This window comes from Cryptomeria japonica, chromosome 4 (genome assembly GCF_030272615.1).
Source record: "Cryptomeria japonica chromosome 4, Sugi_1.0, whole genome shotgun sequence".
In the NCBI taxonomy this organism is placed as follows: Eukaryota; Viridiplantae; Streptophyta; class Pinopsida; order Cupressales; family Cupressaceae; genus Cryptomeria; species Cryptomeria japonica.
The window spans coordinates 460,776,989-460,921,167 of NC_081408.1; the positions used below are offsets into that span (position 1 = coordinate 460,776,989).

Below are 144,179 nucleotides of genomic sequence, written 5' to 3' on the forward strand. Positions count from 1 at the left end.
CATGGCCTTAGCCTTCACAGATGTGACAAGGGAGTATCGACCAATTTTCAATGGGTTTGTGCTAGAGATCCCCATTCCAACCTTGTGTCTAGTAGACTGAAAAGTATGAACAGCCATGATCTGTCTTCCCAACTCCATAAGAATTATCTTATCGGTTGGGTATCTTGGAAGCATGTATGGCTGACCATCATAGCATCCAATCCTTATATAGGTGAAGGTAGGAAATTGCAGGAACAAACACCCATACTCAGACACCTTGACCCATGCCTCATCTGATACTCTTTTGTTTCTGAGATCCACGTCAAACTGACACATGAAATATCCAAAGAATGCATCTTGGACTCTTCTGAAATGCAGTCTGCTGGGTTTCAATGGCAACCGGTCATAATATTCCCAAACTGGTATAAGCGAGCGATCACCCTTGGTAGAAAGACCTGGAAAGTGTCTAAGTGACGCTGCTAAATATACCAAATAAGAATTCATGAAGAAGGTCATAGTGGTAGGAACTGCTGCAAGTTGTTCGCACAAAGCATCGCTGATGATTTCACCCCATGAAATGTGATGCGACTGCCGTATGAACATAATGAATTGATACATCCATGGCTCAAAGACATTAGAGTGCTCAAGGCCCATCATCCTGCTGAGAAGAGTGATGGTGTCTCCTATCTCCCACTTGAAATCACAACGGTACAACTTTGCCCATCTTGAGAAGGAAGGACGTGGCTCTTGGATCCACCTATTGATGTGTCGCTTGCAATCTTTTTCCCTTTTCACATAATACTCTGCTGCACTTTCTTTGGTGATTTCCATATAAACAGGTGCAGGAAGTATTTTGAAGACCTCGATTGTATCCGCATCAAGACGAATTATAGCTTCTCCATCATCATTTTTGATGACTCTTGACTCTTTGTCAAAATGATGGGCGCATGCAAGAACGAACTCAGGTTCTAGGGCAGCCACTGGGAAAGAAGATGCATGATGGATATGGCTGTCCAATAGCCGCTGCAAGTTGTTATCCTGTGGATCTTCTACCCTGTTGATGAATTCTGCCATATCAATGTGCCCTATTTCCGTGTCCCTGATGCGATCCAAAGGAGAAGAAACTTGGGAAGGTGTAACCTCATTTTGGTATTTGTCATATTTGTATTTCATTTTCTTTGGAGTTGGAGATGCCGGCAAATCTGACATTGATTGTGAACCTGGAATGCTGTGATGAAGATTTAAAAGAGTTAAGGCAACATCATAGTCAACTGCAAATATCATTCTTCCTTCTTCAAATGGGTAAAACTTTGATTTCTGAATTTCACGGTTTTGTGAGAGGAAGAGGGGAGATATGTAGAAATGGGAAAATCTTGACTTTGACCAATTTCGGTTCTTGGGAGAATTTTCGCAAGTATACAAGTTGGAAAGGACATACATGCAATCGGGGTTTTAAAACCCGAATACAAGTACACTTGTAAATTTGAAAATGGAGAAATGGACGAAAAATGAGATTTTGACTTGCGGGAAATGATGGAAATGGAAAGTACGGATATGGGGAACATGAATGGATAGAAATGGGAATATCCGGGAAAGTCATTTTCATGAAAATGGGAAGAACTTTTCAACATGTAATCCGGTTTTTAAAACCCGAATTTGCAAGGGAGGGGTATTTCACATTTTTCAAGCTTGGAATTTTAACCAAAAATGATTAAATTCCTTAACCGTAGGGGAAGAACAAGAATTTCTAGCGAACTTGTAATCGAGATTAAAAATCCCAAATACAAGTTAAGAGGGAATTTTGAGAAGAACAATGCAATTCAACAATTGCATTTCAAGGGGAAGATTTCTTTCACAAAAGCCAAATTTTTTGGGGAAGAACATCACATACCAAAAATGCAACTAATAACGAAAAATAAAGAAAACAAGAAAATAATAAAATGAAGGGAAGAAAGGAAAGAGAACATACCTTTCTTAAAAATGCAAAATGCTTCTCCAATAATGCAACAATTCTTGAAATGAAGAAGCAAAACCGGTGAAAAGGAGCAATCCGGAATGTCAAACCCTTATCACGTTTTTTGTAAAAATGCCCCAAATATAGCAGCAATCTTAAACTTGGAGGACCAAAATGCCAATGAGAGTGTGCATCCAAGTTTATTAGAGCAAAACGCCTAAGGTAGAAGAAGAAGCAATGATGCCAAATGATTGAAAACGCTGCCAAAGGTTGAAAACGTGGCCAAAGGGAATCACGTGGCCAAAGGGAATGAAATGGCCACCATTATAAACTCCAACGACATCATCAAATGGTGCGAAAATCCTCTCACCCTCCACGCCTAAGTAGGAAAGGGCAAAACGATTAAGGAGACTGCAGATTTATGAAGTAAAAAACGCCCAAAATGTGGGTTTAAAGAACCACGTTTTTGCTGATTTAGCTCCAAAAACCAGTCAATATAACCTCCATTTGGCATGAAAGATGTTGATGATTGCATGAAAATAGGGTAGAAGCAAAAACGCCTTTCCTCCCTAAAAATTCTCCACAAAAAATTGCTTTGAAATTTTCAACAAATCGATTTTTCATGCAAATCGGGTTTTGGGAGACACATGACAAGTTCGAATTGCCCAAAATGAAGCAAATCCGGTTTTAGAGAGAAAATAACAAGTTTTATTTTCACTTTTTTCATTTACATGCCAAAATCGGGTTTTTTAAGACAAATAGCAAGTTTAATTTTTCACTTTTTCACTTACATGCCAAAATCGGGTTTTTTAAGACAAACAGCAAGTTTAATTTTTCACTTTTTCACTTATCAAGCCAAAATCGGGTTTTTTTAGACAAATGACAAGTTTAAAATTGTCAAAAATGCATTTGCAAGGCAAAATCGGGTTTTTTGGAGCAAACTGCAAGTTTAAAAATACTTGTAAAAGGGAAATAAAATCCCTACAACAAGTTAAAAACACTTGCACATATGTAATGGGGATTTAAAATCCCTATTACATGCAAAAACCATTAAAGTAGGGGTTTTTCGACCAAACTGCAAGTTTACTTGCAGTTGAGCCAAAAAATCCCTATTTTAACTAAAAATGACCAAAAAACAATAAAAAAGATAAAAACATGAAAGGGGAAACTTAAAATAAATTACAAGTGACATATTTAAAATAAAAGTGCACATGTAATTGATCAAAAATTCCCCTACAAAGACCATAACAATGAATATCATTAAAACTTGCAGTTTGAAGAAAATTCTCCACCTGCAGTCTAGGTTTTAAAACCCGAAATTGAAGGAAAGGCATAGCAAACGAACCCAAAATTGGACGAAATTCGAAACGTAGTTCGAGAATGGACTGAGGATTAAGCCAGTCCAAGGATTAGTCAAAATTCTGCCTCGGGAAGCTGTTGACGGGAATAATCATTATGTTATGTTGTTATATTATGTTTATGTTGTCGTCGGTAATAATGAGTTACGACGGTCAGTTAGTTAGCCGACGGGTACGTAGTTGGAGTCGCGACGGTTGTGTCGCACCCCTTCGGGTATTATATATTGTGTACCTTTTCTTCAAAGTAGGATCATGATAGTCGTGTCAGATGTAATGTTATAAGCACTTATTGTACATGGACTGTGGAATTAATACAGAGGCTGGTTATTTAATATATTTCCATTATGTTTTGTGCATTTACTTTCTGCATTTAACCGTTTACCCGAGAGGGCAAACATTTGGCGCCGTTGCCTAGACAAACTCGGGAACGGAAGACACGGATGGCGCACAGACACAATGGGCCTACCCGTTGGTGAAGTAAACCCGGAGGCCGACGATGCGCGGACAGAACTGTACACAGGAGAAGACACGGCAACGCGAGAATTTTCAATTTTGCTCCAGGTAGCCATTCAGACATACGTTCGACGAGAAGCGGCGGAGGCAGAAATCCCACCAAGTGCCGTGTGGACAGCGTTGGAGGTTAGCCCGACAGTAAACCGGTTGATGAACCACCTCCCCCGGTTGCTTGCACAGGCATCGCTGGCACAACAGGCCCGCCTGGAGGAGATTGCCCAGGAAGAGCGACGACAACAATCCTGCAATGCTACGAAGAGAACAGCCGACGGGAAACAGAACGAGATGGCGCCAGGCCAGGAGGAAATTGAACCTTGTAATAATCCCGACACATTGCTGATATAAATTGTGGCCGAAAGGCAAAATAAAAATAAAAATAATAAAAGTTTTTTTGTGTACATGGCGTGTGTTTGCTGTGTATGGAAGTGACTTATGCCCAATAGACTAAATAAGGACAAAAATAAAAAGATACAGAATGACGAATGGGAAGTGGCACAAACCGCGTTGAATCTCAGACAACAGATAGAACGAAGGCATAGGCTAAAGCAGCTTGCCGAGGGACGACCGGCCGAGGGGTTGCCCGAAGGGAACCCAGGAGGTGTCACGGAGGTTGCGGAGGCAGAGATAGACGGAGAGAACTACACTGTCTACACTGTTGTAGGGCTGCCAGAAGGAGTCACAGAGGGTGTCGAAGGAGAACTCTACAGTTCGCGAGAATACCACCGTAGGGTAAGAAGCCGCGAAGAGTTGGTGGAACAAACAAGGCGAAGTCTAAACCTGATCGACGCTACCATAGACTTGCTAAAGAATGTCCATTTCAGAGGACAACCAGAGGGAGACAACCAACCGGAGGGAGACACCGGAAGGTGACGGTACGACCGAAGGTGCCGAGGGAGCACAAGGGTACCGTACGGGAGGCAATTTGGTTGGTTCGGTGTCAGCAACTTTTTCCGGAGGACCCACAAGTGGAGGTTCAGTTGCAGGAGGCGGAGGATCGCCAGGTACAAGCACACAAGGAATTAGAGGAGCGAGACCCAGTGGTGGGATGGCGAGTAAACAAAAATTGCCAAAGTTCATAGGGGAGGGCAAGGAAGACCCCTTACGGCACTGCCGTACATGTGAAACCATTTGGTCCGCCAACGGAGTAACAGACCAGGATGACTGGGTACAGCAGTTCCCAGCCACGTTACGAGGAGTTGCCATAGATTGGTACTCCGATGTGGACAAGCAAAAAGTGGCCACGTGGGCCAATCTACAGAAGGAATTCACGGGGGAGTTTCGGTTGCTCCGTGATGACAATGAAATTGTAACGGAGATATACAGTACCAAACAAGGTACCAGGGAGACAGTACGGGCATACAGTCGGAGGCTGAAAGAACTCTTGGGTAAAATGGAAAGCCAACCCGCAAATGGATTGAAGAAACGATGGTTCGTTCAAGGGTTGAAATCCTCCCTACGGAGGAAGATGAAAATTGTACCCCCGACGTCATATGACGACGCTTATAATAGGGTGATGGACTTGGAGAGCGAACACAAAACATCAAAGAAGAAGAAAAGTAATAAATTCTCATCCGAGGACAATGACTCTTCACAGGAAAGCAGCAGCGACGACGAGGCTGGCAAACGGGTGCAAGCGCTCCAGAAAGACATGGAGCGAATGAGAAAGGAATTCAAAATAATGAGAAGCATTGGTCGGAACGACGGGGACATATGGTGCACTGAGTGCAAAGAGGAAGGGCACACAAAGGGTACTTGCCAAAAGAAGGCATTCTGCGAGATTTGCCAAGTGATGGGACACTCCACCAAGGAGTGCCCATACAACATGAAAACCTGAGGTACGCAAATGAACCAGGTGCTGTTCACGGAGCAGGCCACAACATTCGCACCAGCGGGTACCGGCCAACATACTAACACAACGGCATCATCTGGAGGATACCGGGACAACAGACGCGGCGGCGGAAGGAATAACAACAATAACAATAACGGAAGCCGTATCCAGTATGACGCCAAGGGCCGGCCAATTATCCAATGTAGGGCCTGTAATCAGTGGGGACACTTCGCCCGTGATTGCACGAAGGAAGCCACCCCTCAGCACCTTTGCCGTTGGTGTGGGCCAGGCGACCATGAGGACGCAAATTGCCTGCAGGCAGGGGTTAATCTCCTCAACATTGAGAGGGCTCGGGAGGAGCTGACCACCAGGTTGGAGGCAATAGTCGCGTGAGACTTAGTTCAGCGTACCCAGGAGTTGGATGCTGGGAGAGCAGCACAGGTGGCTATCGAGGACAAATTGGCTAGGGAGACAGTATCATTTGAGTAGCAGTTGGTGGAAGCTGAGACTGAAAAACGTGTTTTGCAGACAAGTTTGGGTTAGGCCCAGGGGGATTGTGATGGCAAAGGAAGCAATATTGGTGAAATCTGCACTTGAGCATCAGATGGTAGCAAAAAAGGGTTTTCAAGCGAGGACGCAGCAAGTGTATAAGATCCGGGCCCGCCTGGCGTCAGTAGTTCCTGCCGTTCATCTCTATTTTGTATTAAGTCGTCGGAGTCGACTTCTTTTCTTGGGGGGGATGATGTTGACGGGAATAATCATTATGTTATGTTGTTATATTATGTTTATGTTGTCGTCGGTAATAATGAGTTACGACGGTCAGTTAGTTAGCCGACGGGTAGGTAGTTGGAGTCGCGACGGTTGTGTCGCACCCCTTCGGGTATTATATATTGTGTACCTTTTCTTCGAAGTAGGATCATGATAGTCGTGTCAGATGTAATGTTATAAGCACTTATTGTACATGGACTGTGGAATTAATACAGAGGCTGGTTATTTAATATATTTCCATTATGTTTTGTGCATTTACTTTCTGCATTTAACCGTTTACCCGAGAGGGCAAACAGAAGCGTGCCATAGAGTAAAAATTTTCATTTTTTTCATAAAAATTTCACCGTAGTGGTCCTTCATTTTTGGAAACAAAAATGAGGACAACAATTCTTTATATAGAGCTCTCGCTCCATTGTTTAATAACATCGAATGTTTTAACAACCACAAGAAGCCCAAAAAGAGTTTTCTTAGTTTTCCAGTCCCATTGCAATGTCCTGATAATGAATTGATAAAGGTTTAATTGCCGAAGTATATTATTATTGAAGACATTCATTATTGGGACATTGCAATGGGTTTGGAAAACTAAGAAAACTAGAGTTGAGATTGGTTGAGGACAAGCAATTTTGGGAAGGGTGGACTGTAATGTTCCCTTCCTAACTAGTTGAGTTGGAGGACTTTTAGCCTATCCAGTTTGTTTCCATAGGGTAATGAGTTAAGGTAAGGGAAACTTGGAAAATATCTAGTGGTTTAATAGTATTTGATAGATTAGTTGAGCTGCAACCGTTATTATGAGCATAATGCCCTTTTCTAGAATGATTTTGTGTTAGTCTCCCAATACTTACTATTTTTAGTAAGTCAATTTCGAGCATAGATTGGGCCAGCTAGCAGGGTTACTATTTTTAGTATTTCTGGTGGATTTAGTTTTGATGACTTTTTTAGCATTTTATATAGTCTCGTGGTTTTAAATAAAATAACGATTAGTAAATAATTAATAAATTTAAATTAAAGATTTAACTTTATCGTTATTTTAATTTATTTAATTAAAGACTACAAGGGGGCTAGTTATAAAGTTAAATGTGACTTATTTTAAATACATGGCTCTCTCTATATAATGAGACATTGGAGATTTAAAAGAGATGAATTTTATTAAATAAAGTGTGCTTGAAGAAAAAGTTCAAACTTCTTGGGGAGTCTATAAACACAATTTGAGAGTTCATTTTCATTTATGCTGAGTTTGATATTTTATATTTTCACTTACTCTGGGAGAGATTGCTCTTCTCTAGTTTGTGATGGAAACCCTTGCATTCAACATTCTCCACGTTATTGAGAAACATAACTTGGAGAATAATTTGGTGATTTCATTTAGAGGTCACAACTATGCACATTGGAGGAGATCTTCATTTCAGTTTTGCAGAGTTTATTAGATATTTGATTTGTAGAGGATGATTTGGGAGGTGATTGGAAGGGTTTTTTCATTGTTTATTGCTGGCGGTACCTCCTTAATGCTGGCCATACCACCTTATGCCGGCCATACCATTCCTAGAGCTGGGACGTGAGGGTTCAAAGTTAGGAGAGTGGGTTTTGAGGATGTAAATCTACATTCTTGGTATTCATTATTTGCTGATAATTAGTTCAATTCACAACCATACCATTTAGTAGTCATTTGGTGAAGTACCTAGGGTTTTCTAGGCATTGTATTTGCTGGTTATTGCTGTTGTAGACTTTTATTTTACCAATCAGAAAATAGGTATGTTGGATTTCGACATGTCATATCATTTTATGATCTGGGTTGCTATTACATTTTACAAATTTTGTAAAATCAGACTAGTTTTTAATTTTGGAATTTTCGGGCTCTTATATTCTTGAGTTGTTCATTTACCACAAAGTACTTTATTACCTACATTTTATTTGGCATCTCAAAACCATTGCAAAGGACTAAAAACAAACCAAAATAAAACAAAGGCAAAAGAGGGTTGCATTTTATAGATGTTGTCTCTGAGGGAGATTATTGGACTTATCTTATCAGTTAAGTATTAGACATGCTGCTTACTTTTGTGGCATTTGGAAGATTGAAGAAAATGTATTACTGTCTTGTCATGTCAGCATTTTGAGTTACGATAGTACCATTGATTGATGTGATTGTGGAATCAGTTGGGATATGTCTATAATATCATGTTGCATCTACTCATATTGGTGGAAGTGTTCTGGAAGTCTAATCCAAAGTGATTAAGATATGTTACCCACATGGTGAGCTTGGTCTAGTAGCTTGTTGTGATATGCATTTGCTCGTGCTTAGCAGTTATGTCCTATAGTTTGAGTGGAGAGTATGTCTACACATATTTTATCATTATGTAGAGTTTTCAAAGTTGTGGCATGTTCCTTTTGCTTTGTGTAGCTTGTGGGCTAATTTGACCTGGGCTATTGTATGTTTGGTGAAGAAGACTTTGCGTGGCCGACCTGAAAATAGTTAATTATGTATTGGGTCAACTTTTGGATGTAACTGTAATTGTAACACATATATACGTGTCATAGATTCATTTCTAGAGTGTGCATTACATGTGTATGTACTGTTGATGGGGAAGTTTGCACTTTTGTCAATGCAGAATAAAATATACTGAATATATCCTATCCTCTCTTGAATAAGGAAATCTCATATGTTGTAGGTCTTGATCAAATAGATGACCTCAAGGTTTTGAATGTTAGGTCTTGACAACACTTGGATAAATTCAATGATGATGTGATTTGTTGGTAATCAAAAAGGGACTTACGCATCTGACAAATAGTTTGCGTCTAATATGACAATCGGATTGATGCTTCACTTCTCAAACTGATTAAAATAAAGAGCAAAAAGATAGGGTTTAGAGAATCTAACCTAAATATATGGACAACGACAGTAATGGCTAATGCTGCAAATAGACAGATTTTTCACATATAACTGATTCCTTCTTAACAAAGAGAACTCACAATGGCACAATAATAGTGCAATCTTTAAAGGAAAATAAAAGTTTTTCAGATCTTGAACATACATCTAAGTACCCAATTCCGGCGCAATTCAATCAAACATCCACAATTGAACAAACAACAATAATAGACTCAGACTAACCATGCATAGGAACTTACAATCAACAAATCCCCAATATCAAATATTCAAATATGATCACACCTCACCATTCAAATCACTGAACATTAACTATTTTGATGAAATAAACTATGCAAATAGGAGAAGGCAACTTGTAAAACACCATATTTCAATGCTTTATTCATTTGCTTCAACTGTTGGTACAACAATTCCTGTTCAACAACTCCTACACTACTCTATTCTACTTCTAATTCTACTAACTTTATAATGAGAGAGGCATTGGCCTTTTATATATATTGCATTTTCTATCAAGGACCAGGATTAAATCCTATGAATGGCCCAGTGTAATGTCCCCTATTGGAACACTGCCTATTTCCAATAGTTACATACATCATTTAACATCATTATGTCTTAAATTAGGTTATTGAGATTAGAAGTATATATAATGCAATAAATAACTAATTATATTTAGGGTTTGCCCTCACTTCTTCTCCAACCCTACGGAGGATGGTTGAATTACTGTGCTAGGGCACTTGGAAACAGTCTATGAGTGGGATCCCTCAAGGTTTCTTAGGAACATATGTTTATGCCCATCTCATGACTCTCCCTCAAGGGTTCAGAAATATACGTCCTTACCCATCTTGGGACTTACCCGTCTTGTGACTGAATTACTTCGCCTCTCCCTACACAAACTCCCTATCCCTACGTAGGCATTAGCAGAAGACTAAGGACTAGAGCATTAATATTTTAATTTCTTTATGGTATATGAATATATATGAAATTAAGTATGACTGTCATACATATTGCAGTCAAGATTAATATTACTACTCAATTCTGCATAAGAACATTATCGGGCTTCATATATTAAGCATACATATTAAGCACATTGCCATGCATACCACCAAGAACAAAGATGTTACTACCTGTAACTTAATAACAGTTCTGATTTGATCTGATTGATGGTGCTGTGTAATGTCCCCTAATTAGTTACGCTTTAATTTAACCTAAATTTGGCCAAATATATAAATAAGTAATTGGGTTTTATAGGTGTGCAACAATTAGAGAACATATATGAAATAATACTTAAAACTGAAATACGAATTATATTAAATGATATCAAATCTGCTATATTAATGACTGTTAGAATTATAATTGTTGAATATAATTAGATTATTATATTTCCTAGATGAGATCAGATTATTATATGAAGTCAGTTTGTCAGTCAGTTACTTATCAATTCCTTTAGTCCATTAGTTGGATAGGGTGTCCAAGAAACCATCCCTCCTAGGTCCAAGGCAGAATACCATATCCCCCTTGGCTCCATATGGCAGGTGTTAGGCATCCATCATGGAGTGGCGTACCCAGCGAGGTGTTCTATCGCCGTTCCCCCTCATTACAACAACCTTCTCTCTTAAGCCCAAGAGCAGATGCTTCACCCCTCTTGGCATCCACTATGGAGTGGTGTACTTAAGAGAGCCCCTCATTCACAATGAATCATTTATTATATTTATTCAGTTCATCACATTATAACATATAATCCATTATATCTGATATAATTATCACATTATATTACATTAGTACCTTGTATTGTGTTATCATCAACATTTCCAGTTAGTATCCTTGTATCACTATTGACCATTCATCTCCACTATTCCATTATAATTAGTTTGTTTAAAGTAGTACCATAATTTGTGCAACCTGAACTGATAGTATTATGTATTCCTGAAATTATGTGCAGATATATATATTTATATGTTATGTCTGACAGTATTGTTACTTTAATGTTGTTTGAATAAATAGGTAAAATTTACCCTCTTAACTTAATATGATATTGACTGTCATTGATTTGATTAAGAACATCTTCCTTTAATTTATATTCATTGATGCACAGATCAGAATTTAAATATGTATATCATACTGGCTTATATATATACTTTAATGCTAATTCAGAAAATGCATGCTTATACGTACCTGTTACTGCTCCGACTGTTCTTTCTTATCCCATTAACAGGCTGGGAAATTCCTTTTCGTGCTCTCTTCTTTTCCTTACCAGCAGGCTTAGGCGAATCCTCTCCTATTTTTTCCTTCCTGTCTTGCTGGCAGTCTGAATGATCTTCTTCCATCTTTTCTATCCTTGCTGGCAGTCTCTATATTTTCCTCGCCAAGAATAAAGATGCTACTGCCTGTAACTTAATAACAGTTCTGATCTGATCCAATCCATGGTCATGTTGTTGGATGCTTTGATTCCTTTCCTTTATATCTGTCAATGTGAGGGAGAGGTCACACAAGAGACACACCCTTTCACCATTAGCACCTTTTGAAAGAGTGCAACTCTTCATTATTTCTGCCCTTTGAAAGGGACATAACCTTTCATGATCAGGTCTGCACTTCTTATTTAAATCAGATGTGCACTTCTCATTTTCAAATCATCCCCCTCTCAAATGAGGTTCTCTTCTCCCTTTTATATCTTATTGTTGAGGAAGTCACAACTTTTCCTTCCATGTCTTTTGACCATTCATTAACTTAATTAAATTTTAATTAATTATACTTTTATATTTTAATTTAATTTTTAGCATTTAAATTTTATTATTATTATTTATTATTAAATTCCATTTTAAAATGGGGACATTACATGCTGTCACTGGACGCTTTTGATTCCTTTCCTTTATATCTCTCAATGTGAAGGAGAGGGCACACCTCTTCAGCATGCATGCCCTCTAGCAAGAGACACACCCTTTGAAAGAGTGCAACTCTTCATTATTTCTTCTCTTTGAAAGGGACACAACCTTTCACAATAAGATCTGCACTTCTTATTAAAATGAGATCTGCACTTCTGATTCCCAAATTATCCCCCCTTCAAATGAGTTCTCTTCTCCCTTCTACACCTCATATTTGAGGGAGTAACAACTTATCATTTCATGCCTTTTGACCGTTCATTAACTTTAATCAAATTGAAGTATATTTTTTAAAATTTTAATTTAATGTTTATTTTTATTCTTTTGTATTTTAATTTTATTATTATTTATTATTAAATTATATTTCAAAGTGGGGACATTACACCTAGATCTGCCTTCTAGAAGGCAGATTTTGAAAAACCTTGGCACTTGGAACATTATTAGGATTCTAACTTCTTGATGCAGTTGTCTTAGGAAAGTCTTTGGATTTAGGATTTTGGCACTTAACTCATCACTTGGTGCTGCAAACTCGGGTCTATTACAGAATTTAGGAGACTGTGCTTTAGATTTTTTGCTTTGAACTCAGATGTCTAACAGCTGTTAGGACATGAGGCACGTAAAATGCTCTTTGGAAACCTAGGATTTGTTCTTTTGTCCTTAGGGCAGCATTTTGGCAACTTTCTCCCAATCTCGGACTTTAGACAGCTATCAGAAAACTCAATACATGGATGCTGATTAGGAAATCTGATTTAGGAAAGTGATTTTGAACTTCAGACCAAACTATGACCTATGACACAGACTTGGAATTGGATTTGTATTAAACTTGGCTCATGGACTGTGTAATGTCCCTTAGCGAAAATGACTAAAAAATGTTCTAATTATAGATCTTAGTAGGGGTTGAGAGTAAATACCTTAGCATCTACTGGTCCAAACCTGCAAAACAAAGTTAGAGGATACTACAAATTATATTAAAGATTGATCATATAAGTAAATGTATTCAGAACTAACTATTAAAGAAAGATTCATGCAACAATATCAAAGATAAAGACATAGATCGGGATAGTGGAAAATATATTCATGTAGGGTGTCTTATCAACAGTTTCCCATACTCAGTGTTATCATGTAGGGTGCCCTATTGCAGTTCTCCCTACCCCACATTGTCATGTAGGGTGCCCTACAGCAGTTCTCCCTACCCAATATTGTGGTGTAGGGTGCCTTATAACAGTTCTCCCCACTTAACGTTGTCTTGTAGGGTGCCCTATAGCAGTTCTCCCTACCCATGTTATCAGGTAGGGTGCCCTTTAGCAGTTCTCCCCACTTTATATGGGTTGGTTTGATTTATTCCAATTGATATGAGTATTTCCAATTGTTATCGGCATTCAAATTCTTTACCAGTATTTTAAACTACTGCATATATTCAAATTATTATCAATTATAAATTACCATGCATCAGTCATTTAATTTATTACCAGTATTTGAATGTTTATTAGATTCCAGTTTATCCGTCGGCACTAACAATTCCAGAGAACTAGTAATTTCTAGACTATTTCCAATTTTATCTTTCAGTGTCATTGGTTACTGAATATGAGTGATCGTTCTAATATATATGTGTATATAGATGAGGGACTTCACAGCATGAATGAGGAATCAAAGATTGAGTTTGAGAGAAGATGAAGATACAACTTGGAGGACGACATTTGCTAGGATATCAAGATCAACATGTTTGAGGATGACATCAATGCATAAAGGAGGAATTCCAAAGGATGATTGCTTGACAACAATGTTAAGGAAATCAAGGATTTTCAGGACCAATGTGAAGATGAGGATTATCTTAAACATGAAGTCAAGAACTACATCAAAGCAAGACAAGTTCAAGGATAAGGAAATCAAAAACAAGTTGAATGCGTCACAAAGAGGAAGATTCTCGAATGTCACGATTAAAAGTGAAATATTCTCGAATGTCACGATTAAAAGTGAAATATTCTCGAATGTCACGATTAAAAGTGAAATATGATCAAGACAAGATAGTTTTAGAAGAGTTAAGCAAGGTTAGCAACTCGATCATCAATATGATGCAATTTGGGAATATGAACCATAACAGTCAGTCAAAGCTTGGAAATGTTGAGTATCAAGAGATATGCATGCTGATGTGGTGCCTAATCGTGCTCAACCAATCAGATAATTCCAAATCAAGGCTTCCAAGTTCAATGAACCTGACTTATCAACAACTACACATTTGACAAGTGGCACTACGTCGAATGTTGTTCCATGTACCTAACCTCATTTTTCATTGCCCAAATTCAAGGAGGGACATGTGTCCTAAACATTGTAATTTATCATTGGTTGAATGAAGTTAGTTGTAGCTAACCCTAATTAGGGTTTCATCATGAAATCTGAGCCTTTCAATTGTAAAGAGACCTCTATAGAAGGCTTAGTTCTCTCGTTTGCAAAGGTTAATAGTTTAGTAATAGTGAATAGTTAATAGATAGTTAGTAGCAATAGAGTAGGAGGAAATGGGATTGTTGCCAAGGCTTGTTGTAATAAACATACTATTTTCATTGAAGATATGGTGAGTTTTGTCTGCTATTTCAACATGTTGCATGGTCTCTACTTCTCATAGTTTAGATGTGTTAGATGAATGCAAGACATTATTGCTGATGAATAGTGAAGCCTAATGTTCATAACACTTGGAATTTGTTTATTGCAAATTGCAGTGCGTAGTTAGACTGAACTTATCTAAAAGCTTAACTTCAATTACTTCATGCTCATTGTTCATAATGTTGGTGTGCATGGGTGATATGAAAATCATTCACTTATCCCTAGGAGATTGCACCATCTTTTTGTAGTTGCTTCCTCATGGCAAAGCAAAGCTTGGTTTGGTTGCACCAAGTCAATAGTCATATCTTACATTCTTAGGATTAGATTAGATTTCTAAATCCTTATTTCCTTTTGTCTTTATTTTTCAAGCAAGTAAGATTCCGTGTTCCAGTAGTTCAAAATGTAAGTCCCTTTGTGATTACCAACATTATCACATCATACAACATTGAGTCTATCCCAAAATTAAAGTCGATTGTTCACATTGTAAACCTTGGAGTTTCCTTATTTGATCACATCATTCAGCATATAAGGTTTCTTTTTTCAAGAGAGGATAGAATACTTAGTATTTTTATTCTGTGTTTGAGGTGTCCTAAAAAACACATCAATAGGTTTCGGGCAACATGCAAGGAAATTCATGTGAAGGTTGTGAAGAGGATTTTTTGATACTTGAAAGCTACAATGGATTTTAGATTATGGTACCCTTAGAGTGAATATTTCAGTTTGATTGCATACATCGATATAGATTGGTGCGAATGTATTGATGACCGAAAGAGTATGAGTTGAAGAGCATTCTTTCTTCGTGAGAGTCTAGTATCATGGTTGAGTAAGAAGTAGGATTCAATGTCCTTGTCTATTGCACAAGAATACATTGCACCAGTTTCTTGTTGCACTTAGGCATTATGGATGAAGCAAAATTTGAAGGAGATGAAGGTAAAATTTGATCAACTTATTTCTATTCTTTGTGATAATATAAGTGCTATGAATATCTCAAAGCATCCGATGATGCATTTAAGGACAAAGCACATTAAAATTAAGTATCATTTTCTCCAAGTCAAATTCTTGGTGGATTCACATAGGAATCACAATGGTGCTTAAATGGAGCAACAAGGGTTTTGTTGACAATTGCTACCTTCATATTCTCAGGTACAAGTTTATTATGAATTGCAAGAAAATAATAAATTTTTTATTTTGGTGTGTGTGAATGGTGAAAAAGCAAAAGTTATAAGCGTGTGTGTAGGACATATATTGTCATTGATGTCAAAAGGATGTCTCTAAGGAAGATTGTTGGACTTGTGTTATTAGTTAAGTATTAGACATGCTTCTTACTTCTGTGGCATACGAAAGACTGAAGAAAATGTATCATTGTCTTGTCATGTCAGAGCATTTTGAGTTTCGGTAGTACCATTGGTTGATATGATTGTGGAATTAGTCGAGATACTATTATAATATTACGTTACATCTACTCATGTTGGTAGAAGTGTTTTTGAAGTTTAATTTGAAGTGATGGAGGTATGTTACCCAGACAGTGAGCTTGGTATTGTAACTTGTTGTGATCCGCATTTGCCTGTTCTTAGGAGTTATGTTCTATGGTTTGAGTGGAGGATATGCCTACACATTTTATCATTATCTAGAGTTTCAAGAGTTTTGGTGCAGTAAAACATAAAGTTTATTTAGGGGGTTTGGTTGTTGTGTTGCTAGCTGACTTGGTTCTCATTTTGGAATGATGCTACAATGGTTTGATGCTTGTGCTACTGGAGATCAAAGTTGGATGTTCCTTGAGATTGGATAGATCCTCAGTATGATCCACAAGATGTGTTCCCTTGTGTGGAGCCGTTTATGAGATTTTTGGGCCAAACCTATCACACGTTTGATGAGGCCAACTTGTAGATGAGTTGTAGCATGTGTTCACCAAAGATTGCTTGTGGATAACCTTTGGGACTTGTTGTCTCAATTTTGAATTTTCAAAAATAGACAACCCCTACCAATTTTTACTCAAAATTCGTAGTTTTCTTCTCTAAGGAACATTTTACGAGGTTTAAAATTTGTATTTGTTAATGCCAAATCATCAGTAGGTGTATTTGTCGTCATTGTCCAAGTTTTGGTTGGCTTTTGCTTTCATTTTCTTTGCTTTTTGTTCAATTTCGGGTTTTGAGTTCCTCATTGCAAGTAGGAACTTTTTGCAGTGATTGCAAGTAGGAACTTTTTGCAATCATTGCAAATAGGAACTTTTTGCTGTCATTGCAAGTATGAGCCTTACTTGTAATCAGGCTCTAGAAATCTGATTACAAGTCAACACATTGTTTTAAAGTTTGTTCTACTTGTAATTGGGTTTCTAGGACCCGATTACAAGTATGTTTTATAAAAGCTAATGAAACACATATTGCACTTGCAATCGGGGTTCTAAGACCCGATTGCAAGTCACCATTGTGTGAGCATTTCGATATGCTTACTTGCAATCGGGATTTTAAGACCCGATTGCAAGTTTGTGCCATCCTTGCAAAGTTTCTTTTACTTGCATTTGGGTTTTCAAGACTCGATTGCAAGTATATTTTTCGCACTTTCTTTATTGCAAGATTGTTCACTTGCAATCGGGTCTTCAAGACTCAATTGCAAGCTTATCCTTATCACTCTTTTGCACTTGCAATCAAGGATGACGATGGTGAACTTTATTAAACCCAAACGCCTTTGCATTTGCTTTTGCTTGCAATTGGAGACCCGACTGTAAGCTTGCATCTATCATTCAAAACACACTTACTTGCATTCGGGTCTCCAATACTCGATTGCAAGTGTAAGTATCAGAGTTTTTCCCTTTATGACCCACCATTTTCTTATTGCAAGCTTATCCCTGCCACTCATTTGTAACCGATTGCAAGCTTATACCTATTATGCAAGCCCGCTTACTTGCATTCGGGTCTCCAAGACCCGATTCCAAGTGTAAGTGTCAACTTTTTTCCCCAAATTGTGTTCCATATGTCCGCATTCCAAGTTCGCTATGATCCCTTGCACTTGCATTCCGCCTCCCAAGATCCAAAATGCACCTTTTGTCTCCACATATTCTCATTCTCATGTCTTTCCTTTGCAAGATCAATACTTGCAGTTGTGTCCTAGAGACCCAATTGCAAGGGGTTTCAATGCATGTAAGGACAATAAGCAAAAGCTAGTGTTGTCATATGTTGGTGACATTAAGTGAAAAAAGTACGGTGTCATATGCACAGAGATAACTTCTCCTGAAGAATCAGTATTACCCCAAGGAAGAAGACGAGGTTGGTGTTCATTGGCAAAGGACATAAGAACTATCAAGGATGCAAGTTGATGTTCTTGGACAAATACCTTCACCAATCCTGAATACTTCAAGTGCCAACATCTTGTAGCAGCATGAAGACCTCTTAGACAAAGGATCCTGTAAGTAGAGTCGTGTCTCAGACACTTAGATTAGTTTAAATTATGCATTTGTAATTTCCCTTTGACAAATTACATGTAATGCCAAAAGATGAAATTGCAAGTAGTCACATTACTTGCATTCTTGTAATATGTAATTACATGTAAACAAATTACAAGTTGAAAAACAGTAGGATTGTAATTTGGAATAAGTCATAGTTAGTTGTGGAAAAAGTCTTAGTTAGTTAGACTTCTCCCACTTTTTGCTCTCAGCCCCTCTCCTATATATATCGGAGGGTGCTCTTTGCAATTTGAATCTTTTTAGCAAGCAAGAAAACTTTGCTGAAATTTACAGTCATAAAGACTTTGTGTTTTATGCTTGTAAATTGGTTTCTCAAGCAATATCAAGAAGGCATTTTGAGTTTTAGATTTTTTGTTGAAACCTTGTTCCTATATCCTATGTGTTCTTATGTCATAGTGGTATATTTTTCTGCATATACTTGAGATTTTGGTGAGATTGTTAAAAGGATCTTTGATGTAACTTTTTGTAGACTTTGTGCTACAAATATTGAGAATTAAAATAGCTAAGTGCTCGTAATAGAGAGAGATTATAAGACTTCGTGCTTGTAGTTGCTCCTATTTGTAGTAGATTAGAAGTGCATCATATTAGCAGACTTTGAGCTGTTAGATGTTGTATGTTGTTCTTATTTTAACCATTTTGAAAAGGTAGATAGGATAGTAGAGAGTAAAGACTTTGAGCTTTATTTCTATTTTCTTGTCTCAAGGAAGTGATGGAAGACTTTGAGCTTTCACGGAAACTTCATTTCCTTTTTTTCATAAATATTCTTTGTAATCATTAAAGTTTCTTAGGTTGCTGTATCTGTTTCTTAATTGCAGTTTCTTTTCTGGAAAGAGAAAAGAAAATCATCTTTTCTGAAGAAAGAGAAAAGGATGTTGTCCCACCCAAGTTAGATTAGTGTTTGTATATCATAGTTAATTTGTAATAGTAGAAAAGGGGGAGCCTTCCTTTAGAATTAGGAGAGTTTTAACTCACACGCTGTGGTTAAAACCATAATTTTACAGGCCTTCCCAGGTGTACAAAATTTTCAACCAATAGGACTAGACTAAGCTACCTTGTGGAGCGTGTGGCATGTTCCTTTTTCTTTGTATAGCGTGCGGGCTAATTGGACTTGGCCTATTACACGTTTGGTGTAGAAGATTCTGTGTGGCTGACTTGAAAATAGTTATGTATTGGGCCAACTTATGGATGTAATTGTGTGTATATATATATATATATATATATATATATATATATATGCCATAGATTCATTTTTAGAATGTGTATTACAATGTGTATGCACTTTTGAGGTTCTTGTTGTGCTCATTACACACACTCCCCGTCGTCGATAGGGTCCCCCCTTTTCGTCTTTGCCTTGTTGAGGCCTTGAGTAGGAGTTTTTGTGAGTAGTCAGAGTGGATAACAACAGTGAAAAATCTAAGCTTGGAGAAGATGATTCGACCTGAAATTGAGCTATCTTGCGTCCTAAGTCCTAAAGATTTCGCACCTCAAAAATAGGGATTTGACGAGCAGCTTGGATGCATTGAAATGTTGCTTGCAATTCCTTTTGCAAGGGACAATTGAACAAAGAAGAACCTAAGGCAAAAATACAAATGTTGACACAAAGAAAACAAGTCAAAATCTTGCAAAAATGCCAAAATGGTTGAAGTTTGTAAAAATCTTGCAAAAATGCCAAAATGGCTGAAGTTTGCAAAAATCTCAGAAAAAAGCCAAAATGGTCGAAGTTTGTCAAAATCTCGCTCGAAAAATGCCAAAATGGCCGAAGTTTGTCAAAATCTCCCAAAAATGCCAAAATGCCCGATTTTTGCAAAGGCATTATAACTTAGAAAGAAAATCACTCATTTAGTCTAAATTGGCCTAATTTTATAATTAATTCCAGAAAATCAGTTTAAAAACTGAAATGCTTTATTGTAGAAGGACTACTTGTGGGCCCCGCCTAATATATTTAAAGCAAAGGGGATGCACAGGCCAGTTATTTCCAACTACCAGATTGACCAAATTGATGTCAAATAATGGTCGGTAGTTGGAAAAGTGGTTGGGATGACAACTAAAGGGTTAATAGGCATGGGTTAAAGCTGCCAAGTTTCTAGAAGGCAGATTGCAGTTGTTGGATGCAGTCAATCCTGACCTTTGATTCAAATTGTAAACTCTATAAAAGGCAGGAGCCTTTCTCTTGTAAACGGTTAGATTGGGTTAGAGTTTTTGTAGAAGGTTAGATTTTAGTAGTTAGATTATTAGGAGTAGAATAGAATTGTTGCAGAAATTGTTGTAATATCAGCTAAAATCAATATATGAACATTGATTTGGTGTTTGTCATTTTGGTTTTATTCTGTTTGCATGGTTTTCTTCCAGCTTGTTAGAAGTAGAGTTCAATGGTTTTAATGGCGAATTGTGGCGGGTATTTGATGCATTTTAGGTTCATACCATTGGGGACCTGCTGATTGTAGGTCACCGTGCATGGTTAGTCTGAACCTTACCTGTGCTTAGTTCAATTGTAGGTGTTTGTTTTAGGTTGCACCAGAATTGGGTGCCTAGATGAATCCCCATAGTCTGAAAATCCATTTATCCTTCGGAGCTTCCACCGTTCTTGTCGAGTTGTGGGGTGTCTCTGGCGAAATACGAATTGTTTTTGTGGAAATCTGTCTACCCACAACACTAGTCATTCCTATCATTGCACTTAGGATCCTTAAACCCTTCCCTTTTGATTTTATTTCCCAGTCTGAGAATCGCAACATCGTTGGATGCAGACCAGCTTCTTGCAAACGTAAGACCCCTTGTGTTCCCAACAAAACACATCAAATCACCGAGTTATCCCATAGTCATGACTTGACATTTGGAACCTTGAGGTTGTCCCCTTTGATCAATTAAAACAGCATTAGGGATTTCCTTACACAAGAGAGGATAGGATATTCAGTGAGAACATTCTATTTTGCGTTGGCCGGATAGAGTTGTAGCAATACGATTTTAGCCACGTCAACAGAATTGGCGCTAGGAGGGCTAGAATTTGGTTCCTTGCAGCGAGTTGGGTCTATTATACCTTTAAATGCTATATTTGGGATATGTTAGATCCTTGTTAAACCAGAAAAATCAGAAAATCTGAAAAATACAAAAAAATTCGAAGTCAAAATATCGGGTCGGCCACTTCATGAAGATTGTCCACACATCGACCAATTCCAGCAAAGGCTAGGTGTGCAGTTATACCCCAAGCAACTGTCCGAATTCGCATCTGCAGGTCTCTGTAGAATCCACAACACAACAAAGCATAAAGAGTTGAATTGCTTGATATTTTTGTCAAGAGTCAAGCTAGCATTGCCGGGACAGATATTATTCTGGGATATCCCCAAATCTGAGGAGTTCATACAGCCAGATATCCCTAGTCCTCCATCCGACATTGATGAGTTTACACGATTTAAGGATTGGATTGAGAACCAGTTTGGTCTCGATGAAGAATTATGCTCGGAGAGCGTGTTGTCACCTTGGTGGTGCAAAATTCATCACACCCCACACTCAAAATTCACCTGCTCATTATGCATGGAGGCAGTTAGTCAAGTCAAAGCCCAATACAGACTACCGGAATCACCAGAAGAGTGCATCACCGGCAAAGTGTGGAGTGCCTACCTTGCTACAGACGAATACCGAAGAACGCAAGGTCGTTGTAGCACCACACTCTCCAATGATGAAAAGATGGAGTCGTCAAGTGCTGACCAAATGAACTTGTCAATCACACTATGCCACCGAATGATTGTGTTGTCCTTGCACTTGAGGAAGATGTTTTTGAGGATGCAAATCAATTGAACCCCGTAGATCAACCACAAGCGGAGGAGCAGTTTACAATAGCCCCACCAATGGAGGATATAGTCCAAGAGCTCATTGAAGACATTTTTGAGGGCCAACTAATCGAAGAGTCCCTACTGTTTGAAGATATGATGACAGAGGTGCATAAAGTTGCATGGTTCATGCAACTCGAAGATGCATGGATGGATGATGCATTCCACTTTCCCGAGTTTGAATTCAACACTGCTTTTTAGCCTGTGCAACTCGATGTAGAATCTGATGCTGATTTGCACAAACCAGATGCGAGCGGGATGCTGCACCACCAATTGCAACCTCCTGAGGCTGTTGAAGCTTTTCCGCTGCACGACACCCGCATGACTCAGAAACACGCTAGGTTGTTTCTTTCCTTTCTGTTAATTCTGAAAATTTTTCAGTTTAATTTTGAATATTTCGGGAAAGCAACCTGTAAATTGATTAACCATGGACCTAATGAACTTCCCCAACTGATAATACTACCTGATGTCCTGGTTAAACCCGAGAACGACCAACTGAAAATTTTCTTTTCAGAATACAAAGACAAGTCAGCCAAACTTAGGACTGTTCCGATTGCCCTGTTACTGCTGCACATATTGAGAAATCATCCTGGATCGAAAATGCATGCACATAGTCCGCATTTTGTATAGTCAGTCTTGTTGACATGTTTTTATGACTATGTCGAACACAAAATAAAGTTGCCTAACGGTCACTTCACTCTCTCTTGATCAAAGTGCGATTGCATGCTAAGATTGCAAGAAGTTCAAACAATCGACTCCAAGGTTCCTTTATGCTACGGACGTGACTCAATTGGTTGATGTGATTGCTGGTAGTCCAAGGGGCCTTACGTTTGCGTCATTCTTTCACTTCTTTGTTGTGGCTGAAACTCCATCACCGAATATGGCAATTCTGCGATGCTGCTGCTTCGAACAGACTAAAATGAACTGAAAGTAAAGGGGAAAGGGTTTAGAAGGATCTAAATCTACTCTTAAGGGCAGTGATATCAACAGTTAATGCTTTGGTGGACAAACTCCAAATAAACCAAGCTCCGCTTTGCCAAGTTTAACTACAACTCCGCAAGAACCAGTGCAATGTTCTGAGGATGTTGAAGGATTTTCAAATCAAGAAAGTGCATTTGAATACCCAAAACGACGCAATCCAAACGACTATCCACAATCGAACTTAGCACAAGTTTAATGGCTCAGGCTAACTTTACACTGCAACTTACAATCAGCAAGATGCAAAAAGTATGAACCATGGAAATTCATCAGACACCATTACATTCTCCATGGAAACCAAAGCACTTTATCTAACTATTGAGAAAATAAAATTCTACTCTGAGGAAGGTGAAACCATGCAAGTTTTGAAAAAATAACTTAAGTGGACACCATCAGAGAACAATGTTTCACTATTATTATTTCAAAATCTTATCGCAACAATTTCATACAAGTCTCCCTTCTTTTCAAATGAGGGGTTCACCCCTTTATAGAGGCCTCAGGCCATGATTACATGCAAACCCTAATTAGGGTTTACCCTAAAAGGTTCCCCACACATGATGCAACAAGGTGGGAATCAACAATAAATACCCCATAAAGCCCATATACAATTAATTACAATCCTGCCAAAAATGGCACCCATAAAGCATTAATTAACCATTACATTCAAAAAGTGTCCACTATGCAATGAATGTACCCTCATGCAATGAATCACCCATGATGCCATAAATGCTCCATCATTTCCAAATGTGGCTGCCGCATGCAAAAGGAATTTGCCATAAATTCAACATGCAATGACCGGGTCGCCATTTGGTCAAATATTTGGGTAATGAATGCGCTACTCTACTGCCATGTGTTCAATAGATCCTCGCCAGGCAAGTGAACCTCGCCGTCGTATATCCGCTCCTGCACATCTGGAATTGTTGGAGAGGGAAAATTCGATTCAGGAAGAATTTTCTTGAATTCTCCTCAACTTTCCTTGCTTGAAGAAGGTTTTCCATCAATTTTCACCATCTCCTATTTTTTAGGAATTTTCCACAAATTAGGGTTTCAAGTCTAGGAGGGAGAGAATTTTCCTACGAATCCAAATCTATGAAATTTTGAAATTTGGATGTTGTGATTTGATGCTCAAGAATGGATTTTTCAAAAAATTTCTTGAGGGGAAATTTCTTATTCAGTTCATCCCTAATTCCTTCCTTGTCTTAGAAATTGTTTTTTTTTACCGTCAATTCATCTCGACGTGGAATTCATGTTGTGAAGGAATTCTCCTTTGGAAAGAAATTTGTTCCTTACCCTGAGGAAGGAAACTCTTCATGCCTTAGCCAATTTTCATGATTTCCAAGAACTATGTCCTGAAGGAAGAAATTTCAAACACTTAGTCAATTTTTCACCTTTCCTGGAATTCTGTCCTGAAGGAAGGAATTTCTGACACTTAGCCAAATTTTCACCTTTCCTGGAATTTCTTCTTCTTGGGCGCAATTCTTCCCTAAGGAAGGATTTTTTGTGCTCTTTGAATTCATCATGTTTGCAGGGAGCTTTTCGACCAATTTTCACATCTCCTATTTTTTTGGAAATTTCTTAAAATTTAGGACTCGGGCCCAGGAGAGAGAGAATTCTCCCACGAGAGAGAGAATTCTCCCACGAGTCCAAATCTGCAAACATTTTCGGATTCTGATAAGATTTGGTGTCTAAAAATGGACTTTTCAATCTTCCTTGACCCTTGGATTTTCATGCCTTAGACAAATTTTCAATTTTTAAGCTTAAGCATGGAATTCACCATGTCTTGGAATTTGATCATTTTCCATGCCTCCAAGCACCCCTCAATTTGGCGCTTCCCAATTAGTCGAGGGCGCTATTTCCGTGTGCAGAGGAATTCATCAACTTTTGATTTCTCCATGACCCCTCTCTTTTGGCGCCTTGATCATGGTTTGGGCGGAATTTCACTGTGGAGGAGGAATTTCATCAAATGCTGAATCCTCCATGACCCCTCCATTTTGGTGCCTAGTTGAGTGTTTAGGCGGAATTTCACTATGGAGGAGGAATTTTGTCAAATGTTGAATCCTCCATGACTTCTTGATTTTGGCACCCAACTGGAGAGTGGTGCGGAATTTTGCATTGGTGGAGGATTCAGTGAGTTTGTGAATCCTCCATGCCTCCTTGATTTTGGCGCCCGGCTGGAGAGTAGGGCGGAATTTTGACTTGGTGGAGGATTCAATGAAATTTGTGAATCCTCCATGCCTCCTTGATTTTGGTGCCTAGTTGGAGAGTAGGGCGGAATTTTGACTTGGTGGAGGATTCAGTGAATTTGTGAATCCTCCATGCCTCCTTGATTTTGGCGCCTGTCCTTCATCTTGGGCGGAATTTTGACTTGGTGGAGGATTCAATGAAATTTGTGAATCCTCCATGCCTCCTTCATTTTGGCGCTCAACTAGAGTAGGGCGGAATTTTGACTTGGTGGAGGATTCAATGAAATTTGTGAATCCTCCATGCCTCTTTCATTTTGGCACCCAGCTGGAGAGTAGGGCGGAATTTTGACTTGGTGGAGGATTCAATGAAATCTGTGAATCCTCCATGCCTCCTTCATTTTGGCACCTAGTTGAGAATTTGGGATGATTTCTCAAGACTTAGAGAATTTTCCCGAGCTTTCCATTTCAGGAGTGGGCTTCCAACACTCAACCATCTTCTGGCTTTCTCTATCTGCTTTCTGACTTTCTGGAATTAGAAATAGTTGCAAATGCCTAATCTTTGTCGCCTTGCCCGAATGAACCTGACAGAACAAACTTTCCAAAAATAGAAACCTTCAAAGTGTTAGCGTTAGACTCCTAGATAGGATACAAGAATGACTTACTATAAATAGAAACTTACTAAAAATAGTAAGTTTGATTTGTGGCAAAATGACGACATTACGGGACTTAGTAAAATCCCTAAAAAATAGGAACTTTCTAAAAATAGAAAGTTACTCCGTTTTGGCTCAAATTTTACTGGGAGGTTCCTTGAAGGGTCCTAATTCTAGTCGTATGTTCAGTTTTTTCCAAAACCCTAACAGAAACCCCTAAAACCTAGGACAAAAGGCAAAAACCCTAAAAAAAGACAAAACAGGCCCTAGACTTCACCAAACTCGCCTAAATGAAAAGCAGATTTGACCAATTTGACCCCCGAACACTCGCAAACTAAAGAGACTGCTAGGAAAAAGCCCCAAAAAACAAAGCCAAAAGATCGGAAGGGCCTAAAAAGTAGGGGGTCTCCATTTGCAATGGGGCAATGTGTGAAAATGTCACAACATCTAGTCCCCACCCGAATAAATGTTCCCGAACATTTCAAAGACAAAATCCATTCCACGGGTGAAGTGTTGAAAAACACTTTAGGGCAAAATGCAGATTAAAGCACGTTCCTCTAATTATGTGTGTGCATATGCATTAATTCCATCTCACAAGACCATCCAAACTCCTAGAGTTAGTCATGGCAAGCTAAAGGTATCTATACTTCAAAAGCATCCGGGACATTGCCTCGCTACCAGTCAAGTGTCCATAGCTCCGATGAGGTTGTCTCTAAAATTCCTGCGAATATTGCTCCACTGCCAGCCAGGCGTCCGTAGCCCCGATGGAGTTATCCGCATGCTCCCAAAGCCCAATAATTTGATAATTTGATAATTTTTTCATCTTTTTTTTTTTGATATTTCATTTCATCTCCGTCAATTCCTCTAGCTCGTAAGCAATGAAGCTTACTAAGGGTTTGGAAATTTCAGTGGCGCTGAAGCAAGATTTAGGATTTTCACCAGCCATAACTTCTCCCAAGAGATCTAAATGACTTAGAGCAATTGATAACATAAGTGGAATACAACATCATCACCCCACCCACAAACAGGAACTCCAAACAATTTAGGCCACTCCAAATCATGGATTAACCATGGACCTAATGAACTTCCCCAACTGATAATACTACTTGATGTCCTGGTTAAACCCGAGAACGACCAACTGAAAAATTCTTTTCAGAATACAAAGACAAGTCGGCCAAACTTAGGGCTGTTCCGTTTGCCCTGTTACTACTGCACATATTGAGAAATCATCCTGGGTTGAAAATGCATGCACATAGTCCGCATTTTGTATTTTGTACAGTCAGTCTCTCTTGTACATAGTTAGTTTAGGGGTTTATTTACTGTTCTTAGAGTAGTTTGTTTTCTATTTTAGCTTAGATTTCTTGTTTTCTAGTTTTGTTAGTTTCCTTTCCGTAGTGTAGGTTTCCTTTCGGAAGGGGCTATCTCCCTGTCATTTTTGTAGGGGTACGTTTGTTTTGCATAGCTTTGGTGTATGAATTCACAATGTTTTTCCGATTTGTTACTTGGATGCTGACTTTGGTAGAGCACCTAATTAACGGTTGCCCTTGTAGTCAGTTCATTTGGTTTAAGGCTTAGTCATTCTAAAAATTTAGTTGCTTACCGCGTCTTGTCACCAACATTGCGATCATTGCACATTTAATGCTTAATTTTGCTTAGCTTGTTGTTTTGTCAAAGGGAAGTCATTGCAAGTGAAAATTTTGAAGCTCTGCTTCAGCGACCACTGTAATGCTCAATCCCACGTCAGCTTTATTGCCCACAACCAAAGTGAAAAGGTGAAAGAGAAAAAGAAAAATCAAAAGAAAAGAAATTGAAAAGCAAAGAAATATCAAAATGCTTGGCTTCGGGAATGCAGACACCTCTGTCGGTATTGAAAAGGAAAAATCTACTGGAAATAGAGCAATCTCTGTGAGCTTACAGGCGATACTTGTCGGGGCTATGGACACTCGCTGGTAGCGAGGCAATATCCAGGTTGCTTTTGGAGTTAGAGTCGCCCTACTTAGCTTGCATTGATTGAACAATGATATTTCAACTTTCTCTAAGATGGAATGGACTTCACTACTCACACTGGATTCTCACGATCGGTGACTTAATTTAGTTTGCGACCTTATTTTTATTTTAAATTTGTCTTTTGCCATTTGGGTTGGTCTGCGGGGTTTAAACCAGAGATTCTGGGTTCGATCCAGATAGTCATCCTTGAAATGTTCAGGAACATTTCCTAGCCAAGTCGCCATTTGTTGTTCTCATTGCACACACTCCCCGTCGTCGATAGGGTCTCCCCCCTTTTCGTCTTTGCTTCGTTGAGGCCCTGAGTAGGAGTTTTTGTGAGTAGGCAGAGTGGATAACAACAGTGAGAAATCTGAGCTTGGAGAAGATGATTCGACTTGAAATTGAGCTATCCTGTCCTAAGTCCTAAAGATTTTGCACCTCGAAAATAGGGATTTGACGAGCAGCTTGGATGCATTGAAATGTTGCTTGCAATTCCTTTTGCAAGGGAAAATTGAACAAAGAAGAACCTAAGGCAAAATTACAAATGTTGACACAAAAAGAAAACAAGTTAAAATCTTGCAAAAATGCCAAAATGGCCGAAGTTAGTCAAAATCTTGCAAAAATGCTAAAATGGCCGAAGTTTGTCAAAATCTCGCAAAAATGCCAAAATGCTCGATTTTTGCAAAGGCATTATAACTTAGAAAGAAAATCACTCATTTAGTCGAAATTGGCCGAATTTCACTAAGGGAGTAAGGCATTTAAGTGTAAAGCCAAAAATCACCTAAAAGGGTTAAATAGGCCGAAATTCACATTATGCAAGAGAGCAAAATCCCAAAGGCAATCAAAATCGCACTTCTTGATTGATTTGGCCGAATTTAGCAAATTGTGAAAAGGGGACTTTCTTGCATTTTGGTGAAAAAGCCCGAAAATGAAGAAAAGGGAACTTTAAGTGAAAAAGTGAAAAGGGACTTTCTTGCATTTTGGTGAAAAAGCCCGAAAACGAACAAAAGGGAACTTCAAGTGAAAAAGTGAAAAGGGACTTTTTTACATTTTGCTACAAAAGCCTAACTTTTCCCTTTAAGTGGCACAATTTTAAATCAAAAAGTGAAATGAAGTAAAGGGGATTCAAATTGTTTTAAAAAGTAAATATCTTTCATTTTCCCCTCTTATTCGCTAAAATGGAGCCCAACGTTGCCTTGATGACATTTAATATTTGTTGAATTTATTAAATCTTGCGAGGTGATTAATTCAAGTCGAAATCGATTGTTTGTAGATCAATGACGTCGAGAAGATAGGACCGCGATCAAAGCCAGGAAATGAAGATGCAGGAGTGCAAGGTGAAAGCGATGAAGCATAGGGAAGCGTGCCACCACCTGAAATATAGAGTTAAGATCCACCCTCAAGACCGAAGACAAAGAACACTTTGAATGCTACAAGTGTATGCACCTTGTAATATTCCCACTTATTTTTTTCGGTTTTCAAGCACAACAATATTACAATTCACCTGTTAAAGTTAGGAAATATAATTCCAACGCTACTGAAAAGTAACTTGTTTGCCACATACGGTTAAACGATTAAATGCCGAAAGTAAATGCACAGAACATAATGGGAATATATTAAAGAACCAGTTTTTGTATTAATTCAACAGTCCATTTACATCAAGTGCTTACAACATTACACCCAGATACGACTATGATGATGCTACTTCGAAGGAAAGGTATGCAATATATAATACCTGAAGGGGTGCGACCAACCATCTGCCCTTCGGGATGACTAACTAATTGACTGCCGTAACTCATTATTACCGACGACAACATAAACATAATATGACAACATAACATAATGATTATTCCCGGCAACATCATCCCCCCCAAGAAAAGAAGTCGTCTCCGAACGACTTAATACAAAATAGAGATGACATTAAACAGGAACAAGGTAGAGAACTGCAGGAACTGCTGACGCTAGTCGAGCCCGGAACTCATACACCTGCTGCGTCCTCGCCTGAAAACCCTTTTTTGCTACCATCCGATGGTCAAGTGCGGATTTCACCATTATTGCTTCCGCAAGGAGTTCTTTTTTCCTTGACATCACAGTCCTTAGGAGTTCTTTTTTCCTTGACATCACAATCCTCCTGTGCCTAAACCAAACTTGTCTGCAAAACACGCTTTTTAGTCTCAGCCTCCACCAACTGCTACTCAAATGATACTATCTCCCTAGCTAATTTGTCCTCGATAGCCACCTGTGTTACCCTCTCGGCATCCAACTCCTGGGTATGCTGAGCTAAGTCTCACGCTACTACTGCCTCCAACTTGGTGGTTAGCTCCTCCCGAGCCCTTTGTGCATCCACCAAGGCAACCTTACGTCCAGCCAAGACATACTCCGAGTTCCTCAAAGCATACCATTCATGCCTGGAAGTGGCCACAACCCTTTGGCACAAAGGCTAGGAGACGCCTCAAATCCTCCATCACACTCCCCAAGGTTGATAACTTAACTGAATAACTCTCGGGTATCGTATGACTTCGCGTTCTTGCAATGCCTTCCTTCAAACTCTGTTTGTTCGCAACCTCCAAATCCGCCTCCCTCTACGGCTTATGGCTTCCCCGCCAATGCTTAGCTTCAGGCTTCTTTCTCACAGTACGAAACAACCCCAACACTTACCGTGACTTCTTTGATGCCTTCACCCAACTCAAAAGTGTATTGTAGCTCAAAAATAAACTGGGGGTTTGGGGGCAGTGCCCCCAGCGGGGTCTGGGGCAGCGTCGCAGTACAAGGCGGGGTCGAGGGGCAGCGCCCCCGCCACCAACACCAATTTAACACCTTCAGAACCACATGGAAGTCCATGGCGCACATCATTTTTGTGATATTTTAAGATGCCAAAAACCTGCTTCTCCACTCTAATTTTTCAGTGTCCTGGGTCCAGACTCCATTGAATGATTTTAAATCTGGTTGTCGTTTTTTTTTCTTCACGTGCCATCACCACCGTTTATCTTATCCCTACCGTGCCGTGGTATTTTCTCTTTCCCCCTCTTTTAAATCGCCGCCATCGTGCTCCTTCAGGCCTATGGATTGTAATGTCTCGAGCCCGTATAGAGGTTATCTGCCGGACGATGGAGTGAACCCGTGCGGTGGCTGAGTCGTACGGCGATTGGGGTCACCCAAAGCTTGGTATCGTACGGTGATTGGTCTCCCGTACGATGGCTGGGAAGGTTGTATGGTGGATGAATACCCGCGAGTTCCGCCCTAGACCAATGACCTCCGTCGACAGTGGTGCACGGTACGGCACCCCACTGCATGGTGGTGCATCGTAGGGTGTCCCACCGCATGGGGCCTCACCGCACGGTGGTGCACCGTACGGTGTCCCACCACATGGTGGTCGACCATGGTGGTTCCACCGCATGGTGGTCTCCCGTGGTGCTTCCACTGTACGGTGGCCCCTGATGGTGGTTCCACCGGTTTTTTCCTTTTTATTTATTTATTTATTTTTTTTATTTTTTTATTTTTATTTATTTATTTATTTTTCAATTTCCTAATTTATTTGTCCAGAGAGTCTTCGGCTCGAGTCCCGTGTCTCTAGGATCGCCCTTCATCCTTCTCGGTTTTCCTCGCCTGAGAGTCTCCCGCTTTGGTCCTGTGCCTCTTGAGTCGCCTGCTCGGCCTCTCGAGTCCCTTTCCATCCTCTCGGGTCCCCCTTCGGACTCTCGGGTGTCCTTCCGGCTGCTCGGGTCCCCTGCGCGCTTCTCGTGGTAGGGTTTCCATTTGGACCCGTTGATGGCAAGTCTATTTTCAATGGCCATCCGAAGACCTGGAACCATAAATTCTACAGGAACCACAGTCTCCTTCCCGTACATAAGACGAAGAAGAAGAATAAAGATTTTGAATGCTGCGGCCTTCCACACAGGGTTCCAATCATTGTTGACACGAATGATCTTGGGATTTTCTACGTCACCGAGGTTTGGGGCGTCTCCCTTCCAATAATCTTTGTATTCCGGTAGGTACACCTCCTCTGTTACTTGCTTTGGTTCCTCTACTTCGAGCCTGTAGCTCTGGAACATTTCGTAATCCTCCATCTGTCAGTGGAAGAGTGCATTCAATGACCCCGTCTCATCCTCGGAGCACTCTCCTAGTTTGAGAATCCCTTCGTCGTTGGGCTTCCTGCAGCCCCGTTCTTCGTTCCTCAGGTTGCCTTCTCCTTCACCCTCCAATTCCGAAGATGATGCCAGTTCCTCACTAACCAACTATGTCCCGAGGTCTATGATAAACTTCCTTCCTCCATTCTCCATAGACAGAGTGTTCTTCTTCCAAGTGTGGGTGGCCTTGGCTGCCACCAGCCACCCTTTCCCTAAGATCGCATCATACCTTTTTTTCTTTAGTGGGATTACCACGAAGTCTAGTATGAAGGGTTGCGTCCCGATGGTAACTTGCTGGCCCATCAGTGTCCTGATGGGTTTGATTCCATGCTGATCTGCTCCCAGCAGATTGAATGAAGATGGCCACACTGTCGGCTTCCCCAGCTTCTGCCAGGTTTCTTCTGGAAGAACATTCACTCCTGATCCACCATCGACGATGGTATCGGTTAGAATGGTGCCAAGGATACCCATCTCCACAATGGACAAGTTCCTTCTAGTGTTAACTGCCAGCAACATGGGGTCTATTGCAGACCCCCTAGGAACATCTGTGCGGTGGTTGGGAGAAATTATTTAGCAACGCCATTCATAATTGAGGCATCGTCTGGAGGAGGTCGTGTACCTTCACAGGCACCTCCAGTTTTAAAATTTGATTTAGTATAGCCTCCTCCGCCTCCGGTCGGCAGGAAGTACTTGCCGTACCCTTCGCCTTCGCCCTTTCTCGTATCTCTTTCTCAATTTCTTCCCGTGCTTCTCGTACCCTTCGCTTCTCCGTTTTTGGGTCCGGGAACGTTGCTTGTCTGGCTTGGGCGTGGGTTACGGCCAACACTTCCTCTTCTTTGGTTTCCTCGATATTGAGCAAGTTGACGCCCGACTTCAGGCAGGTGGCATCTTCGTGGTCTCCTGGTCCGCACCATTTGCACAAATATTGTGTGGCCTCTCCCTTCGGGCAGTCTCGGGCGAAGTGCCCCCACTGGCTGCACGCTCTGCATTGTATCATCTGCTGGCCTTTGGAGTTGTATTGGATCCGGCTCCTTGTATTGTTATTGTTGTTTCGTCCTCCCCACCGGTTATCTCGGTAGCCTCTCGATGTTGCATTGTTGTTCGCCTGGGAGCTGCCGGTATTGCCCGATGTAGTTGGTTGTTCCTGCGTAAGCAATACTTGTTGGTTTCGTGTTTTCATGTTGTAGGGGCATTCCCTGGTGGGATGCCCCATCAACTGGCATATATCACAATAGGCTTTCTTTGGGCAGAAGCCTTTTGTGTGGCCGTCCGTCTTACATTCCGTGCACCAAAGCTCCCCTTCGTCGGTCTTGCTTGGACCTCCCTTCATAACCTTCAGCTCTTTCATCATCCTCAGCATGTCCTTCTGCAGGGCTTGCACCTTTTTGCCGGACTTGCCATCGCTGTTGCTTCCCTCAGAAGAGTCATCATCCTCGGATGAGCTATCCTTCTTCTTTTTCTTCTTGGATGTCTTGGTCTCGCTCTCGAGATCCATCGCTCTATTATATGCATCGTCGTACGAGGTTGGTGGAACAATTTTCATCTTCTTCCGGAGGGAGCGTTTCAGTCCCTCCACGAACCATCTCTTTTTCAAACCATCCGATGGTTGACTCTCCATTTTCCCCAACAGTTCTTTGAGCCGCCGACCATAGGCTCGGACCGTCTCCATCTTGTTCTGCTTTGTGCCATAGATTTTGGCTACTATTTCATTGTCGTCTCGAAGCAGGCGGAACTCCTTCTCGAAGGCTTTCCCCAACGTGTCCCATGTGGCCACTGCAGTTTTATCGATATCCGAGTACCAGTCGATGGCAACTCCTTGTAAGGTTGCTGGAAATTGTGTTACCCATTCGTCCTGGTCGGTAACACCGTTCGCTGACCATATGGTTTCGCAAGTGTGGCAATGGCGGACAGGATCTTCCTTCCCGTCACCGTTGAACTTCGGCAGCTTTTGCTTACTCGCCATCCCACCTCTGGGTCTCGCTCCTCTGGTGCCTCGTGTGCTTGTACGTGGTGATCCTCCGCATCCGCCTCCTGCACTTGACCCTCCACTCGTGGGTCCTTCGGAGAAGGTTGTTGACCCCGAACCGAACAAATTGCCTCTCGTACGGTACCCTTGTGCTCCCTCGGCACCGTTGGCCGTACCGTCACCTTCGGTTGTCCTCCGAAATGGACAAGTTATTTAGTAGGTATCTAGTAGCGTCAATCAGGTTTAGACATCGCCTTGTTTGTTCCACCAACTATTTGCGACTTCTTACCCTATGGTGATATTCTGGCGAACTGTAGAGCTCTCCTTCAGCACCCTCCGTGACTCCTAGGTTCCCTTCGGGCAACCCTACGATAGTGTAATTCTCTCTGTCTATCTCTGCCTCCGCAACCTCCGTGACACCTCCTGGATTCCCTTCGAGCAACCCCTCGGCCGGTCGTCCCTTGGCAAGCTGCCTTAGCCTACGCCTTCGTTCTATTTGCTGTCTGAGATTCAATGCTCTTTGTGCCACTTCCCATTCGTCACTTCGTATCTTTTTACTTTTGTCCTTATTTAGTATATTGGGCATAAATCACTTCCGTACATAGCAAGCACACGCCATGTACACACAAAAAAAAGACTTTTATTATTTTCCCTTTCGGCCACAATTTATGTCAACCTTGTGTCGGGATTATTACAGGGTTCAATTTCCCCTTCGCCTCTTGCCATCACGCTTTGCGTCCCAACGACGATTGTTTTCTTCGTACTGTCGGAGGACTTGTTGGCGTCGCTCCTCATGGGCAATCTCCTCCAGGCAGGTCCGTTGTGCCAGTGATGCCTGTGCAAGCAACCAGGGGAGGTGGTTCATCAACCGATTCATTGCGGGGCTAACTTCCAGTAAGGTCCACATGGCACTTGTTGGGACTTTAGCCTCCGTGGCCTCTCTTCAGACGTAGGTCTCGGTGGCCGCTTGAAGCAGGATTGAGAATTCCCTCGTTGCAGTGTCCTCTCCGTCGTAGAGTTCCGTTTGTGCGTCGTCGGCCTCTCGGTTAATCTCACTGACGGTTAGGCCCATCGTGTCCGTGCACCATCCGCTCCTTCCTTTCCCGAGTATGTCTAGGCAACGATGCCAAATGTTTGCCACATACGGGTAAACGATTAAATGCCGAAAGTAAATGCGTAGAACATAATGGGAATATATTAAAGAACTAGTTTCTGTATTAATTCAATAGTCCATGTACATCAAGTGCTTACAACATTACACCCAGATATGACTATGATGATGCTACTTCGAAGGAAAGGTATGCAATATATAATATCCGAAGGGGTGCGACCAACCGTCGCGTCCAATTGCCCTTCGGGACGACTAACTAATTGACTGCCGTAACTCATTATTACCGACGACAACATAAACATAATATGACAACATAACATAATGATTATTCCCGACAACATAACCCTTCCACCTTCTAATCACCAAGAGCCCAATGTGGGAAGGTGAGAGCATACGGTGTCAAGGGGTTCGTTAGCTCACTAATCCACTGGAAATTACAATGCAAATACAAAACTGGGCGGCAAGCCAGCCCCTTCCACTTTTCAGCGGGATGAAGAACACTAACTTGCTGGTAAACCAGCCAAGGCAACAAAAGCATAACAAAACCAAATCACTCTACCGCTTATGCAGCAGGAGGACTTTTAAATAAAACTATCACTCAACCGCATATCTTAGCAGGAGGACAATATCACTCAACCACTTGCTCAGTGGCGGGACAAACCGAATTACAAACATATAGGTGGCTAAGCCATCCTCTTCCACTTTTTTAGCAGGAAATGCAACATAGAATGAATTGGTCAATACTACTGAGGCAATTCTTACAATGATAGAAATGTGAAAGAAGATAGAGTGAAGTACATATCTTAAGAACTCACTAACACATTCTAACCAAGAATACTACTTGCTGTTCTGAAATCAGATACAAGGAAAATGCAGAACCAGCCATCCCGAAACCCACTAAATTGCTTGTAACTCTCTCAAAACCCAATAGAATCATGCCAAACTAGAAGAAAATGAAGCATATGACATAAGCAAACAAAACAATACCTTAAAACTGCAACTGGAGAGCATCAACAGCAATGCAGGCAACCCAAGGCCATTCTGGAAATGACTTTTTGCTGAATAGTTCGATTTGCAACCAAAAAATGGAGAGTTCTCCAAATGCCACGCCAATATAGGGGAACTATCGTCTCTCCGGTACGCTTCCAACAAGCTCTCACCCAAGACGATGCACTCAACACCCCGCCAGCTACGAGCAAAATGCATTCCCAACCAACACACCAGCAACACCCAAAAAACCAGCAACACACAACTTCTTCACCAACACACCCAAAAATCACCAAAAAGCTCACAACTACACACCACAGCTAGGAGTGATGTCTCACACTCGAAACCGGAAGGAAGGATCTAGGAGGTATTCACCCTCGAAGAATGTCTGGAGTCCTTCCGACAGCATAACGATATATTTTCTCTGGATAACCAAATGAGGAGCCCAACACCTGCTTATATAGCTTTTCCATTCTGAAATTTAAAAGAAACTGCCTCCCAAATTCGCCTCATTCAAATTGCATTTCATTTCAAGAGGTGGACCCAAAGTGGCACCCACTTTCCTAAGTCAAAATCACGCCAAGGAGAGGGGGCCACGATTTTGGCATTATAAAACTTTTTTAAAATATAAAGAATAAAGTCTCCTTTTAATCTCCAAATAAATCGCCTAGGCATGACTTAGGAAAATTATCATATTTTGCACAATTTCCCATAGCATCAATCATTAATAAAAAATAATTAAATAATAACCTTAGGATAAGGAATAATATTTAATTAAATCGCTTATAGTTCTAGTACTGATTATCAACGGAATCCGGATGAGGTTGAGCAATGAGGATCACTGAATTGTGCTGGATCAGGACCAAATCTAGGATTGCCAAAAATATGATGCCCCAAATTGCCACTTACTAAAAATAGTAAGTCATGAAATAATGCTCCAAAAATCGTTATCTTCGCAACCACAGAAAGAGCTTGGCGACCTTAGCAACTCTGTACCATCCCGATGGCTAAACCCTAACTTACTAAAAATAGTAAGTTCACATTCCACCTCTGACAAGTCTGGTCGAAACTCCAAGGAACATGGGAACCCTTAATTCACCTTTCCACATAGCCTACGGGTCTCCGAAATAGGCCAATGGACCACTGAATGCAACATCACAAGGAAGGGGATATTACAATCCGCCCTTACCAAAATTGCTTGTCCTCAACCAATCGCAAGCCAGGATGCTGTAAAACCTCCTCATTCTCCCATGTAGCATCCTCCACCAGTAAGTTCTTCCACTTAACCAAATATTCTCAGATGGTCCTCCTCCTCAACAATCTTTCCCTGACATCAAGGATGGCCTCAGGAAGTAGCACCAACTCTCCCTCTTCATCCAAGGGAGGCAAATCAGAAGAGACTATCACATTGTACTCAAGTGCCTTTTTGAGGCGTGACACGTGGAAGACATTATGTACTCGGTTACTCGCTGGTAGCTCCAACTCGTAAGCCACAACTCCCACTCTCCCGATGACCTTGAAAGGTCCATAAAAACGTGGCTTGAGTTTTTCCGCTCCACTCTTCTTGAGAGTAGACTGTTTGAAGGGCTGAAGTCTTAGGTAGACCATATCATCCACCTCAAATGAGCACTCAATACGCTGCTGATCAACATACAACTTCTGCCGATTCTAAGCAATCTGGAGGTTGTCCTTCAATGCCTTCAGAATATCCTGACACTGCTGAACCATATCCCTAGCTTGAGGTGCTCTACTATCTCCAAACACCAAATCAACAAAGCTAGGTGCCTCATAATCGTAAAGTGCCATGAAAGGAGACATCCTAATGGGCATGTGATGAGTGGAATTGTAGCAGTATTCACCAAGATGTAGCCATCTTACCTAGGCATTCTGCTGTTCTGAAACGTAATTCCTCAAGTAACCCTCCAACCACTTATTTACTATTTCTATTTGTCCATCTGTCTGGGGATGGTAACTCGTGCTTGGGGTTAGCACAGTACCACATAATCTGAAAATCTCTTGCCAGAAGGAGCTTAGGAACTTGCTGTCCCTATCACTCACAATATTTTTAGGCAGCCCATGTGGCCTAAACACCTCACGGAAGAACAAATCAGCAACCTGGAGCTGCTGTAAATGAGCTAGTGATGGCAAAAAAATGAGCAAATTTCGTCAATCTATCCACCACCACATAGATACAATCCTTCCCACTAGCCTTTGGCAACCCAGTGATGAAATCCATAGAGACACTTTCCCATTTTTGACTGGGAATTGGCAATGGTTGCAATAAACCAGTGGGTGCTGTGTGTTCATCCTTGTTCTTCTGACAAGCATGGCATTCCGTAACGTACTTCAAGACATCTCTCTTCAACCCTTTCCAAGAGAATCTCTCTCGGATATGCTTGTAAGTCTTGAAAAAACCTTGGTGGCCAGCAAGGGGAATGTTGTGAAAAGTCTGCAATACCTTCTCCGTCAACTTCGATTTAGGTAGAAGAAGGATTCTTCCCTTATACAAAATCAATCCATCAACCAAATTGTACTTTTCATCATGAGAAGTGCCCTCAACAATGCTGGTTGCAAACTGATTTTTGGCATAATCAGCAAGCAATAGGTCCCTCCAATCAGCAGTAAGCTCACATATAGAGCTTAGATGGGGTCTCCGTGAAAGGGCATCGACCACTATGTTGTTGTTCCCCTTCACATACTCAATGTCGAAGTCATAAGCCTCGAGCTTACTAACCCACTTCTGGTGCCTTTCATTCAAATCTTTCTGGTGCATGAAATGCTTAAGACTGTTATGATCAGTCTTAACAACGAACCTACTTCCCCCAGGTATTGCTTGAATTTCGCAAGGGCATGCATTATGGCAAGCATCTCCTTGTCATAAATTGAATATAGCCTTTCAGGCCCTCTCAACTTTCTACTTTCAAAGACAATAGGGTGCTTGTCTTGCATATGAACTGCACCAACACCTTCCCCTGACGCATCACATTGCAGTTCAAAAGGCTTGGTGAAATCTGGTAAGGCAAAAACCGGGCATGAGCTCATGATTTCCTTAAATTGATCAAACACTGTTTGTGCCTTTGCAGACCACTCAAAGGCTCCTTTCTTAGTGAGATCTGTGAGGGGGGCAACCAACTGAGAATAACCCTTCACAAACCTTCTATAAAAACTGCATAGACCCAAGAATCCTTTCAAATGAGTTATGTTCGCAAGTGCGGCAATGGCGGACGGGATCTTCCTTCCTGTCGCCGTTGAACTTCGGCAACTTCTGCTTACTTGCCATCCCACCGCTGGGTCTCGCTCCTTTGGTGTCTTGTGTGCTTGTACCTGGTGATCCTCCGCCTCCGCCTCTTGCACCTGACCCTCCACTCGTGGGTCGTCCGGAGAAGGTTATTAACCCCGAACCGAACAAATTGCCTCCCGTACGGTACCCTTGTGCTCCCTCGGCACTGTCGGTTGTACCGTCACCTTCGGTCGTCTCCCTCCGGTTGTCCTCCGAAATGGACAAGTTCTTTAGTAGGTCTCTGGTAGCGTCGATCAGGTTTAGACTTCGCCTTGTTTGTTCCACCAACTCTTTGCGACTTCTTACCCTACGGTGGTATTCTGGCGAACTGTAGAGTTCTCCTTCGGTACCCTCCGTGACTCCTAGGTTCCCTTCGGGCAACCCTACGGGCTACGACAGTGTAGAGTGTGCAATTGTCTCCGTCTATCTCTGCCTCCACAACCTCCATGACACCTCCTGGGTTCTTTTCGAGCAACCCCTCAGCTGGTCGTCCCTTGGCAAGCTGCCTTAGCCTACGCCTTCGTTCTATTTGCTGTCTGAGATTCAATGCTCTTTGTGCCACTTCCCATTCGTCACTTCGTATCTTTTTACTTTTGTCCTTATTTAGTATATTGGGCATAAATCACTTCCGTACATAGCAAGTACATGCCATGTACACAAAAAAACAAACTTTTATTATTTTCCCTTTTGGCCACAATTTATGTCAACATTGTGTCGGGATTATTACAGGGTTCAATTTCCCCTTCGCCTCTTGCCATCACGCTTTGCGTCCCAACAACGATTGTTTTGTTCGTACTGTCGGAGGACCTGTTGGTGTCGCTCCTCACGGGCAATCTCTCCAGGCGGGTTTGTTGTGCCAGTGATGCTTGTGCAAGCAACCGGGGGAGGTGGCTCATCAACCGATTCACTGCGGGGCTAACTTCGAGTGCGGTCCACACGACACTTGTTGGGACTTCAGCCTCCGTGGCATCTCTTCGGACGTAGGTCTCGATGGCCGCCTGAAGCAGGATTGAGAATTCCCTCGTTGCAGTGTCCTCTCCGTCGTAGAGTTTCGTTTGTGCGTCGTCGGCCTCTCGGTTAATCTCACCGACGGTTAGGCCCATCGTGTCTGTGTGCCATCCGCTCCTTCCTTTCCCGAGTATGTCTAGGCAATGGTGCCAAATGTTTGCCACATACGGGTAAACGATTAAATGCCGAAAGTAAATGCACAAAACATAATGGGAATATATTAAAGAACCAATTTCTGTATTAATTCAACAGTCCATGTACATCAAGTGCTTACAACATTACACCCAGATACGACTATGATGATGCTACTTCGAAGGAAAGGTATGCAATATATAATACCCGAAGGAGTGTGACCAACCATCGCGTCCAACTATCCTTTGGGACGACTAACTAACTGACTGCCGTAACTCATTATTACCGACGACAACATAAACATAATATGACAACATAACATAATGATTATTCCCGGCAACATAACCCTTCCACCTTCTGATCACCAAGAGCCCAATGTGGGAAGGTGAGAGCATACGGTGTCAAGGGGTTCGTTAGCTCACTAATCTGCTGGAAATTACAATGCAAATACAAAACTGGGCGGTGTTGTGCGTTGCACACGCTCCCTGTCGCCGACAGGGTCCCCCTTCCTGTTTTTGAGCCTTTCGTCCTCGCCCTGTTGAGTTTCGCGTAGAGTGTCTCGCGGCCTTCCCCGACTGGTCCGTAAAGTGATGATGTCAAAGAAAAGAGCCGATGAATCCATCAGGCTAGTCTAGCCCTTGGGCATGAATGCCAAGAGTTTGTTCGAAATTTTGAAAATCGCTTCGTATAGGCATAAGGTGATAGAAATTGGCGAAGCCCGCCAAGCAAGAGCAGTGCGTCTAGAGGTCGCATGAGGACCCAAAGTTGCCGTTTTTCGCACGAGAGTGACGAGGTAGATTGCATAAGGTTTGTCTCCGTGATGTTTAGGATGATTTTCGCCTATTGGTGAAGGAGCGAATTTCCTGGCCAAAATGTCGAAGTTGCGAAACTTGCCCAAATGCCTTAGAATTCTGAAGCCTCCAAAATCCAAAATTTGTAGAATCTAGCGAAACTGGCTTAAAGTCTGAAATTTTACTTAAGTTCCCAAAATTGCCTTATGGGCCCAATTTCGGCCCCAGAGGCCAAAATGTTAAAACTTCACAAGGTTGAAAGATTGCTAAAATCGCCCAGGGGGCCAAATTTCGGACCCTGGGGCGAAAATTTCAAAATTCAAAGTTTCCCAAATGGTTCGAAAATGCTTTTAAAATTTTGCAGAAGACCCTTTGTCCCTGTTGAGAATAATCCAGAAAGTGTTAAGTATAAATTCGCGATCAAAATCTTCATGAATACTTTGGTTTAAAATCAATCAAGCTTTTAGCTAGAAATGTCGCTCCATGCCCAATCTCAATTTTGAATTAATCCTTGAATGCTGGAGTATTCTCTATCTAACCCGCCTTACTTCTTTGTGTATCGCCTCGTAATCCGCGTCTGGCTGTGCAGGATAAATGCCTAAATCGGCGGTAGAATCATCAAAGACACCTGCTGCAGCCGAGACATCGCGAGCATCCAAATCAGATATCCCACGAAAAGTTGAAAGGATGAAGTACCAGTATCAAAGAGGAGGATTGAGGGAGTCAAAAGTGCAGAGCGTCTCGGACAATGTTAGTGATACTGACCTTGGTCATATTGACATCCAGGATTTCAGGAATCGGGTCTTCTCCCCTAACGCCTATGACAAGCCTAGACAGATGGTGGAAAGTGGCATCGCCCAAGCAGCGGGATTTCCTCCAGCAGTACAGAACTATGAGTTAGTGGTAGAGGCCGCCCGACACTATCAGCCAAATTCCAGATTCGTGCTCCTTGAGAACATGACCATCGCCAACTTCACTCTTGAGGCCATCGGCGACGCATTCGACATTCCTTTCCCAAACAATCCCACAACCACAACCATAGATGAAGCACAAGGGGCATATGATATGAATCCGGCCCGATGCAAAGCACTGATCAACGAAGAGTGGTACAAGGAGAGAAGGCTTCCAAGCGCTAGAATTGTGAAAAAGACCCCAAGAAGTGATTTTCATAATGAACATGGGGATATGGTCACATTACTCAGCAGAGTTATGGGACTTCCTAAATCCAACTACTTTGAAGAGTGGATGTTCTATTTCATAGAGCAAGTCTTCGCTGGGAAGTCTAAATTTGACTGGACCCAGATCATAAGCGACAACATCCACACCCAGCTGATAGAGCTTGAAACGAAGAAATACTTCACCATGACCTCTTATTTGGTCTACATGTTCGCCAAGAACCAGCCGTTGCCAGGTTTGATAATGAAAGGTGAAATCGGGAATGGGCCTGGTCAGGTAAAGGTCTATGATTGTTACCTGCACCTGCACTACCAAGATATTGCCCAAAGGGAAAAGAGCAGCCCAGCTTATGCAATTGGCCAATATGAGCGTGTCAATGACGCCTTCACAATGCGCCTGGTCAGGCTAATGCATGGAGGATTACACATAAGGCTCTCATAGCAAGCTACTATTCTGGTACAGAGGTATGGAGTCTGGTTCATTCAGTTCACAAGGTTCTCCTATATCCGAATAACGAGCTTTGATGGTGCCCCTCTCCGATTTCCACTGTACCCAACCGATAAAATAATTCTTACGGAGGTCGCAAGGTAGTCATGTCCGGCCGGAATCTTACTCAGAGAAAGCAAGCAGGCTGGATTCTACATGTTCGCCAAGAACCAGTCGTTGCCAGGTTTGATAATGAAAGGTGAAATTGGGAATGGGCCTAGTCAGGTAAAGGTCTATGATTGTTACCCGCAACTGCACTACCAAGATATAGCTCAGAGGGAAAAGAGCAGCCCAGCTTATGCAGTTGGCCAATATGAGCGCGTCAATGACGCCTTCACAATGCGCCTGGTCAGGCTAATGCAGGGAGGATTACACATAAGGCTCTCAGAGCAAGCTACTATTCTCGTACAGAGGTATGGAGCCTGGTTTATTCAGTTCCCAAGGTTCTCCTATATCCGAATAGCAGGCTTTGATGGTGCCCCTCTCCGACTTCCATGATACCCAACCGACAAAATAATTCTTATGGAGGTCGCAAGGCAGTCAAGTCCGGTCGGCATCTTACTCAGAGAAAGCAAGCAGGCTGGATTCGCATTCCCCATGGTCATAGGCAATCAGGATGTCCACCTGAAGACTCCCACCCTAGCAGAGGAATCCCTCGCAGAGCTGGCCTCTTATGGTCTACAGGACCATTTTCCGAGAAAATATTTCGATCACTATAATCTGGCAAAGAGAGCCTATGGCAGGCGGTACAGAGCAAAGGAATCAGTTGAAGCCTATTGGAAGAATTGCTCTGATGACTGCGAGGTCCGGAGGCGGGAATATTCTAGACTGAGTGTGCAGCAAATGCGACTCTTTGAATACCGTCGGGTCCCAGATCAACTCACAGATTTAGGGAATTGCCTCCCGGTCCGAGAATTTGAGGCGGTAAGGCACCTTTTGCCAGTCGTTGATTGGTCCCAAGACCCAATCACTGATTTCGAGGAAGTCATGGCAGCCCCAACAAGGTACATAGATCAATGGTTACATCAGCAGATTGAGAGGCTAATTCACGAAGGAGTCCAATTCACCTACCACCTAATGGGTAGCCTTGATTCTCAGTCCTCTGAAGATGAGGGAACGTCTAGTGCACCCTAGGAAGAAATTGAGAAACCAGAGAAAAGAAAGAAAGCTAAAGCTTGCAAAGGGACTTGGACATCCAAGACAACAAGAAGGGAGAAGATTCCTTTAAGGAGACCAGAGGTCACGTCATCGTCAAAGGACCCCAGTTTGTCCGACGATGTAGTAGAATTGGATTATATACCTGCTCTGCCTTCCCAGAGTGACGTTGACGTGTTTGAAGCTAATGATCCTCCCGCGCCCGACACGCTAGAATCTGAGCTAGGAGCCCTTGAATCAACGGAACCGGGCAACCAAATAGAGGAAGGAAAGATTCCATCCATCCAGGGGGTCAAAGTGCATGAACCGACTCAGCAGAGCTGCCACGAGTTGCTGCTCCACAATACAGCCAAAGATGACTCTACCGTCGAAGGAGAGCAAAGGATAGATGGGACTCATGAGCTCGAAAGGACTGAAGAACAACCATCACATGAAGCTACCAGACAGTTGTTCAGTGAAGTAGGAGAAAATTCAGCTACAAGCAAAGAACTTCGCACCTCTTCCACCCCTCCGGTAGCAGAGCAGCTGCGAATCTGTGATGAGTCGGTTGAAAACGTCAAAGAACAAAATGCAGACTTAACCTTATCATCAGCCTAGACAGTGCCTCAAGAGTGGTTGATTGCCAGAGCCGAGCGCAACGCCGCCACCAAACCGCCTATTGATCTAGAGGATATCTTCTCGCGCATAGACCAAGCAAAAGCTAAGGGGAAGAAAAAGCCCAGGGCATATTCTAGAATGACTAAGGATGATCAAAGGAACCGCACTCTTCACATTGCCACCTCGCCTATAGAGAAGCCAACAGATCAGATTACACTGGCAGATTATAGCATCACAACTGTCCCCATTGGACGAGCCACTAAGGAGCAAGAAAAAGAGGAATTCAAGGATTCGGTGCAGAATATACTTAGGCAGCTCGAAGAGATAACAGCTGAAAAGGACATGTATCGGGCTCGTTCTGAGCAAGCCGAGGGATACATCGATCAGCTCCTGAGGCCATTACACAATGCCTCCGATTCCCATATTCCCCCGAAGGCATTGGCGCAAAGGACCACAACAGAATTTGAGGGAGTATGGGACACCGCAAGGGCCGGCGGGGAATGGATACAAGACATCAAGAAAAGGGGAGAGTGAATCCTTGAGGAAGTAAAAGAGATGGCCCACCATCGAGAACTCACTGTGGTTAAGTTATTAGAGGTAAAGAGGGAATCCCTCCACATGCATGAAGTGGCTGCCACAACTCTCCCCCTTATGAGGGCTCTCTTCTGGACCTATGCGCAGATTCCTACATTGTCCGCCATCCTAGATCCTCATAGCACCAGTACTCTTAAGGAATGGTATTGGACTATCACCATGAAAAACGACACCAGAGAAATTATTGACAAAGAAAATGACGCATGTGAGGTGATTCTGGGAAACATGCAAGAACTAGGTAAGACAATCCTTCGATCGATGGTTTCGGGATGGGTAAACGACTTGTCTGATGATGCAATCCAGCCGGACTGGGAAGAAAGATTGGGAACAGATAGAATTACCTATTTCGCTAAAGACTTGAGTTTTGCTGGTCAGTTCCATTCAGACATGTTATGCTTTGAGCGTAATTGCTCCAACTGGAAGGATGGTCTGAAGCACGTAGACCAGTACCTCGAAGGCATGCAATATAAAATTTGCTATCCTCCTATGCCTCCATTCAGTCTGCTTTTCAAATTATGCATCAAGTTCCAGGAATATGTTCGTGAGGAACATGCAGCAGGTCGTGATCTGCGGCAAGAATATTTGCATGGCGAAGATCAATTTCTAGAAGAGGAGTGTGAGGCTGAAATAGAGAAAGTGATTTCTCACAAGTGCTTTTTTTTCTCTAAGTCTTAAAAGTGCACTTTTGCACCAAAAGGTGACATTTGACTTTTAGTCAACAAAATGTAAAACTTTATGTGGGCACCTTTTTGGATTATTTCTGAAATAGTTTTAATTATCCTTTTTGGGTAGTTATTGCTCCTTTTAGGGTGGTTGTTGATATTTGCCTCCCATTTATGGGTATGGGCAGCCATGTTTTATGGATGAATTTGGGCCACTTGTTTAGATTAGATTTGGGCCATTCATCCTTTTTTGAAGCCTATTTAAAGGGGACTGGTTTCCCTTATTTTGTAAGAAGTTCTTGGATTGTTGCAAAAGCTCTGGCAAAATTTACAGGAATTAATGCAAAGATTAAGACTATTTTCAAGTTTCCTTGTGAGTGCATGGTCTCCTTCACTTAATTTAGAAATCTTTCAGTTATGTTTATTTCTTTTACATAGCATTTTCAAGCAAACATTTGATAGAATCCTTGCAGTCCACACCATTGGGGAACGACTGATTGCCTTTCTCTCTGCATGGTTAATCTAGACCTTTCATGCTTAGTTCGGTTATTGAATACTCACTATGAATGTAAAAGTTCTGATGTTGTACGTGATAACATGAAAAATCTTATTTTCCTTTGAAGATTGCACTAGATTTATGCAAACACTGTGCTTGAGTAGCTGGTAATGCTTAGTCTTGTTATTTGGAGGTTTCTGTTTGTTTGATGAAACTGCTATCTTAGTTAAAATTTATATTTCATGTATCTCTCTCTCCCTATCCTTCCCTCCTTTTTCCCCCTTTTTATCCAGAAAATCTGTAATCCCATTAAAACAGTATCAACTTAACCAAAATCATTTGATAAAAAGATCATAAAAGTTCCAGGGAACTTATCTATAAATTGCCTATCTCAACGTAAGTCCCCCTTGTGTTTCCAGCATAAACACATCAAACCACTGAGAAATCCTGCAGTCAAGACCTGACAAAAGAAACCTTGAGGTTTTCCCCTTTGATGAAATATAAAAAATAGCATTAGGGACTTCCTTATCTCAAGAGAGGATAGGATACTCAGCTGGTTATTCTATTCTGTGTTGGTCGTATGGAGTTTGCAGCAATGCGATTTCAAACACGTCAACAGGCGGCAAGCCAGCCCTTTCCACTTTTCAGCGGGATGAAGAACAGTAACTTGGCGGTAAACTAGCCAAGGCAACAAAAGCATAACAAAACCAAATCACTCTATCGCTTATGCAACGGGAGGAATTTTAAATAAAACTATCACCAAACCGCATACCTCAGCGGGAGGACAATGTCACTCAACCACTTGCTCAGTGGGAGGACAAACTGAATTACAAACATACAGGCGGCTACACCATCCTTTTCCACTTGTTCAGCGGGAAATGCAACATAGAATGAATTGCTCAGTACTACTGAGGTAATTCTTACAATGATAGAAATGTGAAAGAAGATAGAGTGAAGTACATATCTTAAGAATTCACTAACACATTCTAACCAAGAATACTACTTGCTGTTCTGAAATCAGATACAAGGAAAGCGCAGAACCAGCCATCCCGAAACCCACTAAATTGCTTGTAACTCTCTCAAAACCCAAAAGAATCATGCCAAACTAGAAGCAAATGAAGTGTATGACATAAACAAACAAAACAATACCTTAAAACTGCAACTGGAGAGCATCAACAACAATGCACGCAACCCAAAGCCATTCTGGAAATGGCGTTTTGCTGAATAGTTCGATTTGCAACCAATAAATGGAGAGTTCTCTAAATGCCACGCCAATATAGGGGAACTATCGTCTCTTCGGTATGCTTCCAACAAGCCCTCACCCATAACGATGCACTCAACACCCCGGCAGCTACGAGCAAAATGCACTTCCAGCCAACACACCAGCACCACCCAAAAAACCAGCAACACAACTTCTTCACCAACACACCCAAAAATCACCAAGAAGCTCACAACTACACACCACAGCTAGGAGTGATGTCTCACACTCGAAACCGGAAGGAAGGATCTAGGAGGTATTCACCCTCGAAGAATGTCTGGAGTCGTTCCGACAACATAACGATATATTTTCTCTGGATAACCAAATGAGGAGCCCAACACCTGCTTATATAGCTTTTCCATTTTGAAATTTAAATGAAACTGCCTCCCAAATTCGCCTCATTCAAATTGCATTTCATTTCAAGAGGTGGACCCAAAGTGGCGCCCACTTTCTAAGTCAAAATCACGCCGAGGAGAGGGGGCCACGATTTTGGCATTATAAAACTTTTTTAAAATATAAAGAATAAAGTCTCCTTTTAATCTCCAAATAAATCGCCTAGGCATGACTTAGGAAAATTATCATATTTTGGACAATTTCCCATAGCATCAATCAATAATAAAAATAATTAAATAATAACCTGAGGATAAGGAATAATATTTAACTAAATCGCTTATAGTTCCAGTACTGATTATCAACGAAATATGGATGAGTTTGAGCAATGAGGATCACTGAATTGTGCTGGATCAGGACCAAATTTAGGATCGCCAAAAATAGGATGCCCCAAACTACTACTTACTAAAAATAGTAAGTCATGAAATAATTTTCCAAAAATTGTTATCTTCGCAACCAGAGAAAGAGCTTGGCAAGCTTAGCAACTCTGTACCATCCCGACGGCCAAACCCTAACTTACTAAAAATAGTAAGTTCACATTCCACCTCTGACAAGTCTGGTCAGTTCTCCAAGGAACATGGGAACCCTTAATTCACCTTTCCACATAGCCTACGGGTCTCCGGAATAGGCCAATGGACCACTGAATGCAACATCACAAGGGAGGGGATATTACAAGCACTCTTAGAAATACATACTTGGAATTAGTTCTAGAAAATCAGTTTAAAAACTGAAATGCTTTATTGTAAAATGACTACCTGTGGGCCCCGCCAAATGTATTTAAAGCAAAGAGGGTGCATAGGTCAGTTATTTCCAACTACCAGATTGACCAAATTGATGTCAAATAGTGGTTGGTAGCTGGAAAAGTGGTTGGGAGGACAACTAAAGAGTTAATAGGCACGTGTTAAAGCTGCCAAGTTTCTAGAAGGCAGATTGTAGCTGTTGGATGCAGTCAATCCTAGCCTTTGATTCAAATTGTAAACTCTATAAAAGGCAGGAGCATTTGTCTTATAAACGGTTAAATTAGGTTAGAGTTTTTGTAGAAGGTTAGATTTTAATAGTTAGATTATTAGGAGTAGCATAGAACAATTGCAAAAATTGTTGTAATAGCAACTAAAATCAATATATGAACATTGATTCGGTGTTTGTGATTTTGGTTTTATTTTGTTTGCATGGTTTTCTTCCAGCTTGTTAGAAGTAGAGTTCAATGGTTTTAATGGCAAATTGTGGGGGGTATTTGATGCATTTCAGGTTCATACCGTTGGGGACCTGCTGATTGTAGGTCACCGTGCATGGTTGCTCTGAACCTTACCTGTGCTTAGTTCAATTGTAGGTGTTTGTTTTAGGCTGCGCCAGAATTGGGTGCCTAGATGAATCCCCATAGTCTGAAAATCCATTTATCCTTCGGAGCTTGCACCGTTCTTGTCGAGTTGTGAGGGTGTTTTTGGCAAAACAAGAATCGGTCTTGTGGAAATCTGTCTACCTGCAACACTAGTCATTCGTATCATTGCACTTAGGATCCCTAATCCCTTCCCTTTTGATTTTATTTTCCAGTTTGAGAATCGCAGCATCGTTGGATGCTGACCAACTTGTTGCAAACGTAAGACCCCTTGTGTTCCCAACAAAACACATCAAATCATTGAGTTATCCCGTAGTCATGACCTGACATTTTGAACCTTGAGGTTGTCCCCTTTGATCAATTAAAACAGCATCAGGGATTTCCTTACACAAGAGACGATAGGATATTCAGTGAGAACATTCTATTCTTCGTTGGCCGGATAGAGTTGTAGCAATACAATTTTAGCGATGTCAACAGTTACAAGTTCATATCATGAAGTATCCACCCCAAAATTGCCACCAATTCCTTTACTTTGTCGAACACTATAACATTGTAATATCTCCAATAGGATATTATCTAAAATTCTTTTTTTAAACTTCTGATTCTTGCCCTAATTTGTGATTTTCCTTTTCTTTTTTATAGTTTTCAGACTGATATGACACTTATAACAGCCAATAAATAATGTCAAATACATCAAATTATTATACCAAATGGTTCGCCCAATATTATAGATGAAATATAACATGAGATACACAATATATGAACAGTAAATGCACACCACAAGTCTGAAATTCTGATGATAACTCTGCTATCATAAGTCAGAACATAGAATTCTGAAAGTACATCCAAACATGGGGAGAAACATGACAACCATACCCAAAAGCGCTGCAGTCCCAAATCAGATTATTATCCTAGGATTTATGCACACGGAATCATGGCAAAATGAACAACAAATGTTGAAGTTGTCCTCCTAGGAGTGGCTCCAAGTTTAGGGCATGAAACTCTAATTGAAAGTGAACACAAACCACTAAGAATGCTGCTCCAAATGTGGTGCTCAGATCTGCTCCAAGGGCTGTTACAATTTATGATTAAAGAAAACTCTAGACAATGAAAAAATTGTCTTCAAAAATGCCAAATTGCTCCTCTCAATTGGGCACTCCAATTAGGGCAATGCCTAATGCAAGATAAACATCAAAATGCCTTTAATGGAATTAAACTAAGTTACCGGTATGTCCATTTTTTCTGCCGATTCCAGGTACGTTACGTTTTTGAAACTGAATCGTGTTGGAATCCCTATCGGACAGGGTTCCTTCATTTGCCCCCTGAAACGCATCCACTTTTTCAACCAAGAATCCCAATGAATTTAAGATGACATGGCGATTTTGTCATTTTTTTTTGGACGAATCGACGTTAGATGCAGATTTCGAGGGTTTTTTTTCACTTTTTCTTTGAAAACGGGTCTAATACGGGTGTAAACCCTAATGCGAAAAGAAAAATGTTTTCTCGTGTGCGGCGGAGGAAGAGCTCAACATGACAGACGGTGTAGGAAGAACTCAACACGACGAAGCAGGCAGCTCACGACAACTCGACGCAGGTGGGAGGAGCCAGCTCACGACAACTCGACGCAGGTGGGAGGAGCTCGACGGGTCACAACAGAGCTCGAGGTAAGTTTTTGTTCTTAAATTTTGTTATAAAGTTATAAACCATAGTTTTAGACTTTGTCTTTAGGATTTTCATTTATATTTATTTTTTTATTTGTTTGTTTATTTAATTTATTTATTATAATAAGTTTAGGATTTTTTTTTAGGTTTATTGTTTATTTGTTTGTTAAATGTTTAGGAAGTTAAGAATTTAATTTTAATTTTTGAAATATAATTTTATTATTTATTAATTATTATTTAATGATTTATATTTGTATAATAATAGATGTTATAACTCAAATATTTAAATTTAATATAAAGTGAAAATGTAATTATTCATTATATTTACTTAATGATTATGAATAATTACATTTTAACTTTATATTAAATTTAAATATATATATTTTTTTAAAATAATGCCTGGTAAACTTTTTAACGTGACCGGCGACGCTGGCATGACACGCCATCCGGCTCCACGTGAAACGCTTTTGACCCAGAGCTATGAACCGGTGAGGTCACAACCGGGGGACCTCATCCCCACACTTCACTTGTTCAAACCCACGAGCACAACGGCCCAACGAAGACACAAGGCCTGCGAGCACAATGGCCTAGCAGGGGTTTGAACTTTGGTGGCCGTTTCACCAATGAAGTGTTTTAACCGCGACACTACATGTTCGAAGACATTAAATTTAAATATTTAACATTTATTATTGTACAAATATAAATCATTAAATAATAATTAATAAATAATAAAATTATATATATTTACTCAAAGATTATGAATAATTACATTTTCACTTTAAAATAAATTTAAATATTTAACATCTATAGTTTATTGTTTACTATTAAATTTTAATAATTATTTTTTAATTTGTTGTAGATAGCATAATGGCAACGTCTGCTAGCTCTATTACTTATTAGATTGCATATATGTATATATTTATGATTTTTACTTTTTTTTGTACGGACCTACCTAGCCCCCCACCAAAAAATTGCCGTGCTAGCGTACCGTACCCACGTACACGTACCCGTACCCGTACCAACAACTTAGGAATTAAATATAGAGTTTTCACACCTACACAGGAAGTCATAAATCTGATTAGCCACCATAATCTTTCTTTTCCTTCACAAAATGATGCCAAAATAATGGTAAACAAACCCTAGTCGACTTGCCATGATGTATTTTCAAATTTTCTCCAAATTAAATGAAATTTAGACACAAATCTCCTTCATCTAATATCCAAACCTCAGCCGTCCATGGTATAATGAAAATATGGTAGTTAAACCTCCAAATTTGAAGCAATATGTCTTCCACTTGCAAATAAACTTCAAACTCTAGCTGATATGATTTTTCTTCTTTCAAACCCTAGCTGGTTTAAGCTCCAAAATGATGTAAAACCTACAAATATGCTCTATGATGAACCCTAAGTGGATTCACCTCTCAATGTGGAGTTGGGTTTTTGTCCATTCCATTGATTTCCAAGCGCTTCCATCATCAAATTTCTTGTAAATGAAAGCTAAAGGTCTCAAGATTCTCAAAGAGAAAATAAATAAGCCAAGTATATATCGAAATGAGCTCCTAAGTGCCCTTTTATAATGCCCAACAGACTAATTAGGGTTTGCACATTTTAAATTAAAAATTAATTCACCTTATGACTCGTGTGGCACCCAAAAGATAATCACTTCATTAATATTTTAAATCAATACCTTATAACTCCCACAACGCCAATATTAAAACTTTATATTATATTAATAACGTTAGTTAAATATTTAATCTAACTTTAGTATTTAACATTATTTAAAATAATAACTCTAAACATCATTAGTCAACAATATATTTTCAAAATTTGAAGAAATGAAGAGCGGGAGCAGGAGGGGTTTCATGTGAAAGAGTTGCAGAAGATGGGGAAGATGGTGCTGTGGATGAGGATGATTTCCTCCCTCTCCTCCTTTCACCTTCCATGCCGCGAACTCTATCTGATGGGGCTCTTCGAGGCTCTTCTTTGCTGGATTGGTGGGTGGAGGAGTTTGGTGCAGAGGAAGGAGTGGAGGCTGCGGCAGTGATGGAGGCGTTTTGGCATGGGTTTTTTGTGGTCTCTGTTTTTGGTCTTCAGGGGTGTGCGGTGGTGTCTTTGGCCTTTTTTCTGCTCTTTCTCTGGTGGGTGGCGTTCTCCTGCCTATGTCTGGGTTGGTGTTTGGGAAGATCTGGGACCATGGCGGATCTCTCGTGGAGAGGCTCTTTTGCTGTTTTGTGTTCTCTCCTTTCATCTGTGCTAAGGATTTTCTGTAGTTCTGGTTTTTCGAAGGAGCTTCTTTTTTTTGGTTCTTCCTTGTTGGGCTACTCTCCTATTGAGGTGGAGAGTTGTCTTTGGTGTGAACCTTTGAGAGGGGTTTCTTGGCTCTTGTTCTTTTCCCCTCCTTGTCTGTTAGAGGTGACCATATTTTCTATGGAGGTGGACATTTGGTGGAGGGGAAAGGATTGGTTTTTGCTTGCTGCTGGAGAGTGCTGGTTGTTGTCTTTTTGCTTCATTCTTCGTCATGTAGAGGTGGAGTTCTTTCTTATTGAGGTGGAGAGATGGAATATTGGGGATTTTCGACTTTTGGTGCTCCTCTTGCTGCTGGCTATGGATGCTTGTTTCTTCTCTCAAAGGTGTCTCCTTGGGTGGGTCTGGAAGTTCTTTTTCCCAGATTCCCAGCTTGTCTCCTGGACTAGTTCCTTATTGTTGTTTCTTGGTTTGGCCTCCTTCCTTCTGGTTTTTGGGGTCTGCTATCTTTGGTTTGGGGAAAATATTGTGTTTGGTGTTCTGAGCTCATCATTTAAGGTTGAGGGTGCCTGGCAAAACCCTTGGTTGCTGGTTTTGGGTTCCATTTTAAAACCCAGTTTGAAGGTTGAGGGAGCCTTTCAAAACCCATACTGGCCAGATTTTAATTGTATGAATATCTGCTGTAATCTGGTATTGTTATTGAAGGTTAGGGATACCTTTCAAAACCCTGAAAGTTGGCTGAGGGTGCTTGTTATACCCTCGATTATTACTCTTCCGTGTTATAGCTTGGACCTGTAGCTTTGCTTGGTGTGTCGTGACTATGCTGGATGTTGCTGGTATTAGTCATCTTTGTTGGATTTTGGCTGCAGTTTTTCATTGTTTATTTCTTTTAGCAACCTGCTTTGTTGGGTTTTAGATCTCGGTAAAATCTATTGGGTTTTGGGTCCCTCCAAAACCTGTTGTATGGGGTTTTGGGTCCCCTCAAAACCTGATTTTCCCCTAATCAAAAACAATATATTTTCAATTTAAACAATCATCAATTATACAAATCTCGAACCTGAAGATACTGAATGTTGAAATTGAGGGGAGATCGAACTATGACCGGATGCCAAAAATAACGGTTACTATAAATAGTAACTGCTAAAAAATGTAAGTCAGCGTAGACTCTCAATTGATCAAATAGTGTTGAAATTGACAAGTCTAGGATGAGTTGTCCAAAAACACTCTAGCAAGTGTCGTTCAACTCCAATACATCTTCTAAGCTCATTGGCAACATCATAAGCCCCCTTTGAACCGACTGACACGGACCCTAAAAGAAAGTACCAGCCACTTTGCTAGAGTACTTGAAAGTAGGGACATTAAAGTTTGCCCTTCCCAAAGATTGCTTGCCCTCAAGCAATCTGCATCACATACCAAAGCAATTGCTACCCGCACTTGTATGCTCGTATGAATACCAGGATCCCATACCAATCTTAGAGATACTGCTACGCCATTCCACTATGACACTCTGATATCACTGTCATCAACCACACTGTCATGCTGCAACACCCTAGGAGGCATTTCGTCCATCATGTAAATTGTTGGATCCCATGTCTGAGAATCATCATATATCCTTAGAGTGATTGGATACGTATACTTGAATAGATCAACCAAAGGGAGTATCTTCATGCTGTTGAAGTTTCCTTGTATCATACCTCTCACAGGTGCACTTCACCTGGATCCCACAGATAATTGGCCGTCTACCTTCCCTGATATTTAATGTTCCACGGAGTTTTGGGATGTGCGGATGGGTTTTGGGGACGGGGGGACAAAGGGCCTAAGTTTGGGGATGGCAGGGGTATGGTAGTAATGTGGTGGCACAAATTCATATAGTACTTGAAAAATTAGTTATAAAAACATGTGTAAGGAACAAGTATAACAACTGTAAATGAAACATGCAGATATTTGCAACCAAGGGATATGTAATATTTAGATTTTTAAGGTCATGATTCATCATTGGCCTATTACTTGCTTAGTTTTATAATTTCATTGGCGTTTGGGGGCAATGCCAAAACGAGGTCGAGGGTAGCACCCGTTGCGAGAGTCCGGGGCTAAGAGAGAGATGTAGAGAGATAGGTCTAGATTTGGGTGGGAGAGAGAAGAAAGAGACATAGAGAGGTAGATAGAGGGGATAGAAGGGATAGAGGAAGAGTGATAGGGAGAGAGATAGGTCTAGAGTTCATGGGAGATGAAGAGAGTGAGACAAAAAGCAAGAGAATGCTGATAGAAGCTTGCTAATTATTGAAATTTGATTGTCTGAAAATTTATAAATCTTCTAAAACCCAAAATGTGCATTATAACTCCCAGAGATTTGAAACCACTCTCAAACATCCTGCCAATATATACATGAAATATAACTTAAAGTATATTCTTATACTTAAATGTTATATGTCATGTATATATTCTGATGAAGAGAATGAGATTGACTTGAAGACAAGGATTCCATTTTTACCATTTTTCAAAAAAAATGTTTATTCTCATGTCCTAGGATGGGAGACTTCTAGCTGTCCCCGAGATGCTCGAGGGACACCTAAATGCTTGGGCATCCCCAAGACATCCGAGATACGTTCGGCCATCTCGGTGGTAGTGGAGGGACGGTGGGAGGACGCCCCATCCCTATGTCCCAGAGATTTCCCCATCTCGAAAAGACGAGGGTTGGGGGGGGGGGCACTCTTGTTGCTCTACTTTGGCTACAAGTGGAATACCAGATTGCCTCCCTATCCTATATCCCAATATAAAGACATTCCTAGGGAAACAAACTATAAGGTCTAGAGGATTTAGCTCCTTCTTTCATAGAAGGAAGCATCTCATATCAATCATCCATCCCACTCGTGTGTCATTTGAAACATGGTGGAGTTGTCTGCAAATGGGCTGAAAGAAAAAAAATATGCATACCTCACAATGTAATCACAATGGAATGCATTAATAGGCTCCAATAGAAGTCTTAAACCAACACTAGGATTCCACACCTCATGGTTCACACTGCATGAATCAAGAGTCTCACAATGTAGATCATGGAGAGTTAAATTTGCATCACCATGCAAAATCTTCTTATCAAGCCCAGTTGGGTTGCACTCATCATGCTCTACCCAAGTGTTATCTTCATGTTCAATCTTTATGATAGTAGAGCTACTGTTATCTCTGGGTAATTCTTCAACATCGCAAGTCTCATTAATTCCATCAATGATTTGTTTAATCTTTATAGTCCTTGTAGTAGCTCCTTGTTCCTCTTTCTCTGCCAATGCTCTATAAAACTTCCTTGCAAATGTGATAGCATTGTCTCTATCTGAAAGCAAATGCAAGTAATCTGATTTTATTTGTTCAAATGCATGTTTGATAGCTTGCAAAATTGATGCTGAGACTCCAACCCTAGGACTCTGTGTCACTCTTCAAAGCGAACTGTAATGTCCCCACTTTGAAATATAATTTAATAATAAATAATAAATAATAATAATAAATAATAATGATAAAATTAAAATACAAAAGAATAAAAAATAAAAATATTAAAAAATATATAATTAAATATAGTTAAAATGATTAAGTTAATGAATGGTCAAAAGGCATGAAACGATAAGTTGTGACTCCCCCAGATATGAAGTATAAAAGGGAGAACAAAACTCATTTGGAGGGGGTATAATTTGGGAATCAGAAGTGCAGATCTAGTTTAAATAAAAGTGCAAATCTGATTGTGAAAGGTTGTGTCCCTTTCAAAGGGGCAGAAATAATTAAGAGTTGCACTCTTTCAAAGGGTGCTGATGGTGAAAGGGTGTGCCTCTTGCCAAAGGGTATACATGATGAAGGGGTGTGACCCCTCCCTGACATTGAGAGATATAAAGGAAGGAATCCAAGCATCCAGGGAGATCACCATTGATCAGATCAGATCAGAACTGTTATTAACTAACAGGCAATAACATCTTTGTTCTTGGTCGGGGATGTGCTTAATATATGAAGCCTGATAATGTTCTTATGCAGAAATCAGTATTAATATTAATATAGACTGCAATATGTATGACAGTCATACTTAATTTCATATATATCCATAACACGTGAATCAGTTGGAGAGAAATAGACTGCACTCAGAATTACATCAACGTCACAGGCGGATCAGACTTAAAGACATAGACCTTCAGAAAGCCACACCAAAACTGACTGATTGTTTATAACAGCATCTGGGTATGATTACCAGTGAATTCCTTATGCAGATAGAAAACGCATACAAATAGATTAATATGCAGATATATACAGAAGTTTGATCTACACTCTGATTTGAATGAAAAAAGAATCAAAAGGGAGAATACTTTAGCAGAACGGAAAACAATAAAGGGACTGGCAAACCATTTCCCCTTAAGAAGATAAAGGCACCCTCTCTCTAACCCTCCCTTATCAATTGAGAATAGTAATCTAGGGCAAGATTTAGGGCAATCCCAAAAGGGGACATTATGCGAACTATCTAGATGTGGTATTCAATGTGTTTATTTGTGCTATCAAAATGAGATAAGGTTAGTACAACCTTTTCACTTGGTGAATACTCATCCTTATGTGCTGATCCAAGAGGTGTAAAATGCTGAAATATATATGCATTACCTGTCAAAACCGCAACCTCATGGCTGCAATCAGCACTTACATGTGAAATTTTCTCCCCCAATTTCAAGAGTTCATACTCTTGAAGGACCTCCCCATTAGTATCACCATGTTGAATCATCTGAGCATGGGGATTGCTAGAATCTGTTGATGTGTTTTTTAGGACACCTTGAACACAAAATAAAATACTTAGTATTCTATCCTCTCTCGAACAAAGAAACCTCAGATGCTAAACAATGTGATCAAATAAGGCACCTCCTAGGTTTACAATGCGAATAATCGACTTTAATGTTGTTGGATAGACTTAGTGATTTGATGTGATAATACTTGTATTCACAAAGGGACTTACGTTTTGCTGGAACGTTTAAACTAACTGATTCAAACTCGAACAAAAGACAAAAGGGAAAGGGTTTAGAAAAACTAATTTAACACCTAAGGATAATGATGATAATGGATGATGCTAGAATAGACAAACTCCTTTAATCAAGTTTTGCTTCGCCATGATAACAAGCACACAAATCTGATGCGATCTCCAAAGATAATAAATGATTTTTATATTGCAAACATCCATTCAAATACCCTATGCTGGCACAATGCAAATGAACATCCACAATCAAACTATTGCTCAATGAGGTTTAGACTAACTATGCATTGCAACTTGCAATCAACAAATTACAAATGGTATGAACACCAAGGAATTCATCACATATCATCGCATTTCTCCATTAAGACCAATGAACTGTATCTAAAACTTGAATTGAAACATGAGAAGTAGAAACCATACAACTTGTTGAAATAACACAAAATCCACCATATCTTCAATGAAAGTAGTCTGTTTATTCCATCAATTCTTGGCAACAATTTATTCTCCTCCTACTCTACTGCTAACTATCTATTGATCAACTGTTAACTCTTAACTATTAACCTTTACAAATGAGAAGGCAATGCCTTATATAAGCATCCCAATTACAATTCAAGGGCCAAGATTGATTTGAAATCAATGGCCACGATAGTTCAAGGAAAAACATAATTAGGTTTAGTTACAACTAACACCTCACATTTAATATCGACCATGAGATCATCACATTGCTTTGGACACATGCCCTTCTTTGAATTCAAACCAATGGGAAATGAGGTTAGGTGCATTTAGTGCCCTCAACATGTGTAGTTGTCCTCCTTGTACGATGAGTTAGGTACATTAAACTTAGACGCATTGACTTTGAATTATTTGATTGGTTGAATGTGATTAGGTGCCAACTCAGCTTGCGCTTTGTAGACTTTCATGCCTCATCACAAAGAAGTATTTCATCTTGAGCAATATCTCTTAATACTCAACATTATTCAATCCTTTGATGAATGTAATGGGTCATATTCCCAAATTGCATCATCTAGGTGATCAAGTTCTAACTTTGCGTAACTCTTTTGAAACTATCATGTCTTGATCACATTTCACTTTCCATATGTATGTTTTGGAATTCACCTTCTTGTGATGTTTGTAATAGCATCCTTCTTCAATCTTTCCACGTTTCACCATCATCTTCTTTGAAATCCTTGTATTTGTCCTTTGCACTTGTATCCCCATCTTGGAAGTCCTTCACGTTGTCCTTGACCTTGATCTTGAATTTCCAAGGGAAATCCAAGGTCATTGTAGAATCTTTCTTCTTGATAGAGTATTGTTCTTTTGTCTTGATGTTGTCTTTTCTTTGTATTCCTTCATTGTGCAAAGCCTTGAATGTCATTACATTTCTTGTACTTCATCATGGACTTCGTCCTTTGCATGTTTCACCATCTCCCATCTTATAATCGTTGATCTTTTCCTTGCAAAAGATGAGAGAAATTCTTAAAATCATCATTAAGAATAAAATACAAGATACAAATGATATAGAAAATAATTTAAGACTTGCATTTTAACCTCTCCTTAAGAACTGAAATATTTTCATAGTAATTTGTCTTGAAGAAGAAATTGTAAAAATCCTTATATGCTTAGCGACTCTCGTTTCTCTTCAAAATTTCCAGAAATTAGACTTTGTTAACTTATGATTTTACCTTTATGGGTCTAGAATTTACACCTGGAAATCAGAATTCTGGAAATAAGTCTGAAAATTTTGAAAATGAATGATCAGTACTGAAAATCAAGGAGAAATCCGGATTAGATCTGTATTGTTTTGCCTAGAAATATCCTCTTTTGAAACTTCAAATACTGCCTTAACCTTCAATCCTTTAACTTAAATTCTGATCTTAAGCCCTTGAATTCACACCTACAGCTCTGAAATTGACTTATCTTCCGTGAAATCTGCTTCCTCTCTGTCTAAAATCTGATGTTCTGCTCCTTGACTTTAAATTGAATTTGAATTGGAATGTTGAAAATAAAGGCTTCATGTCTTATTTTTAAATGAATCTAAATTTATTGTTGCAAGGAGGGTCAGCCTGCGTCAAACTCCTTTATTTCCCTCTACGAATTTTCACCATTTTCAATTTATTTTCTCTTTTTTAAATCCTTGGGTCTGGTTGGCTCAACATGAAGTATATAAGTGCAACCATGGACGGCTTTTCACCACATTCAGGCATTCAAATCAATTGAAAATTATTTCTTCTCTGTAGATTAGGTCTGATCTGCGATCTCCTAAGTGCAAATTGACTTGTGATTAATAAAATCTTATTTCCTTCTTATAACACCCTCACACTTGAATTCAACCCAATGAGCTAGCCGACCTGCCATTGTGTTTTAATTTTTTTTTTGAAATTTGATTGCCTTTGTTATAGGCCAACTTTCATTCTTGTGTTGAGCGCTAGGAGAGAGGACCTAAGGACATGTGGGCACAAATCCTAGTCTTAGCTGGACTCATGGGCGCAATTTCTTAATTGAGCTGGACTGTTGAGGGCTAAAACATAATTGAACTGGAATGCGGAGCGCTAGTCCTCACTTGAGCTAGATTGTCATGTCCCCTCCTGGATCGTTATATAGATACGGAGAGAAAGAGAGAGACCCTAAATGAAGAAATTATTATTATTAATTAATATAATAATTACCAATGAATGATTATTTAAAATTCATTAATTAAATATTATTTATGAATATCATTTAAATATTATATATTATCAACATAATTTATATATTCAATAATAAATAATAATACAATTAAAATACAAAAGAGGAAAAAAATAATAATAAAAATAAATATATATATATATATATAATAATAAAATATAATATAAATGAGTTCGAGATTATTAGTTAAATACAACTCTCGGCTATATCATTATGTGGGCATGAGGAATAAAAAAGAATGTCTCTGAAGAATCATGAGTAGAGGTGATGGCGTAACTATAGACCATGAAAGGGGATCTCGGGATAATAATAGAATAGTATAATTATAATATATATATGAATGATATAATCAAATCTTATATAATAATATAATAAATAAGATACATATTAGTGATGATCAATAATAAATCCTATTAATGACTAATAAGATTTATATTTCATATTTATATTATTAATGTATTTCATATCTTAAATATTAATATTTATATTATTTATTAATATTTCATTTTTCATTTATTATTAAAGTCAATAACTATAAAAGGCAGCGCTTGGTATAAAAGACAGTGATTAGTGTTAAGACTTAATGATCGATGCATATAGAATGAATAGAATACTGACCAAACATTAAACAATATTTGATTAACAAACCGAAAATATAAATCAATATTTTAACAGCTGCGATTTGCTATATAAACACATTATTACCACAAATATGGATATTGAAGTTAATTCTGGAAGGGAACGATACACTCAGAGGAGGTATATTAGGCGGTAAAGAGATTAGGCTCGATAAGCAAAATATACACCTACCAACAATAGCGATCTGTATATACCGAATTCTTCATGATTATCGAACATGAAGTAGCAAGTATTCATTATCGCCACCAAGGAAGCATATCAAACAAATGTTAACTAATCAGCAATTAAATATGGCCGACTCATATAAAGTCACCCTCCTAAAAATCGATTAATATCTTTAACAGACATAGCTATGAAGTATTTAATGGAAGGCAACGATAAAGATTAGTAAACGAAAGGGGAGCAATGAAGATTATCGAAGGAGACGTGCGATTGCCATAGAAGAATTCTAGTCATACAAGGAACAAATACGACCATTCGTCTTTTAGGGGAGGGGGGTGGAGACAATTTTTAATGAAGGAATATAAAATAAAAGAGAATAGGGAGGAAAAAGGGAGTTAGAAAAGAGAGTTGCGTGGGCAGAAGGAAGAGTATAGGAAGAAAAGAGCAGAGGCGCCACAGGTACGTATATGTATGTGAATGTCTGTGCCACACACACACATATAATTATATTGGTAGTTTTAATGTTTGTCATTATTAATATATAATGTGTAGTTACAAAATTCTGTCATGAATGTTATAATATGTAGGTTGTAGAATTATATCATGAATATTATAATATGTATGTTGCAGAATTATTTCATCGTTATTACAATGTTGTATGTTACATAATCTTAGCGAAATGTTATATGTTAAATTATAATTCAAATGATGTCAATAATATGAATTGTTATGAAATATGGTATATCAATGAATGGTGATAATGTGATTATCTGATGGAGACTATTGGGGCGAAATCCCGTAGTCTAATTCAGGGATTATGATAATCTCTGGTAGGCAGTATATACTAAATATCGATATGCATATATGTTATGGCTTGGTTGACAAAGTTCATCCAAGAAGAGACGGATCTGGCCGGTCCTCTCTGGTAGACTTGGATGATGAGATGCATCATCCAAGGCAAGGAATTGACCATATGGTCTTCCTTGGATGGCTTGGGTGTAAGAAAGACAGGAATCGAATTAACCTTCGATTTCCTGGATGGCTTGGGTGTAAGAAATTACATCCAAGACAAGAATCGAATTAACCTTCGATTTCCTGGATGACTTGGGTGTAAGAAGTTACATCCAAGACAGGAATCGAACTAACCTTCGATTTCCTGGTATGGCTTGGAACCAAGATGGGTTCCAAGAAGGCGAGCTTCACAACCGCCTAAGGACATGTCCCAGTACTGCACTCGTATCCTTTTTATTAAATAAGAATTGAGATTAGTGTTAATTAAGTAATTTCAGTTTAATTGCCAATTAGATTAGTTATATATATATATATATATATTTGTTGTATTCTAACAATTTGTTTTGCAGGACAGTGATCTCTAACTAGTAGGGACATTACATAGATTTTTTATGTCTAGAACATATTTGAGCTGGATTGTTGGGCGCCAAACCTTGGTAGAGCTGGATTCTCCCAAAGGATGCAAAGTTTGATGAGGGCTAGGCAAGGAATTTCCAAGAATTTCCTGATGAAAGTATTGAACTTTGGATGTGATTCCACGTTTTTCCTTGCCTTTACACTTGAACTTAGAAAGTTCCATACCAACAAGGAATTGGATGAATTTTATGAATTTCCACACTTAACCATGGAATTTGGATTTCAATGTTTTTGGAATTCCCCATTCAAACAAGGATTTAAAATCTTAATTTAGGAATTCCATATTTCAACATGGATTGAACATTTGTCTAAGGAACTTCACAAATTTTCTTTATTTTCCTCTACTGTCAAGGATTGTTGGGCGCCAAACCTTGGTAGAGCTGGATTCTAGGTTGCAATTCCATGATTGAGCTGAATTCTCCCAAAGGATGCTAGGCAAGGAATTTCCAAGAATTTCTTGAGGAAAGAATTGAACTTTGAATGTGAATCCACATTTTTCCTTGCCTTATGTAATATCCCTTGGCTAATCTGACCCTGTTTCGCTTATTTGAACCCCAAGGAATATTGTCAAACACTTGGCATACAATGTTTGAAGCCGCTGTAGTGAATTCTTTATTTGTCTTCTTTGGGTTTGTAGGCTGCAAATGAAGTTATGGAAAGCTTCTAACAATGCAAAGTTGTTATAGAAATGATATACTAGCTGTTTTGGACCTTTACACACACATGTAATGACTGAAATTAACTAGTACAGCTAGTTGACATTAAGACAAACATTTGTCATGCATCCCAATGTATACCTACAGCCATTAGGCATTTAAGCAAACAATTGGCATGAAAGCTAAGTGGCTGATCAATATTGAATGTTACCATGAATGTGGAATATGCAACTTATATCTCCATTAAACATATGCAACCTCCAAGTATTTCATGATATAATCATAATAGAAAATGATGCAATGAAGTAATGATTTTCTAATACAATGACCATAGATAGAAAACCTGGAATTTCAATGGCTGCCTTGATATATTGGTTTGATTCTCCTCATATGCAAATCCCTTGTCAAATATATATAGCTGTTCAACCTTTCTAAATCCCCTTCCATAGAACTCGAACTACTGTAGCGCACTGTTCATGCGCACCGTTCACGGCACTATAGCGCACTGTTCATGCGCACTGTTCACGACATTGTAGCGCACTGTAGTCTCTTTCAATTTGCAAACAAACTCTGAAATAAACCCTCCAATCAGCTCAATATTGACTTCTGAATGAAGCCAACTCTCACAAGCATAATCAGATGATATTGCACACCCTCTATATGCTGTTACAATGAAGAAGCCTGTCATAATCCCACATTTTTTGTAATAAAACATTTCCACTCTCCAATTATTATTGTAACCTAATTGGCGATGACTCCTTGTTTTTAATATATATTGATCATATTTTTAATTAATTAATGTTAACTGTTAAATGAGCTTTATCATAATATATTAACACATAATATAATATAATAATATATTTATCATACAATGCAATATTGATATACAAAATAAATTATCATATTGATACATAATATAACATTATATTTATCATATAATATATTATTAAACAAACATAAAAATATGATGTTAAATATAAATCATCCAAGAAAATACTTTATAAATATTATGGAATAATTCCGTAAAACACCATACGATATAATTGGAATTCTATCGCATATAATATAAAGCATTTACATTAACAAAGTTTATGATTAAACTTATACCCAAAAAGGGCATCTTACCTTAAAGCAAACGCATCATATGAAACGGCGGTGTCTTTTAACCGAGGCGCCAAGAGGGTTGCGGCTGGAACGGGGAGCGGTGACTCCAAACAGTCACCTCAGCGGCCACGTCCCTTGGAGGTATCCGCTCCAAGCACTTTCCCCGCGGGTATTAAGGTGCAAGCCGAAAGGAAGGAAGGGACACGGGAGAATAGGAAGGGAAGCACATAGAAGATAAGATAGGAGAAGGAGAACGTCAAGAGCAGAAGGGACCAGGTAAGTCACTCCACCGCCAATGTCAATTCTGCAATAAGTTTATTTATTAATCAATAGGGTTACATACCCCAGGGTAGATGTTCATTAGAATCATCAATATACAAATATATGTAGTTTAATTAATTCAGTACATAGTATAAACATAGATGTGGTTGGAATACAAGTGTATAGAGACTAATATAATGAAAATAAATTATATATATATATATATATATATATATATATATATATATATATATATATATATATATATATAGGGGTATACAATGTGAATAAATTCTCATGGGCTAAATTAACTAATAAATAGACTACAACTACTATTTGAGGAATAAATAGCATTATGCAATTAAGGACTAGTAGGAATGATATAAGATACTACCAAGATAATGAATAAAACAATTCCATATCCAAACCCAGTGGGATAGATGAGGAATTAGGCAACAGGGATAGCAGGAACTAGGCCTCTGTCAGGTAGGCCACCCACTGTAGTTGACTAAAGGTCTACTGGCAGTTGGGCCAAGGGGGAGTGTACCGCCCTTGGGCCTGATAAGCGCTACGGGCATCCTATGGTAGCTAGTCCTCTCGATCCCACTAGGAACTAAATATGGGAATTGACTTATTGATAAACAAATGATCTTAAGTGAATCTGGCTAATTACTCATACCCAAAAATCAATTGTTGAAATTCATTGTTTTTTATGTTTTCTTTAGATTGCGGAGTTGGGGACATTACAAAGCCATGCTCTCCAATGCCGACAAGCCTTGAATCTTGCAAAAACCCTTGGTATTCTACACTTCAATGCTCCAGAGAAACTTCAATCAAAAACTCCAATCACATAATGAAGTTCGATTCCTTTTGCACACTTATATTTCCTCAAGAAGTTCGAACTTCTTCAAAAAGCTCTTAATTAACATTAAAATGTTATAATATTTCATTGGCATCAATAATGTAATTAAACCTTGGGTTATGTGCTCATAAATTATTAATAAACTTGGCCCCCTTATCATGATAAATAGACCCTCATTTAAGTGCTTTATAATATAAAGTCATTTTATAACTTAATAATATAATCTCCAAATAATTAATGTTTAATTGAGCCAATTAAACATTAATATCTCCATGAATACTTTGTATTTTCAAACGTCGTCTGAACTGGGAGCTAACATGAGGAGACTGCATATGACCATACCCCCTTTACTAAAAATAGCAGGGGTCCATCTCTAACATCCCAAGACTTACTAAAAATAGGAAGTAGAGCAAATGGTGTCCGAATGATGCCAAACGAAGACCAAACTAAAGCACTCTGAACACTGGAGATGATACCAATCTTCAAAAGACCCTCTATTCAACACATTAGCCTACAAGGATCAGGATAATAGGCTAATCTCACAAAATCCAAGTCTGCTAAAATGGGGACATTACAGTCTGCCCATCCTGAAATTGCTTGTCCCCAAGCAATATCGACTGCAAAGAAACTCCTCCACCTGGATCCCAAATGAAGACCTGTGTAATGTCCCTGGTATTACCAACCAACTCTTGTAATGCCCACACCAAGGGCACAACTAACAAGACCTGCCAAACTAAATCAACCTCAACAACAGGTGTCACAAGAACATGAACATCAAGTGGAAGCAACTCTAAAAACTGACAATGTTTGCTTCCCAAAATTGCTCAAGATAAGCTGCCAAACATATCATCTAACACATGCGCAATTGAACTATGCATCTGAGACAAATCATGTAAATGAGAACCTGAAATGAGACTACCAACGATGCACATCATGTACATGCAATGAAACCTACCAGGGAACATTAACCGGAATTCGGATGCACACAAAGGATCCCTCAACATACTCGCTAGTGTCCCACATAGTATACCTGGATTCCAAATCCAGGGTAGAAATCTGCCATGTAAACCTCCCTCAGACTTTCGCTGCTCAACACTGATCGCCACTTCACCATGCGAGATGTGGTGAAGCCAACCCATGAGACCTATCCAAACTACAACACTAACTCTGTCATCACCTGGATCCCAGTGCAATCTATACACACATCCATCTGTACTGTGAAGATAGGAGTACCTGGAAACATCTGCTACGCAACATCTCTCCACAACCTCTGCTAAACCCTCATGGATGTGATATCCAACTAAACCATCATGCCCATTGTCACCATAGTCTCTCTGAAGCCATGTATCCAAAGATAGCCTCTGTGTCATAGGAGAACAATCTCCACCGGATACACATCAACATGATGGGAAACTGAACACTGCTCGAGCAAGTAGCCACCAACAATTAACTGAGTCGGGTACTTGCAACTGCTAGTTCCATCTACTGAAAATGGTAACTCTCCATCCCACAATGGATGGTATAATCCTGAAGCCAATCCACATCGATGCATCATCAAGTCCTCCACGTGTGGATCAAAAGAAAAGTGATGAGCACTCCTCACTGTGTAGTTGCGATAAAACGCTCCAACCTCGGTCAAGGGCTCATCTCTAACAATACTGGAATCATGAGATGGCTCCAATCTCTGACCCCGAACAGTTGATTGGGTAGGGGCTCTGGTAACCCTCTCTGCAAACCCAATCGCAAAATCTCTATTAGGAAGCATTGTAGTCAGAGTATCAATAATTACTCCCACACCACGCCTAATGGTGAGAGAACCTCGGATGAAAGTATCCTTGGTGGCTCCAAACGGACCTAATCGAAACTCAGGACTCTCAAGAAGGTACTCAATAAATGAATCTGTGCAGTAAAAACAATATAAGGCTGAGTCAACCTTATCCTCTAAGACCTGCAGCTGATCACTCCAACTCTGAGAAACAACAAGCTGGTGTCCAAAATCAGCTGCATGGAATGAAGTAATAGATTTGCTTCCATGAGAGGGAAACAAATCTACATGAGAGCCATACTCCCAACCAGATGACACTATGCGAGTTCCATGTGAAGTGGATGGCGTAACGTCACGTACTAACACACAACTCTCTGGAGAGTCCACCATTGCCACATAAGAGCTATCAATAATCTGATCTGTATCATTTGTCAAAGCACTAACCTCGGGAGAACCTGATGCAACAAGTGGTTCTCTACTACTCTCAACCCAAGTACTCATCCCAGCTAAGTCACCTGTACCTGCATCAGTGACGGATGTAACCACATCCTCAACATACCCATCACTACAACCCGTGGGTGTAAACTCATCACCAAGTGATGCTATAGGAAACTCAACTGTATCCACAGATGGTGAAGACTGTGCTAAACTCAACGCCACGGTAAGTTCCTCAACCTGTGACTGTGACTCACAAAGGGCTGACTGAGCGCTCTCCAATGAGTCCATAGTCACCTCAAGCTCATGGGTGAGCTCATCAACCTCCTCCTCCTTTCCCTTTAGTGCATCGTAGCAAGTGCAATCCCACTCGAGAAGATAATCCCTATCAGCAAGTAACTGCAAGTAATTCTGTTTCATTATCCCAATAGCTGCTCGGAGTGCATGGAACTCTGCTAGGGAAAGGCTACTATCACCGTGCTCATATGTCTCAGGAGTACTCCAACCAAAGGTCGCCAACATTTGTCGAGCAACATCAAAATGCTCCAAAGCTGTAGCAATCATATCATCATTAACCTCCAACTGCCCAGCCAGATGATGATACCCCTGTGACTCATTCTTTCCACCCAAATCTGCACTATGGTATGAAACCGAATCAACATCACTCACCTCGTGATCAACAACATCATGTGTGCAATCAATTGTGCACACATCAATATCTAAGGTATTACTGCTATGTACCTCGTAGGATGGCTCAACTGGCAAGGTAGAAGTTGTTGTTACGACAATATCTTCACACACTTCCACTTCCAATGTAACTACATGGCCATCCAACTTATGATTCTGGGATCTTATGCCAAAGCATGAATCTTCAAACTTGTTTTCTAAGGTCTGATCTGAAAAATCAGACTCTAAATGACATGAATCCACATCACACATTACCCCATTAGTACCCAAATCTCGAGTACCTTCATGTGGCAACTTAATAGAAGCATCTTGCACATGTGTAGTCGCTGCTCTCTCATGCTGATGCAAAATTTCATCACTGCTGTCATGTAGATCAAAACTCATATGAGCCAAAATTCCCATGCAATCCTCATTCTTGACACTAGTATCACGAGTGCCAATACTCAAGGTCACTCCCACAACACTTTCTGAACTTTCCATGACTTTCAAATCATCATTACGCTCAAGTGCAACGCTGTTGTCATGAAAATCAGACTTGTTATCATGACTGTTAACAACTTCTTGAGTGCCAATAATCACCAAATTCTCTTCAAGTTTCACCTTTTTATCCTTAAAAATAGATGTCATATACCGAGCAATTCTATCAAGTTTTGCAGGGTGTGAAATCAATTCATCCAGCTTCCTCTGGTTTTGTTTTAACTTTTCCAATGAGGAATACACTTGCTTCCTATTCTGGTCCAACTGATTCTGGGTACTTGAAGTAACCATGATTAACTAGCTGAATCAATCTACCCAACAGGTTGGCAGGAAACCGCTCTGATACCACTGTAATATCCCTTGGCTAATCTGACCTTGTTCCGCTTATTTGAACCACAAGGAATATTGTCAAACACTTGGCATACAATGTTTGAAGCCGCTGTTATGAATTTTTTATTTATCTTCTCTGGGTTTGTAGGCTGCAAATGAAGTTATGGAAAGCTTCTAACAATGCAAGGTTGTTATAGAAATGATATATTAGCTGTTTTAGACCTTTCCACACATATGTAATGACTGAAATTAACTAGTACAACTAGTTGACATTAAGACAAACACTTGTCATGCATCCCAATGTATACCTACAGCCATTAGGCATTTAAGCAAACAGTTGGCATGAAAGCTAAGTGGCTGATCAATGTTGAATGTTACCATGAATGTGGAATATGCAACTTATATCTCCATTAAACATATGCAACCTCCAAGTATTTCATGATATAATCATAATAGAAAATGATGCAATGAAGTAATGATTTTCTAATACAATGACCATAGATAGAAAACTTGGAATTTCAATGGCTGCCTTGATATATTGGTTTGATTCTCCTCATACGCAAAGCCCTTGTCAAATATATATAGCTGTTCACCTTTCTAAATCCCCTTCTATAGAATTCAAACTACTGTAGTGCACTGTTCATGTGCACTATTCATGACACTGTAGCGCACTGTTCATGCGCGTTGTTCATGGCACTGTAGCGCACACTGTAGCAGCAAATAAACCCTCTGTATGATGTTCTCAGTCTGCCATATACATATGCTCTCAGCTATGCCAATAAATCTGAAAATAAATCTCCAATCAGCACAATATTGACTTCTGAATGAAGCCAACTCTCACAAGCATAATCAGATGATATTGCACACCCTCTATATGCTGTTACAATGAAGAAGCCAAGCTCTCCAATGCCGACAAGCCTTGAATCTTGCAGAAACCCTTGGTATTCTACACTTCAATGCTCCAGAGAAACTTCAATCAAAAACTCCAATCACATAATGAAGTTCGATTCCTTTTGCACACTTATATTTCCTCAAGAAGTTCGAACTTATTCAAAAAGCTCTTAATTAACATTAAAATGTTATAATATTTCATTGGCATCAATAATGTAATTAAACCTTGGGTTGTGTGCTCATAAATTATTAATAAACTTGGCCCCCTTATCATGATAAATAGACCCTCATTTAAGTGCTTTATAATATAAAGTCATTTTATAACTTAATAATATAATCTCCAAATAATTAATGTTTAATTGAGCCAATTAAACATTAATATCTCCATGAATACTTTGTATTTTCAAACTTCGTCTGAACTGGGAGCTAACATGAGGAGACTACATATGACCATACCCCCTTTACTAAAAATAGCAGGGGTCCATCTCTAACATCCCAAGACTTACTAAAAATAGGAAGTAGAGCAAATGATGTCCGAATGATGCGAAACGAAGACCAAACTGAAGCACTCTGAACAGTGGAGATGATACCAATCCTCAAAAGGCCCTCTATCCAACACATTAGCCTACGAGAATCAGGATAATAGGCTAATCTCACAAAATCCAAGTCTGCTAAAATGGGGTCAGATTAGCAATTTCAGGAGGGGTAGACTGTAATGTCCCCATTTTAGCAGACTTGGATTTTGTGAGATTAGCCTATTATCCTGACCCTCGTAGGCTAATGTGTTGGATAGAGGGTCTTTTGAGGATTGGTATCTTCTCCAGTGTTCAGAGTGCTTCAGTTTGGTCTTCGTTTGGCATCATTCGGACATCATTTGCTCTACTTCCTATTTTCAGTAAGTCTTGGGATGTTAGAGATGGACCCCTGCTATTTTTAGTAAAGGGGGTATGGTCATATGCAGTCTCCTCATGTTAGCTCTCAGTTCAGACGACGTTTGAAAATACAAAGTATTCATGGAGATATTAATGTTTAATTGGCTCAATTAAACATTAATTATTTGGAGATTATATTATTAAGTTATAAAATGACTTTATATTATAAAGCACTTAAATGAGGGTCTATTTATCATGATAAGGGGGCCAAGTTTATTAATAATTTATGAGCACATAACCCAAGGTTTAATTACATTATTGATGCCAATGAAATATTATAACATTTTAATGTTAATTAAGAGCTTTTTGAAGAAGTTCAAACTTCTTGAGGAAATATAAGTGTGCAAAAGGAATCGAACTTCATTATGTGATGGGAGTTTTTGATTGAAGTTTCTCTGGAGCATTGAAGTGTAGAATACCAAGGGTTTCTGCAGGATTCAAGGCTTGTCAGCATTGGAGAGCGTGGCTTCTTCATTGTAACAGCATATAGAGGGTGTGCAATATCATCTGATTATGCTTGTGAGAGTTGGCTTCATTCAGAAGTCAATATTGAGCTGATTGGAGGGTTTATTTCAGAGTTTGTTTGCAAATTGAAAGAGACTACAGTGCGCTACAGTGCCGTGAACAGTGTCGTGAATAGTGCGCATGAACAGTACGCTACAGTAGTTTGAATTCTATAGAAGGGGATTTAGAAAGGTGAATAGCTATATATATTTGACAAGGGCTTTGCGTATGAGGAGAATCAAACCAATATATCAAGGCAGCCATTGAAATTCCAGGTTTTCTATCTATGGTCATTGTATTAGAAAATCATTACTTCATTGCATCATTTTCTATTATGATTATATCATGAAATACTTGGAGGTTGCATATGTTTAATGGAGATATAAGTTGCATATTCCACATTCATGGTAACATTCAACATTGATCAGCCACTTAGCTTTCATGCCAATTGTTTGCTTAAATGCCTAATGGCTGTAGGTATACATTGGGATGCATGACAAGTGTTTGTCTTAATGTCAACTAGCTGTACTAGTTAATTTCAGTCATTACATGTGTGTGTAAAGGTCTAAAACAGCTAGTATATCATTTCTATAACAACTTTGCATTGTTAGAAGCTTTCCATAACTTCATTTGCAGCCTACAAACCCAAAGAAGACAAATAAAGAATTCACTACAGTGGCTTCAAACATTGTATGCCAAGTGTTTGACAATATTCCTTGGGGTTCAAATAAGTGAAACAGAGTCAGATTAGCCAAGGGATATTACAGTGGTATCAGAGCGGTTTCCTGCCAACCTGTTGGGTAGATTGATTCAGCTAGTTAATCATGGTTACTTCAAGTACCCAAAATCAGTGGGACCAGAATATGAAGCAAGTGTATTCCTCACTGGAAAAGTTAAAACAAAACCAGAAGAAGTTGGGTGAATTTTATTTCACAAATTTTCTTTATTTTCCTCTCCTGTCAAGGATTGTTGGGTGCCAAACCTTGGTAGAGTTGGATTCTAGGTTGCAATTCCATGATTGCGCTGGATTCTCCCAAAGGATGCTAGGCAAGGAATTTCCAAGAATTTCTTGAGGAAAGAATTGAACTTTGAATGTGAATCCACATTTTTCCTTGCCTTACACTTGAACTTAAAAAGTTCCATACCAAAAAGGAATTGGATGAATTTTATGAATTTCCACACTTAAGCATGGAATTTGGATTTCAATGTTTTTGGAATTCCCCATTCCAACAAGGATTATAATATTAATTTAGGAATTCCATATTTCAACATGGATTGAACATTCGTCTATGGAATTTCACAATTTTTCTCAATTCGTTTAAGGAACTTCACAAATTTTCTTTATTTATCTCTCCTGTCAAGGTCGAAAAATCCAACCTTGACAATGAATTCCTTGTCAAGACATGATATCTCTAAATACTTCATCATTCATTAAAATTCAAACATCAATCCTCATGATGACCTCTCCTTGACAACTTTGCAACATCCTCTTGCGATTTCGACAACTATGATAACATTTTGCAACAATGACAATATTGACAACTTTTTGTCAACATTTGCAAGATTTTACAACTTTTAGCATTTTGACCTCAATTTTTCATCTTGATGTCTGTCAGTGGATTTGGACTTGAATCTCAAATTCTTGACTTGATTGCACACCCTAAGAACAAGATGTTACACTCTAAGTCCCTTGAAGGATTGATCAACACACCTTACTCGGACTGAGAAGACAAACCCCCTCTCACAAACAAAGTTTAAAAACTACGACTATTGCCAAGCTAAAAGACAACTTAAACAAAACACTACGCTAACAAGAAAAAAGTGGGGGGTCCCCATTTGCAATGGGGCGGTGTGAAAACGTCACAACAAAATCTTCATGCGATATCTCACCCTCATAGAGCTCACTAACTTCTTGACTCATTTGTTTAATCTCCATAATTTGTGAGTGAGGTTGTTGTTCTTCGGGTGGGACTGCCATAGAAGACTGATTTTCTGATTGGGCTTATGTAGAATGTGCCAAACTGAGTTCTAAACAAATCTTCTCAATCTGATTTTCTGCTTCTTAAAGGGCTACTTTAGAAGCCTCCAAGGAATCCTTAGTATTCATAAGCTCGAAGGTAAGATTGCTAACTTCATCTTCCTTTTCAATGCATCTGAATAAATTACAGCAAGATCAAGGAGATGTTCTCGATCTGAAAGTAGATTTAAATAATCTGTTTTCATTGTTTCCATAGCTGTTTTGATTGCCTCTAAATCAGCATGAGAAGATTCCTCTTCACAACTCTTTTGCCCTTCCTCAAGTTGACCCTTTTAAAGGTGATTTTCAATCAATATGTGAGATCTATCAAAATGTGATAATGCTACAACAATCTTGTCTTCACTAGACTTCAATTGGTTCTCCCAGTTAGGCTTATGAACAACATTGGATTCAACTGACGCAATAGCTGATTGACCTTGAAGGACTTGGCTCTCCCAAAAGTTTTCTTTGAAGATATCCTCTTTGCATACTTGTTGATTTATGACTAAGGCGGCATTAGTTCCAAATATAAAATTATCATCATCGTCCCTCTTAACTATCTCACTAGATGATGTCATGCTTTCTTTGTGTAGAAGAAATGGGATAATGTTAGAATCACACATGGAACTTTCAAGAAGTCCTCTCCACATGTTTTTTCAATCATTATCTCCAAATCCTAATAACCCACTTTAATAAACCCAACAAAATTTGACCACTTTTTTTTTTGTTTACTTAATCATTTGTGTTTGATTCAATCGCATACTCTGGGCATCCATCCATTAGGATTAGGCATTCATCCATCCGGGATGAGCATCTAACCATACGGGTTAGGCATCTATCCATACGGAGCAGGAGGTTTCATCTATCCAATATGGGATAGGCATCTAGCCATACGGGGTAGGCATCTATCCAATAGGGATAGGAGGTGCTCTAGCCAAAGACTTAGACTCATCGGGACCATTCGGGTCCTGAGTCACTCACTAAGTACTACACCCTTCTAGTAGGAGTGCACCGAGGTCGCCGTCCTTAGGAGAAATCAAAATAACATAATACAAGCTTGAATTCGGCCTTGGAATTTGCCATTCGGGTCCTGAGTCACTCACTAAGTACTACACTCTTCTAGTAGGAGTGCACCGAGGTCGCCGTCCTTAGGAGAAATCAAAATAACATAATACAAGCTTGAATTCGGCCTTGGAATTTGGCTTAAAGCCTCGGGAAGTCAAGCGAATCCATACGGAATTCTTTCCGAGTGTGCATTGAATTACTTTTTCCTTTTATTATACTTATCTTTCAAATTAGGATTCTTCTCAATCCTTCTTCTTACCAAAAACCTAGACCCCATCCATGAACGCTTGAGTATTAGGGACAACTCCGTCCCTAGACTGCCTACATGCCCGTTTCGGCACGGGATCAAGGCGTAAAGTATGTAGTTCTATTTTCTACTCTATGGTTTGATGTAAACTGATTAGTGGGTACACAACCCTTTCTAGGGTCAATGTCCCAGACAGTTTCTTTGCGGTTGCTACCCACGGTGGTAGCACTTAAGCAAAGGCTCAAGATGGCCTATTGCTTGTGGCCTAAAATAGTTAGATCCTAATACCTATCATAAGCGTCACCCTTGACCAAATTGTCAATCGTCAACAACTCTTCAAGATTAAATCAATTTCATAAAAGCATTTCACTCAATCAACCTTAAAGGGGGTTTACTATGGTTTAACTCAGCGGATGTAAAATCATTTAAGGATTATCTTATTAGATTATCGATTCAAGGGGGATTACCTGCCCCTTGGATTTCCCTTATTACTCCCCGACGATTTATAGGGACGATGCCATAGACGTCGTTGATGCAGCTTTATTAGGCGTTAAGTGCAGTAGTTCAACACGACGACATTATCCGTAAGCGTGACCCAGAGGCATCGTAAATACCGAACGCTCCTAGGTTTTGGTTTTCCAACTTCTTTTATTTAGTTTTCTTAACTAAGAAGCTATGAAAAACATCATGCTTGAAAGCAATTATGAATTGAACGTGCATAATTAGACATTGCAAGGCTTAATTAATTGAAATAACTACTTGATGAATCACGTGGAATAAAACCATAACTAAATTATTTAATATTCAAAACTTGAAATATAACTTGCATAATAATGACAATTATGAAACTTGCATATTAATAATCAAACGTGTAACTTGCATGAAGATGAAGAGAATGTAACTTTGTCATCAATAAATGCAAATAATGTAAAGTAATTTGCATGATGCAAGAATAGTGTAGGTTACATGGAAGGTTAAGCAATGTTTTATTTCTACCATGAGAATAATCACTTATAGAGTCATTGGTCCCAAAAATAGCAATTAGCTTAGACATTTGGTTCAAATCATATTAATATGAATTAATTGCTTTTAATGAGTCTAAATGCCAACTAAGTGACCCAATGAATCTTAAATAGTTTGAAAAATTCTAATTATAAAATTTGATATAATTTAATTTACAATTATAAATTTGCTAAAGATAAATTAATTATAAATTTACTAAGGATGATTAAATTTCAAATCTACCTAAGTTAAATTTTTATTAAACTAAAATTTGGATTAAAAAAAAAGGTTAACAAAATCCAAATTTGCCATGAGTTTGAATTTTTGTAGTGGCTTTTAAAAGCCAAGTGGGAGTGGAGCCCACGGGTCCCATCATCACTGCGGACTTGCGGGTACATGCCCGTAGTGATGAGGGGACAGCCGTGGTCCCCTCCACTCCCTCTGCTGCCACTGCCGTAATAGTGACCGCAGGGGGTAGTGGAGAGTACCACTCCCCGACGGTGTAATAACCCGCCCCCCTTGCGTTGACCGGTATTATGCGATGAAACATTTTTCGAAACTGCTGCGCATTAACTTAAATATATTTTTTGCATTAAGTTTAAAATTCGCAATATATATATATATATATATGGTCTTATTCAGGTTTATTTAATAATCTAAGAGGTATATATATATATATATATATATAACAATGTTATTATAAAAAAAAAAAAAGAATCTATTCACAGTGATGGAAGATAATAAAGGAAATTTATTTCAGATGATCTCTCATGAGCCCAAGGAAATACACTATGCTTGAATTCGAGGCGGCAATACAACAGAGAGCTAAATCTCCTCAGAGATAGGTACATGTATAATTTTTTATTTTTTATAGAGATCATATTCAACAAATCTGTCTTATGTTGAGATAATAAAATTTTTTGATGAGATTTCCAGGAAATTGATATTCAAAAGAGAGATTTCTGAAATTAATTAAATAACAAGATAATATTTCCCATAGGGATTTTATACAACACCATTGAGAAGAAATCATATTTGATATACTATTTCACATAGCGAGATTCCTAAATACAAATGATTATAAGCATAGAAAGAAAAGGATTATTTACAGAGAAAAGAATTTAAGATTTTCAAAAAAAAGAATAGAGATGTTGAAAAAGCATGATTTATTTTCCTCTTTTTTTTGATTCAAGATCTTCTCTAGATTTAAAAAAAACCAGAAAAAGCAGAATCTGATTTCTTTCTTTTAAATAGATTAAATAAATAGGTTAACAAATAAAAGAGAAATCTGCATTTGTATTTTAAAAAGAAAAGAAATTTTTATCAATGCATTTCTTTAATGAAAAATAGATTTCCTTTCTATCTAACAATTAATAAATGATTACTTTCAGAAAGCTATATTCAACTAAAGAATTTAGGAGGAGATATTTCCTTTAAAAAATATAAAAATTTACATAAAGAAATATCAAATACGAAAAGAGAGGGAACCTGGAAAAGACTTTTGATGTCGAATTCTCTCCAAATCTTCAAGCCTAGCTAGCCTTCCTTGATCCTTCCTTGCAAGCTTGGAAAAATTCTTCAAAACAAACTTAACTATTCTCCAAAATTGAAAAATATGACTACTAAAAACAAACTATTTGAGAAAACTTTCTTCAAAGCATAACCAACCCCCTCTTTTGAAAACTTGCATACAATATATAGGAAAAATCCCTTAATTCCACTATCTAGAGAAATTAATTAAGAATGAGATTCTTTTCCAATATTGGACCCATACAAAATTGATTAATATTCTAGTGGGGGAGTTACATGCAAGGTATTGAAGATTCCTCTAGAAGCTTCTAATTCCTCCTACAACATGTGCCATAATTGGGAATGGGAAAATAAAAATAAAAATAAAAATAAATAATGCCTTTTGAATTATATTCTCCAAGTGTGTATGTGGGTCCATTATTTATTCTTTTATAATATTCATTCAATTATTTTCAATAGCTCAACCAAAAAATATAATAGAATTGTATCAAATCAAAAAGTGATAAAGGAGGGTTGTGATTCTTTCAACCTTCACCCGTAACAAGAAGTGATTCTTTCTCCCTAGATCCCATGGTGTCGTTCTATTAAAGCCTAATTGTGTTAGACCAATCTTCTTCATCACTGGTCCATACTTCCTTTGCTAACTTATCTTCAAATTTTGCAAACTTATGGACAACAATGTTCTCATCATTGTTGGTAGAAGTACATCAGGATTTAACTTCAACCCCAGAATTGGCTTCCTTAATAAAATGATTAGTTTGTAACAAACTTCTATTGGATTCCTCGCATATAGAAGTAGGTGTTTGGCTTGTAGAGCAAGGTAGCTCTTCCTTCAACTATTTCTTTTTAGAAAAATCATAACCATCAAAAACAAATTCTTTTGCCTGTGTTTCTTTGCAGACCTCTTGAAACGATGGCAAGAAAGTGGTGGAAGCAGATAGATTGTCTTCATGTTTCCCTCTTTTAACTTTACCAGTACACAAATGATTAGGCTCTTGTTGATGTGTTTTTTATGCACTTCAAACACAAAATAAAATACTAAGTATTCTATCCTCTCTTGAACAAGGAAACCTTATATACTAAATAATGCGATCAAATAAGATAACCCCAATGTTTCTTTAGCAGGTCTTGACTTTGCGAATTGGATAGACTTGGTGATATGATGTGATTTTGCTGCTATCACAAAGGGACTTACGTTTATGAATCACAACTGGAACCTGATCATTTGATGTAGCAATTTGGTGATGCTTTCTTCCTACATTATCTCAAACTCAAACAAAAGGCAAAAGGGAAAGAATTTAGAGAGACTAATCTATGCTAACACCTAAGGACAATGATAATAACGGATAATGCTTTGGTAGACAAACTCCTTCAAATTCCTAAGGTAGCAAATGATTTTCATTATTGCAAATATTCATACAAATACCCAATGCTGGCGCAACTTGAACAAATATCCACAATTGAACTTAGCCACAATAACAAGGTTCAGGCTAACTTTACATTATGGCTTACAATCAACAAACCACAAAAAGTATGAACCAAGGAACTCATCACATATCATTGCATTTCTCCATTAAGATCAGTGAACTTTATGTAAAACTTGAATTGAAACTTGAGAAGTAGAAACCATGCAACATTTTGAAATAACACACAAAATCCACCATATTTCAATGAATGTAGTATGTTTATTCCATCAAGTCTTGGTAACAATAATCTCTGTCTTCCCTCCTCTATTCTAACTTGAATCTTCTAAGTATTAACCCTTACAAATGAGAAGGCTATGCCTTATATAGCTTTCCAATTACAAATGAATAGCTTGGATTTAATCCAAATTAATGGCCTAAATTACATGATGAAACCCTAATTAGGGTTAGTTATAACTAACTCCTCCTTGACCAATGAGATCATTACATCACCATTAATACATGTCCTTTTAGGACCAATAAGAAATGAGGTTAGGTACTTTGAACTTAGTGCCCTCCACATGTGTGATTGTTGATGAATCAGGTTCAATTCTCTTTGATGCCTTGACTTTGGATTCTTGATTGGTGGATGAGGATGAGTTGTTGCCACCTTAGCTACTTGCATGCCTTGTAGACCATCACAAAGAAGTCTTTGTGTTTTGGACAATATCTATTGATACTCAACATTCCTAGCCCTTTGACGAATGTGATGGGTCATATTCCCAAATGGCATCTTCTAACTTTGATTAACTCTTCTAAAACTATTTGCTTGAGAGATGCATTCCTTGTTATTCATCCTTGTCTTCTCTCGCCATCATGATGTCAATGCTTGACATTCACGTGTGGTCATAGTTATATCCCCCATGCGCATTTGTTACTTATGCATGATGTCCTCGATTAGGACTTCCTTGTTGTACTAACCTTGATCTTGGATTTATGAAGGAACTTCAACATTGTTGTAGCATCTCTTTCATCATTAGTGTGATGTCTTTCTTCTTCATTCGTTATCCACCTTCTTGAAATCCTCTTTCTTTCTTCCTCATTCATTATTTTTTCCATTTTACCTTCGTTTTGTACTATCCTTCGCATTGTGTTGGATTAATCTTCTTCTACAAGTTGTAGAGCTCTTCTCAATCACCATCCCGTATTTGTGAGACTTAACCTCTTCATTGCATTATTAAGTTCTTCCACTTGGGCATCCTTGTTTATCCTTTTGAATGTGTGAATGTTGTCTTTCATTGTTGATGAATCCCCCCTTCATGCTGCAATGTCTTGACTTCCTCACGTTGTTATCTTGAACCTGTGGATCTTGATATCTTCAAACTAGACCATGGAGTGCATCTCCCTCATGTTGTGAAGGCATTCCTTTGCATTGTTCAAGTCCTTCTCTTTTACCGTGCTGATGTTGTTGAATTCATGCATTGCATTGAACGTGTTGTTCATTCATTTCATCCTTTAGCATTCCATCTCTTGTATCTGCTCTTTCATGATGCTGATCTTCCTTCAATATCCTTGCCATCCGCTTCCATCAGTCCATATGCTTCTTTGCACTACATAAAGAGAGAAAGTATCATGAATCAAGATTATGAATGACAATAAGGTGTAAGAAAAATAGTGATAAGAAAAATGTTAATTCAAAAAATCTTGCACCTCTAACTTAAAATGAAAAAATTATGACAACTTTACAATTTATTTAAAACATCACCATTTCTCAAAATTTGCATCACACTCCTGAAAATGATGTTATCAAATCTGGAAAGCTGCTGGGAATTATTTACAAATCTGGAAATGCATTTACAAAACTTGTAACCTTCTTCTAGAAATTGAATTTCAGATGTAGAAAATGCATAAGTGATGAAGTAAGATGCCCAGATTTGATGTAAATGACTGCATTTGCCCTTTTATTTGTTCTTAGAACTTGATTCACCTTGAACAAATTCGCAATACCTGATGTTATGTACTTCTGTCCTGCTTGAAATCCACTCTGAATTTAGCACCCTCTGACCTGATATTCAATGAGATTTACCTTGTTACAACTACCATTCACCCTTTCCTCTTTTGGAATTCAATTCTGAAATTCACTTGCTCTTTTCTCGGGTATTAAAATCTGATCTAAATTTTGCTTCTCTGGTTTGCTCGCCTTAATATCTGATACTGCAGGTCTGCTTGTAATTCAAATTTGAATTGATAAAATGTTTTTCTCTCACTCTCTAGTTATAGGAGCTTGAACTCATGGAAAGGAATTTGGGGGGGAGTTGGCCTGCTTAACCCTTATGACTTTTTATTTATTTATTTAAATCATCAACTCTACACCTTATTCCTGAGGTTGGCCCTTATTTTTCACTTTTAAAATCAACTCTACACCTTATTCCTGACGTCGGCCCTTATTTTACATTTTAAAATAGCAATTTTTGAAAGGAATTTATGTTTTTTTTGCTTCTAGGTTGGCTGGGTAATCATGCATTTTGCCTTTCTTAAGGGTATTTTATATAAGGTCAAGTGCTGATCCTCAACACACAACCCTCTTGCAAATCATTTAAACCTGCTCTGCCTTTAGGACTGATTTCGGGTTTTACACTTTGATCATGTATAATTTCGAATTTTAGGGAAACTCATGTATAATTTTGGGTTTTCACTTATGTCATGCACAATTTCGGAATTTCAACCCTTGCATGTATAAATTTGGGATTTTGTAGGTGTCATGTACAAATCTGGGATTTAATGCCTATCATATATGAAATTGCGGTTTTGCATTGATCATGTAAGATTTCAGTGATATCATGTCTTGTGTATTGCAGATTGATGTTTTCATTTGCTCATGTATTTCAACCCTTTAAATTTGTTATGTTCTTTTCTTTCAGATCTACTGCAAACCTTAGGTCTGATCCTGGTTTGAAATTTAGATCCTGCCTTTATAACCTTTAATGATTGAAATTAACCCCTTGGCCGACTTAGCATTAGTTGTTTGCATTTTCCTCCGAAATGCCGACTTTCTCAATCTCCTAGCTTGGCAGGATCTCATGATAGTCATGTATAAAGAAGAAAGGTCGTGTTTTCACCTTGCTTGTGCATATACACCAAGGTTGGAGTTTTGCACATTTCATTTTTAAACCAAAGGGTGGAGTTTTGCACATCTCATTTTTAAACCAAAGGGTGGAGTTTTGCACATCTCATTTTTAAACCAAAGGGCGGAGTTTCACTATGTACATGCATAATAAGAGACTACAAGGGCGGAATTTTCTAGTGCTCTTGCATAAAACAGAGGTTGGGATTTCGTAGTGTTTGTGCATAAACAAAGGGCGGATTTAGTGAGTGCCCATGCACTCATCCAAGAACTAGGTCAGAAGTTCACACAAGTCTTGCATTAACAAGATAAGGTCAGAATTTGTGAGTAGTGATGTATAAGTTGCTAGGTCGGAATTCCACGTATTTCATGTCCTGATCAAAGGGCGGAATTTAGACATGATCATGTATGAATTAGGGTATACTATGGTGTTGTGTATAAAATCAGGATTAAGCATTGCCAATGCATGATTTTGGAAATTTCACATGCCTATGTATAAAAGTGTAACTTTCAAGGGCTCACGCATGAATTCATCACTTCACACGCTTAGACACTCGTAGCTTAAGCAATTTTTGCAATGCAACATCGGGGATACAAATGTCAAATGAAGGGGACCTTGCAATTCCACCCTTTGCAATAACTAAAGCAAAACATTTAACCTCACCTTCCAGGACTTCACTTCCAATCCTAGACTCATTCTTGGACTTGTCAAGACAAACCCTTCTCATTCTAAGGCTAAAGACCACAAAATGTTGCCAAGCGAACACTAGACTTCCCAAAACACCTAACCTGGCCAGCGAAAAGTGGGGTCTCCATTTGCAATGGAGTGATGTGTGAAAACATCACAATAGCTCCCGAGGCCCCTTGCAAGAAAATTAGAGATTTTGTTTCCTTAACTCATTCTTGCTGCCTTTCTGAAATTTTTCTTTGGAAGTCCTTTTTTCATTTGTCTTTGGTTCTAACATTTTATTTCAGTCTCTCTCAAATGTTTCGATTTTATCACCGTCTTACAATACCCCTTGATGTCTGGGTCTTTCATAAGTTCGGAGAGTCCTATCAGCTCAGAAATCGCCTTACCAGAAGTATTCATCTTTTCAATGTCTGTTATGCCACTCACTAGACTCCACAGGATTGCAGGTTCTTAAGCACTGATACCACTGAAGTATCCTACACCAAAAATTCCTTTACTTTGATAAACGCTACACCATTGTAATATCCTAAATAGGATACTATCTAAAATTCTGATTTTTAAACTTCTGATTTCTGCCCTAATTTCTGATTTTCTTTCTCTTTTATTCTCAGACTGATCAAAGACATATAACAGTGAATAAATAATATCAAACACATTAAATTATTATACCAAATGGTTCAACCAATATTAGAGATGAAATACAACATGAGATACACAATATATGAACAATAAATGCACATCACAAGTCTGATATATGATAACTCTGCTCTCCTAAGTCAGACTATAGAAGTCTAAAATTACATCCAAACATGGGCAAAAACATGACAATCATGCCTAGAAATGCTGCAGTTCCAAATCAGATTAATACCCTAGGATAAATACATACCAAATCATGGCAAAATGAACAACAAATGTTGAAATCGTCCTCCTAGGAGTGGCACCCAGTTTAGGGAATGAAACTCTAATGCAAAGTGAACACAAAAGCATCGAGAATGCTGCTCCAAATGTGGCACTCAGATCTGCTCCAAGAACTTATGAATTAGGGTTAGAGAAAACCCTAGACAATGAAGAAGTCGCCTTCAAAAATGCCAAATTGCTCCTCTCAAGTTGGCGCTCGAATTAGGGCAATGCCTAAAGCAAGATAAACATCAAATTGCCTCCAATGGAATTAAATATAGACTTTTCACAGCAACCCAGCAAGTCATAAATCTGATCAGCCACCTTAATCTTTCTTTTCCTTCACAAAAGGATGCCAAAATGATGGTGAACAAACCCTAGTCGACCTGCAATGATGTATTCTCAAATTGTCTCCAAATTAAATGAAATTTAGACACAAATCCCCTTTGTTTAATGCCCAAACCCTAGCAGTCCAAGGTATTATGAAAATATGGCAATTAAACATCGAAATCTGAAGCAATATGTCTTCCACCTTCAAATAAAATTCAAACCCTAGCTGATATGATTTTCCTTCTTTCAAACCCTATCCGGTTGAAGCTCCAAAATGATGTAAAACCTGCAAATATGCTTAATGATGAACCTTGGGTGGATTCACATCTCAATGTGGAGTTGGGTTTTCCTCCAATCCACTAGTTTCCAACAGTTTCCGTCCTCAGATTTCCAGTAAATAAAAGCGAAAGCTCTCAAGCTTTTCAGAGAGAAAATAAATAAGCCAAGTATATATCAAAATGAGCTCCCAAGTGCCTTTTCATAATGCTTTCATCCCGACACCCTAATTAGGGTTTGCACATTTTAAATTAATAATAAATTCACCTTATGACTCCTTTGGTGCCCAAAAGATAATCACTTCATTAATATTTTAAATCAATACCTTATAACTCCCATGTCACCAATATTAAAACTTTATATTGTATTAAATAACGTTAGTTAAATATTTAATTTAATTTTAGCATTTAACTTTATTTAAAATAATAACTCTAAACATTATTATTCGCAATATATCTTCAATTTAAACAATCACCGGCTATACAAATCCCGAAATTGAAGATACTAAATGTGGAAGTTGAGGGGAGATCGAACTATGACCAGCTGCTGGAAGTAGCGTTTACTATAAATAGTAACTACTAAAAATAGTAAGTTAGCCTAGACTCTCAATTGACCAAACAGTGTCGAAATCAACACATTATAAAAATAGCAAGTCTCATCCCAGTTGTCCATAAACACTGCGGAAAGTGTCTTTCAACTCCAATACATCCTTTGAGCTCATTGGTGACATCAAAAAACCCCTCTGAATTGGCTTACACAAACCTTGGAAGATAGTACCAACCATTTTGCAAGAGGACTTGAAAGTGGGGACATTACATATCATGCAAATTTGAGAATGATGCTTTGTGTAGCACCTTGATGTATGTATGCTTTATTGGAGAGTGTTGAAGGTTGAACATATTCAATGCAAGTTGAGTATTGATGATGGAGGTCCTCAATTCATATCATTCATATTGTTGAGATAGAAGTCCTAGTTATTGAGTTGTTGCTCAGATCTAGGCATATGAGAGTGGTGTCTCCAGTGGGCTGGTTCTCACAAGTACATTGGGTAGGGTTACTGGAAATGGCACCCACTCTTTGCTGGTACACGTATCTCCATATCTGAAATAGGTACAGACACGGTACGACATATATATGGGCCAGAAACCATACTGACCCATGCCTGAAAAAAACTAAAATATTTGCTGTGCTGGATTTTAGGATTTGGCTAAAATAAAAAAAACACTCGTTTCCAAAACTGAACTACAGAAATATTTCTGAAAAAGTATTAGAAATTTCTAAAAATATGCAAGGAAAACTTGTGGGTTAAACCTTATAAATAACTCTAAATGAATGCCTCCATACGGCATTTAGAATTCCTTGCGATTGTTTTCCCTGTGCTATTTCATTTATTCGGCGATTTCATCTGGTTTTATTCAGCGATTTCATCTAGTTCTGGTTGCAATTTTTGGAGACATTCCGATCTGCAATTTCGTTGTGATTTCTCTGGGAGATCTTCATCGTCTGTGGGATCTTCATTTGCGACAGGTACGGTTTGTTGCGACCTTTTCACACATCGCCCCATTGCAAATGGGGACCCCCTCTTTTGCTTGTTAGTTTAGTTGTTTTGCTTAGGTTTAGTTTTGCTTGGCAGTAGTTTTAGTCTTTGAGTGTGAAGTTTATCCTTGAAGGTGTGATTGAGTCACAAGTCCAAGTCCAAAATCCATGAGTGAATCACAAAGATTGGGATTTGAGAGCGAAATTGTGAAAGACTTAACAAAGCATAAAATTGTTGTTAAGACAAGTTTTCTAGAAGGTCAAATTTGGAAATGGTAAGTGTGGATTCAGGAAGGAAATCCAAGGATGTTATTATGGGGACATAATTGGTAAAAAATTATTGTTGTATTTACGAATGATCATGAAGATCATTATAAAGAAATACAAGGAAATACAAAATAGAAAGTTTCTAATAAGAGACTAAAATTACAATATATTACATTATTGAGCATTAATAACTTAGGAGAATATAATATTAATACCCTCCCTTAATGCTCAATCTATCAACTACACCAATAGACCCCCTGAATTTTACAAACTTACCTGGACTAAGGGGCTTGGTGAGAATATCGGCTTGCTGCTCCGCTTGAGGAACATACAACAACTGAATGGATCCGTCTTCAACCAACTGTCGAATGTAATGACAATGAAGCTCTACATGTTTGGTTCTTTCATGGAAGACTGGATTCTTGGCAAGTTTGAGAACTCCCTGATTGTCAAAGAACAAGGGAGTCGGACCTGCTTGAGATATTTGCATATCCGCAAGCATCCAGCGAAGCCAAACTGCCTCACAAGCTGCCTTAACTGCTCCCCGATATTCTGCTTCTGTCGAGGAGAGAGCCACTGCCTGCTGCTTCTTACTAGTCCAAGTGACTGCACCGGATCCCAAACTGAACACATATCCAAAGGTTGATTTCTTGTCATCAACCGAGACTGCCCAATCTGAATCTGTGAACCCACTGAGTCTAGGATCATGTTTCCTAGTGTAAAGAAGTCCATAATCAGAGGTGCCTTTCACATAACGCAGCACATGCTTTGCTGCTACCCAATGATCAGCCTTGGGGGCTATTATGAATCGTGAAATCAGGTCTAGTAGCAGTAAGATAGATGAGATTGCCCACTAGTTGCCTGAATTGTGTTTCATCTATAGGAGGAGAATCAGACTTGTTTGACAACTTCAAGCCAACCTCCATAGGTTTGGAAGCAGGTTTGCAATCCTGCATTCGAAACCTGTCAAGCAAGTTCGTGGTATACTTAGGCTGAGAAATAAAAATGCTACCATCAGTTTGCCAAACCTCAACACCTAAACAATAATGGAGAAGCCCCAAATCTGTCATATCAAAATCCTTGCACAGATCCTGTTTGATTTCTGCAATCAAATGTGCTGAACTGCCAGTAATGATCAAGTCATCCACATAGACAACAAGAAAGAGAATATTATCACCAGAGTGTTTGATATACAAATTACTGTCAGAAGGTCAACGTTGAAAACCATGAGCAACCAAGTACTGATCAATCTTAATGTACCACGCTCAAGGAGCCTGTTTAAGCCTATAGAGTGCTTTAACGAGTCTACATACTTGATGTTCTTTGCTGACAACCTTGAAACCAGGAAGCTGCGTCATGTAGACTTCTTCCTGCAACTGACCATTGAGGAAGGCACTCTTAACATCCATCTGATGGACTTTCCATCCAAACTGAGCTGCAATAGCGAGAAGAAGACGAATGGTACTCATCTTGGCAGTAGGAGCAAAAGTCTCCTCATAATCAATGCCCTCTCGCTGTGTGAATCCTCGAGCAACTAATCTGGCCTTGTACTTATCCAAGGTACCATCTGCATGATACTTGACCTTATAGACCCATTTACAGCTAATGGGTTTCTTCCCTGGAGGAAGATCAGAGAGAACCCAGGTGTTGTTCTTTAGAAGGCTCTGGTATTCTGCATCCATTGCCTGTTCCCACTCTAGAATCCCTTTTGCTTTGGTATAAGTCTGAGGCTCATAAATACTATGAATGTTGGCCATGAGAGCAAAGTTAACTGTATTTTGCTGCTTGCCCTTATTTCTGGAAGATCTACCCTTAACGAGCTCATCAGGACAAAGATCACTAATGGTCTTAGCCCACCACTTAGGCCGGAGAGTAGATGTGCCAAAATCAGATGGAGGAGGAATAACTGGAACTGGAGGTGGAAGAGGATCTGGAATAGGTGGAAGATTAGCATCATCTGGAGGAAATTCAGGTAGTGCATCATCAAATACAGAATCTGCATCATCCCTCCCATCAGATGAACCAAATGGAAGACGAACACCTAAATCAGAAGCCTTCAAAGGCGGATCCTTAGAATTCTGCTCAAAGGACGAAAGCTGAAATGATCCTCGATCTTCATCAAAGACAACATCGCGACTAAAGATGAGACGATCAGTGTATACATCAATCAGCCGGTAGGCCTTATGGTTGTCACTATATCCTGTAAACATAAGCTTCTGGCTCTTGGAATCCAACTTAGAGTGCTTCGCATTTGGAATCCAATCATATGCAAGAGAGCCAAAAACTTTCAAATGACTGATCCTGGGTTTGCGACCACTCCAGGCTTCCTCAGGAGTCTTCCCTTTTAACATCATGAGTGGGAGACCTATTAAGGAGATAGACTGTAGTAAACACTGCTTCTGCCCAATACTTCTTAGGAACATTTCTGTGTTCCAGCATACACCTAGCCATTTCTGTAATGGTGCGGTTACGACGTTCTACAATGTCGTTCTGCTGAGGGGTGTATGGTGTGGTTAACTGACGTTTTATGCCATGTGTATCACAGAAAGTGGAGAAAGCAGTAGAACAAAACTCCCCCCCCCCCCCAATTATCAGACCTAAGAGTAATAATAGAACAACCAGACTCTTTTTCTACCAAGGCCTTAAATTTCTGAAATACAGGAAACACATCTGATTTCTGTCTAAGAAAGTACACGCACATCTTATGATTGTAATCGTCAACAAAAAGTAAGAAATACCTACACCCAGTAACAAAAGTAGTATTCATTGGACCACATACATCAGCGTGGACCAACTGCAGTACCTTAGATGCTCGCCATGAATCACCATCCTTGAACGGTGTCCTGTGTTGCTTACTAGCCTAACAAGCTTCACAAACTCGTTGATTCTGAGTTTGAATTTCAGGTAGGCCATGCACTAAGTCTTCCCGAACAAGCTGAGCAAGATAGTGAATGTTCAAGTGACCATATCGTTGATGCCATAGACGGGTGATAGAGGAGGATTTTGTTGCGAAGGGATGCTCAAGAGAATCACCTGTATCCACAAGTGTGTAAAGACCATGATCCTCAATACCAACAACAACTATAGTGCGTTTCAGACGATCAATAATAGAACACTTATGTGCACTGAAGATGACATCAAGCTGAGGATAATGCCGCATAATCTGACTCATAGAGAGAAGGTTCAGTTTCATTCTAGGAACGTAGTACACATTAAGGAATATGAGATTCCTCCCACCAGACTGTATCTAAACATTGCCCTTGCCGACAACTGTATACTCCTCACCTCCAAAAATAACTGAATCAGTATAGGGAGTGAATTCTGTAAACTAATCACGCCTGTGAGTGAAATGCCGAGAAGTACCAGAATCAATGTACCAAGCAGAAGATTTCACATGGTCTGTAGGTCTTTTAGCCATGAAGGCATAAAAGGTAGACTCTTTCTTCTTTGTGTGCTTAGCAGCATTGGCCTTAGGTTGAGACCCTCCCTTCTTTTGCTGTTCGAAAGCTATCCGATTGCGACAATCCTTAATCAGATGGCCATATTTGTGACAATAATTGCATTGAACCTTTTTCTTTTTCAAGCCTTCCTGTGACTAACTAAAGCTCTTCTGCTGAGAGGAGTGAGATGACTGAGATTTGCCTTTATCCTTGTGCAAGGATTTGGTTGCAAAGGCTTGCTCAGAGGAGGATGAAGTGGCACTGCTACCAAACTGTTGTTTCCAGCGATCCTGCTGCAGAAGTTTGGTGCATAACTCTGGAAATTTCAGATCAACATTCGTAGATGAAATGTTGAGAGTCTCTGTGAAGTGCTCATAGGATTTTGGTAGGATTTTCAGGGTTATGACTACCATATCCTCTTCCTCCATTTTCCGACAAATAGCTTCGAGTTGATCTCGAATGTCCTTTATCTTTGTGAGATGCTCCTGTAAGGACATGCATTCATCCATCATGATGGAGAACAACTGGTTCTTTAGAAAGAACGCTCGGCTTTTGTCGGATGTCTCATGCAACTCCTTCAGATGCTTCCAAATTTCTGAGGCTGACTTGCCGGAAGGAATCTGAGGTAACTGGTCATCTGTGACAGAGAGCTTGAGAAGCATAACAGCCTCTCGATTCCGGTCATCAAACTTGTCCTGATCTGATCCGGCTGTGGTAGGACGAGATTCTGTTCCCAAAACAAGATCATCAAGGCGATGATATTCAAAAATAGTCAGCATAGGCTACTTCCAGGTGTTATAATTCTTGCCATTAAATCGCTGACTGCCTTCCAACATCAAGTTGGTCAATTACGCCATCTCGCACGTTTCCCAATGCACAGAAAATGAAAATAAGAGAAGAGGCGATAGCATGAAATACAAAGCACAAATCCCAATGCAGAAAACAAAGGAAGATACAAGTACAGACTTAAAAAAATTATGTACGGCTAACATAGATTTCAAGAAAAAATTTCGGCCAACCCAAAAAAATTCGAAGACAACCCAGAAATCCTTGCGAAAAACGCAGAAAGAATCTAAAATCTGTTGGCACGAAATTCGAGGCACGGAAAATGATGCACTCACAAAATTCTGAAAACAACCCAGTTGAGCTCTCAAAAACCCCACCAAGAATCTGCAATCAAAAAACAATTTCAACTTGATCTGAAGGGTAAAAACCCTAATCGAAAATGCAGATTTCCGTCCAAAAATGGTAGAAAAGAAAATTTGCAGGTGGAAAAAATCGCATCACGTGCAGAGGATTAATGGCGTCGCAGGACGAAGGTCTGGTTAAAAAGAAATCCGCCATAGAAAACACGAAGAACAGTAGAAAAAACTGCTTGGAAGAAAACCCTTTAAAAAAAAATTGAATTTCGAATTTTGAAAAAATCGCAGGCCCTAGATTTGTTTTTTCAGTGATGAAAAATTTCATTCGAAAATTTTTAGAAAAAACAAAAATTTTCTTTCTGCTCTAATACCATATTATTGGGACATAATTGGTAAAAAATTATTGGTGTATTTACGAATGATCATGAAGATCATTATAAAGAATTACAAAGAAATACAAAATAGAAATTTTCTAATAAGAAACTAAAATTACAATATAATACATTATTGAGCATTAATAACTTAGGAAAATATAATATTAATAGATGTAAGATCAAGGCAAGGAAAATTCCGTGTCAAGTTCAGATTTCCTACCTTGACAAGAATTGAAAATAAGGAAAATTCGAAGAGCTATCCTTGGATAAAAGTTGCAATTTTCAGGGACAATTCATAATTGAAATGAGGAATTCCTAAATTAAGATTAAAGTCTAGAGTTGAAATATGGAATTCAAAAAGTTGAGATGTGGAAATCCAAAATTAGAATGAAAAATCCAAGGATGGAACATGGATAATGCCTCTCAAGATTGAATTTTCCTTAGCATTTTATGGAAAATCCTTGGACAACCTTGATTTGTGCTTACTTGTGTCCTTGCACATGGTGAAAATGCGCTCATGAGTCCCTGTCGAATCCTCAAACATGCTCAAGAGTCCTTGATCATCATCAAAATGCGCTCAAGTGTCCTGGAACAGGGTGAAATCGTGCCCTAGTGTCTAAGAACACATCACAAATATGTTCATGTTGTCCTTGGAAACATAGGACTCCCACCTAGGAAGAGTATATGCAATCGCCTGAATCAGTGAAGCTGGCCGACTTGAATAAGGATGAATGAAAATTTTAAATTTTTAAGAGAGAACAATAAATTCCTACCTAGGAGGGCCTTTATCAAAAGATTGTAATTTTTGCATGGAGTGACTGTATATGTGAAGATCAAAATATCATTTCAACATCATTCAAAACAAAGTTGAGTGCAGAATTAAGAGGTGGTGTGAATTTACATCAGATTTAAGGCAATTTTTATCAAGAGAAATCAGGTTTCAAAGCAAATTTTCCAACAAGGGTTCAGATTTGTGAGGAAGAAGGCGATTTATATTCTGACTTGAGTGAAAACGTAAGTATTTTCCAGGCCTGCATTAGCTTCACAGAGATTTCCAAGTCAATTTCTAGGCTGCTGGAAGCAAAATCAGAACTTATTTTTCTGAAAATTTTGTGCAAAAGGTAAAAAGCAAGAGTTTTTGAGAAGGATGTGAAGGATTTTATATCCTTAGAGATTAAAGATTATGAATGAGTTTTATGAATGTTTTACAATATTCCATTGAAGAACGATTTTTATGCGATTTCCTTTAAAGACTCTTCAATGAGAATTAGGAGTGCAACGTTTTGAATGATCATTTTCTTGTCACGATTTCTTGCTTTCTACTCAAAGCATTTTTTAAATTAACCTAGGGTCTATTCATAGTTATAATACAAGGTTCTTTCTTTCGACATTACATGTCGGGTACCAAGATTGGAGGAGTTTCAAGACAAGCTGAAATGAAGTATGGTTTCAAAGGAATGCTCTTGGAGTCCAAAATTGTTTCAAAATGGAAGAAGATTGGAGACACCAACCTTGGACATGTCGATATGGAGGAATTCAAAGAACGAATGTATGGATACAATCCATCAAGATGGCCATGAGAATGATGAGGAATGGGATTGTGCAAGCCGTCGACTTCCCCCTTGCAATACATTGTAGCGAGTTGATGGTGGAATGTGCTAGGCATTATGCTTAGGCTTGCAAAGGGGACATTACAGATACTAAATCATCCAATCGGTATTTTAGATACAATAAAGTTTTAAATAAGGTTGAAATATTGATGTTGGCTTCAAGGATCTATTGGATTCGAAAATTGGAGAATGTTCCACTTTGTTAACAAAGACAACAATAAAGTAGACTCGAGCAAAATTGGATTTTGAAATCCACTTGCATCTTCCAATTCCTTTACACCTAGTTATATCATTTATTTAGGGGCATCCTCTAAGATCGGGTTGTCCATATATTCAAATCAACTATTCTAAATATTCTAATCCATTTGATCCTTTCCTTAAGCCACTGAATTGATGGATATCTACATGGCTATTGAAGAAGTGGATGCATTTTGTTTGATGAGGATTTTTGTGTACGAGGAGTATGTGGGAACAATATGTCTCATTTTCTTGTTGACACCCTTGATTGAATCAGAAAGACCAATCCAAGTCATCCAGATCTTGGTAGATGGCACAAAACGTCAAATGGATTCCAAAACATAAATTACATAAACAATAGCTGTAAAAAGATTCACCCCATAACTCCATAACCATTTTGCATGAGTTTTGTTAATTTTTTGATCTATCTTACCAGAATGATCATAAATGTAGTGTAGTTTTTCTAAACGAGTCAAATATTGGTTTGTAAAAAGTGTTATTTTGTTTTGGTAAATGATAACGGTCTTTATAACATGTACTTTTTAACAGGAATTGATAAGTGTGATTTGGAAATGCTTTCAAAACATATGGTATATTCTATAACAAAAGCAAAGACAAATAGTCAGTTATATATGATGCGCTGCATAAAGGAAGCTCCTCTTAGTTCCTTCCCAGATACAGAGGTTAAATGGGTTCCTATCAAGTTAGCTCTTAGCAGGTATGATTGGTTAGTGTATGTGTTTCCCAAGTAATTCTGTTGAAATATCCAATTTAATTGTTTCTATTAGTATTTATTGGAAGGGACTTTAATTTTTGACATAGACATTTGTCCTTTAGATAATTGGAAATAAGAAATGGCACCTTTTTCAATTGAATTTGCTGACATTTTTTTGAGAATGTTTACCAAATTTATTATTTTGGTAATGGATACCTTTGATTAGGAAGCTACAATCTGTTTATTATTTTTGTGCCGTGGAAGATTTAATACTTTGAGATTTCAAATGCAAGAAACTCTGACACAATATGCAATCAAGTACATTAGCCTGTTTTATGCTGCAGTGTAGAAGGCCCTTTGCTTGAAAATGCATCTTGCAGTTATGAGGCATCCGCTGCAGTTGCTTATTTTCATCTGCGGCCATATTCTGAAGCTATCCACAGTTGCTTGCAAGGTAATGATGTTAATAATACTGTTCAAATTACACATTTTACTATCTTTCTTGTAATTATTTTATGTGAAGCATCTATATGATTCATAGAATGCTATATGCATGCTTGAACCTTACAAATATTTTACTTTTGAGATATAATGCAGCAGAGAAAACTTGCAAGTTTCTCATTGTTGAAGGTAATTTAAGAGATGATTTACTTTTTCTTCTTTACAGGAAATTTTCAAGTAACAGTGACAGAACTTCAGAGACACAATATGAAGGATCAAGCTTCAGATCATCAAAACAGCCTGGCACAATCTAATAGATCTAAGCAAGAACATTTGGCACCAAAGCTTTCACGTATAAGTGATGAAATCAGAAAAACTAATGCTGATTTTATAGAGGATCCTATTGAGAATGACATAGCATCTAAAAGAAAAAGTGAACAGGCTGCAGCAGCAGCCAACCCTGCTAACAGCACCCTCAAATATGGACCAATGACAACCAAAGATGGAGGGGATGCAGGGAAAGCTTTGGAGCAATTCTTAGACAAATATCCAATACCGCTGCAGCACAAATCCAGTGCAACTAACCAGGTTTCGTCACCTTCCATTAGTTTTGTTCTAGCAGCAGAGACATGGTCTGTTGCCTCTATTGGAGTATTAATACTCTGGCTGTTTTGTACATGCGTGGATAAGTAAAGATAAATTTTTAGAGTCAAGAATTGCGTGTAGCTGGGGCACAGGCATGCACCTATATACAGAAAAATAAAAAGAGAAATCAAGTTAATGTTAACACTGTTAGGGAAGGTGTAAGATTCTCAGCTTATTCTGCCTTTAATTTTTTAGTTAGGTAGGTTTGACATTTTGACAAACACTTTGCATGCTATAGGGCACCCTACAGGATCTTTACGTAGGGAGAACTGCTATAGGGCACCCTACATGGTAATACTGAGAAGGGGAAACTGTTGATAAGACACCCTACATTAGTACATTTTCCCATTATTCCTGATCTATAATTTAATCTTCGACACTGTTAACTTTAGTTTATAGTCAATTCTGAATATACTTACTTATATGTTCATTTCTTAATATAATTCGTAGCATCTTCTAACTTTGTTTTGCAGGTTTGGATTAGCAGAAATTAAGGTACTTACTTTCAATCCCCACTAGGACCCATAACTAGGGCATTTTCAGTCATTTTTCGCTACAGGACATTACACTTTCGGCCTACTATTTGATAGAAAGGGGTCTACAGTCTGTAGTTTGGACTATCCATCTATACATGGACTATCCATCTATACATGGACTATCCATCCATACATTACATATATATTGTATTACATATACAATATAGATTTGATAGTCGAGTCAACGATCTATTTGAGATTTGCAAGAATAGGAATGATGAGAGTGTTGGAAGTGGTTTGCCATTGCGCCAAAAGCTCGAACTATCAATGCCCAATACAAACGTTAAATTTAACCCAAGCCATGGGAGGCGGTTAAGCCATGTGTAATGCCCCGCCAGGAACCCCGAAGGAAAACCCACAACAAGGGTGAAACAATTTTTTTAAAAAAGTATAAACATAATAAGTGCATAACACACAACATGCACGATAACACAAGCGGAAGACTTACACCATAATTCCTTAAGGGTTACCAACGAAGAATTAAAACCAAAAGATAAATTCCACAATTAAGGTTAATCCAATAATCCATCATTAACTCAATGATCACAAGAAGCCATATGCAATATCAGATTACACCATTGAAAGATTGAAAGGATACAATATAATTTCTCTTCAATAAGCATGTACACATAGCATAAAGGAAACTGATAAATAACATCCCAATCTTAGGATTACATTGCTCTTCCAATACATGGCTTCTCAATATACATATAAAGATACAACTTAACCAATTACAAGTTTTACAAAAGATCATGATACAATGACTACATAGGTCTCCAAATAACAATAATCTCCAAACCATGAGATAAGCATGAGCCACGAACCACAGAAAACACCTGCGAAGCCAATCCTTGCATGAGAGTATGAACAAGAACATCCAATGGGAAGTGGCACTACCACCCGACCATGTAATTCCCCAAAATGGAATCACCCCACCGTGCTAGGCGATAGCTGAGTACCCTCAAGCAAGCAAAAGCATGAAATGGTCGATAAAACAATACGACTCCATGACAACACAAAGAGACTCCACAGTAATCCAGGTGACTCAACATCACAAATACACAAGTGACTCGACATCACAAAACACAAGTGAACCTAAAGAGAGAGTGTCATCGCATAGCTTAAGATGGATACCATGGTACAACCTCCATAGGTCTCGGCTCACTGTCCTGGTAACCTCTCCTGAACCTCCGGTTCCAACTAAGTCTCATGCGGACCCTACCAGCCTTTCGTGAAGACAAGGTGGTTGGTTTGCCATTCCAGGCCTTCTCACTACGTTATGAGCCTCAATACAAGCACTCACCTATGCGCGAGGTACAATATCTTTATTAATGTTTGAGAACTACCCACCCAATCAATTAATTAGATTATCACTTATTATCTAACTTTCGCTGGGTCGTAATGCCTACCACTTTGGGCGCAACCCCCAAGTGAAAGCCACTCTCTCAAAGGACACTAAACAAACATGGTCACTCCCCGAGGACCCTATGGCGAAGCAGACAACCATAACACCACTTTCAGAAACAAGTGGTTAAACAAGGACATACTGACTCTTGGCTAACCATAAGGCAAAGACACTACCTGGTTAAGACAACGAAGCCAACATATATCACTTGGTCAAAGGTACCAAATACACCACCACAGGACGACTGAACCACAGACCAAACATAACACAATATAACTCTTGCAAGGAAAACTAATTTCACTAAGTCCGCACTCAGACAATCTCTGAGAAAATCAGCATCATAAACACTTGCAACATCATTGATTGAAAATTAAATAAACCACTCTTTTACCATTCACATCTATTCAATTACCAAATCAATATTCCATCAAGGATAAAACTCACGTCAAATACTCAACCGAATAAAAACATGAATTCCTAATAGGCATTTAATTCATTTCTAGTATATATCCAAATTAGCCAATTTGCATTACTAATTCATGTCTTGATTTCCATTGATAAATTTATTAAACTACATAATAAAAATCACATGAAAAATCACCATTTCATTTATTAACACTAAAACCACTTTAAAATATATTCCATTTTATAAAAATTAACTTCATTGTTCATAGCAATTTGTACCGCTATGGGTTACAAGGTTATGCGGGGGTCGAGATCAACCTGTAGCTGTGCCGCTGTCGAGGCCGCAGGCACTACCTGTCGGTAGTATTGTTGTTGACCGGTAGCTAGCCTACCGACCGGTAGTGCTGCTGCCGATCGGTAGCAGACGCTACTGTCCGGTAGGACTGCTACCAACAGTCCTACCGACCTGTAGCACTGCTACCGCGTAGTAGTACTGCCGACCGGTAGTATTGCTACCTGTGGGCAGCAAACACTACCGACCCGCGTGGGGGGACTAGCCCGCCACGGGGCAAGGTAAAGTCCAAAATGATAAAAAATTCAAAAACACATGCTTCCAAAGCATTCTAAAACCAATAAGCCACAAAATCGTTTAACACAAGAAACGATTCATTTCCAGGTTATTTCACGGGCACACACACACAGTGCCAAATCCAAAATTCAACGGGATATTTACCAGCAAGGTAAATGATGAAATAAACACACTGGAAGCAATAGCTAACCAATTCTTGGCAAGTTAGATACTAGGATGCACCCAACAAACTCAATCTAATTCATTCTTTTCCAAAAAGAAGAGGTAAAACAAGAAATTGATTTTGAAGAACACAACATACAACAAATAGAGAAGTGAGCCATTTCTTTCCTAAATGCAAACATATGATATAAATTTCACAAAACCAACAATAATAGGCATTTCTCCTTCCATTCCAATCATTCCACAGGAATCTACAGGAAGATTTGCATAATTTCAACACACAGGAAGCAAACTGAAAAATTCAAATTTAAATTTAAAACAAGAAGAGATTATCCAACCTTGAAGCAAACTAGCAAGCAAAATGATGGAAGAATCCCAATCCTTGTAACCCCAATCGAATTCCAGCTCCTCCTTCCAGAATGATTTTACCAAATTTCTCTCCAGAAATTCTTGTCTCCTATTCCTGTGAATCTCCAGGCATATATGGAAAAATAATTTTTAACCTAAACTTTCTAGGTTGAAAGTTATTCCATCCAATCAGATTTAAATATTTTTTTAAGTAAAAACAATCAGATTTACCTTTTTCCAAAAACAATTCTTTTCCATCAATTAAAATGAAAAAGTTAAATAGAAAGGTAAAAAGAAAAGCTTTTTATTTTATTTTCTATTTTCCAAAATGCTTTCTTTCAACATAATCATATATCATTTAAATGGCTAGGCAATTATTTATTTCCTTCCACAAAATATATTAATGCAACTTTACACAATGAAATAAGACATTTAACCATTTAATTTAGCAAATCATTAATTTAATTAAATCAATAATCTCAGAGCATAAAAATTAACTAATTATGCCAACATAAGATAGCATCATCCATCCAATTAAATAACCATACAGATGAACAAAAACATGCAAAATGAAGAATAATCAAATGACGACTCACAAATGACCAAACCAAAGCACTATGACTCGCATACCAGCCAGACGGGAAAGACAACCGACTGACAACATTCACACGAGTGTAATTGCGGGTCAAGTTAGGGTCCAACAACTATCTCCTCCACTCCCATCGGACATATAAGGCACGCTCAGACCTGTGAAACTAGGTGGAGTCGATACCCCGTACCTACCCGATACTTGTATCTGCAATGTCCTGCACCAAAGAACCACACGTGCATATAAACAAATATATATATATATATATATATATACAGACACGACACACACACCGATGAAGGAGAGTCGTGACGTTCCTTGTCTCACTGGAGTGAGTGAAGGAAAATCATCTCCTCGCATCCCATACACATGCAATCACGCAACACATAAGTAACGCATCGCACACATAGGGTAAGAGTGTCAATCCATGATAATGATCCATAAAATAACATTAATCATAAGCACTGAGATACTGCATAAAATCATACACCACAAATCCAGATAAAGCATGAAATAACATCGCATATCATCTGAATCAATATACAATAATGTTCCACTGAAGTCAATCAGAACATACAAAAAGAGTCTGAACAAGGAGGGGTACTACACCATGTCACGAGTCCCCAAGGAGATGTTGACTACCAAGTCAACAAGGAGCCCATAACTCCCCCCCACCTTGCATAGGCCCCTACTGTCCATCCTAATTTTAGGGCCCCTACTATCCATCCAAGAAAAGTACACCAGATTCTATACTTAACATGCCCAAATGCTTAAAGTAGCCCAAGACTTCAGCTGCCCCTCTTTAAGAATGTCACCGAAGCAGCTGATACCTTTAGAAGCCCAACTTTTTGTAATCCTTGGAGTAGGTCAAGGGGTTTGTTCTTATGAGTAAGATTCCACCAAATAGATCTCCTATAGTGAATCAAATTGTTACCAGTTATGAAAATTTTGTTGATGATATTGGCTTTAACAAGTTCCCAGGCCTTCCAAATAATTTTAAAAATTGTGGATCCTGTAGGAACCACAAGGAACTACTAGCAAGTCATCAAAGGGAAGCAACCTCTAGGACTTGGCCTATTTGGGGACAGCTAACTTAATATTGTTTCTAAAGATAAATTTTCCAAGGTCTCTTCACCATTCACAGCCTTATGGATCCATTTGGCAGCTAAGGCAATTCCTTGGATCTTGAGGTTTTTCAGTCCTAGCTCACCTCACTTCTTTTCCAGGCAGCACTATTCCCACTTTACAGCATGTTGTTTGCCTCTACCTTTACAATCTGACCAAATAAATTTTCCGATCTTCGTCTGGATATCATTCACCTGGTAGCTATTTAACAACCACACTGAGGAGTAATATAAGCTATATGATGACAAAAAATTTCAACATGCTTTAATTCTTCCAGCCAATGAAAGAAATTACTCTCAAGTTTGCAATCTATTTTCCCTTTAATCCAATTCCACATATCCTTCAGGCAAGGGCCAAGAGAAAAGGGGATACCAAAGTATCTCACTTGCTTATTGGGGCCTCCCCATTGGAAACCATATTTTGTGAATCAGTATGGATGTGAATTTTGCCACCCAAGCATAACAGATTTAGCACCAGAAGCTTTGCTAAATAGATTGATTTTATGCATTAGAGAGTCCATATTTCTTTGGCTTAAGTCAACAAAGAGAGCTGTATCATCCGCAAATTGGATGTTAACAAGATGCTCCTTATTTGGTAGAGAGATACCTTTAACTCTACGGGGAATTGAAGATTCCTTAAGCAAATAACAAACACAGGCACACACACACATAACACCATAATTTATACAAAAATGAATACAGAATTGGGAACACAGCTGATGATTGATTATGCAATGTCAATTTTGAAATCATGCATACAAGAGATAAATCAAAATTGTTTCACTTTATTTCAGAGTAGTACTTGGAACAGGGATTAACTTAGGCAAACCAAAAATATAAATGAACTACACTTAGGATTTGATCAGAAAAAAGTCAGGAGAAAATGCTGTTTTTCTATCAAGAGAAAGGGCTGAAGGGAAGCACCCCTTGCGAGGTTTTGAGGTGGAATTCTCACCACCAACCCCAAATTAAGGCATTTCAAGCCATAGGAACCTCTATGGCATGTCATTTTTCATAATTTTATTTCTTTGAAAAAATCTCCAAATTCTTCAAACAAATACATTTCTTCCATTGTTTTTTTCTCTTTTTTTTTTTATATATTTTTTTCTTAACCCTATTCATTCTCATTGGGTTCAGTCAGGATGCAACTTGAGCATGTCTTAGATTTACACTAGCCAAATCTAGATCAGCACCAATTACCCGCCTGGACCAGTTCACATAGAGTATGTAGGGAACCCTATAACATAGCAAATTTGAGGTTGGCTCTAGTTTTATCTATCTATTCAATTCTCAAGATTGTATTACTCAAGTATTGGGGTCACATTCAGAAGGGGAGCTCTAATCTAGTTCTTCAGCACTGATATTCTATCTTTGAATGCTAGAGTATAGTATGTATCTCCAGTTTTGTGAAATAAGTCTGTTTACATGCTTTCTATCACAAAATTTGGTTTGTTCCTGTTAGCCTCAATTTGGATTGATTCATGCTGTTTCTTCCTTGGTTTCTAATTTACAATTTAATTTTCTGAACACTGATTGGGAACGCTGATGAACAGGCAATGGATGATCAAGTTCACAATACAGAGGAATTCTCAACTCAAACTCCTATGAAGCAACAAGTTTTAAGAGTTGACCAAACAGATCGACCAAAAGAGAAAAGTGATGAAAGGCATCAAGCTTCAGTAACCCAAAAACAAGCAGTTATTCAAAAAATACCAGAAGTGATTGTCACAGAGACCATAGTGCATCCTCAGCCAGAAAAGGATCATTTCACATCTTTTCAATGTTCTGCACAAACCCAAGAAACAGAAATGAATAGCTGCAGAGATGAACCAACATCAGGGGGCCTTGATTTCTTTTTGCAGCACTTGAGCAAGAAGCAGAAATTAAAATCTTCAGATCTTACTGTCTCTGCTTCCAGGGAAAATTCACAGATTTCAGAAATGGGGCCAGCCTTAACTAGCTCGATTGTTTTAGATCCTACCAAAATGCAACATACTACAGTTCTAACAGTAGCCACTTCATTCCAGAAGCAGATTGAGCAGCGAGTGGCCAAATATAAGTTGGAAAATGAACAATTACATCAGAAGATTGATTCAATCTATAAATTTGTTCAAGAGACATTCGCAGAAGCTATCAATGTTTCTGAGGGAGATTTACCTGAATGCACCATTGATAGATTGCAAGTGGCACTGAAAAGTTTGGCGGATTCTAAGAATAAGGATTTAGTTCCGTTGAAGATAGATAGAGACCTGGTTTCTAGATATTTATTGATAGCAGATGAATTAGAAAAAGAGGTAAACAAATCATACAGAAAGCTGAGTGTTGCCACCCAAGAGTCTTTTACTATCTTTGTTGAACTGCATAACTGGCCAACTTTGTTGACTAGGAGAGATGCTGAAGGCAGTAGGTTATTGTGTGAAGTTCAGCAAGCCACATCACAGTGCCTGACTTTGACCACCTTGAATGATCGCATTTCTAAATTGCAAGAAGCACAAGAGAAGGCCAAGAAAATTCAGCAATGGTATGAGTCATGCCCATCTGTTATCATGCAACTTCAAAATTGCAAAGATCACACTGAGTACCAATGGAAGGCTTTGCAGAAAGTAGTTACATGGGCAGTGGATGAGACATTGGATGTTCTGAAAGAGAAGCCCGAGTCTGCTGATTCAGCAGCACTATACTGTAGCAGATTACAAAACCTGGATGATAGGTTGGTGGAAGCAATTGATGAATGGGAAAAATTCAAGATAGAACTATTAAATGCAGTCCCCGAGTTGAACAATCTATTCCAGAAGAGTAGTTGAAAGTTTTTAGACTCTTCAGATATTGTTAATTTCATCTCTCAAAATTTGTGCTTTGAGCTGTGTCCAGATGCAACACTGTGTAGCTTTGCAGGAAATGTTAAATGAAATATCTAGAAAAGATGTTTTGTATTGGCACCTGTTATTGGAAGGTTCTGATTTCTTATCTTGTGGTTGACAGACTGATTTTGATATAAAGAATTGCTGAAACTATGTAATAAGATTTGAGAATGACAGTGTTTTGAATCATGATATTTAAGTATGGAGATATGATGTCATGTACTACACTTTAAAATAATCATGATCTGAGCAATAGAATAGGAGTTGGTAAAGGGATTTGTGACTTGTTATTCCAATTATATTTTTGGGTTGTTTCTTTTGTTATTGAAAATCAATCTGTGCTTATTTTCATGGAGGAATCATAAGTATTTGTTAGATCCATTATAGTTGTCATCTTTCCAAATGGTGCTGATGCATTTTTCTGAGCTGCATTGTGCATTTGTTTGAGATGATCAACACATTCAATCAAAGTGTAATGCCTAGTTGAAAAAAGGATTCCTGTAAAACTTGGCAATAAATGAAGAACTTATCTAGAATGCCTAAAGGATCCCACCCGTGTCATTTAAGAGAAGACTTAAGAAGTACAGATGCATTAAAAATAGTTAAGCCTCTTTTGCTATGTGATCATTAATTAATTATTTTTTTTGTGTAATATGTCCCATTGGCATAGTTCCTATGTGATGTCAGAGTTCTAGAATCATTCAGCCTATGTACAGTAGTGCAGGGAAGTAAGATTTGTCCATGGAAGTAGAGGATCTGAGAAGACCTTGTTTGGGGGTTGCTGCAAAATTTCTAGCTTTCTACAGAGAAATTATCTGTCCAACAAAGATTGCTACCAATCTAATTCATAGATCACCATTCATGTCTTTTTATGAGCAACATTATAGTCCACAGAGGCCAATTTGTGCTAGACAAATTTTCCTTCCAAAAGGTTCTTTGCCTGGAACAAGTACAGATTGTAGGATTTGTAATACAGTAAATATGAACATACACAACTAAAGAAGAGATTATACACAATAATTACCTCAAAATTTGAAAGAAAAACTTGGCATTAATATATCAAACAATATGCATATACAATATTCTCCAGAAAAAGAACAATACAACCTGCGAGAATAACCAATGTCCCATAACCATATGTTTGATCACAAACATTTTGTCAGAACAAAGGGATAATTCAGTTGGGCAGTGGTCTGATAATCATTCATACTGAACACAACTAATTCGAAGATTTAGTAGCGTTGTAAAAGAACATGTTTGGTCAGGGACATAAGAAGCCAAAATACTCTATTAGCTCAAGTATGCTTAGACAATATGTAACAAAGTTGATATATTAATATGCTAAAATTAATGCAACAGTTTGCCTTCTGTCTAAGCTTGTTAGAGTCCCAATTGATTTGCTGGAGGGTGTGGCATTTGAGGAAGCTGCAGTGGTAGTGTCCTTTGGTCACTGTGATGGCTTCCCAAGCTATTTTATTGCAGTTGTTGAAGCAATAAACAATGGAGAGTCAGTCAAAATGAATTGCTATGATCCTATGACTATCTATGAAGAGCTTTGTTGCCTCCTAACTAGCCTTTTCTTTGTCTTGCCTCGAACTCAGATATCCTTTGGAATCATATCCTCATTTCTTCGCATCCATTGTTGTTGAAGCTATGTAAACGCTTTAGCCTTATGCTTCATCTACGTAACAATTTGTCCTATCTCTTTCATCGCTTTGCCTGCATTGATGTCACATTTAATCCAAAAGCTGCTATATGTGTTGCTTTTGTCCTTCCAATGCTTTACTTCCTACTGCTAAGCCTTATTTCTAATTTTGAGCTTCACCAATTGTTCAACCATCACAGCATATTGCTTCATCTTTCCCACATCTATTTTTGCAAGAAACCTAATTCTTTGTACTTGCTGATGCAACTATTAGGATTTTGCAATGGAATGTATACTGTATTTCTTCTGTTTGGAATATTACAGCATTCCCGTAGGTTTGTTAGTGTATCATAAAATAATTATTTGAGTGCTTGTTTGCTTGAGTTGTTGAAAATTGAAACAATTCAATGTATTAAAGCAGTTGTTAGAGGAGGTTCCCTATAATATAGGTGTGATTTCTCTCTCTCTATATATGTAGTATGTATTGAATGGAAAACATATAGAAGCATGATATTTTTCCGTGTAAATTTTTTATTTAGCTTCTATGAACTCTACCCATTTTTCTAACATGGTATCAAAGCAAAATAAGGAGACGGGGAGTTTATTCTAAATTTGAAGCGTTTGAGTCAATTCAGAAACAAATTTGGATCTCAAGTTGGTGGAATGATTTGAATTTAAGACTTTTTGCTCTGTTGAGATTGAAGCTATATGATCCAGGCTATTTTAATATTGCTCCCATTCATTCATCGTTTTCATACATAGATGGAGATGGAGGTATATTGCAATACAGAGGTTATCCAATTGAAGAGTGAGCTGAGAAGAGTACTTTTTCTTAAGTAAGTATGACTTTAGAGAGGTCTGCACTTTCAAATGAGTACTTTGTCAAGAGGAAGCTCTACCCAAATGTGGATTTCTATTCAAGCTTGATTTATAGAGCAGTCAATTTTGATACTGAGTTTTTCCCAGTCCCTTTTGCAATTCCATGCATGGCAGATTATCTCGTGCATTGGAAAGAATCTCTTGATGATCTAGATGCAAAATTTACAGAGGCAATTTGCTAGTTACAAGTTCAACACCAGCTCTTTGTGTGACTTTATTGCATATTCTGTGTTGGAGGTGGGCAAGCTTGTTAACATGAATTGCCTCTGATTGTGGAAACACAGAATTTTACCAGCATCCTTTGTTCATAGTTTTTTTATGTTTTGTTTTTCTTCTTCTCTTCCGTTTGTCGAAGTTTGGGTCATAACAGCTTGTGGTTTACAGAAAAAGTCATAAATTTATGGTGCAACAAAGAGATGAGTATTCAAGAATAGTCCAGATATTTGGTTTTGAAGTTCAATTATTAATAGTCAATAGAGTGACAATTTTGTCATCCCCTTCGGGCCAAATACATAGATATAAATGGACATTGATGCCCAATACGTCGTGAATTATTTAGAGGATGAAATTGAGATGATATTATTTTTCTTATCAACAACCATGATTTATGGATGATGGGAGCTGTTTCTGGCAATTTGTTGTAAAAACTGCTATAGGTTCTATAGATCCTTGACAATTTGAAGATTTTTATGAGTATTATGCAACAAAGATAGGCTTGGCATCCCTATGACCCAGATGCAGGGATAATTGTTAGCATTATTGGTGCTGAAGGGACATACTATGTAACAAAGGGAGTTCCATCCATTAGTGCCAAGGCACAATAAGCTTCTGCCACTCAGAACCAGAAGCTATGGATTGATTTGCAGAAAAAAAATAAAAATAGCCAGGAATATGAAGATCAAACTCAGCTAGAACTATTCATGAATAAAAAATAGATGTCATTTTATTTCTTCAGTCATGAACAGAAAATACAACTCTTTAAGAATAAGTAACACTCCAGAGTGCAGACCTCTGTTCTTTTATTTCTTTCGTTCTACTCTCAAACCTGACCACCTCTAAACCCAGACTCCAACTTAAATTAAAAAAAATCCTACCAAAAAAGCACCCAGTCAGCGAGGCCTCTACCAACCTGACCCTACACTAAAACAATGGTTACAAAATCATCAAGCAGCAAACAAAACTGAAACAAGCCAAAATAGAAAAGCCCAAAAATAGTACATTACTTAATTCCACCTCAAAACATGGATAAGGAAAGTAAGGGAAGATGCTCCACATCATTCTCCCCTCTAAGAAAATACGAACCTGTTGGATATGTTAGCAATACTTTATAAAACTTATTCAACATATATGCAAGATTTAACAAATAAGAACAGCAAAAACATAAAGTGTATGTGGAAACCTGTTGTGCATTGCACACGCTCCCCGTCGCCGACAGGGTCCCCCTTCCTGTTTTTTGAGCCTTTCGTCCTCGCCCTGTTGAGTTTTGCGCAGAGTGTCTCGCGTCTTTTCGAGCGAGTCCGCGACTGGTCCGTGAAGTAATGATGTCAAAGAAAAGAGCCAATGAATCCATCAGGCTAGTCTAGCCCTCGGGCACGAATGCCAAGAGTTTGTTCAAATTTTGAAGATTGCCTTGGATAGGCGTAAGGTGATAGAAATTGGTGAAGCCCGCCAAGCCAGAGCCACCAAGCCAGAGCAGTGTGTCTAAAGGTCGCACGAGGACCCAAAGTCGTCGTTTTTCGCGCTAGAGCTATGAAGTAGATTGCATAAGGTTTGTCTCTGCGATATTTGTGGGATTTGAGTAAAGGATGATTTTCGCCTGCTGGTGAAGGAGCGAATTTCCTGGCCAAAATGCCGAGGCTGCGAAACTTGCCCAAATGCCTTAGAATTCCGAAGCCTCTGAAATCCAAGTTTGTAGAATCTGGCGAAAACTGGTCTAAAGTCCGAAATTTCACTAAAGTTCCCAAAATTGCCTTATGGGCCCAATTTCGGACCCAGAGGCCAAAATGTTAAAATTTCACAATGTTGAAAATTGCTAAAATCGCCCAGGGGGCCGAATTTCGGACCCTGGGGTGAAAATTTCAAAATTCAAAGTTTCCTACATGGTCTGAAAATAATGTGAAATGTTGCAAAAAGACCCTTTAGGTCCAAATTTCACTTAAAATGCCCAATTTCGGACCCTGGGGCAAAAACTGAATAATGTGAAATGTTGCAAAAAGACCCTTTAGGTCCGAATTTCACTTAAAATGCCCAATTTTGGACCTTGGGGCAAAAACTGAATAATGTGAAATGTTGCAAAAAGACCCTTCAGGTCCGAATTTCACTTAAAATGCCCAATTTCGGACCCTAGGGCAAACATTGAATAATGTGAAATGTTGCAAAAAGACCCTTTAGGTCCGAATTTCACTTAAAATGCCCAATTTCGGACCCTGGGGCAAAAACTGAATAATGTGAAATGTTGCAAAAAGACCCTTTAGGTCCAAATTTCACTTAAAATGCCCAATTTCGGACCTTGGGGCAAAAACTGGAAAATGTTTAAATGTTGCAAAAGGACCCCAATGATTCGAAATCCACTTAAGTTCCCAATTCGGACCCTGGAGTTGAAACTCAAAATGATAAAGTTACAAAAACATCCAAAAACTCCGAAATTTGTGAAGAAGGGCTAAAGATCTGAAATTTACCTTGGGTTTGCAAAATCATACTAAAGGTCCGAAAACTTTTCCAAGCTGCAAAAACGCTAAATCTCTGAAATCGTAAGGACGCTTAATGCTCCGAAAATCTCCAAAATCGTAGAAGGCGTTGAAGCTCTGAAATTCGAAAAGGCGAAAGCTTGCGAACATAAGCCTAGGGTCCGAAGTTTTTGAAAATTGCAAAAGGTGTTAAATGCTCCGAAATATCTCCAGTTTGCAAAAACCCTAAGCACTCCGAAATTCGCCAGAAGCGTTAAAAATCACGAAATCCCAGAGGGTGTAAATGGTCTGAAGTCATTTGAAAATCGCAGAAAAAGGCGTCCATATGGTCCGAAGTCTGCCCTTAGGGTTAGATAAAACAAAGTTTAAAGTTTTGGAGGGGCCTTCATATTCGCCGAAGGGTCCGAAGTTGAAAGGTAAAATGTGTTTGAAATTCTAAGGTCCTCTACTTCTCCAAAAATTGCTGCGCACAGGCCCAGATATAGAAATTCAAAATTGGTAAACCCCGCCATGTTGCTGCATTTCATGTAAAGAGAGATCACGTTCGATTTTGAAAGGGAAAGAAAGCTAATTTCGCGTGATTCATATTCAAGGTAAAATGCTGCATAAACTATTCCAAATCATTCAAGTTCAGATTGCCAATTACCCAAGGTAAAAAAACCGTTTAAAATGATAAGTTCTTTTCCATCCAATAGCCGCGAAAATTTGAATTAAGGAGATAACCGTTGGGATTCAAATTTTTTTTTTTGCAGAATTGTCCATTCGTCTTCACGCAGCAAAGTCAGGCAATTTCTCGCCATCCACTCTCATCAGGTAAGTACACTTTGTCTCTTGTGATCATCTGAAATGCTTGTAAATCAAACAGACGTATGTGCGAAATCTGATTAAAATGCTTAAATTTTCGAAATCTGCATCTCTTTCGCTTGTAAAACGTTGTTCAAAGCAGTCAAAATTTAGAATTCACTCCTAAGGTTTAACCAGAAATTGCATTTTCAAACTTAGGAAATTTTTTCGAGCTTTGTCCTAGTTAAGAAATTAATCCAGAAAATGCTTAAGTATAAATTCGCGATTAAAAGCTTTATGAATACTGTAGTTAAAATCAACCGAGCTGTTAGCTAGAAATGTCACTCCATGTCCAATCTAAATTTTGAATTAATCCTTGAATGTTGGAGTACTCTCTATCTAACCAGCCTTACTTCTTTTGTATCACCTCGTAATCTGCGTCTGGCTGTGCAGGATAAATGCCTAAATCGGCGATAGAATCATCAAAGACACTTGCTGCAGCCGAGACATCGTGAGCATCCAAATCAAATATCCCATGAAAAGTTGAAAGGATGAAGTACCAGTATCAGAGAGGAGGATTGAGGGAGTCAAAAGTGCAGAGCGTCTGGGACAATGTCGGTGATACCGACCTTGGCCATATTGACATTCAGGACTTCAAGAATCGGGTCTTCTCCCCTAACGGATATGGCAAGCCTAGACAGATGGTGGAAAGTGGCATCACCCAAGCGGCAAGATTTCCTCCAGCAGTACAGAACTATGAGTTAGTGGTAGAGGCTGCCTGACACTATCAGCCAAATTCCAGACTGGTGCTCCTTGAGAACATGACCATCGCCAACTTCACTCCTGAGGCCATCGACGACACATTTGACATTCCTTTCCCAATCAATCCCACAGCCACAACCATAGATGAAGCACAAGGGGCATATGATATGAATCCGACCCGATGCAAAGCACTGATCAACGAAGAGTGGTACAAGGAGAGAAGGTTTCCAAGCACCAGAATTGTGAAAAAGACCCCAAGAAGTGATTTTCATAATGAACATGGGGATATGGTCACATTACTCAGCCAAGTTATGGGACTCCCTAAATCCAACTACTTTGAAGAGTGGATTTTCTATTTCATAGAGCAAGTCTTCTCTAGGAAGTCTAAGTTTGACTAGGCCCAGATCATAAGCGACAACATCCACACTCAGCTGATAGAGCTTGAAACAAAGAAATACTTCACCATGACCTCTTATTTGGTCTACATGTTCGCTAAGAACCAGCCACTGCCAGGTTTGATAATGAAAGGTGAAATCGGGAATGGGCCTGGTCAGGTAAAGGTCTATGATTGTTACCCACAGCTGCACTACCAAGATATTGCCCATAGGGAAAAGAGCAGCCCAACTTATGCAATTGGCCAATATGAGCATGTCAATGACGCCTTCACAATGCGCCTGGTCAGGCTAATGCAGGGAGGATTACACATAAGGCTCTCAGAGCAAGCTGCTATTCTGGTACAGAGGTATGGAGTCTGGTTCATTCAGTTCCCAAGGTTCTCCTATATCCGAATAACGGGCTTTGATGGTGCCCCTCTCCGACTTCCACGATACCCAACCGATAAAATAATTCTTATGGAGGTCGCAAGGTAGTCACGTCCAGCCGACATCTTACTCAGAGAAAGCAAGCAGGCTGGATTCACGTTCCCCATGATCATAGGCAACCATGATGTCCACCTGAAGACCCCTACCCTAGCAGAGGAATCCCTCGCAGAACTGGCCTCTTATGGTCTACATGACCATTTTTCGAGAAAATATTTCGATCATGATAATCTGGCGAAGAGAGCCTATGGCAGGCGGTACAGGGCAAAGGAATCAATTGAAGACTATTGGAAGAATTGCTCTGATGACTACAAGGTCTGGAGGCAAGAATATTCTAGACTGAGTGTGCAGCAAATGCGACTCTTTGAATACCATTGGGTCCCAGATCAGCTCACAAATTTAGGGAATTGCCTCCAAGTCCGAGAATTTGAAGCAATGAGGCATCTCTTGCCAGGCGTTGATTGGTCCCAAGACCCAATCACTGATTTCAAGGTAGTCATGGCAGCCCCAACAAGGTACACAGATCAATGGTTACATTAGCAGATTGAGAGGCTAATACACGAAGGAGTCCAATTCACCTACCACCTAATGGGTAGCCTTGATTCTTAGTCCTCCGAAGATGAGGGAACGTCCAGTCCACCCAGAGAAGAAATTGAGAAACCTGAGAAGAGAAAGAAAGCTAAGGCTTGCAGAGGGACTCAGACATCCAAAAGAACAAGAAGGGAGAAGATTCCTATAAGGAGACCAGAGGTCACGTCATCGTCAAAGGACCCTAGTTCGTCCGACGATGTAGTGGAATTAGATTATATACCTGCTCCGCCTTCTCAAAGTGACATTGATGCGTTTGGAACTAATGATCCTCCCGCGCCCGACATGCTAGAAGTTGAGCTAAGAGCCCTTGAATCAACCGAACTGGGCAACCAAATAGAGGAAGGAGAGATTCCATCCACCTAGGGGATCAAAGTGCATGAACCCACTCAACAGAGCTGCCACAAGTTGCTGCTCCACAATATAGCCAAAGATGACTCTACCGTCGAAGGAGAGCAAAGGATAGATGAGACTCATGAGCTCGAAAGGACTGAAGAACGACCATCACGTGAAGATACCAGACAACTGTTCAGTAAAATAGGAGAAAATTCAGCTGCAAGCAAAGAACTTCGCACCTCTTCCACCCCTCCGGTAGCAGAGCAGCTGTAAATCTATGATGAGTCGGCTGAAAACGTCAAAGAACAGAATGCAGACTTAACCTTATCATTAGCCCTGACAATGCCTCAAGAGTGGTTGATTGCCAGAGCCCAGCGCAAGGTCGCCAGCAAACCACCTATTGATCTAGAGGATATCTTCTCACGCATAGACCAAGCAAAAGCTAAGGGGAAGAAAAAGAACCGCACTCTTCACATTGCCACCCCGCCTATAGACAAGCCAACAGATTAGATTACATTGGCAGATTATAGCATCACAACTATCCCCATTGGACGAGCCACTAAGGAGCAAGAGAAAGAAGAATTCAAGGATTCAGTGCAGAATATACTCAGGCAGCTCGAGGAGATAACAGTTGAAAAGGACATGTATCAGGCTCGTGCTGAGGAAGCCGAGGGATACATCGATCAGCTCCTGAAACCACTACGCAATGCCTCCGAATCCCATATTCCCCCGATGACATTGGCGCAAAGGACCACAACAGAATTTGAAGGAGTACAGGACACCGCAAGGACCGTCAAGGAATGGACACAAGACATCAAGAAAAGGGGAGAGCGAATCCTTGAGGAAGTAAAAGAGATGGCCCACCATCGAGAACTCACTCTAGTCAAGTTATTAGAGGTAAAGAGGGAATCCCTCCACATGCACGAAGTGGCTGCCACTACCCTTCCCCTCATGAGAGCTCTTTTTTGGACACACGCGCAGATTCCTACATTGTCTGCCATCCTAGATCCTCATAGCATCAATACTCTTAAGGAATGGTATTGGGCTATCACCATGAAAAATGACACCAAAGAAATTACGGACAAAGAGAATGACACATGTGAGGTGATTTTGGGAAACATGCAAGAACTAGGTAAGACAATCCTCCGATCAATGGTTTCGGGATGGATATATGACTTGTCTGATGATGCAATCCAGCCGGACTGAGAAGAAAGATTGGGAACGAATAGGATTACCTATTTCGCTAAGGACTTGAGTTTTGCTGGTCAGTTCCATTCAGACATATTATGCTTTGAGCGTAATCGCTCCAGCTGGAAGAACGGTTTAAAGCACGTAGACCAGTATCTTGAAGGCATGCAATACAAAAGTCTCCATCCTCCCATGCCTCCATTCAGTCTGCTTTTCAAATTATGCATCAGGTTCCAGGAATATGTTCTTGAGGAATGAGCAACAGGTCGTGATCTATAGCGGGAATATTTGCATGGCAAAGATCAATTTCTAGAAAAGGAGTGTGAGACTGAAATAGAGAAAATGATTTCTCAAAAGTGCCTTTTTCTCTCTAAATCTTAAAAGTGCACTTTTGCACCAAAAGGTTACATTTGACTTTTGGTCAACAAAATGTAAAACTTTATTAATGCACATTTTTGGATTTTTTTTTGGAATTGTTATAATTACCTTTTTGGGTAGTTATTGCTCCTTCGGGGGTGGTTGTTGATATTTGCATCCCATTTATGGGTATGGGCAGCCATGCTTTATGGATGAATCTGGGCCACTTGTTTAGATTAAATCTGAGCCATTCATCATTTTTTGAAGCCTATTTAAAGGACTGGTTTTCCCTTATTTTGTAAAAAGTTCTTGGATTGTTGCAAAAGCTCTGGCGAAATTTTACAGGAATTAATGCAAAGATTAAGACTGTTTTCAAGTTTCCTTGTGAGTGCATGGTCTCCTTCTTCACTTAATTTAGAAATCTTTCAGTTATGTTTATTTCTTTTACATAGCATTTTCAAGCAAACATCTGATAGAATCCTCGCAGTCCACACCTTTGGGGAACGACTGATTGCCTTTCTCTCTGCATGGTTAATCTGGACCTTTCATGCTTAGTTCGGTTATTGAATACTCACTATGAATGTAAAAGTTCTGATGTTGTTTGTGATAACATGAAAATCTTATTTTCTTTCGAAGATTGCACTAGATTTATGCAAACACTGTGCTTGAGTAGCTGGTAATGCTTAGTCTTGTTATTTGGAGGCTTCGGTCTGTTTGATGAAACTGCTATCTTAGTTAAAATTTACATTTCATGTATCTCTCTCTCCCTATCCTTCCCTCCTTTTTCCCCTTTTTTATCTAGAAATCTGCAGTCCCATCAAAACAGTATCAACTTAACTGAAATCATTTGATAAAAAGATCATAAAAGTTCCAGGGAACTTCTCTAAAAATTACCCATTCAATGTAAGTCCCCCTTGTGTTTCTAGCAAAAACACATCAAACCACTGAGAAATCCCACAGTCAAGACCTGACAAAAGAAACATTGAGGTTGTCCCCTTTGATCAAATATAAAAAAAATAGCATTAGGGACTTCCTTATCTAAAGAGAGGATAGGATACTCACCTGGTTATTCTATTTTGCGTTGGCCGTATGGAGTTTGCAGCAATGCGATTTCAAACACGTCAACAAAACCCTAATAGGATAAACCACGACAATAAATGCTTATATATGTATATCTTCTTTTACAATGTTTGTAGGCACCAACCTACAAGAGGCACCAACCCCTAACATAATTTGTGAGCACCAACCCACTGGAAGCACCGACTCCCACTTCTGAATGTAGGCATCAACCTACTAAAGGTTCCAACCTCTAAATATGAAGTACCAATTTCACAAAGATGAAACAACAACTTCATCAAAATGAGGCACCAACCTTAATACAAAATTCTGCTATAATTTGCTCCCACAAATCTGTTAAAATTTTATCATAAATCTGCTCTAAGATGATCACAATATCCTTTTAACTCTTGCTTTTACTTCTTCATAGTCCTCTTCAAATCTGATATGCTATTTTCATTGACAGCCTTCTTAAAACCAGGTGTATAGATTTATTGTCTTTAAAGAACGTACACCACACACACACTTCTTACACATTGCCTTTGCTTTTCAATCTTTCACTCTATAGATCTTCATGTTCTGTTGAAAAGACATTTCCTTATGCAACCATACATCTCTTATAAATGAAAGATGTCCAATATTAGACAAGTCGCACCTCTTGAACTTTAAATTTTCTTTTAACAAACAAACATGCTTCTTGTTAATCACACCTTTTTGAATTCATATCTCAATTAGAACATTGCCTATTTTAATCCTCATAGAGGATCGACTGAATGAAATAGTGTGTTGCCTTTAATTGCGATTGCTTCCTCTTGACATCAATCGCTGCTTCAATATTTCTTAATAACTTTTTTGACCATAACCACACTTTTTCATGCTTTAATATAAGCACTCTCTTTTTTATATCAACCACTATTTGTTAAATGGACTTGGACTTTATTAGCCAATAAGCTTTAGTGGGGACTTTTAAGCCTAGAAAATTGTCAGTAAGCCAAAAAAGAAGCAGTGGCCGGAAAGCTGTCACTGTCATCTCCACATTTATTGGTGGGATTTTTTAAAATTTCTATCTTCAGCACCGATGTTGATTCCAAGCCACATCTGTGTTGTGAGATTTAGTAGCAGTAGATTAATTGTACCATGCGAGCATTGCTATAGCCACGTAAATGCTTAACATTCCCATCTTCCTTTAAACCTGTACGACATGGGATCGATTGTGTGGTGTTTTCAACAACGGTGTTGGAGTCTACGAGTTTTTTCCCATTTGCATTCGATAATCAATCCTAGGCGCTTGATAGGTAAGTTTTTGTTTTTGTTTTTATTTTAAATGCATTGTGGTGTTTCTTTGAAGGTTTTGTGAGATAACCCTTGAACTGCATGTCCACATTGATACAGTTGTGGTGCATCTAGGGAAAACTATGTTGTTGAAGTTGATTGCTTTTATCATTTGCATTGGAATTCCTTTGTGTGCTGAAAACAGACGATTTTATGAAACCAAGGTGAAAGACATGTAATTTCGGCTTCTGCATTAAGCGGTTTATCTGTAGATTTTAAGATATTATGGTTTTCATATTTGAGTAAGGTCTTTTTTGATACTCCTCTCATCTCCTTTGGTATTTTTTTCTAAATTCGAGTCGCTTTGTTTCCTCGAAAGGGATGTCATTATCAAACATTGAGGGAAAGTGAGGTGATTTCCACTTTACATTAATTGGTTTTCATATTTCAATGTGGTCCTTTTTATAATGCTTCATATTTCTCTATAATAACCATTAAACGGCATCAAATTGTGGTGCAATAGGAAATACGTTCAAAACCCATCAAACGACATGTTGGCATTGATATAGTTGTGGTGTATTTGGGGGAAATTATGTTGTTGAAGCTGATTGCTTCTATCTTAATGTGAAGGATAAGTAATTTCGGCTTTGGATTAAGTGGTTTTCATAATTTACTATGCATTTACTTTGATATTTCTCTGAAACCATTAAACTGTATTAATCTATGGTGTGGTAGGAAATATGTTTGAAACCCATCAAACTGCATGTGCACATTGATATAGTTTGTTGGTTCCAAAAAATGGACAGGTTTACACTACCACTGGGCAGAGACCAAGCTGATTCCTCCAAATATCTATGGAGAGCCATCTCCAACTATAAATATCCATCAGGCTTGGACCAACTTTAACAAGGACATAAAATCCTTCTACACTTAGAGCTCTGCAAGACTCGGGAGGGTGATTCCTTCAGTGAACTCCCTGCTCTCTGCAACGATACTCAGGAATTTACTGAAAACAAAGCAGATTATCTCATAAAAGGACTCAACAGAAAGGGAGAATGCTCAAGGATGGAAAATCCTTCAGTGATCCTCAACCTTAAGCTGGAGTATGAGAAGGGTGGGACATCTTTTCAGAAAAAACATAAAACTGAACAAATGATGTTCTGATACTTAAGAGATTTGTAGAGATTTATCAGTTAAAAACAAAACAAGGCTGATAAACAAAACCGGTTACAAGCATTGATTAGTGCCTTACTCCATTAGGCACCTAAAAGATGTGACACATAAACCTAAAAATGCGACAGAATTTGATCTGATAACAAAAAATATGAGATGATACTACCTTACAATATATCCCATTTGTAACCCTAACCCAAAACTACTTATCTAAAATCCTTGCACAAGCCCTATCATTCTACAACTCCATTTAAGCAATTTAATTGACCCCTTGGGCCGGAGCATAAACATAAAGCTACATACATCATAACAATGCACTAAATGAAATAAACCCTTGATTGATTTCTTTTAAAAAAGATAGAATCATGCAATGAAGAGAAAAAAAGTTGGAATTCTGTTTTTCTTTAAACAAAATGTTATCTTTGTCATAGGATAAAATTTATATATAACTCCTTTAAGAACCTATACAAAATTTGACACTAAAACATTTCTTTATTTGCTCTGTAAAAGATTTTACAGCTTGTTTGGTTCACCTTGACTCACTACTGGAAACAGACTAGGAAAAACCCAAGGAACAAGAAAACTGAACCTACAAGACATTTCCAACAAATTTGAACCCTTCTTCTAGCCATGATTTCCCTTTTTATAGAATAAAGGGAGCAACAAGCTTCTGACTAGAAGACACATGTTAACAACAGATTCATTCTTAACAATTAGCCCTAAAAGGCCGTATGCAATTCTATTACAAAAATGTTTACATGTCCATGTGCTGGCACTAATGAATCATTGCTCTTAACTGAAAATTGGTAGGGGCAAAACCATTTGAGCCATGTCGTTATCGCCCTGACACCTTCAGATGGAGTGTGAGATGTTGTGCTTTTGTCCTATTGAGCATTTCCCCTCTAGGAAACGAAACTGGGTCCTGGCAAGAAGAAAAGTTGCCTCTAAACTAGAGGAGGAGCTTCAACCTTCATGCCTAGGATCAAAGGCAGTGGGAGGGGGGGTTAGGGGGAAACATAATATGCTGGGGAGGGGTCGCAACTTCCATGCAGCTACATGGATGGATTGCTGCCACTCCCTACCCAGACATGTTCCTTTTTCATTCCTTTGTGGGCTCTCTCTCTCGAGACCCCCTGCCATCCAGTGACAAAGTAGACATAGAGGTTGTGCCATGTGTGGCCTTTCTTCATAAGATAAGGCTTTCACGCCCCCTTTGGCAATCCTCCCCAATTTCACATCCCCTCTGGCAATAGACATACTCACACATGAGAGAAAAAATCCATCCAGTATCACAAAGTATATTGCAACTCCATCTACAAGCTTGCTCAAACATCACTCCTTTTGAAGAAGGAAAAGCTGCATTTAGAAAATGAAAAGGCTTCATACTCTCCTACCAATTTAATCATGACCTTGCTATATTTATAGTTGAACAATACTTCATCAAGTAGTGCCCGTTTGTGAAACATCATCACTATGGTGCTCTTAATTCAATCCGCCAGCTATGGACACTAGAATTTAAGCATATCACATCCACTGTATTCTTCTGTCAAGGTTCGTCTGATGCGAGTGATTTTATCCTAATTTTATTCTTCAATGAGTGTACATTCTTCTGCTTTAGGACCTCTATCAACAAGCAAATCTCTGAATTCATTAGAGAACTCGTGATTCATCACACTTGAACCAGAAGCTTATCCTAATCCTTTCACATCTCTGAGATATCGTCCTTGCCTTGTCGAATCAGTCCTTTGTTCAATAGAAAATTTTAAAATGATCCTCTTAGACTTGGTCGGCATCAAAATCTCCCGTCTGGTCACTAATCATCCTGAGTGGACAAGTTTGTATCATGTTCATTCTGCCTCTCCCGTGCAAGCTACGACCAATGCCTTCTATGATCCCTCCTAATTTCACATTTGAAACTCAACCACAAATCTTACCCAGCTTGACAAATCTAACAATCATTGTTTGTCGACCCGACATTTGACCTTCCATCTATATCCGCAGACCCACCAAGTCCTAATTAAACAGTGCCATATCATCTTTCGACCAAACTCTATCATCGGCCCCATCGTAAGTCTTCCTGTCCAACCCAGGACACGTGACATCATCTCGTGATGCTGTGGTCCGTAACTTCCATGCAACTTCCACCATGGGGATACAGGGGCCGTCAGATCTATTCAAACTTTTTCTGCTTAGCACAATGCCCGTTAATTCCTCCAGAATTAAAAATCGAGCACCTTTTACCTCAGGATAAAACATCTTCGTTCATTTTGAACACGTGCAAACTGATGGGACTGTTAGTAAACCAACTTTTACTTCCTGAGAACTGGTAACAATGCTTCGACCGGTTATACTACCAACCTTTTTCGGTTTCCGCTGAAAACATGTGGCAAAATCTCACGATGCCACGATCTTTATCATCTTTGCATATTTGATCACGGGGAAGCGCGAATCATTGGATTCATTCTGTCTTTAGCAACCGGCCGTAATACTTAGGTCTTTTAGACTAAGGAAAATCATGGGCGCGGGCACAAATATTTAAAGGGAGACCGGTCATAGGGAAATTTTTGCAACTTAGGGAAATCATTTCATAGACCAGTCTAACATGACTAAATGTTTAGAGAACAAATGGCCCCGCCAACGAAATGGAACCCTCGGCCTTAAGTGGAAAAAGGTAACGATAAATATATCATTGCTAGGGTTTTCTTTTCAAAACATATGAAACTTTGATAAACCCTAAACCCTAGACCTTGGATCACTTATAGAGGATACAAATAAAACCCGAAAATCAATATTTGATCTCAAAATTGAAAATTTCATGCAACCAATTTTTAGAGCTATCAGTGCCTCTAGTTGGAGACGCTCATTTCACAAGAATGAGGCGAGAGACCAGAATCTTTGAGTGAAGTAGACCAATTACAGAGCAGACCAAAAAAAATTACCTGGACAAGGTAACTTCAACAGAAAGGAAACTACACTATCAAAATAAACCTAACTAATGCTCATGGATAACAGCTACTTTAAGAAAAGTAGAATCTCAAAAATTGTCTATGAACAGACAATTTAAGAGGGAATTTATTTATAACTCCATTGGGTATAGAGTCAGAAAAACTTACTCTACCCCAAATTGTTTGTGCCCTGCAGGGTCAAACCACATACGATGGCCCAATGCCATCTGCCAATGTCAACCAGTGCTTTCCTTTATCATAAACATGATTTTCTTCTGAAAGCATCAAATGTAATTTAATAACATAAGTGGAAAACCATTTTTCAAACCTGTTGGCTACTTTCATCCAACCACTATGCTAAAATTTATCACTGCAATTACTGCCGAAAATCTGAAACTTACGCAATGATATAGAATATTTATTATTATGTGACATATATGCGCTATATCGATCATAACACACATCCTGACTGCAAGCAATGTCACTTTCTATAAAAACATCATCTTGTTGAAAAAGGAAAATCTCATATTCTGGTACATAACTGAGAAAACATGCCTCAGTTGCAATATCAGCCCGCCTACTGAAATAGGGACTCTTTGAAAAATCCACCTTCTTTCTGATCATAACAAGCAAATTGTTATCAAGAGGAGGAAAAGGATCAAAGATGACCCCTTCATGTAATTGCAATTCATTAAACCAGACAAATATTTCACCCTCTTGCTCCGTATCTAATTTAATGTCGACAATATCAGCAACAAGAGAAAACTGATCATTGTTACTTATCATTAATTCAGGTATTACACCTCTATCTTTATAATATTCCATTTTAGAAGTTGATATAGTAGTGTTTGGATTCTCAATTGTTTCTTCATACAAAGGGTTAAGAACAATATGAAAACCCTTCTCAAAAACATTATAACAAAGCACCAATTGATCTTCATCTACATCTTCATCAAATAATGCATTGATATTTTCACTAAAATCATTGCTCATCTTATCTCCAGGTTCACCAGGAATCAAGGAATCAGAATCTGCACTGAAACAACATCCAACAATATGATCCTCACAGCATGAATGTTCTATGTTAAGACGTTCATAAGCCCCAGCAGAGCTGCCATGATCATTCTGATTACTTTGAACTAGATTCCTCTCAAACATAGAGGTCAACTCTGGGACATTTTGGAAATGACTTGTATTAAGACAACTTCCTCATTTGTACACATCATGCATCTTTCTATCCCAATAATATTATTAACTAAAATTGGTGGGATCTTATCATCTGAATTTTCATCATCATATATGATTGATTCCTGAGAGACTGAATTCATATCATCAACATCTTGCATACTTGCATCAATATCAAACATAACACTTTCCAATTCTTTATACTCATAGTTGGATTTATCTGAAACATAAGATTGCAAACAAATCTCTTGTGATATGTTCTTCCTGGAGCAATTACTGTTGTTGTCATTTAGTAAAGTGATTGGCACCATATCCATTTCTACATCCAATATGTCAAATAATTTCTCATTAACCTCTTCATCAATATGAGGAATAACCACTGTCTGGGACAAGTTCTCTTCACTCATATTTTTGTTCAAATCATAATCAATAACAGGGCTAATGTGACCAGTAGGGATATAAGGGTCTTGATACAGATTTTAATCTTCTGATTGATGCCTTTCTTTAACCTCTAATATTGTGGGATAGCATACCCTTGCAGATAGATAACCCTTATGGATTCCATACTTCAAGTTGTTCTCAATATCCATTGCTATCCTATAAGCCTGATGCAAGGTTTTAGGATCCTTATCTCTCAGCAACTAACTCTCTTCCTCATCAAATGCAACCAAATAAACAACTAAGCACACTGCATCATTTGGTCTATAACTGCTAGGAATGTCATCCGATGCCCTAGCAAACCCGAGATTAAAAGTAGGTGCTAACTCATCTTCTTCCTTATGGGTACCCATGAATGTTTTCATAACTGAGCTTGGGTTAATTCTTTCACCAAACCATTCCATGAATGCTACCTTCAACTCATCCCATGATGAGATAGAACATATTGGCATGTAAGAAAACTAGTCTCTGACATTTTCCTTTAAAGATTGAACAAACAACTTCATGATAACATCTTCTTGATTTATCTCAAATTCCCCCATTAACTCAGAAAAATCCTGCAAATGTTGGCGTGCTGATTCTGACCTTTCCCCACTGAATCCTGGTAATTGTTCCCTAACCCTTACAGGAACAGGATTTGGGAAACCTTGGATACCATTAAAGCTCAATGGCTTATATCTTTCCATAAAGAAATCTTCATGGTAATTCGGTAGAGGATGCACATTTATATTTGACATTTCATAGGGAAGCACAGTCACATGATACATTTTTTTAGTCATTTCCCTATTTCTTTCCTTTCACCATAAATCTTTAAACTATCACATTGCAAAGACTCAAAACATACTACATCTAATCTCATACAGAAAATAGAAACTGAATCATAGGAGTATGTAAAATAATGACTACCATTCCCTTAATTAGTGCTTCTTTCACTCTTTAGGGAACATTTTTTAACACAATTTTCATGAAAATACACTTGACTCATGAAAATCTAAATACCTGGAAATGTTGAAGCTGTTGCTACCTTCTTTAACTTGGGATTTGTATAATCACCTTCAATCCTTCAAATCTTTAACATTGATTATTTGATAGAGTTTCCACATCCTTGCAGAGGATAAATACTCAAACAACTGGAATCCCTTCACATGTCAGATTTGTTTCAACACAACACTGCAACACTTCCTTATCATCAAATGACATTGTATAGATTCCATTCTCAACTTGTCAGGGTACTTCATCATAAGATCTCAAATCTGCTTCGTTTTTTTTTGCAAATTTCTTGGTTCTTCTTCAAGCAAATGCACACTGGTGCATAGATCTCAGAGTCTCCGAGTCACCACTCACAACTTGTGAGGTATTACAAATAATCTTGAAAAATGGATAGATCTGGACCAAACTCTTTATAGAAAATGAACTACAATAGATTTTCCAACAACATTTATAAGAATTAACTCAAATCGACAAGGGACAAGTTAAGAAACTCTTCACTCTATGGGGAAAAGTTTTAGTCTTGCGACACGAGAGCAACGCTCAACCATCAAATAACAAAAGACCCAGACAACTTTATGCAATAGTTCCCAGCAGAGTCACCATTTTTGTTGGTGACTCAGATGGGATAATCTCGACTATATATTTAGAGAAATCTTTTTACCAGAGATTCTTTACAATTCATATTTTCCCTAGCAGAGTCGCCATTTTTGTTGGCTCCCAAAAATGGACGGGTTTACACTGCCACTGGGTAGAGACCAAGCCAATTCCTCCAAATATCTATGGACAACCACCTCCAACTATCAATATCTGTCAGGCTTGGACCAACTTTAACAAGGACATAAAAATCCTTCTACACTTTGGGCTCTGTAGAATCCGGGAGGGTGATCCCTTCAGTTAACTTCTTGCTCTCTGCAATGATACTCAGGAATTTATTGAAAACAAAGCAAATTCTCTCATAAAGGACTCAATAGAAAGGGAGAATGCTCAAGGATGGTAAATCCTTCAGTGATCCTCAACCTTAAGCTGGAGTATGAGAAGGGTGGGACAACTTTTCAGAAGAAACATAAAACTTAACAAATGATGTTCTAATATTTAAGAGATTTGTAGAGATTTATTAGTTAAAAGAAAAACAAGGCTGATAAACAAAATCTGTTACAAGCATTGATTAGTGCCTTACTCCATTGGGTACCTGAAAGATGTGACACATAAACCTAAAAAAGAGACATAATTTGATCTGATAACATAAAATCTGAGATGATATTGCCTTACAATATATCCCATTTGTAACCCTAACCCAAAACTACTTATCTAAAATCCTTGCACAAGCTCTATCATTCTGCAACTCCATTTAAGTGATTAAATTGACCCCTTTGGGCCGAAGCATAAACAAAAAGTTACATACATCATAACAATGCACTAAATGAAATAAACCCTTGATTGATTTCGTTTAAAAAATATAGAATCATGCAATGGAGAGAAAAAAGGTCGGTGTTCTGTTTTTCTTTAAACAAAATGTTATCTTTGTCACAGGATAAAATTTATATATAACTCCTTCAAGAACCTATACAAAATTTGACACTAAAACATTTCTTTATTTGCTCCGTAAAAGACTTTATAGCTTGTTTGCTTCACCTTGACTCACTACGGGAAACAGACTAGGAAAAATCCAATGAACAAGAAAATTGAACCTACAAGACATTTCCAACAAATCTAAACCCTTCTTCTAGCCATGATTTCCCTTTTTATAGAATAAAGGGAGCAGCAAGCTTCTGGCCAGAAGACACATGTTAACAACAATTCATTCTTAACAATTAGCCCTAAAAGGCCGTATGCAATTCTGTTACAAAAAAGTTTACATGTCCATGTGCTGGCACCTGTGAATCATTGTTCTTAACTAAAAATTGGTAGGGGCAAAACCATTTGAGCCATGCCGTTATTGCCCTGACATCTTCGGATGGAGTGTGAGATGTTGCGTTTTTGTCCTATTGAGCATTTCCCCTCTAGGAAATGAAACAGGGTCCTGGTAAGAAGAAAAGTCTCCTCTAAACTAGAGGAGGAGCTTCAACCTTCATGCCTAGGATCAAAGGCAGTGGGAGGGGGAGTTAGGGGGAAACATAATATGTTGGGGAGGGGTCGCAACCTCCATGCAGCTACATGGATGGATTGCTGCCACTCCCTACCCAGACATGTTCCTTTTTCATTCCTCTGCGGGCTCTCTCTCTCGAGACCCCCTGCCATCCAGTGACAAAGTAGACATAGAGGTTGTGCCATGTGTGGCATTTCGTCATAAGATAAGGCTTTCACGCCCCCTTTGGCAATCCTCCCCAATTTCACATCCCCTCTGGCAATAGACATACTCACACATGAGAGAAAAAATCCATCCAGTATCACAAAGTATATTGCAACTCCATCTACAAGCTTGCTCAAACATCACTCCTTTTGAAGAAGGAAAAACTGCATTCAGAAAATGAAAAGGCTTCATACTCTCCTACCAATTTAATCATGACCTTGCTATATTTATAGTTGAACAATACTTCATCAAGTAGTGCCCGTTTGTGAAACATCATCACTATGGTGCTCTTAATTCAATCCGCCAGCTATGGACACTAGAATTTAAGCATATCACATCCACTGTATTCTTCTGTCAAGGTTCGTCTGATGCGAGTGATTTTATCCTAATTTTATTCTTCAATGAGTGTACATTCTTCTGCTTTAGGACCTCTATCAACAAGCAAATCTCTGAATTCATTAGAGAACTCGTGATTCATCACACTTGAACCAGAAGCTTATCCTAATCCTTTCACATCTCTGAGATATCGTCCTTGCCTTGTCGAATCAGTCCTTTGTTCAATAGAAAATTTGAAAATAATCCTTCTAGACTGGGTCAACGTCAAAATCTCCCAACTAGTCACTAATCATCCTGAGTGGACAAGTCTGTATCCTGTTCATTCTGCCTCTCTTGCGCAAGCTATGATGAATGCCTTCTATGATCCCTCCTAATTTCACATTTGAAACTCAACCGCATATCTTACCCAGCTTGGAAAATCTAACAATCATTGTTTGTCGACACGACATTTGACCCTCCATCTGTATCCACGGACCCACCAAGTCCTAACTAGACAGTGCCATATCATCTTTCCTCGAGACTCTATCATCGGCCCCACCGTAAGTCTTCCTGGCCAACATGGGCCACGTGGCATCATCTCGTGATGCCGCGGTCCGTAACTTCCATGCAACTTCCATCGCTAGGATACAGGGGCCGTAAGAATTGTTCAAACTTTACTGCTTAGCACAATGCCCGTTAATTCCTCCAGAATTAAAAATTGAGCACCTTTTACCTTAGGATAAAACATCTCCATTCATTTTGAATACGTGCAAACTGATGGGACTGTTAATAAACCGAGTTTTACTTCCTGAGAACCGGTAACAATGCTTTGACTGGTTATACTACCAACCTTTTCCGGTTTTCGCTGAAAACATGTGGCACAATCTCGCGATGCTGCGGTCTTTATCATCTTTGCATCTTTGATCATGGGGAAGCGAACCGTTTGAATCATTCTATGTTTAGCAATCGGCCATAATACTTAGGACTTTCGGATTTAGGAAAATCAGGGGCATGAGCACAAATATTTAAAGGGAGACCAGTCATAGAGAAATTTTTGTAACTTAGGGAAATCGTTTCATAGACCGGTCTAACATGACTAGATGTTTAGGGAACAAAATGGCCTCGCCAACGAAGTGGAACCCTTGGCCTTAAGTGGAAAAAGGTAACGACAAAATATATCATTGCTAGGGTTTTCTTTTCAAAACATAAGAAATTTTGATAAACCCTAAACCCTAGACCTTAGATCACTTACAGAGGATACAAATAAAACCCGAAAATCAATATTTGAGCTCAAAATTGAAAATTTCGTGCAATCAATTTTCAAAGCTATCACAGTTGTGGTGTATTTGGGGGAAATTATGTTGTTGAAGCTAGTTTGTTTTATCATCTGCATTGGAATTCATTTGTGTGATCGAAATGGATGATTTTATGAAACCACTACAAAGGATAGGTAATTTCGGGTTTCAGATTAATGTTTTTTCATAATTTACTATGTGTTTGTATTGATATTTCTGTGATCTAGCCATTAAACTGCGTCAATTTGTGGTTGACTAGGAAATATGTTGTCAAATCTGGTTGCTATTTTCATCTCCAGTCGAATCGCTTTGTCTGCTCGAGAGGGATTTTTCTAAGGTTTTTATCATCTACTCATTGAAGAACAGATTATTGCCACTTTCGCTTTGAATGTTTTAGGGTTTTTTGTATCTTGGTGAGAGCTTTTTAATTTGTGGATTTGAATGAGTTAGTGTTTTCATGTTTTATGAAGGTTTTTTTGATAGTCCTACCATCTGCTTACTATTTTCATTTGCAGGTTTTAAGCATATATGGCTTTCATATTGACTAAGGGATTTTTTAATATTTATGTCATCTTCTTGCTCTTTCCATCTACTAACCACTAAATTGTGTGCAATTGTGGTGTATTATGAAATAACTCCTCAAAACAAATAACATTCTTAGACCACGTCGAAATTGCAGATTCCACAATAAATGTTTTAGGGTTTTGTCTATCTTGGTGATTACTATTTTTATCTGCATTTTGGTTGCTTGCTTATTTCACTCAAAAAATCATTACATTATGTGTCTTAATTAAACCTTTTTTGGAAACAATGGAGTATTGTGGTTTGATTGGAAATACGTTGTTGAATCTATTTGTTATTTTCATTTCTATTATGGTTGCTTCGCTTGCTTCAATTGTACTAAATTACCATACCTCGTGGGAGCACAGGTTATTGCTAGTTCGAGATAAAATGTTGTAGGGTTTTATTTTTCTCTAGTATATTCAACTGTAAGGAGCCAAAATATAGATGAAAGTAGCAACCAGGTTTGATAATGTGTTTATTTGTGGTGAAATATATATGCATGTATATGTTACTTACACATATACATGTCTATATGTGTGTGTATATATGTATGTATGTATATACATGCATACATATGTATATGTGTGTGTGTGTGTGTGTGTGTGTATTAGAAAAAGTATTGTGCAATAAAAAATATTTATGTGGGAAATTTGTATGCAATATGATATTTAAAAAATGGAATCATTGCAATTTTAAATATGAAATAAATATTTAAATTATTAGTTTAAGTTGACACATTGATGTTAATGATGTTAAATATGTATGTATGTATGTACGATGTCAACTTAAACTAATAATACACACACACACACACATACATACATACATACATACATACAGAGTGAACCAACTTTGATAGTGTGTTTATTTGTTATATACAGAGTAAACCATCTTTGATGAGTTGTTTATTTGTGATCATGTGTGTGTGTGTGTTTACAGAGTAAACCGGGTTTGATGATGTGTTAATTTTGTATATATACACATGTATATCTTGCTTTTATACATACATATCAAGGTTTTTTTGATATTCATGTCATCTACTTACTTTTTTCTTTTGCAAATTTTAAGGTTTTGTGGTTTTCCTATTTGACTAAGGTCTTTTTTGATACCCCTCTCATCTCCTTGCTGTTTTCTTCTATATTCAGGTTGCTTTGCTTGCTTGAAAGGGATGCCATTATCAAACATTGGGGAAGGTGAGGTGATTTCCACTTTACATTAACTACTTTTCATATTTCACTCTGAATTTTTCTATAATGTTGTCAACTAATCATAAAATTGTGTGCAATTGTGGTGTTTTAGGAAATACATTATTGAATCTATTTTCTATTTTCATTTGTGCTTTGGTTGTATGTACTCCCCAAAACGAACAATGCTCTTAGACAACGTTGAATCCCTGGTAATTACAGTTTTCAGATTAAATGTTTTGTGGTTTGTTCACCTTGTTGGTTGCTATTTTGATTTGTGTTTTCACTACTTGGTAATTTCCTTGAAATAAACATATCATTGCGTGCTCCAATACTATTTATATGTGTGTATGCATATATTCCTATATATTTTCCCACACAAATTATAGAGTGTTTGATTATTTAAATGGGGATTTTAGGTGAAAATGTGGGTAATTAACATGTCAGTAGGAATTTCAAAGTGGTTTGAATTCAAATTCAAGATTAAATGTTTTGTGGTTTTCTATTCCCTATGGTGTCTTCGTTTGTAAGCAACCATAATACAGGTCAAAGTAGCAAAAAGGTTTGATAAGTTGTTCATTTTTGTTTATATATATATATGTATACTACTATAGACTAATCGTGATTTGTTTGGAAACTTGTTATTGCAATTGGTTGTTATTCTCCACATGTCTTTTTAGAAATTATTAAAAAGCTATAATGAATTTATGATTGCTTTTCCAAAACAAATTATAGAGGGTTTGATTACTCAAATGCAGATTTTAGGTCGAAATATGAGGAGGAATGTTATTTATACATATAGACGTGTGTGTGTGTGTTTATATATATATATATATATATTATGTATATATACATATAAATGTTTTTGTATATGTGTGTGTCTATAAATATGTTGTTTATACATATATATGTGTGTATATATATTATGTATACAAACACACACACACACACAGAGATATATATATATGTGTGTGTGTGTGTGTGTGTGTGTGTGTGTGTGTGTGTGCACGCCATAGTTAAATCTTAAAATCATATAACCTGAAAGCAATAATTACCTATAATTTGAATATAGATGATAAAAACAAACAACTTCAACAACATAATTTTTCCTAGATACACCACAACCAAATCAATGCAAACATGTAGTTTGATGGTTATCATACACACACACGTGCACACACACACACACACATCTATATGTATAAATAATATATGCATATTATCGAAATGATATAAACTTAAAACATGTACATGAACATTGACCACACATCATAATGTATTTGATAATCTGTTTATGTGTTCTATATCATCTTTAAATAATTTTGTATGTTGGTTTTATTCGTAGGCCATAACACAAATGAAAGTAACAATTGGATTTGATAAATTATTTGTGTCTATGCATATGTTCCAACATACATTTACATATATATGTTTGTACACACACAGAGATATATACAATCTATGAATCTAATAAACAAATTGCAGAATATAGCTCAAACTAATAAGCAGATTTGATAAGATGTCTATGTTTGTCTGTATATATATATATATATATATATATATATATATATATATCCGTGTATCCATATATATGCATAGACATGTGTATATATATATGTATGTCTGCACATATAGATAGTTGTTGTCTGTTTCTAAATGTGTGATCAAATCTGGTTGTTGTTTGTATCAATATTCTGGCTACTTTCTATGTCCATATTTTGCGTGCTTGGTCTGTCTATATTATGCCTACTTGATCTCTCTATATTCTACTTTCTTGCTCTGGTCCGAACAACAGAAATGACAATTGTAGTGTATTGGGTAATGCGTTGTTGAGGTTGGCTAGTATTTTCATTTGCTTTTGACAATTCATTATTCTATGGAAGAAAAGAAAGAAATCTGTGTTGTTCTTGTGGGTGGAAGTCAAGTGTTTTGCTTCCAAGTTGAATGGTTTTCTTTTGTTTGTTTATGTCCATATGCTTTGAACTTTCTCATGAGTAACCATTAAGTTGTTGTGTGGTGGGAAATATAGTCATATATATGTAAACACACTTATGAATTTTTTTTGCTTCCTTTGTTACCCTCTACTTCTATATTCTACCATATCAAATAGCTTGTTGAACCCCAGGAAAGACTAAGAGGAGGCGGGAGGGAGGGGGGGAGAGTGAAATAGTCCAAAACAAAAATTAATGTAGCATATAAAATATTAAACTTCAACACACATCCTACACATGAACACCAAGATTTTCTACATGGAAACCCCAAATAGGGAAAAATCACGGTGAGCACCTACCCACAATATATATCCACTATGTATATTAGATTACAAAGAAAAGAGATAACTACTCTAGAATTGAAAACTAATGCTAATTGCTCATGACACAAGATATGAAAGGTATGTCCAAAACCTAAAACTAACTGTACTCAGGGCAAAATACAAAAATGATATGAAAAGAAGGATCTCCTAATCATGAAGTTGTCCTTGAACTCTGCATCAAGTGACCAACATCAAAAGACACAACTCAGACCTCAATTGCCAATACTCTGTCTCATATCTTTGTCACAGTCTCAACACAACTTGCATATCATTTGAACACAACTCTTCTTCTCTATCGATTATCTTCATATCATGCATTCATCACACTTTTTCTTCCTTACCACAACACAACTCAATCATACACATCCTTATATACAAGATAGATCATCAAAGTTTGACTCAAGTTGGCCTGAACCCAAAATATATTTTTTAGACCAAAAATACACATGTTGATCCACTCTGGGAGAAAGAGAGGACCGAAATACATCACCCAAAGATCAATTCATTGATCCACAATCACCAAAACATAACCAACAACATATCCACATGCTACGCATCCATATAAGAAATTACTGGTCAAAACATATTCTCCAATGCAAGCAACTCAAATTTGGATCTCCACACACTACGGTGAGACCCATAACACATCAAACAATCTCCCACAACTCATATCTGAACCTAAGAATAGGTCAAACATAGAATATCACAACCAACAATGAACACTACTACAACACCCAGAGAATACAAAGATATTTCTGGACCACAAAACAATCATATCTATGACACCAAAACTATATCCATCAAAAATAACCATAATGAACAACATCAACAATACTTTCCAAACCCTAACAATGAACACGTGCAACATCAATGCAACAATATATCTCTGCACTACAAACATTTCAGACCAATGCCAATCCAGAACAACTAGTTTGACATCAATGGCAACCACAACAACACATCAACACATACTTCCAACATAGCTTACCATAATACATGCAACGAGAAAATTGAAGTACTTTAACTATCTCTATATGTTATACAGATTGAACACAAAAATGACTCCAAATGTTCAATATCTATGAGAAGCCACAAAATAAATGTAACTAACTACCACCTTTGATAAGTTATTTATTTTTGTTTGTATACATGTTTCTATTTGCATGTATGTATATATGTATGCATCTATATATATGCATATACATGTGCATGTGTATAGATATGCATGCATGTAGATATATATGGTTCTCATGTATTCGCAAATACATTGTCAACTGGCTGCTATTACATCTTTATTGTGCCTGCTTGCTCTGGTCCAACCACCTCCTATTGTCATGTATATATGTACACACACATATGATTTATTTTTATGGTTCACGTGTTAGTGCATTCCTGTATATTCTACTATATAGAATACCTTGCCATAATACATGCAACAAGAAAATTCAAGTACTTCGATTGTCTTTGTAGGTTGGATAAATGGAGCACAATTTGAGTCCAAATGCAATTCATTTTATCAATGTTGGAGATGTTGTACCATCTCCAAAATTGCAACTCTTGTCTTTTAAGAAATTACTTTCCAATAGTGGCCACGTTGAATGATTCAGGGTGGTCTTGTTTGATGGTGACTACATGCAAGTAGATGTCCTTCCACCAAAGTTCAATGGTCTTTTATTTGCAGGCACACTCAAGATAGGATCCATAGTGTCCTTATCATATTATATTTGCTAGAAGACTGGTGAATCAAGGTGTGTTGTAACACTACCAATTTTCCTTTTCATTTTGTTTTTAAAAACATAATTCAGAATAAGTAGATGTTACCAAAACCTCCATTCTGCTTGTATAACAAGTCTATAATAATATGCAACTTAGATGTTATTATTACAAATTCAAAATTGTTTGGTAAACCAAAATACTTATACAAACATCAAGAAGAGAAAATGCAACCAAGAGAGGCAACATCCCCATCCACCAAAAGCCCAAAATTTGGCTTGCGCATGTGTTCTATACAACATAGTCCATAGATTTAAATCCTTACTAGTCTACGCAGACAATCAAAGACCAGGTAATGAACAAAACAATGATGTACTGATATAGTACACAATGCAATAATGGGCAGGTTTTTAGCTTTGACATAATAGACAATGAGAGCATAGAAATTCAAATCGCTTGTTTCAATGACTTTGCAGAGTTACATTATGATAGAATAGAAGTTGGTGGATTGTATACTATTTCAAAAGGGATAGTTAAAGAAGCCAATACAAAGTATAACAAGCTAAACAACCATATGGAAATCACCTTGGCTATTTCTCTTCACACCAATTAGTGAAATTTCAAACCTTGCCACTGATACTTTGGTTAACATTGTTGGGCTTGTGTACACTATTGGTGAAATGCCAACCATCTAACAAAGAGATGACATTGAAGTTGTGCCCAAGACCATAGATATCTTTGACTTGTCATCTTCCAGTATAGCCATAAATATATGGGGTCCAACTTTTAATAACCAGATTGAAGAAATAAAGCAGAAAAAGATAACATTGATGTTCCTTTAACATGACCAGACATTAAACAAAACAAATTGCTTCCCATTACAATGGCTATTGCATCTGTTTTAGACTGTTCCACTTCTATGGCACAACCCTTGGAAGAAATTATTAAAGTGACTTTGAAGTATATTAGATTGGATGATTTCTACTATCCTATGCGTCCATTACAAATCAATGGCAAAGAATGCAAAACAAATGTGTACAAAATGATGACAACTTGTGGTTTTGCTCTAGATCTCAAGCATATATAACTAAATGTAAATTCAAATATCTAATTGCATTTCAAAATCCAAGACCACATAGGTGCCATGTGGTCTATCACTTTTGATGAAGTTGGCAATGATTTGCTACAAATTCTTGGAAAAGAACTCTACATGCTGCAATATGACAACCAACCTAAAACATCTGCTCATGAAGTCATTAATGTTGGAAATTGACACTTATTCGATGGCTGTTGATGGTTAATTATTGGTTTAGGGTTGTCATTGATGGCAAGTCTTCTTAAGATTCCTATCCAATAATCACGAATCTTGATATCTAGAAGAGAATGTCAACCGGTAGCCAGTTAACCAGTATTTCAGGTTGAACAGAGCAGTTTTGGTTTGGAATCTTTCTGGTGATTGCGGTGGTGAGAATCATGTATAGGATGATAGGGCCGACATAGGGACATCATTTTGGTGATCCACATTTATCTTTGGTGATCTGGTCAAGATGACATATGACTACATGTTACATTAGTAGGCCGACTTGATGGATGATCTATTTTGTGATTGCAAATATATAAGACCGGTGTGGAAGATCTTTTTGGTGTGTGGTATGATTGATATGCGAGCGAGTGGTGATCAAGAATCCATTTTGACATAGTTTCACGTGCACATTATTGATCTGGTAGCTGACTGTGTAATGCCCCACCAGGAAACCCCGAAGGGATTAAGCTAAAACACAAGAATAGAGTGCAATATTTTTTTCTTTAAAGTTAAACACAACATTAAGATACGACGAGATATCAAAGTTCAGATTAAACAACGGAAGACATCAACTATCACTTAAAGGTTTTCCCAATGTGATTACTTAATTCCACATTTAACTTAACTCACGCTAATTAATCCAATAAGCCGATGATCTTAAAAATGAGATAATACTTTAAGCAGGGATAAATTTCTTTCAGTAAGACAAAAATATAGATCACAAGATAAGGTTCATCCACTAAGATTTATTCATACCTCACATTCAAGCTTTTCATTAAAATATAAGCCATGCATCTAATTTCATAACACTTTAATTTCATCAAAAACTAATGAGTTCTTTCCATGCATATTTAATTTCCTTAACAATAACTGAATATATTCCATTATTCTAATCTACATCCTTTCATGATCCAATTTACTGCATTTAAAAGATGACGACATACATGCATTTACGATTAATTTCATCTTATCCACTTTATACATTCTAACATAATGTCATCCATACATGCTAAAACTGAAAAAGGAAACATAAGAGCATAAGCATCACATAACACCAAACTGATATCGGAGTTCACCCCTAAAGGGCTACATCTCCGGGTCTGCTCAACTGCAAGACCCCTCTGATCATTAATAAGTTAAGAATACATGAGGTTCACATCATTTACAATCCTGCCATCAAGGCAAACATAACCAATATACAAATGACCACATCGGTCAATAAATACATAAATGATCCCTAAATAGGAAAGGATCCAACTGAACATAATAGAAGCAAATACAAAGGTCCATTGGAGCATCCACAAAACTAAGTCATCGCTACCCAAGGTCTAGCATGAAATTAGGTACTCACAAGGGCATAAGCAACAGGACGACTCCACAAAAGTGCTCCTATCAAGACAACACAACAACACACTAGCAAACATATGGGACAAGTGTCATCACACAACCTGGTATGGTTACCATGGCAGGTCTTCAAAGGTTCCGACCCCATCCACTAGGTTACCCTAGCAACCTAATCCAAATCTCCGGCCCATCCAAGCCTCATGTGGACCCACACATCCTTTCGTGAAGACAAGGATGATGGTTTGCCATTTCAGGCCTTCTCACTGCATGTCGAGTCTGTACTAGCACTCATCCCATGTGTGAGGCACAATTATCTTACTTGGTTATTCATTAACTAACACTCTAATATGCTATTAGGTTATCACTTATTAGAAACACTTTCGATGGGTTACCCAGTAGCCACTTTGGGTGCGGCCCCCAATCGAAAGCCATTTCCCATACAACACTAGACTATACTCAAACAAACTCAATAAACCAAGTAATACACATGGTCAAGCAAATGGAGTTCAAAATGGAGGGAATAACCATTTGGTCAAACACGACTTCATATGAGGTGCACTAACAGACGGTACTCTAACTAGAGACCTGACCAACTATCGTCAATCACTAAACTTCATACGACACTTGCATAAAGGATATGACCAATTACAACACTACCACTAAACAACAGTCAAACTCAAAACTGTGGACAAAAACAGGTACCCCAAATCAATCCATATGATGGGGTCCAATCAAACAAAGCGAGGCTTGCCATTACTTAAGAAAAAGAAAATACAAAAATTAAACTTGCATAGGCAATAACCGGGAAAGACAATCTTTTTTCCTATTGATTTAAACAATAAAAGTCGATCAAGTTTTCTAAATGATCTAAGTTAGATTGCAGTTATCTACCTCATCTAGGTACAGATTGTTCTTGGTTTTCTAACTCTCTAAGGTTCATTTGCGTCGAACATACATAAATGTGTCATTATGAGTTCTTAAATCAAATTCACATGAATAAAATTAAATATACATTAACCAACTAAATATGATATTTATTCTTCAAATAAAACATCATTCTCATACTGGCTCGAAAACAATCTCTCCAAATTTGTCTTTCCCAGAGCCCATTTACACTAAATAGATCAAGGAAACATATACATATAAGGAACCCAAATAAAGATAGTCCATTCCCAACTTAACAATTATTCCTTACGCATATATAGAAAAAAATACCAAAAATAATTATTAATTGCTTATATTTTATTAATCGTGGATTAAAAAATATATAGTAATTAATATTTTATTTTGGTATTTTTTCTATATATGCGTAAGGAATAATTGTTAAGTTGGGAATGGACTATCTTTATTTGGGTTCCTTATATGTATATGTTTTCTTGATCTGTATAGTGTAACTGGGCTCTGGGAAAGACGAATTTGGGGAGATTGTTTTCGAGCCAGTATGAGAATGGTGTTTTATTTGAAGAATAAATATCATATTTAGTTGGTTAATGTTTATTTAATTTTATTCATGTGAATTTGGTTTAAGAACTCATAATGATGCATTTATGTATGTTCGATGCAAATGAACCTTAGAGAGTTAGAAAACCAAGAACAACCTGTACTTAGATGAGGTAGATAACTGTAATCTAACTTAGATCATTTAGAAAACTTGATCGACTTTTATTGTTTAAATCAATAGGAAAAAAGATTGTCTTTTTCGGTTATTGCCTATGCAAGTTTAATTTTTGTATTCACTTTTTCTTAAGTAATGGCAAGCCTTGCTTTGTTTGATTGGACCCCGTTGTATGGATTGATTTGGGGTACCTATTTTTGTCCACGGTTTCGAGTTTGACTGTTGTTTAGTGGTAGTGTTGTAATTGGTCATATCCTTTATGCGAGTGTTGTATGATGTTTGGTGATTGACCATAGCTGGTCAGGTCTCTAGTTAGAGTACCGTCTGTCAGTGCACCTCATATGAAGTCGTGTTTGACCAAATGGTTGTTCCCTCCATTTTGAACTCCGTTTGCTTGACCATGTGTATTACTTGGTTTATTGAGTTCGTTTGAGTATAGTCTAGTGTCGTATGGGAAGTGGCTTTCGATTGGGGGCCGCGCCCAAAGTGGCTACTGGGTAACCCATCAAAAGTGTGTCTAATAAGTGATAACCTAATAGCATATTAGAGTGTTAGTTAATGAATCACTAAGTAAGATAATTGTGCCTCACACATGGGATGAGTGCTAGTACAGACTCGACATGCTGTGAGAAGGCCTGAAATGGCAAACCATCATCCTTGTCTTCACGAAAGGATGTGTGGGTCCACATGAGGCTTGGATGGGCCAGAGGTTCGAATTAGGTTGCCAGGGTAACCCAATGGATGGGGCCGGAACCTATGAAGACTTGCCATGGTAACCATACTAGGTTGTGTGATGACACTTGTCCCATATGTTCGCTAGTGTGTTGTTGTGTTGTCTTGATAGGAGCACTTTTGTGGAGTCGTCCTGTTGCTTATGCCCTTGTGAGTACCTGATTTCATGCTAGACCTTGGGTAACGATGACTTAGTTTTTTGGATGCTCCAGTGGACCTTTGTATTTGCTTCTATTATGTTTAGTTGGATCATTTCCTATTCAGGGATCATTTATGTATTTATTGACCGATGTGGTCGTTTGTATATTAGTTATGTTTGCATGATGGCAGGATTGTAAATGATGTGAACCTCATGTATTCTTAACTTATTAATGATCAGAGGGGTCTTGCAATTGAGTAGACCTAGAGATGTAGCCCTTTAGGGGTGAACTCCGATATCAGTTTGGTGTTATGTGATGCTTATGCTCTTATGTTTCCTTTTTCAGTTTTAGCATGTATGGATGACATTATGTTAGAATGTATAAAGTGGATAAGATGAAATTAATCGTAAATGCATGTATTCCATCATCTTTTAAATGTAGTAAATTGGATCATGAAAGGATGTAGATTAGAATAATGGAATATATTCAGTTATTGTTAAGGAAATTAAATATGCATGCAAATAACTCATTAGTTTTTGATGAAATTAAAGTGTGTTATGAAATTAGATGCATGGCTTATATTTTAATGAAAAGATTAAATGTAAGGTATGAATAAATCTTAGTGGATGAACCTTATCTTGTGATCTATATTTTTGTCTTACTGAAAGAAATTTATCCTTGCTTAAAGTATTATCTCATTTTTAAGATAATAGACTTATTGGATTAATTAGCGCGAGTTAAGTTAAATGTGGAATTAAGTAATCATGTTGGGAAACCCTTTAGGTGTTAGTTGATGTCTTCCGCTCTGTAATCTGAACTTTGATATCTCGTTGTATCTTAATGTTGTGTTTAACTTTAAAGAAAAATTTATTGCGCTCTATTCTTGTGTTTTAGCTTAATCCCTTCGGGGTTTCCTGGTGGAGCATTACAGACTGAGATAGAAAATAGAGCAGAACAACAAAGGTGATACAGTTAGAGTATTTGACACTTAACTAGAACTCATCCAGGCATTGTAGATGCTATTTTGGAGTTCATTCATTGTAATCCATTTCTATAATTGATCAGTAAGGCAGTGAGCCTTCTAGGGTTGTATCCCTTATTGTAATTGAGCTATAAGCTCTAGGCATTGAGCTTGAATGCAAGTGCATTCCGCATATTGTAATATTGTTTTTCTACTAGCCATAGTGGAATTATATTGTGGGTTCAAATCCCACCATGGTTTTTCCCATTTGGTTTTCCATGTAAAAATTCTGATGTTATGATTTTGTGGTTGGTTATTTTGTGTTTCTTCATTTTAGTTTTATGCTTATGCTTCCGATGGTTTAAAGTTAAGTCATAAAGTTAATTAACCGGTAGATCACTGATTCACCCCCCCTCTTAGTGATCCTTGATTCCAACAATTGGTATCAGAGCTTAGTTCCTCTAAGAAATCCTAACCGCTTGAGGAAGGTCTGAGAGATTGAATCAATGGATTCCAGTTTTCAGAGACAGCTTAGTGTGGCACTTGAGGATCTTGATGCAACAGGAAATGAGACCAGTTCCTTGAAAAGAAACCTGAATGCTGCTAATGATTTCATTAATGACTTGAAGGATCAAGTGAACACTTCAAGAGACAAGAGGAAGGAATTGATGGACAAGTTGAAGGAGAAAGAAGATCAAATCGTGGAAAATTAGGGTAAAGTTGATGAATGTGACAAGCTTGAAAGAGAGAATGTTGCATTGAAGAATGAAATGCAATGCATTGTGATGAGGCTGACTAAGGAAATTGAGGACCAGAAGAAAAATGAAGAGAATTTGACTCAATCATTAAAGGAAAGAGTAGATGAATGCTTTAGGCTTACCTATGAGAATGATCAATTGAAGCTTGAGTTGACACAGTTAAGGAATAATGGTCAAGAACTTGAAAGACAAATTGTTGCCTTAAGAGATGAACTTGCTACTACAAATAAATACAAAGACAAATTCAAAGATAGCTCAGCAAGGCTTGCTGAGATGCTGGAAAGTCAGAGACATGGAAAGGACATGCGAGGACTTGGATTTGAGAAAGGAGAATCCTCTGGATCTAGACAAAGTAATGCAAAACCAAATCAGAAGAAGATCAAGAATCCTCCGGTAAGACAACCTAATGCTCATAAATTCAATGGTAGATGCTTTACTTGCAATAATTTTGGTCATATGGCAAATCAATGCAAAAGTAGGATGAATAATGGAATGAATAATATGAACAATGGTCCTACCTTTATCAATCAGTGTTTCATATGCAATAATTTTGGTCACAAGTCAAACATGTGTAGAGAAGTAGTGAATAATTTTCAAAACAAGAGATGCTATGCCTGTGGGATGTTTGGACATATTTCTAACCAGTGCAGGATGAGACCAAATCAAATGAACTTTAGACCTATGCAGAATGTTGTTTGCCATGCATGCAATAAAACCAGTCACATTGCAAAATACCACAGAAGCAAAAAGAGTGCTCTAGTAGACAATAACAAATCAGATGAGAAGGGCAAGGCAAAGGTAGAAGAGATCAGAGACAAACATGAGAAGATGTGGGTTAGAAAAGATGAATCCAAGGCAAACAATGGATCTACACCTAACTTCGGTGCAGGATCTTCATCCGATAACTAGGAATTTTTGCCTTAAGGGGGAATTTTCATGCAGATTCTAAGAACCCCCTCTTCGGTGAATTGCAATCGATTCCAGAAGGTTGGAGAAGGCTTAAATCATATATGCAGATGCTATCCGGAAGTTTTAGTGAAGATTTGATGCTTTGGTAAGCGACTCCATGAAAATCAAGGTAAACGATTGCAACATTTATTACAATGGAGAATTAGGTTTTTGAAGCATAAAAAGACATTTGAAAGCCTTATTCGTCACAATGCGATCAAAAGAATAGTGTAGAGTAGAAGAGAAAAGCGATTTGGCGATTTAAATAGCGATTACAGCAATCCTAAGCGAATTTTTGTTCCCAGTTGCGAATCAAGGTATTTATCTTTTTCAAGCTATCAGTTTCCGCAAACCCTAAGTTTTCAATGGCTTCAACATCTGGAATTGCTACTTCGCTAGTTGTGGAAATCAAGGATAGGGCTCAACCCGTTTTCAAGAAACATCCTTTTAAATCTGTCGAGGATGATCCTAAAGGAGCGTTTTCCTCTGTACCCTACGGTGTTCTTCACAATGAGGAAAAAAGGGCATATATCCACTATGATCTTGATGAACTCAGGAGTGCTGACATGTTGAACTTGTACAACAAGCATCTGGCGGACAACTTGGGAAATCTCAAGCCAGAATATCAGCACTTGTAGGCCAATGGTTTTTCCCAGTTCGTACACTTTCCAATATTTGATGAGAAAGAATGGATCCGGTTCGTACTCAACAAAATTCATGATGAATTTATGTGGCTGGATAAGCCTTACCAGATCACTAAGCAAGCAATCTATTCTATGACTTGTTTAGGCGCATCCGATGAAGTTCCTAGCCTGAGGAAAATATCAAATAACACTGTGATTGTTTCCATTGGTTCTCAATTTGACAATAGAGCTATGACAATCTATGACATTTTGGAGCATGATGTCAAGTTTGCATCAATTGTGGTTGGATATAAAGTTTAACAGTCAAGTAGACAAAATCCAGTCTCCGGTACAACAATATACTCTTCCTATCTGATGTTGAAGGAAGATAAGATGTATGACTTGTGTACGATTCTCTTGAATGAGTTGCTAAGCAATTTGAAGAAAATTAAGCAAGATAAGAAGCACATCTTTAAATTTGGCACCCTTATTATCTTTTTGGCTCTATATTTCATGAATGAAATCCTCGGTGTTCAAGGAAAGGTCCAATGGGCCTATGACAAGCCGGTTGCAATGCAAATCCAAGAAGGTTTTATGGGAATTGGTGATGCCACAATGAGGATATCTACTCTATGGGGTTATTTCAAAACTTTTCAGGGCATAATGAAGAGCAGAGAAAAAAATCTCGAAAGAGATAATGGAGAAGCATGAGAAAACAATTTTCTTCATGGTTGACAAAGACCAATGCCTTATGGAAGCAGTCAAGCCAATGACTGTGTGGATTCTTCCTATGAGTTATGAAGTTGATGCTGCTACCCTAGATGTCTATGCTCAACACATGTTGAGTCAATCGATTGATGAAAAAAAAGGAAGGTTTGGCACATTTAAGGAGGACCTAGAGTTGCACAAACAGTTCACAACCCTTGCAAGAAAGAGAAAAGTTTCCAAGATGGCTGAGAAAGTAGATGTTTAGATGAGATTCACCTGGGAGGAGGTGAAGAAGGCAAGAGAGAAACACACATAGATGGAGGCTAAAGAGGAAACCAAAAAGCCTAAGGACAAACCGATTCCCTATAAAGATAAACCAAAAGAGACTAAGTCTGCCCCTGTTCCGGTAGGTTCATCTACAGGACAAAGCTCATCCGGAAAGGGAATTTTGAAGTAGAAGGAGAAGCCTAAGAAAACTTATGTTGCTCTATCTCTAGTGGCCTTGAGAATGAATTTGATGAGAGGCAGATAAGGCTAAGAAGAAAGGAGAGTTTGTCAGAGTGCGAAGAAGTCGCAATCTGATGAAGCACAACAGAGCAAGAAAGTCAAATCTAAACCTACTTCTAGTGGAAGACCTATTATGGGAAGAAATGTTATAACCCAACTTGACAAAGATCTTGAGTCAGGTGATCAACAAGGTAAATATACATTTGTTCCTCCATTGCCAAAAAATCAATTTGATGAGATAATTGTTGATGGTAATTTGAAAAATATTGGAGTATATTATGAAAATATGGATAAGGTAGATCATAGAAGAGTAGAAGAAGCTATTGTTTTATACTTGCATAACTTTAACAAAGATTCGATTGAGTTAGAACGGAGCATCCCTAAGGATCTATATAACATTATTGATGCAAGGAGGCTAACAACTAGTAAAATTGATAAGGAAATGAAGGAGAGAGAATTAATTAAAGTTTGTACCCATGTCTCCCAAGATGAAGCCAAAAGGCTCATTAAGGAAGCTAATAAGAAAGAGTTCAGAAGCAAAAACAAGGTAAACAGGTTGATGATTGGCAAGGTGGAAGAGGTGCGAAAGGAAACTGAAGACATTTGGAGAAGAATCATGAAGAACAATCCTCTGTATAGTGATGCAGTTCATATTTCCATCTGGAAGTAAAGGAAGGTGTCTTTGGTGGCCAAAAGGATGAAACTCGGACAAAGGAGGATTCAGAAGACCAAGGCAATGCAACCACTGATACTGAGACCAGTGTAAATCCTCTGGTGGTTGAGAGTACTGAAGTAGTCCCTGAGATTGAAAAGGATGACACTACACCATGTGGCAACACTAGTGCATTGGATAAAGGGGATAGTGTTGAGGTGAAGGAACCTAAAAAGACAGAGGTGAAGGATCTAGAGGTAGATAAAGGGAACAAAGTTGTTGATATGACAATTGACACTCCTCCAGTCATAAGGACCCTACCCCAAATCTCTATTAATCTTGATGGTCCTTTAGATCTTGGAAAAATGTCTCCGATAGAGAAGCTGATGCTTGCAATAGCTGTTCAAGCTCAGGCCAGTCAGGATCTGGTCAAGTCAGAGTCTGAGGACAAAAAGCTTATTTTGATGTCTGTTGGTGTTTTGCAAAAGGTGGCTCCGGGTGTGAAACTTGACCCTAATTCCAGCCCCTTCAGTAAATTACTTCAAATGATTAATAATGTAAATATCAATTTTGATTCTTTGGAGAAGTCTACTACTAAGCGAGTTTTAGATATATTTAAGGTGGTAAGGATGCAAAATTTTTGAAAAATGATAGAAGATGATAGAAGTAGATTGATTAAAGGTCCGTAGACTATTTCAGATGTATTGGCAGAAGGTGGTAAATTATATAAGTCTTGTCTAATTTTTCCAAAATTCATAGTAGATATAGACAAGCAAATAAGTGTTTGCTAGGGTAAACTTGCTAGTATCTCACAGTCTTTTGATCCTAATGTATCCCTTACCAGCAGTATAGAAGGAAATATAATGGCTCTCAATGATCAGATCTCAAGCCTCAATGCAAAAAAGGACATAATTTTGAGGAGAGTTGGTGAACTCTGAAACTTGATTGTCCCTTGGTTGGAGACCATGCTAAGCAATAAGGTAGATTGTTTGAAGACTATGGGACAACTAGTTCCATCTGAACTAAAGGATGTAGAAATCCATGCCTATGTATTTAGTGCATTTATCACAGTCTTGGATAACCTGAAAAGTGGGTGGGACACTCAGGATTTTTGAAGAACATTTTTGCTGACATCTTCAAGACTTGTAAAGTCTCCGGTAAATATCTTTGTATATAAGTTATGAACAACACCCCATCTTTGGCATTGCTATCAAAGGGGGAGAGTAAAGGTGAAAAATGTACAATAGAAGAGTGTAATTACAGGTTTCAAAATTCTTTGTCTAAGGGGGAGCCTTAGAAATTCTTTTGATCCGGTGTACATGTTACCAACACTTATCCATTTTTCATGAGTGTTGCTTTCAATGCCAAAGGGGGAGATTGTTGACAATTGACACTCATCCAGTGGCTGCTGATGGTTGATTATTGGTTTAGGGTTGTCATTGATGGAAAATCTTCTTAAGATTCCTATTCGGTAATCATGGATTTTGATATCCAGAAGAGAATGTCAACCATTATCCAGTTAACCGGTATTTCAGGTTGAACATAGCAGTTTTGGTTCGAAAGCTTTCCGGTGATTGTGATGGTGAGAATAGTGTATAGGATGATTGGGCTGACATAAGGACATCATTTTATCATCTTTTTGGTGATCCACATATATCTTTGGTGATCCGGTCAAGCTGACATATGACTACACGTTGTTGGTATTATGGATGACTTCATCATGTGCTGCATTGGTTTTGTCACTGATGTCAACACTTATCTTTTTGGAGGTCTACATTGTTGATTTAGCACTCTGGTTATATTGGTTTGTTGTTGAACTGACACATTGTGGTCCCGATATGGATATTGGCTTATGCACAGTCACCGATATATGTTTCACCGGCAGCTCAAGAAGTTGATGATGGCTTATTATCATCTAGAGATCATTTGGTTATGTCAAAGACATGGATTGGATGTTTTCATTTGGCATTTTTCATATTGGACTAATCGGGTTCACATATTTGCCTTAATCG

At 38.4% G+C, this 144,179-nt stretch overlaps 1 protein-coding gene across 2 annotated transcripts; it reads left to right on the plus strand.

Moving 5' to 3' along the window:
* The first annotated feature begins 61,757 nt into the window (after positions 1-61,757).
* On the plus strand, positions 61,758-103,377 carry LOC131077359 (structural maintenance of chromosomes protein 6A). Of its 2 annotated transcripts, XM_058014844.2 has the most exons (5): positions 61,758-62,218; positions 93,829-93,997; positions 94,339-94,448; positions 94,662-95,023; positions 101,792-103,377. In XM_058014844.2, exons 2-5 carry the CDS (start codon positions 93,852-93,854, stop codon positions 103,040-103,042), a joined length of 1,869 nt encoding a protein of 622 aa, XP_057870827.2. In that variant the 5' UTR covers positions 61,758-62,218; positions 93,829-93,851; the 3' UTR covers positions 103,043-103,377. The 2 variants fall into 2 exon arrangements, with proteins under 2 accessions (XP_057870827.2, XP_059075862.1); XM_059219879.1 differs by lacking the exon at positions 93,829-93,997 and having other exon boundaries at positions 61,762-62,218.
* Positions 103,378-144,179: the final 40,802 nt, after the last annotated feature.

Coding starts and splice junctions, on each gene's coding strand:
- LOC131077359 (XM_058014844.2), top strand. CDS start 93,852: ATGCTTTCAAAACATATGGTATATTCTATAACAAAAGCAAAGACAAAT. Junction 94,449..94,661: donor TATCCACAGTTGCTTGCAAG/GTAATGATGTTA, acceptor TCTTCTTTACAG/GAAATTTTCAAGTAACAGTG. Junction 95,024..101,791: donor AATCCAGTGCAACTAACCAG/GTTTCGTCACCT, acceptor GCTGATGAACAG/GCAATGGATGATCAAGTTCA.